We start from the raw sequence: 144,179 nt of genomic DNA, 5'->3' as shown, positions 1-144,179 counted from the left end.
CCTGGTTTAAATAACGGTTGAATAAATATATGTTATAAATCATTTTAAATCATAGATCACTCTAGAACTCTGGATAACATGTTAGTCCCCCCACACAATGCCAGATCTGGCTAATGAAATTTGGTAGAGAGAGAGAGATCAGAATGTTTAGCTTAAAATGTTGATAAACTATTATTTCTTGACATTTTAAGCGCAGCAATGTGCAAATGGCGGTAGGCCTATGAGCAAATGTACAGTTGACAGCCTCATTTATCTGTTTCAATAGTTGCCCTACTATTAGCCTACCTGCACAGTACGGCTTGGGTTGGCCTGACTGTGAACGACCAATATGGGATTTATCATTTTAGGTCATTCAGAGTGTGTATGTCACGGTTTGTCATAGAGTGTTTCACACCTTTCCTTCGCCGGATGGAACGTGTAGGAATTCTTTGGCAAAATTTGAGTATATCCACTTCTCCAGGCACCAGTACACCACTGACGACAGTTGACTTCATACACTGTACATTGTTGTAAAGACATGCCAGATCATGAAGAGAGAGGGACAGACAGACAGAGATAGAGTGTCTGTACTTGAGATCCATTCAAGACCTACCTGATCCCATGATGACACATTAATAAAGACATGTATCATTGAACCGGACATAACATGACTATTTGGGGCAAGGGGAATCATGTTGTTTAACGTTCTGACTCCCCACTTTGAGATCTTAGGGTTTATCTTCCTGTTTGTTTTGGAGGCAGTTGGGGTCACATTTCTGTTTTGTTACTTTTATATTAAAAGGTCATGTTCATATTTTGTTTTATTTTGTACCAATAACATGCCCCGCTTGACCTGTTAATCTTTGACTTAATTTCCCTTTCTGGCCCTTCAGATCAAACCTTTCTATTTTATTAATGGGGAGAGAGATAATGGTTTGGTTTATAGAAGCTACATGTTCTATCCCCTCTCCACCCTCTCTGTCTAGCCTCCCCAACCCCACACCCCACCGGGAGCTTGGCCCACTCTAGCTAGGGCTGAGGTGACACTTACAAGTTTATATTAAAGAATGTGAGTTGGAATGTAAATGTACAGACATAACAATATAAGTTTAATTGTGGAACAGAGACCAAAAAGGGAGAGGGGGGAGGAAAACAGATGAAAACTAAATAGGTTTCCTGCAAAACTGGTAGGAAATATTGCTTTGCCTATGGCTTTATAGAGGCAAGATGGCTGATGATACTAATGATACTGGACTGATATTCCAATAAATCTTACATTATGATTAGAACATTCAGCAAAGCAGCAAAAGTGTGACAATAAGGTACAAAACAGATCTAGTATTTTAGTTGAATGAGAGGCCTGGGGCTCCCTGACTGACTGGCTGTTATGGAAGGTGACCTGGCTGTTTGTTATATAATCTGGCTGTTTTGAGATCAGTGGACTCTTTCATCAGCTTCTGTATGACAGGTGAACAGAGCTAGAAAATGAATCAGGATCAGTCAGGTGATGTAGACCCCCTGACTCCCACCTGCCTCTCTCCTGCCTTCCTGGTAGTCTCTCTGGTCTCTGGCCTGGCTGTAAATCTGCCAAAACAGGCCCTCTGCCTCGTGAGGGAAGAAGCCAAACAAAGGACCACGTGTTTTCTGCTGTTTCGGGTGTTTTCTCTTCCTCCCGCCTGTCTGTATGTCTGTCTGTCTGTCTGTGTGTTTTTGTATTTGTATGTGTGTGTGTGTGTTCGTGTGTGTGTGTGTGTAAGGCTATTTTTCGTAATGCGGTGGGACAGTCAGATGTAATGAGGGCCATGGCCCCTGACGAAACACAGGCCTTCTTGCAGACAAAGATAAGACAGAGAAATTGAGGGATTTGGGATTCCTTTGATAGAGCGAGAAGCTGTGAGACACAGAAAGTCTGAAAGCTGAGAGGGCTCATCCCAGCACACGCTCCTTTCCCCGTCCCGGACCAATCTACTCTTGGCAGCGTCTGCCTCTGTTATCCAAAGGGATCTGCACAAACACTCCAGCCAGATTGGAAAAATAAACAGCTGCATTTCTTTTCTCTCTCAAGATCATTGAGTGGCAGATTTTCAACAGAAGGAAAATAAAGTGGAACGATATTTGCCATCATCAGGGGAATGTTTATTTTGTGTTTTCAGTGTTTTTCTTTTATCCCCTTGACAGGGCAGACCAAGATGTTGTATTGCAAGTGGTGGAAAAAGTACCCAATTGTCATACTTGAGTAAAAGTAAAGATTAATAGAAAATGACTCAAGTAAAAGTCACCCAGTAAAACACTACTTGAGTAAAAGTCAAAAAGTATTTGGGTTTAAATATACTTAAGTATTAAAAGTAAATGTAATTGCTAAAATATACTTGTATCAATTCCTTATATTAAACAAAACAGATGGCAAGAATATATATATATATTTTCTTTAATTTACGGATTTACAGATTCAGACATAGTTTACAAACAAAGCATTTGTAACGGTAGTCCTCCTCCTCTTCATCCGAAAAGGAGGAGTAGTGATGGAACCAAGGCGCAGCGGGTTGTGAACACATAATTTATTTAAAGACAAGACGAAAAAACACGAACTTCACTATAACTAACAAAACAACAAACGGAATAGACAGACCTGGAATAGACACACCTGGACGACCGAACTTACATAAACACGAAGAACACACGAACAGGGAAAATAGACTACACAAAATGACGATGTACAAAATAAACCGAACAGTCCCGTATGGTGCGACAAACACTGACACAGGAGACAACCACCCACAACGAACACTGTGAAACAACCTACCTAAATATGACTCTCAATTAGAGGAACGCCAAACACCTGCCTCTAATTAAGAGCCATACCAGGCAACCCTTAAACCAACATAGAAACAGAAAACATAGAATGCCCACCCAAACTCACGTCCTGACCAACTAACACATACAACAAACTAACAGAAATAGGTCAGGAACGTGACAGCATTTGTGTTTTGTGAGTCCACAAGATCAGAGCAAGTAAGGATGACCAGGGATGTTCTCTTGGTGAGTGCGTAAATGGGACCATTTTCTTGTCCTGCTAAGCATTCAAAATGTAACACATACTTTTGGATGTCAGGGAAAATGTATGGACTAAAAAGTACATTATTTTCTTTAGGAATGTATTGAAGTAAAAGTTGGCAAAAATATAAATAGTAAAGTACAGATACCCCCAAAAACGACTTAAGTAGTACTTTAAAGTATTTCTACTTAGGTACTTTACACCACTGTGTATTTATCTTTTATAATAGCCATAATAATCATGACAAAAGGCATTTGGCAAGTTGATTTTCAGTAACTCAGATTCAGTGTTTTGACTTGGTCTGAACACCACAACATGTTTTACATTACACATGCCCTTTCACAATCTTATATTTTAATCCTAGTTCTTGCTCTCATTTCCACTTCCATTTCAGTCTTAGCTCATTTCAGGTTGTATTATTGGCATTGGAGAAATTCATTTGTGTCACCAAAGCATGTGCCAAAACAACAGAAAATAAAATAAGTTTGTAACAAAATAAATATCAACAAAGTCTGGGAGTCATTACATGAGCGTGATAGTGAATTGCCTCAGTCCAATGACAACCCCCTGGACCGCAGTAAAACCCAGTCATCTTAATCCAGCTATACTTTTCTAGTCTCCCTCTCAGTGTTTCCACCTGTCTGTACCCCTGGGACCTCATAAATCTCATTTGACTCTTCTCCCCTTCACGGTCCTCAGCTCTCCCTTTTGATAAATGTGTGTCTGTGCGTGGTTGTGTGTGTGTGCGTGTGTTAGGATAGTCATGGCAGTAGTGCCCTCTGCTCAATCAGCTCATTTTCAGATGTTTGGTAATCTGACACTACACAGTCATTACACAGGGTCAGATGTTAGTCTATATTTTTATTTACATTTTTTTAATTTAAGATTTATTTAACTAGGCAAGTCAGTTAAGAACAAATTATTATTTACAATGACGGCCTACCCCGGCTAAACCCGGATGATGCTGGGCCAATTGTGCTCCGCCCTATGGGACTCCCAATAACGGCCGCGTGTTATACAGCCTGGATTTGAACCAGGGACTGTAGGATTAGGAACGTCTGAGATAATACACAATAAAGACTATCTGATGAGAATGTATCTCTGTATGATTATTTCCTTGGAGTAGGACATCAACAACCACCTCCATTTCTAATTAAATGTACAGTAATGATAAAATTGTTTCACTCAGTATCAGATATACTGTACTGTATATACATGCCAGCAAAGCCACTACACAGCACAACACTAAACAATACATTAATTGCACTATAACAGTGACAAACTGTGCCCACAAACTGTTAGGGTCTACATAAAGCTGTCCCAACAGCAGAGCTTTCTTTCAGCACCATGGAGTGAATCCTTACCATCACTACACCTGGCTATCAGAGGAGCCTTGTCAGTGAAACAGTTAATTCAGCCTCATTTTTAAAAAACATAGCTGATATGGCTGACTTGCTTAAACAAATTTTGCTTCTACTGACAATTGAGATGAACAAACTATGGCATAAGGGGACGATGAGCAGATGAGATGCAATACGTAATTTCGATTAAGATATTAATGAGCGAGCTAGTCAATATAACTACTTTTTCAGCACTTTTGAAATGTACAGCGACAGAATTCAGAACATGGGCCGTTCTTACGGTATTCTCCCTGTACACCAAGTCAGAACCGTAGGATAAATAAAAGGGGCATATAAGCAGACAATAAACGCTCTTACAATATTCAATGATGACATTTCTTAAAACAGGTTATAGGCTACATGTCCACCACCAAGTCAGAACAGTAGGCTAAGTTATGAGGGGGAAAAGTACCAAATTATTAGGGTGAGGCACATGAGCTCCTAATAGCTTACTACACAACATACACTTAGTATTACTTTATTAGCTACAGTATACATATCTCCCTGGCATATTACATCATTTATGCAGCAGCATACAATACATTTTTGGACTCACCTTGTGCAGTGCTCACGTGAACCGGAAGGTGGCGCGGTTTGGAATACACACCCTCTCCACTGAATAGCAGGCTACTGATTGCTTTGCAACGCTTGCAGTTAGCCACTGATTCCTTCCAAACGATTAATTGTTGAATTTGTCATTTCCAACTTCTTGTTTAATGATAATGTCCAATGGCCAATGATCACCGATACGTTTTATCTATAATTTCTCTTCATATGACAAGGATTGAAAAGGATTTGCCAGTAGATTGTCGACTTGACTCGTGAAGATGACTGCTAGCGTGCTAAGATTTTGAAAGTATGATGTTGACATGGGCATCAGTCCAATCAAAGCTACTGTAGATATGTGATTTGATGTAATTTTATCTGTGGCTGATGACCACAGATAAAATTATGGGCCTTCTTGGATGGGCACTTCTAATGTAAATCTATGGCAGCACCCAAGGGGCTTGAATTGTTTAGCTCTACCTATAGATTTTGCGGTGACGTAGTGTCCTCATGAATGACAGAATACCGAGCCAATCACGGCGCAACTAGAGAACATTAACAACCCCTACACTCTGTATTTTCTGCTGGCTCCCCCAGAGAAAGCACTGAGCTAGGCTGAAACCTGCAATTTGGAGCTGCCTTACTCAAGAAAGCAAAAAATAGATTTTGTTATGCGTCTTTATTAACTCAATTATTTCTTTTTTACACTGTTTGCAAACTGATATGTGACACGTATTAATGTCAAAATAACATGCAAAAAAGGCCCACCTGTCCTGAATGACGAGTTGCCACACTGTATACACTGCTGTACAGTAAGCCTGTAATCGGTGAAGTATGTGTCTAGTTTTTCGCAAGAGGATTCTCTCTCTGGCTGGGCTGCAGAGTATAGTAACAAAATCCCCTAGTCTGACAAGTCTGGGCATCCTCTCAATGGTCTTCTAAATAGGAAACACAAACTAGGAAAGCAAAGTAACAATGGCTATCCACTGTGGACCTTGGAGTAGATTTTGATGTCTTTGGCAGATTGGAAATATTATGTCTATGGCAGTGTTCATTAAATCTTGTGTTACCAGACACATTTTCATATCGTAGTAATAGGTCTACTATTGACAGCCTGAGTTTTGATAATAAATTCTATAATGGTGGACAAGCAGCATATCTAGTATGAACAGGTATGAACGTGTACAAAAACTGACTGAACAGTTGGGAAAGAGATCTAAGTCACTTTAATGGAGGAGATGCTTGTGGTGGGTCCCAAGGCAAAAGGTTTGAGAATAAGTGTTCTGGAGAACATTGGATGAGTTCTGAACAGTGGTGGTAAGGGCTGTGAAATGGAACAGGGCACCTCTGAGGGCTTCATGTTCATAGGACAGAGAACAGGTCAGCAACTAATCTCAGTTTAAACAGAGGCCCCTGCCACTACAAAAGCCCACCTTCTCTCCCGGCTGACCCCAACTCCCCCTCTCTTCTCCTGGGTTAACCAAGCCTCCCACTCCCCACCACCACCACCCTGGCAGCCCGGGTCCTTGGAGAATGCACACAGTGCCTAAGCACATTTCTGTGAAGTCAAGAACGAGGGAATCTGCTAAAAGAAGATGGAGTGAGAGTGAAGAGGAGTAAATCAACGTAGAATAAATATGTGTTTTACTCCTTCAATCACTATCAATTGTTGTTCTTGTAGATCCTCTCCCCCTCCCCATTCATATACAGTACCTCCTACCCTCTTTGTTGAATGTAAACATGTTTCAGAGGGGTTGGTGTTTGGCTGTGAATCTGGTTCTTAACAGGACTTGAATATCTCAGTATTTCCTTATTTAACTGTAATGACAACTCCCAGAAGGGGTTTCTCTATAAGTGGTGGGAGTACTGGGGCTGTGGACTAGCCTTCTTCCCCACTTCTGCTCTCCATAACTCTCTCTCTCTTAAACAGTATGTCAGAGAGTACTTAATCATCATGCCATGTTACAAAGGCCACCGGCTGTGCTGCTCTCAACAGTGAAACCCAAACTGTCACCAACAGTATGACAAGCAGAAGCTCCTTCCCACACATTATCAGCAGCACCACACTTACAGATGTCTTAGAAACGTGATCCACCGCTAAAGACTCAGACTCAGGTCTGTACTGAGAACATACCTCAGCTGGTGAACTGTGGATCAATGGATCAAAAGAGAAAGGAGGAGGGGACAACAGGTGATACTAAGTCCAACACTTCTCTACAGCCTCCACCAGGATTCTCATCCTACCCCTACAATGCAGTTTAAGCCCTTTTATCAAAGTGCTCTGGAATTGCAAAGTAGGCACCATATAATGAGTTTACTGTGGTAATAGTTTACAGTAGGTAGACAGTGCCATATCTCAAGTCCTTACCCTTCAACACCAGCAGAGGGAGTTCAGTGCTTTTCACAATCATGTCCATGGATGAAATACGCCACAAAATATGCTTCTGTACACACACACAAACACACATTCCATATCATCATCCAGAGCTATGAGATCAGAGCCATCTAATTGGCTCAGAGCCTAAATAATTAATGTAATCAAATTCTCTGTATTTCAGGCTTGTTCTCCCTCTTCCTCTCATGCCCTCTCTAGATTTCCCTGGAGAACATAGACACATAGACAGAAATGTTGGGGAAAAACTAAAAAGGCCAAAAAGTCACCCAGTCTGGCTTAGTATCTCTGTCTCTCGTACCTCTCCCAGTCTTTCCCTTTGATCGCAAAAGACTGCTTTAGATCTCAAAAGGCCCATAACACATAGAGAATGCTGATTCACCCTACCTCACCCTGTCTGTACATCAGTCCATCCATCTGCATGCACAAGGGAAAAGATGCACTGAACTCAGCTCAATAATAATATCTATAGCCATTGTACAATACTGTAAAACATATGGGCCAACTAGACTGAACAAACATAAATGCAACATGCAACAATTTCAAATATTTTACTGAGTTACAGTTCATATAAGGAAATTATACAATTGAAATGCATTCATTAGGCCTTAATCTATGGATTTGACATAACTGGGAATACAGATATGTATCTGTTGATCACTGACACTGTACCTTAAAGAAAAATGTAGGGATTTGGATCAGGAAACCAGTCAGTATCTGGTGTGACCACCATTTGCCTCATGGGGTGCAACAGATCTCCTTTGCATAGAGTTGATCAGGCTTTTGATTGTGGCCTGTGGAATGCTGTCCCACTCCTCTTCAATGGCTGTGCGACGCTGCTGGATATTGGCGGGAACAGGAACACGCAGTCTAGGGTTGAATGGCGGGAACCCGGTTACCAAGATTTACCACCCAAAACCACTCCCTTTTCTGGGGTGAATAAGGTACTTAGGGGTATCTAGTCCACTGAAGTAACTGCTCCCCCCCGTAATTCCCATTAAGACCACAAGATGTCACCAAAATATTTCCCCCAACACTTCCCCTGGCTGCCACTGCTCTTGCCCAACAAAAAATGTCCTCTGTGTCATCACAACTTTTGGAGATATTTCAACAAAACGATTTTGTGGTAAATGTATCAAATGTTTTGAAATTTTGAAAAAGTTGTAGATATATTTCAATAGAGTTAGGTCTAAATATATATAGGGAGATTTTAAATATACAAGTAGGAAAGCCTTAAGATAAATAATCCACTTGTCTAGAGAGAAACATTTAGATCATTTTTGAGTAAAGTAGTAATATGTTGGATGAGTGTGTTGGGGGCAACTCTCCCCCCCCCCCCCTACTAGGGGGTAACTGGCCCCTGTGGGATAGTTACCCCTTTGCGGTTAGGAATATGTTTCTACCTGTCATTTAGACAATGACTAGCCCATTTAGCACTAGTTTATTCTAACTTGCATGCTAACAACTTCACTAGCAGTAAATGCTTGCCAGCTAGCTAGTTAGCATAAGCTGCTAGTAGTGCAAGCTAGCAACCTTCCTACGAGATCGTCTGAGGGAAAATACATTAAAAAAAGATAAAGTAACTTAATTGCAGTTGTAAATGTTTCCACTAGTGACTGATAGCTTTATAGTTAATGTTACTTTTTTACTTTTAGTCAAAAGTTTGGACACACCGACTCATCCAAGGGTTTTTCTTTATTTTTACTATTTCCTACATTGTATAATAATAGTGAAGACATCACAACTATGAAATAACACACATGCAATCATGTAGTATCCAAAAAACAAAACAGTTCCAAATATATTTTATATTTGAGATTCTTCAAAGTAGCCACCCTTTGCCTTGATGACAGCTTTGCACACTCTTGACATTCTCTCAACCAGCTTCACCTGGAATGCTTTTCCAACAGTCTTGAAGGAGTTCCCACATATGCTGAGAACTTGTTGGCTGCTTTTCCTTCAGTCTGCGGGCCAACGCATTCCAAACTATTTAAATTGGGTTACGGTTGGGTGATTGTGGAGGCCAGGTAATCTGATGCAGCACCATCACTCTCCTTCTTGTTCAAAAAGTCCTTACACAGCCTGGAGGTGTGTTGGAGAATGCCAAGAGTGTGCAAAGCTGTCATCAAGGCAAAGGGTGGCTACTTTGAAGAATCGCATATATAAAATATATTTTAATTTGTTTAATACTTTTATGGTTACTACATGATTCCTTGTGTTATTTCATAGTTTTGATGTCTTCACTATTATTCTACAATATAGAAAATAGTAAAAATAAGAAAAACCCTGGAATGAGTAGGTGTGCCCAAACTTTTGACTGGTAATGTAGCTTTATTTGTGACCTATTTACAAATTAGAATCGTACAATAGCAGAGCACAAGAGAGTTTCCACCTCAGTGTTACACTGAATTAATTTGTTAAATTATGAGTTATTGTTATTAAATGATATATTCCAGTGTTATTTAATGTTATTAGTTATATTCCATTCAAATATTAAAATCAAATGAATATTTTTTTTATCTAACTATTGAAAACCTTTTGCTCCCCAGTGTCATTTTATTTAATTTTCCCATTTTTTAAATGTAACCTTTATTTAACTAGTCAAGTCAGTTAAGAACAAATTCTTATTTACAATGACGGCCTACACCGGCCTAACCCAGACGACGCTGGGCCAATTGTGAGCCACCCTATGGGACTCCCAATCACGGGCCGGTTGTGATACAGTCGGGAATCGAACCAGTGTGTCTGTAGTGACACCTCAAGCACTGACATCATTATAGACGGCTAAGATTTAAAATCTTGCATTATTCAAATAATATTTAGTGCAATTGTGCGTAATGGATTGTATGGAAAAGGAACCACAAAGAAAGAACAAAGAAATTGTGCAAGTGAGGTAAATAGAGGGACTTTAAATTAAATCCCCTCATAGTGCGGATATTAATGGTGACATGTGCAGCACCACCCCCCCTCCACATATTTTATTTAAAGAATTAAAACAAGACAACTAGACTTAGCTTTTAAGTATTACTTACTAAATAATATCGAAATAAAACCGATTAAGTGGATATGAACACTTGTGTGAAACCCTATGGAATAATTTTCTACCGGGGTAACTGGGGGGGGGGGCAATTACCCCAGTACTTTAAAAAACCTGCCCTTTTCTAAAAACAACATTTCATGAAATACTTAAACTGTAACCATTTATTTCCCTTTATAGTTTATTTGCCTCAGCATGACCATTGTTCTTTGGGGGAGCTAGTCAACCCCTATTACCCCAACTATGAGAAACTGGTGAATTATAAATTATTTATATGAACAGCATGGCGTGAAATGGAACTGTTAAATGATATGCAATGTCTAAATCTGGCTTCTCTATGGCCTCTGCATGATAATTCATCAACGCTCAGGCTGGGGACAGTATGGAGCACAGTTTACTCATCATGGTAACTTTCTTTCTTGTTTGGTGCACCATAGCATATGCTAAAGTAATATAAAGACCGAATGTCTAATTACCATTCTCAATGTGGCTTTGGGGGTCACCTTATTTTTTAATTGTAAAGATTTTATATATTTGTAATTACATCTAGAGTTGTAAAACAGCATATCACTTGAATATCGTTGCTTTAAATCAGTGTACGCGCGAGCACTCCCTCGCAATCTTTCTCTCTCTCCATCAATTGCATTCAAATTGCATCCAAAATAGATACTCCTGTTCTAGATTGATATACAGTGGTGGAAAAAGTACCCAATTATCATACTTGAGTAAAAGTAAAGATACCACAATAGAAAATGACTCAGGTTAAAGTGAAAGTCACCCAGTAAAATACTACTTGAGTAAAAGTCAAAGTATTTGGTTTTCAATATACTTAAGTATCAAAAGTAAACGGTAAAAGTATAAATCTTTTCAAATTCCTTATATTAAGCCAACCAGACGGCACCATTGTCTTAGATTTTATATTTACCGATAGCCAGGGGCATGCTCCAACACCAGGCATCATTTACAAACAAACATGTATTTAGTGAGCCCGCCAGATCAGAGGCAGTAGGGATGACCAGGGATGTTCTCTTGATAAGTGTGTTTAGTGAGCCCGCCAGATCAGAGGCAGTAGGGATGACCAGGGATGTGTGAATTAGAAAACATTTCTGTCCTGCTAACCATTTAAAATGTAACGAGTACCTTTGAGTGTCAGGGAAAATGTATGGAGTAAAAAGTACATTTTCTTTAGGAAAGTAGAAGTAAAAGTAGTCAAAAATATAAATAGTAAAGTAAAGTACAGTTACCCCAAAAAACTTCTTAAGTAGTACTTTCAAGTATTTTTATTTCAGTACTTTACACCACTGTTGATATTTAGCCCTATATATAGATGTCCTAGCCTACCTCTTTCATGTAATACATTCAATGCAATATTAACCTTATATTTAGCTAATTAATGATGGGTTATGCATAATAAGCTTCTAACTTCTAACCTGTCTCTTGTGCAATACGCACGCACCTGTGCTCCACTGGCCTCTCTCCTGAAAAAAGGCTCCTTAGCTCTTGGAGTCCCATGCAGGAAAAGCTAGACTAGAATATCTTGCTGAAAAAAAAATTGTTGCATTTTTTTTATACCAATAGACTATTCGAAGAGGGACGCAAGCTCTTGTTTGCTGAATGTTAAATACAGCAGCCAATAGAACTCACGGGTAGTTTGAAAGATAACATTTTTGTCCTATATTATTCAAGGATGTCATTAGAATGATGAAGATGAGGACAACAAAACATATTTCATTTAACTGCCGAAAGCGAGGAAGGAATGAAGCAACAAATGTATTTTTCCAGTTGGAGCTCTTTTTTTGTTGTTGTTGAGTTCCCAGTTTTGAATGCGGCATAAGTCATGCTGGATTGACAGCATCGCCAATGTTGAATGTTTATCATTTTAGGCTTGGAAAAGAGACCCTGAAACCCAGATTTGGACCACACATCCACTCCACTGAATAGCAGGCTAGTGATTGCTTTGCAATGCTTGCAGTTAGCCACTGATTCATTCCAAACCACTCACTGTTGAATTTGTGATTTCCAATTTGTTGTGTAATGTTTATGTCCAATGGCCGATGAGCACCGATACATCTTATCTATAAGTTCTCTTCATAAATTCTCTTCATATGACAAGGATTGAAAAGGATTTGCCAGTAGATTGTCGACTTGATTCAACATCATGTCTGCTAGCTTGCTAGCTAAGATTTTGAAGGTATGATGTTGACATGATCAGTCCAATCAAAGCTACTGTAGATATAAAGTGACTTGATGTCATTTTGTCTGTGGCTAATGACCTTGACCCTTCTTGAATAGGCACTTATAATGTAACTCTATTGCAGCACCCAAGGGGCTTGAATTTTCGATCTCTCCCCGTAAATGTTGCAGTGACGTAGTGTCCCCATGAGTGACTGAACACTGAGCCAATCACGGCGCAACTAGAGAACATTACCAACCCCGACGCTCCGTATTGTTCGCTGGCTGTCTCACCACCACAGAAAGCACTGAGCTAGGCTGAAAGCTAGGCTGAAACACCAGCATTTTGGAGCTGCCTTACTCAAGAAAGCATGTATGTATGTGGCCTTTATTAACTCAAATGATTAGATTATATATATATATATATATATATTTTTTTTTTTACATTGTTTGCAAACTGATATGTGACGCGTATTAAATGCCAAAATAACATGCAAAAATATCAATATATTTTTTTAATGATAATGTATTTCTTTTTGCTAAACAGGTGGGGCTCTGCCCACTGGTATTGATAATGACCTATTGTTATTTTTGCCTCTCTCCCCAGGGGCTTTAGTCATTGCATTCCCAATCGGTCGCGTCCTCTCTCTCCACGCGGCTTACCGTGACACCCCATGTGGTCCGCTCACACACACAATGGGAACACAGACGTCCCAGCATTCAACAGGAAAGGGACAGAGTAGTGTGGGGGTGATGCTTGGCAGGATGTTGACAGAACCTTCAGGGGGAAGAACAGGAAACTACCTCAGACGAGACAGTGTAGAGGGGTTAGAGGGGGGGGGGGGAGAGAGAGAGAGAGGAAGAGGGAGTGAGAGAAAAGAAAGAGAGATGGATAGACAGACAGACAGACTAGACAATACATTACTATATTTAGGGTGATGAGACAGCATGTCACAATATGGAAACGTTCTCCAAGCTGTCCCATTGTATCATAATTATTTACTGTATGTTAAAATGGAAAAATCCACCAATACCCAAAGTGTATATTTACACCTCTAGTTAGAAAGTGACTTTATATACACTGCTCAAAAAAATAAAGGGAACACTTAAACAACACAATGTAACTCCAAGTCAATCACACTTCTGTGAAATCAAACTGTCCACTTAGGAAGCAACACTGATTGACAATAAATTTCACATGCTGTTGTGCAAATGGAATAGACAAAAGATGGAAATTATAGGCAATTAGCAAGACACCCCCAAAAAAGGAGTGATTCTGCAGGTGGTGACCACAGACCACTTCTCAGTTCCTATGCTTCCTGGCTGATGTTTTGGTCACTTTTGAATGCTGGCGGTGCTCTCACTCTAGTGGTAGCATGAGACGGAGTCTACAACCCACACAAGTGGCTCAGGTAGTGCAGTTCATCCAGGATGGCACATCAATGCGAGCTGTGGCAAAAAGGTTTGCTGTGTCTGTCAGCGTAGTGTCCAGAGCATGGAGGCGCTACCAGGAGACAGGCCAGTACATCAGGAGACGTGGAGGAGGCCGTAGGAGGGCAACAACCCAGCAGCAGGACCGCTACCTCCGCCTTTGTGCAAGGAGGTGCACTGCCAGAGCCCTGCAAAATGACCTCCAGCAGTGTGATTGACTTGGAGTTACATTGTGTTGTTTAAGTGTTCCCTTTATTTTTTTGAGCAGTGTATATATATCCAACATCCTCTTCCTTTCTCCTCTCCCTCCCCAGTCTTCCTCTCTCAGGGGGTGAGAGCTACCCATGAAGAGAATTAAGATCACGAACAGGGGGTCAAGAGAAAATGGGGGTACCATTCTATTTTTGGGGGGCTACTATACTTCATTTTTCAAATGGTAGGTCATGGCCGGTCCCTCTTGCGTCCTGGGTTGTGGTTAAAAACATGGTTTTATCTATTTGGCATTACAACTTTGAAATGCTTTAGGTTGGTCACAAAGAAAACAAGTTTTGAAACCACTACAATATTATTCTATAGCACTATACAGTTGTGGTTTGGGAGCCGCTACGAAAGCCTATATTTTAGCGCTCCAAAGAAAATGGATTCTGGCGATATCATTAAAAGCACTCTATTTTCCAGGAGAGCACCCCAGGGAGCAGAGAGAGTACAGTGTATAGTGAGAGGGATCTATATGGCTGGTCTGACTGCTATAAAGCTCCGTTAGGGAGCTATAATGTTCAGGTTGGGTGGCAGCCAATCTTTTTTTTTAACATATCCCAGGTCTGGTTACAAGTTACAACCACTGGAAAGAGAGAGAAGAGAGAGAGAGAGAGAGAGAGAGAGAGAGACAAGGAGAGTGAGAGAGAAGAGAGATTGATAGAGTGAATGGGAAGGAGGCCAACACCAGACCAGTTTCAGGGTCCATTGGCTGGTATAGTTACTTTTATGAAAATAAATGTGTAATAACACCCAGAGATGTTTCTGTTTTACTGTATTACAGTAATGGCCATAAAACCATGTTCATGTGTTTCTGGAAGACAATAAATCAATTTTCAATCATAGAGGCCCGAAGTCAGCATTTATAAGCCAATATCAGTTAATCATTCTTGTCGTTAGTCAATCGGGCAGGATCTGAATAACGACTGTTATAAATTATCCTGCTAAAATGTGAGAAATTCATACTTAAACTTCTGGCTGTAGTGTAAAGCAAAGCAAAAGGCAATGGGAAGGCTGTAAAACGCATGGGATAAATCACTGGTTTTATGGCGGCATGGACATAATGGCGGTTTAAATATGGTTGATTTCCCTCTCTGACTGTGGTCATACATTTTGACCTGAAAACATCCCAGGGAACTAACGAGGAAGCACCATGTTGACTGTTGTCCATCTGAAGGTGACAGCTGAGGCAAATAAAGGATGTTTTCTGTAGTTAAACACAGAGAGCACACACACAAACACATGTGCCGGCACACACACACACTCACCTGTTTGAACACTCACAAGGACATTTCCTTTTCAAAGAGTATGTGCAATTCACAGATAAAACAAACGTAACTAATGTGTGTACCAGCCAGGTACCTTAAATGTCCTATTCCTGCCAATGGCGTATTCTGGGACACAGAACGAAGTATACTGTGAAAACAGAGAAAGAAGATTGTACAGTACAGAAGCTTAAAGGATAATTTAACTGAAACAGCTAGTGTGAGACTATCTTTGTAGTGCTGAGCGATTAACCAATATTTATGTTATTTGAACCAATGTCGGTTTAATTATTTGAATTCGGATTAGGTTTGTTTCTGTAGAGATAAATCAGATCAAGCCCAAACTGTGCGATGTAGTAGGGAGCTGTAGTTTCCAACAGGTCAATATTGTACATAGTTTAGCGCAGAAAATGTAGTAATATACTACAATGATCATAATCCATTGCCCGCCTACTTGTCCGGTTTCTTTTACACTTGCTACATAATAGAGACAGAAGAATGTATGATCGAGAGGCATTGAGCAATTGTTTCGCAAGGTATCTCAACCTGACAATACATTATCTAAGTGATTGATAGTTGGTTTTCAGCAGTCATAAAAGTATGCCTTATTTACTTCGAAGAACAAAATAGTGATTTTGTCAGACAGCATAGGCAGCAGCTTTATAGAGTAGATTATGACTTGGAATGAAATAATAACACCATCAAATAAAACAAATGTAGTATACACAACTGAAATATTTTCTTAAAGTAAATTAATGTGAATAAATTATAGTTAATAAATCATAAAGAGTAATGGACAGTCACTAACATCATGGGACTTTTATTAATTGTTTTATTCTGTGTTGTTACAGCATTCAACCCAAAAAATCCATTTAATGTAAAAAAGAGAATAATTAAAACAGATTTTTTATTTTATTAATCAAACCCAAATGACCTCAAAAAACACTAATTTCTCAGCTACTACTATGTTGAAAAAGCATGACCGAATAAGATCCCCTGTGTTACCATGTAAGATGTGAGATCACATGTGAGATCCCCTCTGAGTAGAGGGGGGTCTGTTATGGAGTCCGTACCATCTGGGAACCCCCACTGTGACAGGGGTCTTGGGAACAACCTGCCTGGGTTGAGAGGAGGAAGGATGAGGAGAGGACACCCAAAATAAATGACTGAGCAGAAACAACAAGAGGAGAAGAGAAACAAACACAGGGCTAGACTTACAGCCACCTGCTCCACAGACCACTGACCCTACACCCTAAACCGTACTCAGCCCCAGTAAACCTATAGTTGTAACTGCCAACTAACCCTAATCACCAAACCAGATCTTAAACCATTACAATCCACCAGTGCATAAAATCTCCTTAGACATTAATTTAGAATCTACAAGGACATTTTATTGATCTGCCAGTATTTTCATTTAGAGATTCTGGTAAACTCTTTGATGTTTCCTACCAATTATTATTGGATTATTTACCATGGCAACCACTTGTTAGTATAAAAACAAAACGTATTTCTCAGTTCGGTTGGCTTTCGTGGAGATCAGACCGTTTTCATTTTCAGGGATATTTGTGAGTTTTTGACCAAGTACTGGGCTTCTGTGTCTGTCATCGCTCTTTGACCAGAGTGCAGTCTGGCATCCATTTACTCCAAGTAGCCTATCCACACATTAGAGAGCACCAGACTCCGTTTTATGGTCCTTTGAGCCGGATGATGGACATCGAGACTGAGGACAACCTGATCTCCCAAGGGTCCCATCCCAGAGGAGAAGACCGTCCACTATGGCAGATACAGCAGCCTAAAATAATGTAGGACTACATAGTCAACCACCCACGCACTCTAACAACTGCTCCAAGTGGGCATGCCCACCGAGGTGAGGGCATTCTAACCGGTGAGCCCTCCCCCACAGGTCAGCTTCAGCCAAGCCACGCCCCAGAAGAAGAAGACCTTGAGGAGGATTTTGATGAAGAAGATCATCATCAACCTCAACAAAGCGAACTGTTGAGCCCAGGCCAGCCAGAACAAAACGCGTTAAAAGCCCAGTCTCTCCAAGGAAGGGGGACGCCAGCCCGCAGTCAACAAAGCAGTAATGGCGACAACCGTGATGACTCATATATTCAAGTTCATCTTAAGAAGATAGAACTTAAAGAACTGGAATACCAGTTAGCTGAAGAGAGAGAGGCAGCACGGTTCAATTCTGAAATAAAGAGACTCCAACTCAACATGGAGAGAAGATACCAGAAGATGCAGCTGGAGAGTAGAGAAAGATAATGGCAACAGCAGCAACGCCTTCGCCAGGCCCAGAAGTGCTGAAGAAGGCGGAGCTGCGCCACTCCCTCCTAGAAATGGGTGAAGATTACGCCCCTCTATGCACCCCCAGCCGCATCTTGCACAGTCACCCGACAAAGCGTGGCACCAAGCAGGAGCCAAAAACTCAAGACGCGATCGACCACCAGGAAGGATCACATGAAGGGAACTCCGGCTGGCACCAGACCAGCCACCCACTCATACTAGAGCAACCTCCATTAACGTGCCATGTATCCTGACATGACACCAACCAAGGACTTTCCTCAAGTCCAGGTGTCCACAACCATGGTCAAGTAAACCAGAGTGATGCCTCCTCCTTGCTGCTAGAGTCCCACACCATTGGACTGATCCACATCCATTGCTTAATCAGTCAAACCAGTTCTTAGCATCAACTGCTGGGCCACCTTTGAGCATGCCAGTACCACGCCTGCTCTTATCCTAAAAAGGTCACTGGGCGGCACCACCACATAGGCCCAATCCACGTCGGCAGCCAACATCTGGGGTGCCTCTAGCACCTGTGACTTCAGGCCCAAACCTAATGGACCTAGTTGTAGCCTCCTCCTTTGGGATCCTAAAGCCAAAACTCCCACACTTCAGCAGCGGTCGTGAGAGTGACTTTGTCCTACTGAGGAAGGCACTGGACAGCCTGCTTGGCCCGCATCCTCATCTGACAGCATTACAAGTACCAAGTTCTGCTAGAGCACCACAAACTGACCCAGTCATGTATGCATGATCCAAATCCCTACCCCACTGCCCTGAGCGCACTCCAAGACAAGTATGGACAGCCAAGGCAGTTGGTGCAGAGCGAGCTTGGAGCCATCCTGAATGCGGAACCTATCAAGATGGGAGATGCTGCAGCATTCAACGAGTTTGCTCTCGCAGTCCATTCTCTCGTGGGTGCGTTCCAGACACTAGAGCCTGCCAACGCATTCGAGCTGATGTGCGGCTCACACATGGATTGCCTACAGAGAATGTTTTGAGGAGTATTGCCTTACCAAAGGCATTCTACAAACAGGGGTTGATAGAACCTACACATTACCTGACCTGACTGACTGGTTGGTTACAAGTCAAATCTCGGGCCAAGCGGATTTCCAGTCGGGCCGTCGAGTTCCACCAAAAGGAAGGAAAGGGAGCTAAAAAACAGTGCCTGCCTTCCCACAACAAGTCCATTTCGAATCCCACCGTACCTTCTCCCCTATGCAATCTGGTTTCTGAGCTGGTCATGGGTGCACCTGAGCCACGCTCAAGGTCCTAAACGATATCATAACCGCCATCGATAAAAGGCAATACTGTGCAGCCGTATTCATCGACCTGGCCAAGGCTTTCGACTCTGTCAATCACCGCATTCTTATCGGCTGACTCAACAGCCTTGGTTTCTCAAATGACTGCCTCGCCTGGTTCACCAACTACTTCTCAGACAGAGTTCAGTGTGTCAAATCGGAGGGCCTGTTGTCCGGACCTCTGGCAGTCTCTATGGGGGTGCCACAGGGTTCAATTCTCGGACCAACTCTTTTCTCTGTATACATCAATGATGTCGCTCTTGCTGCTGGTGATTCTCTGATCCACCACCTTCGCAGACGACACCATTCTGTATACTTCTGGCCCTTCTTTGGACACTGTGTTAACTAACCTCCAGACGAGCTTCAATGCCATACATCTCTCCTTCTGCGGCCTTCAACTGCACTTAAATGCAAGTAAAACTACATGCATGCTCTTCAACCGACCGCTGCCCGCACCTGCCTGACCATCCAACATCACTACTCTGGACGGTTCTGATTTAGAATATGTGGACATCTACAAATACCTAGGAGTCTGGTTAGACTGTAAACTCTCCTTCCAGACTCACATTAATCATCTCCAATCCAAAATTAAATCTAGAATTGGCTTCCTATTTCGCAACAAAGGATCCTTCACTCATGCTGCCAAACATACCCTCGTAAAACTGATTATCCTACCAATCCTTAACTTCGGCGATGTCATTTACAAAATAGCCTCCAACACTCTACTCAATAAATTGGATGCAGTCTATCACAGTGCCATCTGTTTTGTCACCAAAGCCCCATATACTACCCACCACTGCGACCTGTTTGCTCTCGTTGGCTGGCCCGCGCTTCATATTTGTCACCAAACCCACTGGCTACAGGTCAACTATAAGTCTTTGGTAGGTAAAGCCCCGCCTTATCTCAGCTCACTGGTCACCATAGCAGCACCCACCCATAGCACGCGCTCCAGCAGGTATATTTCACTGATCACCCCCAAAGCCAATTCCTCCTTTGGCCACCTTTCCTTCCAGTTCTCTGCTGCCAATGACTGGAACGATTTGCAAAAATCACTGAAGCTGGAGACACATATCTCCCTCACTAACTTTAAGCATCAGCTGTCAGAGCAGCTTACAGATCATTGCACCTGTACATAGCCCATCTGTAAATAGCCCACCGAACTACCTCATCCCCATATTGTAATTTTTTTTTTTTTTTTGCTCCTTTGCACCCCAGTATCTCTACTTGCACAATCATCTTCTGCACATCTATCACTCCAGTGTTTAATTGCTATACTGTAATTATTTCGCCACTATGGCCTATTTATTGCCTTACCTACCTAATCTTACCTCATTTGCACACACTGTATATAGACTTTTCTATTGTGTTATTGACTGTATGTTTGTTTATTCCATGTGTTGTTGTTTGTGTCGCACTGCTTTGCTTTATCTTGGCCAGCTCGCAGTTGTAAATGAGAACTTGTTCTCAACTGGCCTACCAGGTTAAATAAAGGTGAAATAAAAATGTAATTTTTCAAAACAATACATATTTCATAAGGCCTTATTTTGAGGCCCTAGTTTTACCCTAATACGACAATGAGACAGCCTATTGAGGATGTCAGAGACCTGGCAGTGTGTTACCAGGACAACAACCTCTCTCCTGAAACGTGGGCAAGACAAAGGAGCTTATTGTGGACTACAGGAAACGGAGGCCCGAACACGCCCCCATTGACATTGATGGGTCCGTAGTGGAGCGGGTCGAGTGCTTCAAGTTCCTCGGTGTCCACATCACTAAAGACCTATCATGGTCCAAACACACCAACACAGTCGTGAAGAAGTCTCTTCCCTCAAGATTTGGCATGGGCCCTCAGATCCTTAAAAAGTTCTACAGCTGCACCATTGAGAGCATCTTGACTTGCTCTATCACCGTTAGGTATGGTAATTTCTCGTTATCCGACCGCAAGTAGCTACAGAGGGTAGTGCGTACGGCCCAGTAAACATCACAGGGGCCGAACTCCCAGCCATCTAGGACCTCTATACCAGGCAATGTCAGACGAAGGCCAAAAACTCCAGCCACCCAAGTCACAGACTGTTCTCTCTGCTACCACACGACAAGCGGTACCGGAGTGCCATGTCTGGGACCATAAGGCACCTGAACAACGTATACCCCCAAGCAACAAGACTGACAATTTACGTTAACCCCCTTTATTATTTATTTATCTTAATTGTATGTTATGTTATTTATATTTGAGTACCATAAAATGAATTAATCAATCAATCAATGCACATGCAAAAACATAGATATTGAAACAAACAACTTAAAAAATCAACCTGCAATAGATCATGCCGGGAAATGATAATGATGGGCGTGGCTTTGGTTCAACTCTGGTTATTAACACCAACACCATGGTTCTTTTACACCACTGAGTGTTAATTTAACTATTTAATCAACACTATAAATGTTACACTGAAAAATCAACACTAGTAAACACTGGCCAATTTGCTGTGTGCTATGAAAGGGACACATCTGCAGGCTTCCATACATTTCAATAACCTTTTCAAATTCTGAATAATGGTAGATGCCCCGTCAATAACCCCCCACTTAACTCAAAGGTTCTTTATTGGGCAAGAGTTCTCCAAGGGAACTTAAGAGCTGAGAAAGAACAATTTAAGAACCTTCGAGTTAAGTGCATTTAAACTCCATGGCAACATTGATTGTTATTCTTCTTGAAGCAGAGAAGACTGAAAAGAGTTATCACCTTCACGGCGTTGAGCTTTCACATCACACTCACTGAGACAGAAACTGAGATAAGATTTAACTACTAAAACTTGAATGAAGATGGACTGACACCATAAGTTATCAGGGCGCCACCCTGCTACAAAGAGCACATTAGGAGTCTCGTCTGAGTTTGCATTGGGACACACACACACACACTCATTCACCCATGTCATTGATTAGGCTGTTATCAGAACACTAGACTACAATGTGAGCAGGGATAACACAGACACACACACACTGCATTGATTTAGCTGTAAAAGAGACCCAGTGCAGCACTATCTTCTTTGACAGTGTCAGCCCAGACACACTAATGTTAAACCTCCCCTTCCTTCAACCCCTCCCCTCTCTGAATAGTTACCATATGTTTACTACACCTGGACATCGTCAAGTTCCCACACGGTGGACTACACTAAACAGGGGCAGAGAGGGAAAGACCTGACACAGACAGACAGCTGGAGAATGGCTCCTCGCTGGGCACATACGTATGTCAATTCAATGTCTATTCCACATTGGTTCAATGTAATTTAATTGAAATGACGTAGAAAAAAACATTGATTCAACCAGGGTGGACCCCGCTGCACTACTTACTGCGATGTGCCATGACAGCAGTATGGGGGAGGGGGGGGCTGAGGTCGCTGACCTCCCACATCAGCAGTCTTTAAATCTTTACCCCCTCCATCAGTGAAGGAGTGAAACATACCTTTACATAGATTCTGCTGACTGGGGAGTCTGAGTCGGGCTCTAGGGAAACACACTGCTCCAGCGCACATGCTGTATGTGGAAAAAAAGAGGAAACAGAAAGAAAGAAATAGGGGGTCAGTACTTCAGGACTCTCGTTCACTATGTGAGATGTGTTTTGGCCGTATACATTACAGCCTCCCAAACACTACAGATGGCCCCAATGACAGACGAGGAGAGGAGGCGTGAGGGACATGAGTGAGAGAGAGAGGCAGTGAGGGAGAGGAGTGAGAGAGAGGAGGAGTGAGGAAGAGTGAGGGAGAGGAGGAGTAGTGAGGGGGAGGAGGAGTTAGGCAAAAGAGGAGTGAAGGAGTGAGGGAGAGGAGGAGAGGTGACGAGAGTGGAGGAGCAGGTGGAGGCATGGTGGAGAGAGACAGAAACATTGCTGACAAACAACATGTAGCCTGCAGTGTGTGGCCTCATCTGTGGAGTTAAGAAAGGAAACCCAAATCAGCAGGCTTGTTTTGCACCCCAATCCAGGCCCAGGGTGGTCGAGAATGAGGAATGGCTTTTGATTTACTTAAGTCCTTCTAGAAAATAAATGGCCTTTGTACGGCTCCTGCAGTCTGTATAGTTTGTCCCCACTCTCTCTCTTTCTGTCTTGTTTCTCTCTCTCTTATCTCTCTATTCTTTTCCTCAGTGCTCTACAGTATGCTTGTAGAGCGTTTGCCCCCCTACAGAAACCTCAGCACAAACTGGACACTATAAGTATATTATTTTCCAACATAACATTGTCATACCAGCAAAAATAGTTGGCCATCCTGTTGTTCTCTCTCTCCTTGCCACCTTTCTTTCTATTCCACATCCCCATTCTCAATCTACCCTTCATTCTCTCTCTCTCCATCTGTCCCTCTCTCTGCCTATCAGTGTTAGTGTGACTCATATATTATTGCAGTGTTAACGTAGGAAAGCACCCAAGCCATGGGCCGGAAGGTCTGCTTCTAGAGATTGAGTCACTGCAGGCTAAATAGCCTTTCCTGTCTCCCACCCTATATATCTCCTGCTCTAATATAGCCCTGTAATTCATTACATCAACACCAGAGGCTTATAGTGCAGTTCACAATATACAATATAACTCCCGCAAAAACGAGCCTCTGCATGTTGTTTGTGTCAACATTTTGGTTGGAGACCTTTATCAAGACAGATATAGTTTATAGTCCCTTAAATTACTAACTCATAAAGTGTAGATTAAAGCTCATTGGCAACATTTATATTAGCTATACCGATATACAGCTTTCCTGCCATTGAGCATCCACGCCTAATGAGGAATTGTAGCTTCCATGATGCTGAATGACAGCTCCTTCTGTCCAAGAATTTTCATTCTCAGGTGGAAGAAATTACACTAACTGTTCCACAAGAGAATGTCACTGATGTGCATATTTTATTGGGTTGTTTGCAGATGATTTTGAATATTCTTCACATTTAAGTGAGTGTGACAAATTCAACAGTCAAGTGGAACAGCGGGTCTTTTTTTTTTAACCTTTATTTAACTAGGCAAATCAGTTAAGAATCTGTTCTTATTCTCAATGACGGCCTAAGGAACAGTGGGTTAAGTGCCTTGTTCTGGGGCAGAACGACAGATTTTTACCTTGATTTGATCTTGCAACCTTTCGGTTACTAGTCCAACACTCTAACCACTAGGCTACCTGCCTTATTTAAGGGTTAGGTGAGTGTCTGGCCCTTGACTGGCAGGGGGTTGGGAGGGGGATGTAGGGGCATTTTAATGGGGTACAGAGTCTGGCGTTTGAGAGTGTGTGTGTGTGCCTGTGGGTGTGTGTTCGCTTTGGTTGCTGGGTGGGTGTGGTGGCCGGCTGCATGGAGTCCAGTCTGCAGGTTCAAGATAAATGCAGAGAGGGGAGGGTGAGGAGGTGAGACAGGAAGTCCTCTAACATCACTTCCTGTCTTTGTTTCAACCACTCTATTTTCAAGGCTTGGAATGTAAATCCTGTTTAGAGGTGAAGGAATTCAAAATAAGTTTATTAACCCCTACGTCGGGGGTGGAACAGGCTTCTGACTGTCTCTGTGTGTGCATGTGCGTGTGCGTGCGAATGGTTTGGTACCACACCCTGTCTACATCCTGTACCAGCCATTCTGTCCTTGTATCTCAGGCCAGGGCACTGAGGAATGCCAAGCCCCACAGTCCCACAGCACGCTAGTAGAAACACTCACTGACCCTAAAAGGAAGTGTGTGTGAACATCAAACATAAACAGTGATTTACAAAGTGACCAACGCCAGCCCAGGGCTAACGGACAGACACACACTGCCATACTCTTTATTACGTTATGGAAGCCTACAAAGACGGTGTTTTCCTAAGACAACAACCATATCTCACTTTTAAACTACAGGGTGCTTTAACCCGTCTTGCATTTTCATGGTGTTGGGCTGGTACTGCTGAGGAGAGAGGACCTCACACACACGAAGTCACACACACTCACTTCTATCCTACGTGGTTAGGGGGTTTTAAGTTGAAGGGTTTGTCTCCTATGGGACGTCAGGGAGATACATGTCTCAGGCTGAGGCTCAACGTCGACAGAGGACAGATTTAGGGTAATCCTCTGTTCCTTTCCAGAAAGACCTCAATCACCCTAATTAGTCTCGGAAACTGCTGTCTGTCAGCAGTACAGGGATTTGGGATTTGAGGCGGACAAACCTTTTCCAACTTCTGTTCACACTGTGGGAAAATGTGTTTTTGTGTGAATACAATGTGAATTTGTGCAAGTTGCAGTGAGGTTGTTCTATTTTAAGTGCATTGTACTATTTGAGCGTATTTGACAGCGCTTGGATGAATTATTTTCTATGTGCGTGTGTGTTTGAATGTGTGTGTTTGTGTTTGACTGATATACTAGGTGTTATGACCCATGATTTCTATAGGATTAATAGTCCCTTGGGTGAACAACCCCACATGGAAAACAGTGTGGATTTAACAATTGCTTGGCTGATGGGTTGTTGTTCTTACCTGTGGGGGTCAATCAGCCTTCCCTTGTTTTAACACCCTCCCACCCTCCTCCCCTTCGTTAACTACCCTCTCTCCTTCCCTTGCTTACCAACAGTGGTGGAAAAAGTACACAATTGTCATACATTACCAGTGCCTGGTTGTTGAAGTGTGTTTGTTGACAGCATGTCACTCACACATTATGGGCGCATTAGGGCCAGGCTGCATGTCCTTGACATGTTTAAGAGAACACCTCACCCCATAAACGAACTGAGGAGCACCAGGCTGGTCAGGGACACGGCCATTTGTCAGGCTTGTTTTTCAAATCTTTTTGCTACTGTGTACATCTACTTTAACAATCCTCCTCACTGACTGACTCAAGGTCTTTAGACTCTATGTGATACATATGTAGGATCTTAATTTGCAGCAAAATAATCCTGCATAAACAGGATTTTAACATTTAGTCCATAATGTTGCTTGATCTGTGGTTAGGCAATCAGCTGGCCAAAATTAGACTACATGAAAAGTGCAATACTGTTAATATAACCATGTGTAAGTGTGGGTTTTCAGTGAATATATGTAAATCACAAAGCTCACCTGCATTTCCTGCAGAGAAGGAAAATTCTCAGCAACAAAAAAGTGATCCTACATCTAAGATCCTACATCTGTACTGTGTCAGATGGGCCTTTTCTTCTCATCCAGGGAAAGAAGTCATAGGGTACGCCTGAAATGGCACCCAATTTACTATATAGTGCACTATGTTTGACCAGGACCCGCACAGGGCTCTGGTTAAATGCAGTGCACTATGGACCTTGGTCAAAAGTAGTATACTATATAGGGAACATGGTGTCATGTAAGATGCAGACGTGATCTGCATCAGCATTAACCCTCTGTCTTTAGGATGATATTCATTGGGGAGAGGTGTTTCAATTTCTTATACAGTAAAACACATTTATGTAAATGGCTCCATATTTCAGAGATATCTGAGGTGTCCGAGAGGCTCCTCGCATGTCGTCTGTCGAGGGTCAAAAACCAGGAGGACGAGAAAAAGAGAGGCTGGGAAAAGACAAGCGCTGACAGGACAACCGCTGGTAAGCTTGACAAACAAGACAAACTGGCACAGACAGACAGAAAACACAGGTATAAATACGCAGAGGATAAGTGTGGAAGATGGGCAAAACTTTATTTTCAAGAAAACAATATCTTCTTAACTTTTTGCTTCAGGAGAAACATAAGAAATAGCGCAAGAAAATGTCCAAGAACCTTTTTGAGGAATATCAACTTGCTTAACTTTCTTCTTAAGTCTATAGCTAAGGAAAAAAATGGAAGTTAAGTAGACATTTCTTCTTAAGAATGTTTTGTGAATCTGGGCCCTGGAGGCTCCATTATATACACTTTAGTTTAGGCTCTGGCTTCAACGCTAAACAAAGGTGCTATCTAGAACCTAAAAGGATTTGTCAGCTGTCCCCACAGGATAACCCTTTGAAAAACCCTGTTTGGTTCCAGGTAGAACCCTTTTGGGTTCCATGTAGAACCCTTTCCACAGAGGGTTCTAAAGGAATCCAAAAGGGTTCTATCTGGAAACAAAAAGGATTCTCCTATGGGGACAGCCAAATAACCCTTTTGGCACCCTTTTTTTCTAAGTGTGTAGCTGCTAACATTACACTCTGAGTGAAGTGTAGAGTTCTTACTCTCTAGTGGTGGTAACTACTGGACACCTCTATCTCCTTACATTAGTCCTGGTTTACCTACTGCCCTACCTCTCCACTTAGCTGCCACCAAACCTCTATCTATAAAACACAAACTGATCTTATCAACTACCTACTGTATGTGGATTTGATCTCTAGCCTATACAGATACAGAACCTTTCTTGGCACAACTTGCCATTGATTCACAGCAGCTTTCTCTATTCTTACTGCCCCAAATATTTGCGCAAAAACTGTACATTAAATCACAGTTGATCTGAACTACAAGAGATCCTTTAGGACTATTGTGGTGTGAATGTCCACAGTTCACACTCACCAGCCTCCTGAAACAACTCTAGGGAATGTTTTGGCTCAAATACAAGATGTTCCAAATGCTAGCCTCATGGAGAGAGAATTTGATTACTAGGGTAAATAAGCCAATTACTGTCACGTGTTTCTGAGGGAAAAGAGTTTGGGTGGAATGTGTATAAAATCCCCATCCCTCCCTGGCCGCCGTTGACAGTTTCTGACGAGGATTGTTGGCAACAGCAACAAGGGGAAGAAATCTGAGCGGGACGGGAGGGTGGCCATAAAAAGGCATGTTTAAAAAATGTGCTCACATTGATATGCAGGACAAAATTAGTCAAGGCTATTCTCATGTATTTTTGTGATGTCTATGCATTTTTACTGTTGGGGCCCAAGGCATGGATGGTAAAACCAATTGCGCAACATTGATACACTAGTGACAAACTTACCCATCCTATTACTCAACTAGATTACTAGTTTCCCTTACCCTCTCCTGAAGACCAGAGAGAGGAAGTGAGATCAATAAAGGTTGGTACCACTAAAAAGTTTATTCACACATCCAAAACTGGGAAGTATATCAAAGCATGACTTTGCTTAAAAAAAAAAGTCAAATCCCCTAGGATTTGTTCACATTTTGTTGCATTACAAAGTGGAATTTATATAGATTTAATAGCGATTTTTTTTTACACAAAATACTCCATAATGTCAAAGTAAAACATTTGACACATTTTTACAAAATAAAACAAATTAAATAACATATATAACATAGTCATTGCATAATTATTCACCCACTTTGTTAAGGCTAGCCTAAATTAGTTTATGAGTCAAATTTGGCTTAACAAATCAAATAACAATTTACATGGACTCTATGTGAAATAATAGGGGATAACATGATTTTTGAATGACTACCCCTTCCTCTGTACCCCATATGAGTGGCAGGTAGCCTCAAGGTTAGAGCGTTGGGCAAGTAATCGAAAGGTCAAAAATGGAGGTCAAAATGGAGGTCAGGTTTTTGCTGGAGGTCATTTTGCAGGGCGCTGGCAGTGCACCTCCTTCCACAAAGGCGGAGGTAGCGGTCCTGCTGCTGGGTTGTTGCCCTCCTACGGCCTCCTCCACGTCTCCTGATGTACTGGCCTGTCTCCTGGTAGCGCCTGCATGCTCTGGACACTACGCTGACAGACACAGCAAACCTTTTGCCACAGCTCGCATTGATGTGCCATCCTGGATGAACTGCACTACCTGAGCCACTTGTGTGGGTTGTAGACTCCGTCTCATGCTACCACTAGAGTGAGAGCACCGCCAGCATTCAAAAGTGACCAAAACATCAGCCAGGAAGCATAGGAACTGAGAAGTGGTCTGTGGTCACCACCTGCAGAATCACTCCTGTTTTGGGGGGTGTCTTGCTAATTGCCTATAATTTCCATCTTTTGTCTATTCCATTTGCACAACAGCATGTGAAATTTATTGTCAATCAGTGTTGCTTCCTAAGTGGACAGTTTGATTTCACAGAAGTGTGATTGACTTGGAGTTACATTGTGTTGTTTAAGTGTTCCCTTTATTTTTTTGAGCAGTGTATATATCAGATAGGGGGGAGTGAGGTCTAAGAGGGTTTTATAAATAAGCATCAACCAGTGGGTCTTGCGACGGGTATACAGAGATGACCAGTTTACAGAGGAGTATAGAGTGCAGTGATGTGTCACATAAGGAGCATTGGTGGCAAATCTGATGGCCAAATGGTAAAGAACATCTAGCCGCTCGAGAGCACCCGTACCTGCCGATCTATAAATTACATCGCCGTAATCTAGCATGGGTAGGATGGTCATCTGAATCAGGATTAGTTTGTCAGCTGGGGTGAAAGAGGAACGATTACGATAGAGGAAACCAAGTCTAGATTTAACCTTAGCCTGCAGCTTTGATATGTGCTGAGAGAAGGACAGTGTATCATCTAGCCATATTCCCAAGTACTTGTATGAGGTGACTACCTCAAGCTCTAAACCCTCAGAGGTAGTAATCACACAGCTGGGGAGAGGGGCATTCTTCTTACCAAACCACGTTACCTTTGTTTTGGAGGTGTTCAGAACAAGGCTAAGGGCAGAGAAAGCTTGTTGGACACTAAGAAAGCTTTGTTGTAGAGCATTTAACACAAATTCCAGGGAGGGGCAAGCTGAGTATAAGACTGTATCATCTGCATATAAATGGATGAGAGAGCTTCCTACTGCCTGATCTATGTTGTTGATGTAAATTGAGCAGAGCGTGGGGCCTCGGACCGAGCCTTGGTGTACTCCCTTGGTGACAGGCAGTGGCTGAGACAGCAGATGTTCTGACTTTATACACTGCACTCTTTGAGAGAGGCAGTTAGCAAACCAGGCCAAAGACCCCTCAAACACCAATACACCTTAGCCTACCCACAAGAATGGAATGGTCTACCGTACCAAAAGCTTGGCCAAGTCAATAAAAATAGCAGCACAACATTGGTTAGAATCAAGGGCAATGGTGACATCATTGAGGACCTTTATCCATAACCTGAGCGGAAATCAGATTGCATACCAGAAAGAATACTATAGACAGTAAGAAAGCCAGTCAGTTGATTATTGACAAGTTTTTCCAACACTTTTGATAAATAGGGCAAAATAGAAATGGGCATATAACAGTTAAGATGGGCTTGATCTCCCCCTTTAAATAAAGGACACACAGTGGCTGCCTCTCTCCAGAGAGTTTAGACAGGTTAAAAAGGTCAGAAATAGGCTTGGCGATGATAGGGGCAGCAACCTTAAAGAAGAAAAGGTCTACAACCCAGACGGTTTTTGGGGGTCAAGGAGCTCCTTTAGCACCTCGGACGACCGCCTGCAGGTAGAAACTTTGTAGCGGGACAGGGGAAAAAGATGGAGGAGCATCGGGACTAGTCGCATTAGAAGGGGTGGGAAATGAGGAAATGTTGGATGGGCAAGGAGGCATGGCTGAGTCAAATAGGAATCCTGACTTAATGAAGTGGTGATTAAAGAGCTCAGCCATGTGCTCCATATCAGTAACAACCACATCATCAACATTAAGGAAATTGGGCAGCTGTGAGGAGGGTTTATTCTCCAGGTCTTTAACCGTTTTCCAGAACTTCTTGGGGTTAGACCCACAGAGAGAGAACTGCTCCTTAAAGTAACTAACTTTGGCCTTCCGGATAGATCACGGTTGAACCAGGGGCTGAGCCTGTTTCTAATTCTCAGATCGGTGTGGAAGAACTTGACTGGCCTGCACAGAGCCCTGACCTCAACCCCATCGAGCCCCTTTGGGATGAATTGGAATGCTGACTGCGAGCCAGGCCTAATCACTGCCCGACCTCACTAACGCTCGTGGCTGAATGGAAGCAAGTCCCCATAGCAATGTTCCAACATCTAGTGGAAAGCCTTCCCAGAAGAGTGGAGGCTTTTATAGCAGTAAAGGGGCGACAAACTCCATATTAATGGCCATGATTTTGGAATGAGATGTTTGACAAGCAGGTGTCCACATACTTTTGGTCATGTAGTAGCTGAGGGTAGAGATTAAAACTGTTGTGTTGTGGTGAACAGTCGTGCTGATTGGATAGAAATGAGAAAAGATGGCACGAGACCAAGCAACCAGACGTAGTAGTGCCTGACTAATGTGATTTGCTTGGTGTATGACATGCTGACGCTAGGCCTATGATTTGAGCCCCACTAAGAAGTAACCAATTACCTGTCATGTAAATCTGATAAACTGCCGACTTTGAGAGTGAAAATCCCCCCAAAAGTACATGGATAGGAAGCATCCGTAGTAGTACCCGTACTAAGAGCCAACTGTCTAACCCATAATGAGATCAGAGATCAGGCGCTATTGCGACGTGACCATAGGACCAACCATGAAAAGGCACTTGAGTAAAAGTGTTATTAAAACTGAGCACTACACAAACCCTTGCAGGTGCCAGATTAACCTTGTACACTGGCAGTAAAGGAACCAGCGTGGATATGATGTAGCCTTCGAATCAGTGTTAAAGATGGCTGGATAGCCACCAGTGCTGGGTCGTTGGTCATAGGAGCCGAGAAAGGGGCCCAGGTGGAAGTGGTGGAGGAGCCGCGGTGGCTTCATGGGAGCAAAGGAAGCAGGAACAGCCTGGTCAGAGGAGTCCATAGCCTTGTATCTTGGAATTTCCCTTTCGCTGGTGAAGCCGAATCTAGAGCCTTTTCTTCCCTCTGGGGGAAAACCTCTTCTCCCGCAAAGGGGATACCGTCGTCTAGGAGTTGCAGAGATAAGCCGAGTACATCCGTAGCCAGAAGAGAGGAGCTCGTGGCTACTAGATTAATTAAAAGTGACATGCCATTCAGACCAGCCTTCCTGATTGAACTTTTGTAAACTACATTTCTAACATGTATTGACTCAGGGGGTTGAATACCTAACTAATCAAGGGATATTAGTGCTTTCTTTTTTATTCATCTCAAAAAAATTATTATAATTGTTCTTCCACTTTAACAATACAGAGCATTTTGTGTAGATCATTGACAAAAAATTATAACACAATAAAATGTGAAGAAATCCAATGGGGGTGAACACTTATGATACCCACTGCATGGTTCATAAAGCTTTCATCATTATTGCTTGTATGAAGTGAGATGGGTTGATGACTGTAAAATGAAGAAAAAAGGGGTGTTGGTGAAAAGAGGGGTTTTAGGCCTTGGGTGCAGGACGTCCTGTTTGGCTTGAATGAATGGAAATCGTGTCATCACTGTGGTGGTAGTGGTGGGGAGAGGTCTAGAGCACAAGGAGGGGGGGGGGGGTGAAGAGTATGTGTGTGTATTGGGGGGGGGGGCTATATGAGGGTCCCAGAGACTTTTCTTCTCTTCTTACTCATCCTCTCCTTTGTCTTATCTAAGCAACATGCAGTGTCATGACAAGGATTAGTATGCAGGATGTGTGGTTTTATAGCAGTGTGTATGCATCATTGTGTAGGTACAATAGGTGTGCATTTGCACATATCTGTACACACATACATATCTCAGTGTCTCCCTCACACATGCTTAGAAGCCTTATAGTACAAATCTCCACAGCATCCAGTCTCTTCATTCTAGTCTCCAGCATGTAGACAGACAGACAGAGACCAAGCAGCACATCATCATGTTGAAGTACTGTATCAAGTATCTGGAAGCGTCAGTAATGTTAAACTGTGCCCATTCTGCTGACTATGTTTGTGTCCTCAAATTCCTACATTACTGGTGAGGACAGCCCAACCGTCTTAGAGTTGGCCAGAGACTTTAAACACAGCACTGATCCACAACTAAGATAGAGAAGGGGAGGGAGGAGAGAGCAAGAGGGGGTATTAATGCTCTGTTTATCCATTCATGTTTTAAAGAGCAGATAGATATCAGTTGTGGATCTAAGTGCCTGCAGCCACAGAAGAGACAGGAACAGACCAGGGCCAAACTCTGTAAACATACTGGTGATGTCATCAATACTCAGAGACAGGGAGGGAGGTGTTCACTAAAGTTCAGTAGCCAGGGAGAAATACCTGATGTCTCCCGTTGGAGAAAACACACACACCGCCCGCCAGCACACACACACTGGCACAACCGGCGCTTTCTACATAAACACACCCCAATCCTATTGTGAAGCCAGATAATAAACCAGAACCGGCAAATGGTGGGAACACTCCAGACCTAATTGTTTGTCAGCAACTATAATATTTACTGTATTGTATGCCCTTCTTTACCCCACCACTCTCTCTCTCTCTCTCTCTCTCTCTCTCAGCCCTCATCAGGAAAGTTTGTTCATGTTTCTAACCCTCTTCAGACCATAGCATGGGCACAGTGACCCTTCTCTCTACTCTCTCTAGGGTCAGTGCTTTTAGCCAAATCTGTCAGGTCCCCTTTGACGCACGTCCGCTTCCTGTACAAGTGAGATTTTTATTGTTCCAAGGGACCCGACTCCAGAATCTCACTACCACAGCCATTTCCTGCTTCCTCTTCAGCAGGAAGTGCTGCTTCGCTTCAGTTTTTTGGGGGGGTCTCAGTAATCAGCATACAAAACTTTGCTTGCGTCAGGCCAAGCCTTGATTTCAAAGAAAAAAAATCATTCCTTGAAAAGAAACATAACCTCGCTCACACACTCGCACATTTTGTGTCTCACGGTCCTTGAACCTTTCCTGCCACTCACCCTTGGCAGAATGTCCTGAGTGTGTGTTGGTTTGTGTGGTCAACTGCGACCCCCAGCCATGGTGCTACAGCACATAGACTTCTTCGTTGTTGCAGTAAAAACAGTATGTGTGCAGGTACAGTAGTCACATCGCTAGGCTACAACCCAAATCACTGGGCCCTTAACTGACCTCAGGAATAAAACTAACCTCAGGAATAAAAACATACCTCACTTTAGCAAGTTTGGTATTTTCGTTTAAAATGCATATGTTATTATAATTCTCTGGTAGTTTTGTAACGTATCTGTAGACCAATATCAAATTTTTACCAGCGAAAAGTTTAACCAAATGTTAACCTCTGAACAAATTTCATAACATAGTTTAAAGAAGCTTTGAAGTAAATTTAAATAAATTCAGCATACAGTGCTTTCAGAAAGTATTCATACCCCTTAGCTTATTCTACTTGTGCTACAGCCTGAATTCAAAATGGAATAATTATATTTTTTTCTCTCACCCATCTACACTAGGGTTAAACACTTTCAGGGTAATTTTCAAATGTTGCATCCCAAGAATAAATCACTTTTCTCTTGGGTAACCCGGTATTTCTCGCCAAAACCGGAAGTGTTATTCAAAAGCATTATAAAGCATATAAATAGGCCTATGTCTGGATTTGATTAGAGCTTTGATTGAAGATTCAAGTCTGATGCTACCTGAGCCTGATGAACCATATATTAAATACATTTATGAGCCCTACATTAAAAGGCATTTAATGAGTCCAAGCACAAAAAAGCCCAAATGATTGTGCTGTTATGCAATACATATTTGATATAGGCTACTGCACATGACAGAAAAACAAAAGCCCATAGATGTTGCGACTGTAGCTATATGCTCTCTTGGGTAAATAAATTAAACTAGCTCCAGTAGGCTAATCCGATTGAGTATGGACTGTATTAATGTACTGTATTGTATTAAACTGGATTATATGACTGGAATTACACACATTCAAACCATGATAAATCAGGGAGAGAACATGCCATTCCGGTGCAGCACATGCAGCCTACAAAGTTCCAAGTATAGGCTAGCAAATGGATTTTAGTTTTGAAATATAATTGGGCCTATTTGTATAATTGGTAGGCTGATGCATATACAGTGCATTCGGGAAGTATTCTGGCATTTTGTTACATTACAGCCTTATTCTAAAATTGATTAAATTGTCATTTTTTTCTCATCAATCTACACACAATACCCCATAATGACGAAGCAAAAACAGATTTTTCTTTTTGCAAATTTACTACAAATAAAAAAACTGAAATATAACCTTTACAAAAGTATTCAGACCCTTTACTCAGTACTTTGTTAAAGCACCTTTGGCAGCGATTACAGCCTCGAGTCTTCTTGGGTATGACGCTACAAGCGTGCATTGTATTGGCTGTGTGCTTAGGGTCATTGTCCTGTTGGAAGGTGAACCTTCGCTCAAGTCTGAGGTCCTGAGCGCTCTGGAGCAGGTTTTCATCAAGAATCTCTTAGTACTTTTCTCTGTTCATCTTTCCCTCGAGCCTGACTAGTCTCCCAGTCCCTGTGGCTGAATAACATCCCCACAGCATGATGCTGCCACCACCATGCTTCACTGTAGTGATGGTGCCAGGTTTCCTCCAGACATGACACTTGGCATTTAGGCCAAAGAGTTCAATCTTGGTTTTATCAGACCAGAGAATCCTGTTTCTCATAGTCTGAGAGTCCTTTAGGTGCCTTTTGGCAAACTCCAAATGGGCTGTCATGTGCTTTACTGAGGAGTGGCTTCCGTCTGACTGTTCCACCATAAAGGCCTGATTGGTAAAGTGCTGCAGAGATGGTTGTTCTTCTGGAAGGTTCTCCCATCTCCACAGAAGAACTCTGGAACTCTGCCAGAGTGACCATCGGGTTCTTGGTCACCTCCCTGACCAAGGCCCTTCTCACCCAATTGCTCAGTTTGGCCGGGCGGCCAGCTCTAGGAAGAGTCTTTGTGGTTTTTAAGAATTATGGAGGCCACTGTGTTCTTGGGGACCTTCAATGCTGCAGAAATGTTTGGGTATTAATAATGATATATTTAATATAAGTAGACATGCACTCATAATTGAATGTAGCACATATGAAGCACCCACAAGCCACCGGTGGCTGAAAACACAATCATCGCGGGATGAACTAGTGACGAATTTATGGCCAAGGGTGGTCCATTTAAAAATCATTCCTTCCTCTCTCGCCCCTTGCCCTGCAAGTGTATACTCGTCAGTCTTCATGATACGTCATCAGAAGTGTCCACTTAATTTGAGGGCTGAGGGGATAGGGTGCGTCTTTTAAGTGTTTGGACTGCAGCCTCTGTCTTTACATAACTGTAGCATAAGCTATGCTGCAGCAAATGTATGCCTATTTGTCACAATAAAACAAAAAGTTATCATGATGAGATGATAGGTCTACATGAATTCACACCATGCTGTTCATATAAATAATGTATAAGTTACCAGTTATTTATCCTGGGAAAAGGGAGTGGTTTTGGTTGGTAATTCCCGGTAAACCTTGGGAACCGCGTTCCCATTTTTCAACCCTAATGTACACACAATATCCCATAATGACAAAGTGAAAACATGTTTTTAGAAATGTTTGTAAATGTCTAGAAAATTGTATACAATTTACTAATTTACATAAGTATTCACACCCTTGAGTCAATACTTTGTAGAGCACCTTTGGCAGCGATTACAGCTGTGAGTCTTTCTGGTTAAGTCTCTAAAAGCTTTCTACACCTGGATATTGCAACACTTGCAAAACATTTCAACATTCTTCAAGCTCTGTCAAATTGGTTGATCATTGTTAGATAACCATTTAAAGGTCTTGCCATAGATTTTTAAGTAGATTTAAGTCAAAACTGTAACTTGTCCACTCAGGAACATTCAGTGTCTTTTTGGTAAGCAACTCCAGTGTAGATTTGGCCTTGTGTTTTAGGTTATTTTCCTGCTGAAAGGTGAATTCATCCCCAGTGTCTGGTGGAAACTCCCCAGTCCTTAACGATTTTTTTTTTTTTTTTTACCTTTATTTTAACTAGGCAAGTCAGTTAAGAACAAATTCTTATTTTCAATGACGGCCTAGGAACAGTGGGTTAACTGCCTGTTCAGGGGCAGAACGACAGATTTGTACCTTGTCAGCTCGGGGATTTGAACTTGCAACCTTCCGGTTACTAGTCCAACGCTCTAACCACTAGGCTACCCTGCCGCCCCGATTACAAGCATACACTTAACATGACGCAGCCATCACAATGCTTGAAATTATGGAGAGTGGTACTCAGTAAGGTACTCAGTTGCTCAGGTACTGAGGTACTCAGGTACTCAGTTACTCAGTAAGTATTGGATTTGCCCTAGCACTTGTATTCAGAACAAAAAGTGAATTGCTTTGCCACGTTTTTTGCAGTATTACTTTAGTGCCATGTTGCAAACAGGATGCATGTTTTGGAATATTTGTATTCTGTACAGACTTCCTTCTTTTCACTTTGTCATTTAGGTTAGTATTGTGGAGTAATTACAATGTTGTTGATCCATCCTCACTTTTCTCATATCACAGCCATTAAACTCTGTAACTGTTTGAAAGTAACTATTGGCCTCATGGTGAAATCCCTGAGCGGTTTCCTTTCTCTCCGACAACTGAGTTAGGAAGGATGCCTGTATCTTTGTAGTGACTGCGTGTATTGATACATCATCCAAAGTGTAATTAATAACTCAAATTGATATTCAATATCTGCTTTTTAGGTGCCATTTTTAGGTGCCCAATAGGTGCCCTTCTTTGCGAGGCATTGGATAGCCTCCATGGTTATTGTGGTTGAATCTATGTTTGAAATTCACTGCTCGATTGAGGGACCTTACAGATAATTGTAGGTATGGGGTACAGAGATGAGGCAGTGATTCAAAAAACATGTTAAACGCTATTATTGCACACAGAGAGTCCAGCAAATGTTTACTTTTTAATTTATTTAGGCTTGCCATAACAAAGGGGTTGAATATTTAATTACTCAAGACATGTCAGCTTTTCATTTTAAATAAATTTGTCAACTTCTAAAAACATATTTCCACTTTGACAAAATGGGGTATTCTATGTTGGCCAGTGACACAAAACCTCAATTTAATCCACTTTAAATTCAGGCTGTAAGACAATTATATATTTTTTAAGTCAAGGAGTGTGAATACTTTCTGAAGGAACTGTAGATAGAGTCATTTTAATGCATGGGTTTTACAGTCCCGTCCATAGAGAGCAGTGGCAACCGGTGCCGTTTAAGATTACGAGCACAGCCTTACTTTTATTACAGCATATTGGATGACTGTCATTCAAATTCCATTCACCCAGCTCAATTTAGCATCGATAGGTTTAGGCTACTACATGACACTAAAATCTTCCCAGAACCCATCATATAGTTGCTACAACCTAGCCACAAATTAAAGTTTATAACGTAGGTGCACAGGTCGAGAGACAAATTTAAGTAATCAAGGTGACAGACGGTGACACATTAAATACCGCCTTGCACACTTTTGCGTGCATCTAGCTGATTTAGGGTGAAATCATTCATCCAAACAGTTGCAAACGAGAGTTTCTATTCTATTGGACAAATTCTGGTAGGTTTATCCCCATTTTGTTCCATTTAAGAAACTATTCCAAGAAAATCGGCGGAATGAATACACACCTGATTACCTGTACACACAGTTCACTTTCATAGCAGCCACATACAAACAGCATTAAAACGTTGCTCGTTGTATAATTCTTTCACATTTACGCACTCTCCTCCTCTCACCTTTTCCTTTGCTTGCGGACCTTTCCAAGCCAAACCTTCGTACAATATCCGCTACACACTGCTTACATCGTTGTCACCATATTAGCTAACGTCATAGTCAACATAGCTACTACATAGCTACTAGAACTAACGTGTTAGTAAACCTGCCACAATCAAGCAGTACAGTGTACAGCAAGTAGCTTAGCAGTTATACCGGCGGGCCCCAGTTGCAATAAATGAATACAACCGAAAGCTTACCTTGACTTGGAGGAGTTCCAGTGTTGGATAGCCTTAGTTAGCCAGCTAACATAAATAGCAATCCACTCTGTTTGAGCCGGGTGTTTGAGGATGCCTAATTAGCTAGCTAAGTGAAAAGTGGAAAAAATGACAGCCAAATATATCTAGGTCTTTCTGCTGGTGCTGCTGCTGCTTCTCCTTCATTTTTGAAGAAATTAATTTGTACAAAATTGTTCAACTATTGTCTTTCTCTCTCCTGGAGTCAACTACTCACCACATTTTATGCACTACAGTGCTAGCTAGCTGTAATTTATGCTTTCAGTACTAGATTACTTATCTGATACTTTGATTGGGTGGAGAACATGTCAGTTCATGCTGCAAGAGCTCTGATAAGTTGGAGGACGTCCTCCAGGAAGTTGTCATAATTACTGTGTGAGGGGGTGAGAACCATGAGCCTCCTAGGTTTTGAACTGAAGTCAATGTACCCAGAGGAGGACAGAAGCTAGCTACCCCTGAGAGTGCTGTTGAGGCTATAGTAGACCTTCATTGCAAAACAGTGTGAATACACTGCATTTATATAGTGCTTGCTCTCAAAGTGCAGGAAGTTAACAATCTGTGGCTAAGATTGAATTCAAAGTTGACACAAATGATAAACTAAGCAATGCATTGCAACAAACTACTACAAATATGAAAGACTGCAACACACAGGCAAGTACAATAGCCTACACATGGAGAGGAACCTAAAGGCACATACAGTACCAACCAATACTACTCGCAGTGCTGCCTTAGCTGCAGTCTTCTGGTCCACAGCTGCTCCCTTCTTCTTAGCAGCCCCCGCCTTGGCATCAGTCAACAAGTTCAACTTGAGTGGAGCATGCTATATAAACTCAGCAAAAAAAGAAACATCATCTCACTGTCAACTGCGGGTTTTTTCAGCAAACTTAACATGAGTAAATATTTGTATGATCATAACAAGACTCAACAACTGAGACATAAACTGAACAAGTTCCACAGACATGTGACTAACAGAAATTGAATAATGTGTCCCTGAACAACAGGGGGGTCAAAATCAAAAGTAACAGTCTGTATCTGGTGTGGCCACCAGCTGCATTAAGTACTGCAGTGCATCTCCTCCTCATGGACTGCACCAAATTTGCCAATTCTTGCTGTGAGATGTTACCCCACTCTTCCATCAAGGCACCTGCAAGTTCCTGGACATTTCTGGGGGGAATGGCCCTAGCCCTTATCCTTTGATCCAACAGGTTCCAGCCGTGCTCAATGGGATTGAGATCCGAGCTCTTCGCTGGCCATGGCACTGACATTCCTGCCTTGCAGGAAATCACACACAGAACCAGCAGTATGGCTGGTGGCATTGTCATGCTGGAGGGTCATGTCAGGATGAGCCTGCAGGAAGGGTACCACATGAGGGAGGAGGATGTCTTCCCTGTAACGCACAGCATTGAGATTGCCTGCAATGACAACAAGCTCAGTCCGATGATTCTGTGACACACCGCCCCAGACCATGACGGACCCTCCACCTCCAAATCGATCCCGCTCCAGAGTACAGGCCTCGGTGTAACGCTCATTCACTTGACAATAAACGCGAATCCGACATCACCCCTGGTGAGACAAAACCGCAACTCGTCAGTGAAGAGCACTTTTTGCCGGTCCTGTCTGGTCCAGCGATGGTGGGTTTGTGCCCATAGGCGACGTTGTTACCGGTGATGTCTGGTGAGGACCTGCCTTACAACAGGCCTACAAGCCCTCAGTCCAGCCTCTCTCAGCCTATTGCGGACAGTCTGAGCACTGATGGAGGAATTGTGTGTTCCTGGTGTAACTCGGGCAGTTGTTCTTGCCATCCTGTACCTGTCCCACAGGTGTGATGTTCGGATGTACCGATCCTGTGCAGGTGTTGTTACAATCAGCTGTCCGTCCTGTAGCGCTGTCTTAGACGTCTCACAGTACGGACATTGCAATTTATTGCCCTGGCCACATCTACAGTCCTCGTGCCTTTGGCATACTGCAAGGAGGCATGATGAGATGCAGATGAGCAGGGACCCTGGGCATCTTTCTTTTCGTGTTTTTCAGAGTCAGTAGAAAGGCCTCTTTAGTGTCCTAAGTTTTCATAACTGTTACCTTAATTTCCTACCGTCTGTAAGCTGTTAGTGTCGTTAACGACGTTCCACAGGTGCATGTTCATTAATTGTTTATGGTTTATTGAACAAGCATGGGAAACAGTGTTTAAACCCTTTACAATGAAGATCTGTGAAGTTATTTGGATTTTACGAATTACCTTTGAAAGACAGGGTCCTGAAAAAGAGACGTTTCTTTTTTTGCTGAATTTATATTAATACCATCTATATGAATCCCGTACACAATAGTGATGGTAGACAGCTCTAGATCTGAATGGTAGGGGTATGTATAAGCTTTGTTCCAGCCCAGCTCATACCTGATTACATATCATAGCCTATCGCTGTGATTCGTTATTTTTTATTTAAGTCAGGTGTTAGAGCTGGACTGGGACAAAACCCTTCACACACTGCTGCTCCTCAGGACTTCCTGCAATGATTGAAACAGACCAAAGCAGGAGAATAGTGTTCCAGGTTGAAACAGCTTACCTAGTTGAGGTGAAAAGACTCAGGCACACCCATTGGTTCTGGAATAGACAAGGTGCAAATAAGATTTACAATTTGGCAACAATAACATGACAGTAAATCTACCTAAAAAACTAAATGTGTGAATACCAATTCATTTAAAACTAACCATACCAGGTAGGACTAAATAAGGTTACATAACCTTGCTTACTAGCTATACTAATGATCTGCTGTTCAGAGGGTAACAACAAACAGATCAAAGTCTTCAAGCAGTTGTTGACTCAAGAGAGGATGCTAATCAGTCAATCTCTGAAACCTCACAAAAAGCCAGACCAAAATAATACAGCTAACTAGGGAGCTACAAGTCAAGTAGTTACGTGAAGTAGGCTAACCCACACCTCAGCCACAAACATTATCAAGAACAATACCTTCACCTTCTTTAAGTTAGCTAGCTAGCAAACTAGACTGTTGGTTTATAAAATCCAAAGAAAGCTAAACTTGTTTTTATGAATTTCTTATTAATTTAAATGGCTGGACAAATAGACAGCTAGCTAACCAGACTAATGTTGCTAACCATAAGCTAACTAGCTAGATAACAGGTATTGTGTCAATTTAAAACTAGTCCAAGACAGTTCACAGAATTGTCCCCATTTTTTTTGGGGGGGGGGGGTCAATTTATGAATTACTGAATGTAGCTAACATTAAATAGTTAATCCAGAGATTTTTACCTTTGCATCGATTCGGCAGTCTCGTCCAAATCATCTGGTCCTGGTGAGTGGCGTGAATCTTGAGACAGGCATATGTAGTTCAGTATGATAGTCACATTAGCAGCTAATTAGCATTTCATTTTTGGGGGGTTAAATACAGGCGAATATATTGATGAAAGTCACCTTGACCGAGAGAGATTTACAGTTCTCAAAACGTCACGCCAGGGTAAGCCTACACGAAACAGCCCTAATTTGAAATGTTTCTAAAATCCCATATGGGAAAAATGTATGGTGGAATAACTAATGGGCAACATTTCTGTGTTTAGCCGCTACGTTTTATGGGTATTATGACTCATACTGTTGTACTCTATTTAGTTGTTGGTTGCATTGGGCCTAGGCTATTCATTTGTTTTCACTCCATGTTCTAATCAACCCTGAACAGGAAGAGTCTCTATTTACAGGTGCAATGTAATGTAATGCAATCTTTTATGGGTTAAAATCTGAAGGCCTACAGTACAGTCCAGGGTTGGGATCAATTCAAATTGAAGGCAGTCAATTCAGGAAGTACTGAAATGCCAATGACTTCTCAATAAATTGAAAAGTATAAGCTATTTATTTGATTCGGTTTTTTAATGTCAATCACTTCCTAAGTGACTGCCTTTAATTCGAATTAACCCCATCTCTGACAATAGTCAGAGCAAGACGCTTTTTCTTGTCCCCTTCAAACTCTGACCGTAGACTATAGGCCTAATGGGGGCAGAGAATGCTTTAAAAAGTAATTGACAAAGCGGTTTAAGCAGGATGGAGTGTTTGTGCAGTATAACGGTTTTATCAGTGTGAAACACTCACAGGAATTCCGGTTTGGGATTGTCCATCCAATTCCTGCGTTCCACAGGAAGCTCTGGATAAAAAGCAACTGAAAAACGCCCAAAGGCATTTCATTTCTCTCCAGTCGGTTCACGGGGAGCATCTAAACATTAACCGTTGAGGTTTTATTCTAAGAAAAAACTGTGGGTACGAGCTAAAAATAAATTGCAACGATGGAAGAGTCCACTAAACTGGCTGTCAAATGGTTGGAGTTGGTTCCCATGGCAGCATCTGCTCCGCGTGCGCGAGACGCACCACCACATGACTTCATACTGAGGGGGTAAGAAGAGTTTTTTTCGTTTATTTTAACTCATAATTTCATTAACTTTTGAAAAAAAAAAACGTATTTACTATACTTATGTAAGATGTTTTAATTGTGTTGACGAAACAACGGTGGCTATTGAGCCATCCTCTAGGCCCACTGCCAGTATTAAAAAGGACACTCAGTTTAATATTAGACATGTATAGCCTAATCTTACTTACAACTCAAATATGACAAATCATTGCCACGTCATTGGGACCCGTTTCGATCAAGCCACAGCCGACCACGACCAAGGGCACGAAACGGAATAGCTTTATGATATGCTATGAGCATTTATAGGCCTGTCTAAATGAAAATTACCTTTTCGTCGTGGATGTGGCACAACGGGGAGGTTGGAGGGGATGTAGCCTATACTTGAGAAAATGTCTTGAGACATTGGGATATGATAGGCCTTCATGGTATTAATTGAATGCGCTCCCAAGCATTGTGCTAGTCAGCTCATTGCAAAAATATATATTTATTAATGTCTGAGAATGTGGTATGCTACAACATCAATTAGCCTACATTTAACAATCTATTTAGAAAGGTGGCATATTTCAACTAAATGTATCACATTTTATGAGAAAATTCCCACTAGGCACTGGTTGAATCAACGTGATTCCACCTAATGAAATTATGTTGAACCAACCTGAATTAGACGTTGAATTGAGGTCTCTGCCCAGTTAGTTGTCATTTTCCCTGGTAGGCCTAGGCTATCAATAGCTCTGCTAGAAATTGACAACAAAATATGAATGTGGATGATGCTATGTTTAGGACCTGTTACAGGCTACAGTAGTCCAGTATTTTCAAAAGACGCCCAAACCATATTATCTTTATCCAATGCAACTCCAGCTTCTTTCACTCTTGGCCACGGTAGTGCTTGTAATAAATAGCCTACAAATAAATTCAAGTGAATTCTCTGTGTAGTAACGCGGGGAGTCCCCCCTCGACCCGTCGCTGTTGCGAGATACCCAGCTGGCTCGAGCCGGAGGGGGTGCTGCCGCGGGTACCCCCCATGCGCACTTTGACAGTTAGTAGGTTTGTAGGCTACTCACGGAGAGCGAACCTGCATCTGGACTGACAGAGAGATATTACTACAAGGCTATAACACAAGACGACTCACAGGGAAACGCTCACTAGGCTACTAACTAGCACAGCGAGTGGATTTGACCGAGGTTTTCCGTTTTGCTAGACATTTTACATTTTGGACAAGGGAACAGTGCGTTGCTACTTAGCTGCACATGGAATAGTTGTACGTTTAAAAGTGAAAACGAATATCACTTAATTTCACTAAATTACAAGGAGCACATTGGAATTACTATATCAGACTTGTAAGTTGCACGTTTTCAATTCATTTGAGCCCATTACGCACATTAATTATATAGCCAATACGTACGATCCGCTCACTTTTACTTTATCAATGATATAATTTCTATAGGCTAAGCTTGTTATACTTTGACTATTATTAATATTGGTAACTTTTGCATTATGTTGTAGGCTACTGAGAATAAGTTGGTATACGTGTATGTGCGTGCGTGTGTGTATGCGAGTGAGATAGAAAGAAGAGCAAGAGCATCTCTCGCTCAGAGGCAAGTTTGCGGTGTGTGATCTAATGATGAAAGTATTGTAAAACACTGCCGTCTGTTGGCCACTGTAAGAAATGTGTCGCATGTGCCAACTACTTAATTATATAATGATGCATTGACTAGACCAGTGTTGCCCTAGCACTTAACAGCTGATTCAAGTAACCAACTTTGCTAGGGCAAAAAACAAAACGTGCACCCAGGGTAGGCCCCAGGACCGACTTTGGGAAACCCTGGACTAGACCAAGGCAATGAGGGCATGTTCCATCCATTGAGTGTTGGGATAGCTGTTGTTTACTTTGAATACCAAGCTCATTAGCAGCAATAACAATATTTTAATATCTCAACTAGATCAATATTTACCTGAGTTCACAGCCTCGTCTCATAGACTAGATGTAACATAGTAAACGTAAATACTGGACACTCAAATTAGTAAAATATGTTAGATGTGGTAACCCTTTAGCTAACCCTCCCCCTAACCTTCTTAGCTAACCCTTCCCCTAACCTTAACCCTTTAACCTAACTCCTAAATTTAACCCTAACACCTAGCCTAGATTACATTAGCCAACTAGCTAATGTTAGCCACCTAGCTAGATTCGTAACATATCAAATGTTTTGCAAATTCGTAACATATAATACAAAATTGTAATTTGGAACATTTCATATGAAATGGCCGATGGACAGCCACAAATGAATACAGATCACATGAAACGTAATATATCACATTAAATGGAGTGTCTTGAATTTACGTACAGAATAATACGAAATACTCTGAGTCCAGGTTGGAGTTCAGAGGATTTGAGCAATTAACCCATTTATCGGTCCAGGTGAAGCTGTTTGGTTTGGCCAGGTCTGATTTGAGTACTGTGTTCTCGGCTGGGGAGAGTTCTGGTTAGATCGTGCTACGTGTGAACTGAAGATGAACTCAGTGTGAACTGTGTGTGTTTTAGGGCTCCATGCAGTCAGGGAAGATACACAGCATGTCTCAGTCAGAGTCAATGGCATTGGTTTATGATTCTGCCAGTGTCAAATCCCCACCTCATGCACTCTCACAGAACCCCTGGGGTATGACATAATTCTCTTAGGTAATCCATTCAGGAAGATAGAGGTGTGTGCTCTTCATCTTACAACCCACACACTTTATCTGAACATGGAAATGGCAGTGACTTTTGACCTACCTTTATCCTGCCCACCCTTCCCATTTTTATATTTGAGTAATTTAGCAGACACTCATATCCAGAGAGTGCATACATTTTTCATTTATTTTCCCGTGTACTGGTACTGAGAATTTAACCCACAATCCTGGTGTTTTTTGCATATCCCAACTCCGAGTGGGGTCATGGCCAGGGTCTGCTAATATCAACAGCAACCCTGGAGCAATTAGGGTTTAGAGCCTTGCTCAAGGGCACATGGACAGAATTTTCACCATGTCGGCTCGGGGATTCAAACTAGCAACCTTTCGGTTACTGGCCCGATGCTCTAAACCAGGGGTGGGCAACTCCAGTCCGAGGGACTGATTGGTGTCACACTTTTTCTCAATCCCTAGCAAACACAGCTGATTAATCAAACCGCATTCTAAACTGAGGATCATGTTTAGGTGGTTATTGGAGTCAGGTGTGTTAGCTGGAGCTGGGGGAAAACTGTGACACCAATCAGGCCCTCAAGGACTGGAACTGCCCACCCCTGCTCTAAACGCTAGGCTACCTGCCTTACCCTACCATCCCCTCTCTATCTTTCCACAGGGGAGGAACCCTCAGACACAGATGTGGTAGTCTCTTCCCCCACCCAACCCACCGCCCATAACCCCTCCTTGTGCCCGACCTTGGTAACCCCCCGAACAAGCACGTTGTGTTGTAAGCTGATCCCACTGTCTGAAGCCATTAGGGAGATATCCTCCACACAGGGATTCACAGAGCCTCACTCCTCAGACTTACACTTAGACAGATAGACAGCCCCCAGCCACTATCATCGTCTGTCTGTCTTTCTGTCTGTCAGCATGGACCTCTGCCTAGGTGGGGTCACCTGGGGCACAGCAAAGAGAAGGGGGATGGAAGGGTGGCACTGAGATATTGGAGTATGGGGTAAAGGGACATTGTTTTTATGGGTCTTTATTGCCTAAAAGTCTTTCCTATATGGTGCTTTATCACCTGTGGAGGTGAGTGTCATGTTGTGTCTGTTGTGCAGGGAGAGTGAACGCAGGCATTGGCTGCTTGGCTTAATATGTTTCTAATAGAGAGGATAATGTCTGTAGAAATAAATTGTATGAAACAAACAAGGTTGTAGGTTCAATTACGTGTTGATATCATCCACCTATATCTCAACCAGAGGTTGTTACATGTACTATATATTCCCTGTGGGAGTATGACTCCGACTATTGGCAGCAGTAGCCAGTTTCACAACCTTACATTTAACTACAATCTAATCATCGGCAACACAGCTGCTGGCTATGATGTTCTCAAACCACACCAGGCACTTTGTCAGGCAGCAAGGCTGTGATAGCTGCACACCTTAAGGTCTTATTTGATACTTAAAATGTGCACTTTATCTACTCTAAAGATAAGAGCAGACTGGAGCTATGCTGTACTGTACTATTGCTGTGGCGATTTGTCAATGAACCCAAGCTGAGTACGGTTTGCGTGTTTGCTCTCTGGGCATGGAGCCAATAGAGTATCAGAGAGACATTCACGCTGTCAGCCAGGGCTTAGCGGCACCTCCAGCCTAACTCTGTCTATGTCCCAAATGGCACCCTGTTACCTATATAGTGCACTACTTTTGACTAGGGCTCATAGGGCTCTGGTCAAAATTAAAGTATGGGTGACATTTGCAACGCAGACTAACTCTTTGTTCCCTGTCAGGTTAGCCGCTAGCACAAGGCTAAGAGCAACCCCCAAGGGTAACATTAGTGTTATTTTATTGGCTAGAACAAGAACCAAGGCCCTGGCCTATATAGGATCAACTCCAGGTCAGCATTGCATCCCAAATTTTGATTTAGCCTCCAAGATGGCACTACAGTTAACCTGGGTAACATCCCAAATGGCACCCTATTCCCTATATAGTGCACTACATTTGACCTGAGTCCTATGAGCCCTGGTCAAAAGTAGTGCACTATATAGGGAATAGGGTGCCATTTGGGATGTTGCCCAGGTTAACTGTAATGCCATCTTGGAGGCTAAATCAAAATTCAGAGTTAGAGTACCCCCAGCTCTTCTGAAGGTTAACCAAACTCCTGCTATAGTTCTCCACCAATCTAACAGAGTGGAAAGGGAGCTAGGAAGAGATTATGGGACAGAGCTGGAGGTAGACCTATCTTCACTTTATGTTCTCAGAGACGGTTCAGTCCACCCTGGCCTCACGTGATCTGTCTCTTTGCTTGTGTACATACATGCGCGTTATGTGTATGCATGTGTGTGTGTCGTCTTGGTATGGGTATCTGTGTGTGTGTGGTTCAATAGACAATATAACAGAGCTATAATAATGTCCAGGGTTTTAGGGTGGATAAGGGGTTCAGATAAAACCACTAAACCAGCTGTGGGCCTCATCATCCAGACCACCCTGTTGGCTCCATGGCTGTCCCAAATGGCACCCTATTCTCTACATAGGGTTCTGGTCAATAGTAGTGTACTATTTTCCCTGGTCAAAAGTAATGCATTATATAGGAAATAGGGTGGCATTTGGGGGACACCACATGATGCCACCTGTCTCCCTGGGGCCTGGCTGTGGTGGGGAGTGACGGGTAAACAACCCTCTAATGACAGGTCATCATCCAGGGACCGTAGGGGTGCAGTGTCGGAGGAGTCCACAGGATGTTGGTTACCAGGGAACAATAACCCAGCAGAGAGAGCATGGTCAATGTTTACACCCACTCACACACACACACGCACACAACCTACCGCTCCGAGCACCCGACAAACAATCTAGCTCAGACACGCATGAAGCACAAACATTGCTCAAAACATCTTTACAGTCGGTAGCAAACAGTTTTCTGAGCGGAGGAGGTATAGTAACCGCCAACGTGCTAAATCTGGTTACTGCACCCCCTTACTGCTTGCTACCTGTTGTCTGAACTCATTCACTTTTACGACAGCCATGTTTAAAAATCACCCACCAGGGAAGCACAATCAAATCTATTTTAAACAAAACTCATAAAATCGGGGGATCGTTATATAAATAAATGGGTTGATTACGTTAAGCTTTTCAAGATGAAGGGCTCTGCCATTCATACAAAGAGCTGTGGTAGGGAAACTGGAGTCACGTAACAAACGAAAGAGAAAGTACATAGCTATATATTATGAATACAGTGAAAATATGAGGGTTAAAGGGTTAAATATTTTCCCGGTATTTTACAAATGTTTCGTCCCGAGAATAAATCACTTTTCTCCTGGGTAACCCGGTATTTCTCGCCAAAACCAGAAGTGTTATTCAAAAGCATTATAAAGCATATAAATAAACTATGTCTGGATTAGATTAGAGCTTTGATCGAAGATTCAGGCCTGATGCTACCTGAGCCTGATGAACCATATATTAAATACATTTTATGAGCATTTTATGACCCAAAAAAGCCCAAATGATGGCGCTGTTATCCAATGCATATATGATATATGTTACTGCATATTACACATGACAGAAAAACATAAAAGCCTATAGATGTAGTTAGCTATATGCTCTCTTGGGTAAATTAATTAAACTAGCTCCATAGGCTTATTTAATTGAGTATGAACTATATTACTGTGTGGTGCAAATAAATAATAAGTACTGTATTGTATTTTACTGGATTATATGACTGGAATTACACACAATGTTCAATCCATGATAAAGCAGGGAGAGAACATGCGATTCTGGTGTAGCACATGCGGCCTAAAAACTTACAAGTATAAGCTAGCAAATGGATTTTAGTTTTGAAACATAAGGCCTATTTGTATAATTAGTAGGCTGACACATACATACCTTTCAGAACATTTCCCCAAATGTTATTAGCCTACTTCCTCTTTCTCTCTCTGTTGTCGCTTTATTCCTTCCTCGCTTTCAACAGTTAAATTAAATAAGTTTTGTTGTCCTTTATCTCCATCATTCTAATGACATCTTTGAATAATATTAGACTAGAATTAGATGCAGAAGGCTTTCTCTTCACGAACATTGAATGGTTATGGGTCTGAATAAATAACTGCTATAGCCTACCACCATCGCGTGTTCACTCTTCTTTCAAACTACACATGAGTTGTTCTGTTGGTTGCTGTATTTAACATTCAACAAACAAGAGCTTCCGTCCCTCTTCGAATAGTCTATTGGTATAAGAAATTATGTTCAGCAAGCTATTCTAGTCTAGCTTTTCCTGCATGGAACTCCAAGAGCTAAGGAACCTTATTTAAGGAGAGAGATGATGAGATGATAGGTCTACATGCATTGTGAACTATGCTCCATACTGAGATGGGCTGTCTATCCCCACCCTGAGCGTTGATGATTCATCATGCAGAGGCCATAGAATAAGGCTGTAACCTAACAAAATGTGGAAAAAGTTAAGGAGTCTGAATACTTTCCGAAGGCACTGTATAATTTAATAGTTCACTTTTCACGCCATGCTGTTCATATAAATAATTTATTATAATTTGCTGGTTTGTCATCGTTATTTATCCCGGGAAAAGGAAGTGGTTTTGGGCAGTAAATCTCGGTAACCGGGTTCCCGCCATTCAACCCTAGTGTAAATGTTGAACGAGTCATTTGCTGTCAAGTTAAATGAATGTCAGTGCTGGTATGTTAATCACTGGCACATTTCTTATTATACAGAGCGAGTCGTACTGTTTGTCTGAGTCTCTGACTTTAACTCTCTCTCTTTCTGTGCGTGTCCACCTCTACCCCATTCCATTACAACATTATAGGCCAGAATTCAATCCGATCGTCCCTTTTTGGCTATGCACCATTTAAAGGTGATGTTACCGCAGTCGCAGAGATGGCATTCAAATTAAACGCTGCAGATGTTGGCTCAATCAGAAATGTCAACCGCGCAACAACGTGGATCTTCCGGATTGAATCCTGGCCTTATTTTAGTAACAGAGCTACACTCTCCACTGCAGATTCAACCTCGTCATAGTATTAAAACAGTATGTACATCATCTGTTTTAACTTAATGTATTACATAACCCATTGATCTTTATGTTACACTATCACTCCAGAACTTGATTTGAGGTTCAAAGTCAAGCAGTAAGTATGTAATTTGTCAGCGTGCTCAAGCCTACCTGCCCTTTAAAGTGAATTGTTTATGACCAAGGTGTGGTAGATGGGGGTTGGAGACTGGGCTCTGACACTATTTAATGTACTCTATTAGGACCATTCACAACAGCTCTTCATCTAATGGTCTAATGCTGTCAGGCTAGCTCTGGGTGAAGCTCTAGTGGAGAGTAGGCGTGTTAACCCCAGTGTCCTGGCAAAATTACCAATCATACCATCATGGCCACCTAATCATCCTCAGCTACCAATTGGCTCATTCATCCCCCCTCCTCTCACCTGTAACTAGTCCCTAGGTCGTTCTTGTAACTAAGATTGTGTTCTCAGTCAACTTACATGGTGAAATGAGGTATAAAAATAAGAGGGGAGGGAGAGGGGGACGAGGAGGGTGATTTGAGTGTTCTCACTGACATGACACAGCTGACAGTATGACAGACTCATTCTGACGAATGAATGCTATCTTAAGTGGCCCATATTCTGCTACAGAGATGTTTTCTGGAATGTTGTGGGAACTGATATGTGGAGTGTTGTTAGGAGATGGATTCTGTTTGAGTGTTTATAAATGGGGGTAACACTTAAGCCTTCCACATCAGCAATGAGAGTGGAGAAGTAAGCTAGTACTGTCTCTGATGTGAGAACTCAGTGAACTTCTTTCTATCATGGTTTCTCTAAAAGGTTAGATGTTGATATGACTGACTGGGATTCAAACCCGGATCTTCTGTGCATCACAAGTGGACTGAAAACGTCAAGTGGAAATGCATGAAAAGAGTAAACAGAAGTTACTCTTCACTTTCTGAACCCTAACCTCTATGTTTGTCCCTCTCTGTGTGTACCTACAGGTAGTTGGCATCCTCCTCCTAGAAGTCTAAAACAAGGGGCTCTAACATCAGAGAGAGAGAGAGACACAGCCACAGCCCTTCTCCCCTTCCCCTCATCCTCCTTTCTTCTCCCATTGGACAGAGAGAGAGAGCGAGTGAAAGTGAGAAAGAAGAGGGAGACATGTACCAAACACTCCTCCTCTCCTCCTCGCTCTTCATCCTCCATGTGACGGCCACTCCACAGTTCCACGGTCACCACGGGTAACAGCTCCCTCATTCCATTTCCTGTGTTTGTTATTGGCCATCACCCATTATTGGTCCCTGGGATAGCTCGGTTACATGGGCCTCTAGCTTCAGTTACACACCAATCATTTACAGAGTTAACTTGGGGGCTATATATTTAGAATGGTTATTTGCTCCACTTGGCATTCTCACCCTGAGTAAATGTATACTGATTGTCCAAATAACAGTTAAACATTTACGACGGTGACATGTTGTATTAGACCTATGTCAACTCTAAGGAGATGCAGGTTCTTTGAGATCTCAGTTGATTTGGCCAAATTAGAAAACCAACTACAACCCTTACAAAAGATCAAAGGGTGATGAAAGGTTCGAGGTGACTCGACTCAAGACAGGTTCAGTGGCGATAACATTGGCCAGTCAGCATCAATTACATGTCAGTTAACTGCCACTGACACAGAGACCTCGAGGTCACGTTATCAACTGAGGGTTAAAATGCTTGACGGACTGATTAGTTCTCAGACTGGTTAAGAGAGACCACCACAGCAGGTTTTAAACCCAGTCTCAAATTGTCCCCTGACACAGTACATTCTATATGTGAATGCTTCAGAGGTAATCGAGCGTAAGTGGTGTAATTTCACATTTTAAACCATTACGATTCCTGTCAGTAATTTCACTTCCAACATTAAGTAAATTGTTAATTTGATGTTAAAGAATTATGATTATGTTGAATTTCATGACTTTGAGTGTAGCTAGCTGTTAAACCTAACACAGTGAAAGACTGATGACAGCAGAGACAGTCCTAATTTAATATAATATATGCCATTTAGCAGATGCTTTTAACAGTCAAGCATGCATTACTTTTTTACATATGGGGGGTCCCAGGAATCAGACCCACAGTTCTCATATGTTCCAAAGAATACCTCACTAGTCTCTACCTGTGTGAGTGATCTCACCTGTGTGTTCCTACGTGTGTGTTGCAGGAGGAGGGTGTGTGGCAGAGATATTCATCACAGCAGTGTCATCATGACGACAGAGTCATTCGTCCAGCCCATTCACAAACCCTACATCACCCTGTGTCAGGGGCACCGCCTCTGTAGCACCTACAAGTAAGTGACACAGCCATGACTCTCATGACCACTACTGTTGCAATCACTGTCAATATCGCTATCGCTGTCAATATTGCTGTCAATATCTCTATCGCTGTCACTTTCAATACCGCTGTCAATATCGGCATCGCTGTCAATATCGCTGTCGATATCTCTATCGTTATCAATATCTCGATCGCTGTCAATATCGCTATCGTTGTCAATCTCTTTCGCTATCACTGTCAATATCGCTAACAATATCACTATCACTGTTAATATTGCTATCACTGTCAATATCACATCAATATCTCTATCGCTGTCAATATTGCTATCACTGTCAATATCGCTATCAATATCAATATCGCTATCGTTGTCAATATCTCTCACTATCAATATCACTGTCAATATCGCTATCACTGTCAATATCGCTAACAATATCACTATCACTGTTAATATTGCTATCACTGTCAATATCTCTATCTCTATCACTGTCATTATCTCTATCGCTGTCATTATCTCTGTCGCTGTCATTATCTCTGTCGCTGTCAATATCTCTATCGCTGTCAATATCTCGATCGATGTCAATATCGCTATCGTTGTCTATCTCTTTCACTATCACTGTCAATATCGATATCGCTGTCAATATCGCTAACAATATCACTATCGCTGTCAATATCGCTAACAATATCACTATCACTGTTAATATTGCTATCCCTGTCAATATCGCTGTCATTATCTCTATCGCTGTCATTATCTCTATCACTGTCAATATCGCTATCAATATCTCTATCGCTATCAATATCTCTATCGCTATCAATATCTCTATCGCTGTCAATATCGTTATCAATATCGCTGTCAATATCGCTATCGCTGTCAATATCGATATCACTGTCAATATCTCTATCAATGTCACTATTGCTATCACTGTCGATATCGCTATTGCTGTCAATATCGCGAACAATATCACTATCACTGTTAATATTGCTATCACTGTCAATATCTCTATCGCTGTCATTATCTCATTCACTATCACTGTCATTATCTCTATCACTGTCAATATCTCTATCGCTGTCAATATCGCTATTGCTGTTAATATCGCTAACTATCACTATCAATATCACATCAATCTCTATCACTATCGCTGTCATTATCTCTATCGCTGTCAATATCACTGTCATTATCTCTATCGCTGTCAATATCTATCGCTATCAATATCTCAATCGCTGTCAATATCGTTGTCAATATCACTGTCAATATCTCGATCGCTGTCAATATCGCTATCATTGTCAATATCTCTTTCACTATCACTGTCAATATCGCTATCACTGTCACTATCACTGTCGATATTGCTATTGCTGTCAATATCGCTGTCAATATCACTATCACTGTTAATATTGCTATCCCTGTCATATCTCTATCGCTGTCATTATCTCTATCGCTGTCAATATCACTGTCATTATCTCTATCACTGTCAATATCTCTATCGCTATCAATATCTCGATCGCTGTCAATATCGTTGTCAATATCTTTCACTATCACTGTCAATATCGCTGTCAATATCACTATCGCTATTGCTGTCAATATCGCTAACAATATCACTATCACTGTCAATATCCCTGTCATTATCTATATCCCTGTCATTATCTCTATCACTGTCAATATCACTGTCATATCTATTGCTGTCAATATTTCTATCGTTATCAATATCGCTGTCAATATCGCTATCACTATCAATATCTCGTTTGCTGTCAATATCGCTATCGTTGTCAATATCGCTATCGCTGTCAATATCACTGTCAATATCTCTATCGATGTCACTATCGCTATCACTGTCGATATTGCTATTGCTGTCAATATCACTATCACTGTTAATATTGCTATCACTATCGCTGTCATTATCTCTATCAATATCTCTATCGCTATCTCTAGCTGTCAATATTTCTATCGCTGTCAATATCTCTATCGTTATCAATATCACTATCACTGTCAATATTACTATCATTGTCAATTTCTCTGTCGCTATCACTGTCAATATCTCTATCACTGTCAATATTTCTCACTGTCAATATCGCTACCAATACCTCTATCACGATCATTGTCAATATCGCTATCAATGTTAATATCTCTATCGCTATCACTGTCGATATCGCTGTCAATATCGCTATCAACGTCAATATCACTACCAATATCTCTATCGCTGTCAGTATCTCTATTGCTATCACTGTCAATATTGCCATCGCTGTCGATAATGCTATCTCTATCACTATCGCTGTCAATATCTCTACCGCTATCAACATTGCTATCACTGTCCATATCTCTATCACTGTCAATATTGCTGTCAATATCTCTGTCGCTTTCAATATCTCAATCAATTTCACTATCACTGTCAATATCTATCGCTATCATTGTTAATATCTCTCACTATCACTGTCAATATCGCTATCACTGCAAACTCACTGGGCGCACACTGGTTGAATCAACGTTGTTTCTACATGACGCTGAACCAACGTGGAATAGACATTAAATTGATGTCTGTGCCCAGTGGGAACATCCCACCTAATCTTATCATAATACCATGTACAGTAGAGGTGTGCCGAGTAGTCGGACAAAACGAGTATCGTCAAAGAATATGGGCAATTTTCTGGATACGATTATGATCTGAGTATTTCTTTAAATGATCCGTGATCGGGGAAAAATTTAATGTTTGGGTGCCAGAAGGCATCTTTCTCATGTCAGTCAATCAGATGAGGTGCTACATAGTCTAAATAATTCAACTGGCTAGTTTGCCTGTCTGTAAAGAGAAGGGCAGGCTATACGTTGATTCTGCTGCTCTAATTGGATCAATTTCACTTCTCTGTTTCGGTCTAATCAGTCATATTCCTGCTGCCCAATGTTCCCTCTAAGCTGCACACGTGCACGGCTGTGCACCTCCTCCAGGACTGCCGCCCAGAAGAAATTAGAGGTCGACCGATTATGATTTTTCAACACCGATACCGATTATTGGAGGACCAAAAAGCCGATTTTTATTTTATTTATATATATATATATATATATATATATATATATATATATATTTGTAATAATGTCAATTACAACAATACTAAATGAACAATAAACACTTTTATTTTAACTTGAAATAATACATCAAAATCAATTTAGTCTCAAATAAATAATGAACCATGTTCAATTTGGTTTAAATAATGTAAAAACAAAATGTTGGAGAAGAAAGTAAAAGTGCAATATTTGCCATGTAAAAAGGCTAACGTTTAAGTTTCTTGCTCAGAACATGAGAACATATGAAAGCTGGTGGTTCCTTTTAACATGAGTCTTCAATATTCCCAGGTAAGAAGTTTTAGGTTGTGGTTATTATAGGACTATTTCTCTCTATGCCGTTTGTATTTCATATACCTTGGACTATTGGATGTTCTAATGTGTACTTTAGTATTGCTAGCCTAATCTCGGGAGTTGATAGGCTTGAAGTCATACAGTGGGGCAAAAAAGTATTTAGTCAGCCACCAATTGTGCAAGTTCTCCCACTTAAAAAAGATGAGAGGCCTGTAATTTTCATCATAGGTACACTTCAACTATGACAGACAAAATGAGGGGGAAAAAATCCAGAAAATCACATTATAGGATTTTTAATTAATTAATTTGCAAATTATAGTGGAAAATAAGTATTTGGTCACCTACAAACAAGCAAGATTTCTGTCTCTCACAGACCTGTAACTTCTTCTTTAAGAGGCTCCTCTGTCCTCCACTCGTTACCTGTATTAATGGCACCTGTTTGAACTTGTTATCAGTATAAAAGACACCTGTCCACAACCTCAAACAGTCACACTCCAAACTCCACTATGGCCAAGACCAAAGAGCTGTCAAAGGACACCAGAAACAAAATTGTAGACCTGCACCAGGCTGGGAAGACTGAATCTGCAATAGGTAAGCAGCTTGGTTTGAAGAAATCAATTGTGGGAGCAATTATTAGGAAATGGAAGACATACAAGACCACTGATAATCTCCCTCGATCTGGGGCTCCACGCAAGATCCACGCATCTGGGGCTCTCACCCCATGGGGTCAAAATGATCACAAGAACGGTGAGCAAAAATCCCAGAACCACACGGGGGGACCTAGTGAATGACCTGCAGAGAGCTGGGACCAAAGTAACAAAGCTTACCATCAGTAACACTATGCCGCCAGGGACTCAAATCCTGCAGTGCCAGACGTGTCCCCCTGCTTAAGCCAGTAGATGTCCAGGTCCGTCTGAAGTTTGCTGGAGAGCATTTGGATGATCCAGAAGAAGATTGGGAGAATGTCAGATGAAACCAAAATAGAACTTTTCGGTAAAAACTCAACTCGTCGTGTTTGGAGGACAAAGAATGCTGAGTTGCATCCAAAGAACACCATACCTACTGTGAAGTATGGGGGTGGAAACATCATGCTTTGGGGCTGTTTTTCTGCAAAGGGACCAGGACGACTGATCCGTGTAAAGGAAAGAATGAATGGGGCCATGTATCATGAGATTTTGAGTGAAAACCTCCTTCCATCAGCAAGGGCATTGAAGATGAAACGAGGCTGAGTCTTTCAGCATGACAATGATCCCAAACACACCGCCCGGGCAACGAAGGAGTGGCTTAGTAACAATCATTTCAAGGTCCTGGAGTGGCCTAGCCAGTCTCCAGATCTCAACCCCATAGAAAATCTTTGGAGGGAGTTGAAAGTCTGTGTTGCCCAGCAACAGCCCCAAAACATCACTGCTCTAGAGGAGATCTGCATGGAGAAATGGGCCAAAATACCAGCAACAGTGTGTGAAGACTTACAGAAAACGTTTGACCTCTGTCATTGCCAACAAAGGGTATATAACAAAGTATTGAGTAACTTTTGTTATTGACCAAATACTTATTTTCCACCATAATTTGCAAATAAATTAATTAAAAATCCTACAATGTGATTTTCTGGATTTTTGTTTCTCATTTTGTCTGTCATAGTTGAAGTGTACCTATGATGAAAATTACAGGCCTCTCATCTTTTTAAGTGGGAGAACTTGCACAATTGGTGGCTGACTAAATACTTTTTTTGCCCCACTGTAAACAGTGCAATGCTTGAAGCATTGCGAAGAGCTGCTGGCAAACACAGGAAAGTGCTGTTTGAATGAACGCTTACGAGCCTGTTGCTGCCTACCACCGCTCAGTCAGACTGCTCTATCAAATCATAGACTTAATTATAATATAATAACACACAGAAATACGAGCCTTAGGTCATTAATATGGTCAAATCCGGAAACTATCATTTCGAAAACAAAACGTTTATTCTTTCAATGAAATTCGGAACCGTTAAGTATTTCATCTAACGGGTGGCATCCATAAGTCTAAATATTGCTGTTACATTGCACAACCTTCAATGTTTTGTCATAATTCTGTAAAATTCTGGCAAATTAGTTTGCAACGAGCAAACTTTAAAAAGTCAGTCAGGTAAAAAGCTTATGTCTTAATTAGTGTTGTATTTTGAGATTGCCTATTAGTATATTCAAGTCTGAGGGGTAGTCTACATTGTCTAATTCTCTGTATGGTAATTATAAAACATTGTATATTGTAAAGTGGTTTCTTGCATTATAGACAATACAATGCAATTTACAGTCACCTATTTGGCCCATAGTGTTACAGACCAAGTAAAAAATTATTAACTAATGTCAAGCCCTGCATAATGTAAAAACGTTTTTATAAGTCTCATGCAATGTAAGCCTGCATTGAACACTACGTACAGGCTACTGTAGACTATATCATAGAAATCAAAAGCTATTTCCACGTGAAAATAGCTTATTGGCTACTGTCTAAAACTGTAAGGGTACAGCCTCACTGTTCACCTTAAACTCGCATTCAAGTTTCCGGTCACAAGAACAAAAATTTGCTCAGTGCCCCAAAAAATGAGAGGGAACATTGCTGCTGCCTCTTGTTAGCCTGCAACTATGATGAATCAAATGGCAAGGATGTTTGCTATCAAGCTATCAATGTGCATAATATCTAAAAAGAAGGGAAAGTTTGGGAACAAAGATTCTGATTGATAGCAAACTGCCCGCTACAAGTTGAGGACACAGAGCCCTCCACGGCTCCTCATCTGCAGCTTGTTTGGTGTGGAAACGTGCAGGGAGGGAGCTATTTTGCCAACATCTACTTAGGCATATTAAAACATTACATTTTTTTCCCGATCACGAGTATCATCCGATCCAACTATCAACTGTCTATTTACAGATACGATTATGGCCATGTCAGCACACCCATAATACCATGCTAATGACACCACAAGGTCCATATATTACTGCCTAAACAGGACATAATTTATTAACGACACAAGCAGGGACCTTCATCCTGTCTGTTTCCAGCTGTACCATATTTAATATATGCCATTTAGCAGACTTAAGTCATGCGACTTAGTCATGCGTACATTTTTTTGTTTTTGGGAATCGAACCCACCATCCTGGCATTGCGAGAGCCATGCTCTACCAACTGAGCTACAGAGGACCACATATTTAGCATTGTCTATACAGTCTGACCTCAGCCAACCTCATGTAATACATTCATCTCTGACACAGAAGATGTTAAGGTGAGTTTATACAATGTTCTACAATGTTTATTTGTTAGCTGGGCTACACTCTAAAGAAGGTAGACAGCTCCTGATATGTTTTGACAGACCTCCAGCAGAAGACCTGCCGCTGTCCTCGCCACCGATGTCCTATCTACCACTGTCCTCGCCACCGCTGTCCCCTCTGTTGTCTCGCTTTCTCTGTTCATCTCTCTCTACCCCCCCCCCCCCCCCCCCCCACCTCCATGTCTCTCTGGCTCACTCCCTCTTTCTCCCCCCCTCTCTCTAGGTCTCTCTTTCATATCATACACAGAAGTGGGTCATGGCGGTACATATTTTGGTGGAATATAAATATCAAGCAATTTGTAACTACGGGAAATGAACAGCCAGCCCACAGAGACCACTGCTGTGTTTATCTTGGACAACCTCTCCCTCTGTGCTTACGCACTCTTTCATTCTTTCCCTCCATCTCTCACTCTCGCTCTCTCTCTCCGCGGCAGACTGCTCCCAGCCGACAACTATAATTATAAACTTTTCTTCCCACCATGAGACTGATGTTATTGATTAATTTGTGAGACATCTTTCGTGAGGCTATTTTTCTCTTTCCTGCTCTCTTTCCCTTTTTCTCTCTCACTGAGGACAATGCCAGGAAACATTTCAGCAGATTTCAGTGAAACAGCAGAACCCAGAACTGGCTTGGTGTCAACCTCACCCCCTGCCATCCTTTCCACATCCTCCCCCTCTTGTCACACACACTTGGTAACCATTGGTCCATGGTCCAGCCTAATATACCTGTGTGGAGAAAACTCTAGGAGCTCTGCACGCACACAGTGTTTCTCAGAATCATTACTCAAACCTATTTAAGTGGCTCTGTGTGGGCAGGAAAGACCTTGTCTGACCTAGCTGTAACTTTCTGTTGTGTGTTTCTCCAGGACAGTGTACAGGGTGGCGTACCGTCAGGTGACCAGAGCAGTGCCAGTCTCACACTCTTACCCAGAATGCTGCCCGGGTTGGCGACGACTCCACTCACACAACTGTAACCAAGGTAATAGGGGTTTACACTCTCCTAGCATCCCGTATGTGTGCATGTTCATTTTTGATTATTTCTCTCTGTTCTCTCCAGCGGTGTGTGGCCAGTCCTGTGTGAACGGAGGAACATGTTTAAGACCCAACCACTGCGCCTGTCCTCTGGGATGGATGGGTCGCCACTGCCAAACAGGTACACACACACAGTATTGTACAGCTAACCTAGTGGATAGCTGTACAATTCAGTCCCATTCAAAATCCTATTTTCCCTAACCTGTACTCTTACCTTTATGTTAACCCAAAAACCTAACCTTAAACCTAACCCTAGCTCCTAACCCTTAACGTAATTCTAACCCTAACAATATCAGTGACACCCAGTTTCTCCTCCCTCTCTCTGTCAGATGTGGATGAGTGCAGTGAGCAGCAGCCCTGTTCTCATCAGTGTGTGAACATGGCAGGCAGCTACCACTGTGTGTGTAGAGAGGGCTACAGGCTGGCAGGAGACACACACTCCTGTGAGAACCTTCCTCCTCCTCCTGCCTCTTCCACCCACCCCAGTCAAGAAGCAGCAAACGATCACAGACCCCCCTCCAGTGATACAAGTACACCTCCACCATTATCCTTATCCGCAGACATGATAATCAATCGTGTGTGTGCGTGTGCATGGGTGCTATGTATGTGTGTGGGTGCAAGCGTGTGTGTGCACGTACATGTGTGCTATGTATGTGTGTGTGTGTGTGTGTGTGTGTGTGTGTGTGTGTGTGTGTGTGTGTGTGTGTGTGTGTGTGTGTGTGTGTACGTGTGTTTCAGCAAAGCCTCCAATGGGAGTGAAGAAGAGGACAGACAAGACCACAGCCAGGCTCTTGGTCCATTATTACTTTTGGTACGCGCTATGCCAAACTCTACTCGTACCGTGAGTAATAATGCACTGAGACTGGTACAGACTGCAAAGTGGACCGCATGCAGTCAATAACCAACAAGGTGTGGTGGTGTATGTTATGACCAGATGGACCACACTGATAACCAGTATAAACAACGATTGATAGACCAACTGCGGTCAGCAACCAACAGTTTGTGGTCATGTACAGTATGGTATGACCTGATGAACCATGCTGATAACCACTGTTTAAACATCAGCTGGCTGTTTGATGTAGACCAGGGATGGGCAGCTTTGATGGGGGTGGGGGCCACAATAAATCGTAACTCATGATGAGGGGCCGCAGTGGCTCGTGGGTCACATTCCATACCCACACATGCAGTCAGAGCCAGCCCCTGGCTTTTGGGGCCAGCTGCTCTAAGCTAAATGTTGTTCTACTATTCTAACTATTTTTATTTCACCTTTATTTAACCAGGTAGGCAAGTTGAGAACAAATTCTCATTTACAATTGCGACCTGGCCAAGATAAAGCAAAGCAGTTCGACACATACAGCAACACAGAGTTACACATGGAGTAAAACAAACATACAGTCAATAATACAGTAGGAAAAAAAGTATATACAATGTGAGCAAATGAGGTGAGGTAAAGGCAAAAAAAAGGCCATGGTGGCAAAGTAAATACAATATAGCAAGTAAAACACTGGAATGGTAGATTTGCAGTGGAAGAATGTGCAAAGTAGAGATAGAAATAATGAGGTGCAAAGGAGCAAAATAAATAAATAAATACAGTAGGGGGAGAGGTAGTAGTTTGGGCTAAATTATAGATGGGCTATGTACAGGTGCAGTAATCTGTGAGCTGCTCTGATAGCTGGTGCTTAAAGCTAGTGAGGGAGATAAGTGTTTCCAGTTTCAGAGATTTTTGTAGTTCGTTCCAGTCATTGGCAGCAGAGAACTGGAAGGAGAGGCGGCCAAAGGAAGAATTGGTTTTGGGGGTGACCAGAGAGATATACCTGCTGGAGCGCGTGCTACAGGTGGGTGCTGCTATGGTGACCAGCGAGCTGAGATAAGGGGGGACTTTACCTAGCAGAGACTTGTAGATGACCTGGAGCCAGTGGGTTTGGCAACGAGTATGAAGCGCGGGCCAGCAAACGAGTGTGTACAGGTCGCAGTGGTGGGTAGTATATGGGGCTTTGGTGACAAAACGGATGGCACTGTGATAGACTGCATCCAATTTATTGAGAAGGGTATTGGAGGCTATTTTGTAAATGACATCGCCGAAGTCGAGGATCGGTAGGATGGTCAGTTTTACGAGGGTATGTTTGGCAGCATGAGTGAAGGATGCTTTGTTGTGAAATAGGAAGCCAATTCTAGATTTAACTTTGGATTGGAGATGTTTGATGTGAGTCTGGAAGGAGAGTTTACAGTCTAACCAGACACCTAGGTATTTGTAGTTGTCCACATATTCTAAGTCAGAACCGTCCAGAGTAGTGATGCTGGATGGGCCGGCAGGTGCAGGCAGCATTCGGTTGAAGAGCATGCATTTAGTTTTACTTAAGAGCAATTGGAGGCCACGGAAGGAGAGTTGTATGGCATTGAAGCTCGTCTGGAGGGTTGTTAACAGTGTCCAAAGAAGGGCCAGAAGTATACAAAATGGTGTCGTCTGCGTAGAGGTGGATCAGAGACTCACCAGCAGCAAGAGCGACATCATTGATGTATAGAGAAGAGAGTCGGTCCAAGAATTTAACCCTGTGGCACCCCCATAGAGACTGCCAGAGGCCCGGACAACAGGCCCTCCGATTTGACACGCTGAACTCTATCAGAGAAGTAGTTGGTGAACCAGGCGAGGCAATCATTTGAGAAACCAAGGCTATCGAGTCTGCCGATGAGGATGTGGTGATTGACAGAGTCGAAAGCCTTGGCCAGGTCAATGAATACGGCTGCACAGTATTGTTTCTTATCGATGGCGGTTAGGATATCGTTTAGGACCTTGAGCGTGGCTGAGGTGCACCCATGACCAGCTCTGAAACCAGATTGCATAGCGGAGAAGGTATGGTGGGATTCGAAATAGTCTGTAATCTGTTTGTTGACTTAGCTTTCGAAGACCTTAGAAAGGGAGGGTAGGATAGATATAGGTCTGTAGCAGTTTGGGTCAAGAGTGTCCCCCCCTTTGAAGAGGGGTCTGACCGCAGCTGCTCTCCAATCTTTGGGAATCTCAGACGACACAAAAGAGAGGTTGAATAGGCTAGTAATACCGGTTGCAACAATTTCGGCAGATAATTTTAGAAAGAAAGGGTCCAGATTGTCTAGCCCGGCTGATTTGTAGGGGTCCAGATTTTGCAGCTCTTTCAGAACATCAGCTGACTGGATTTGGGAGAAGGAGAAATGGGGAAGGCTTGGGCGAGTTGCTGTGGGCGGTGCAGTGCTGTTGACCGGGGTAGCCAGGTGGAAAGCATGGCCAGTCGTAGAAAAATGCTTATTGAAATTCTCAATTATAGTGGATTTGTCGGTGGTGACAGTGTTTCCTAGCCTCAGTGCAGTGGGCAGCTGGGAGGAGGTGCTCTTATTCTCCATGGACTTTACAGTGTCCCAGAACTTTTTTGAGTTTGTGTTGCAGGAAGCAAATTTCTGCTTGAAAAAGCTAGCCTTGGCTTTTCTAACTGCCTGTGTATATTGGTTTCTAGCTTCCCTGAAAAGTTGCATATCACAGGTGGGGGGCAGTTGCCCATCCCTGATGTAGACCTTTCTTCCCCATCTTTAATATAGGAAAACTTCCTACCATTCCAAAACGTTTCTTTAGTATCCAGTGAAACATCCTCCTCTCCCACACTTTCACACACTCAAGCTGTTCTCTAAACTGCTGCATATCACTGAAGAAAAGGAAAAAAACAGCTCCCATAGATGTGCTGTGTTGGGTGTAACTTAGCAACAGGCTAAAATAACCTCCCCTGTCTAGAAGTGGCTGGATGGAGCCCAAAGAAATTCCCATTTCTCTCAGACTGTGTTAGCCAGTAAACTGTAGTACGATGAGCACACAGTACAGTACTGTACACACAAAAAAACAAATAATTTCCTCTAACATAATAATTTCCTCTACCTTATGTCTGTCTGTCTAGATAGAGATATACAGGATAGATTGTCTTACACACTAAAATACACAAAGAGAGAAAAACAGCAGTAAAAAAACATGACAGATTGTACTTGGTGAAGGTGACACAGGAGGAATATGTGCAGGCTCAGTATAGTTCTGTTCTCCTGGCCAACAAAGTGCAAGGCCAGCAGGCTGCTGCAGTATTAACATCAGCAGCAGTATTGTCTTGGTTAATGGCCCTGTTATATCCAGGCTGAGGTATGATGTTGATGAAGATCACCAAGAGAATAAATGCCCTGCTCAGACCTTAACAGCTCTCGTCTGAATCCCTCCATCTTTTTTCTTCCTTCTCGGTCTCTCTTCTTGGCCGGAACTTGCGTTCTCATTCCAGTTTCATCAACTTCATCTGCTGGGGGTCGCCCCTCCCACCCCCTCCTCCCTTTCGACTCTTGTCCCAATAGTCCACATCTGGGAGAGATTGAGCTGTTCTCAGCCTTAGCTCCGTGGCTGACCGGGGGAGACGTGGGGTTTGTACCCAGCTCTGAGCCCATAGATCTGGGGACCTGTCATGGTGAGCAGGGGGACACTTGGTGGCTGGTTGGGACTCAGGCCAACTTAGTTCACCCCTCCTTGTCTTGTAACTGATACAGGACAACATGTTTAGCTATGATGGACTGTGTGTCTTATTCATAGTGCCCTCTCTTCCAGTTACATGGTGTGTGTCATTTCCCCATATCCTCGGCCCCTTTTGCAGTCTTAAGTTATGGATTTTTTACCGGCTTCACCCCTAGCACTGAATTCCCCAGCCAGCTTGTGGTTCTGTGGTTTTCTTCCCATTTGTTTCATAGCTCTGAGACTGAGGCCCCCTGTCTGCATATGAATCACTCTGGAGCAGGATCGGAGTAAGATGCTGAAGTCATTATCTTACTCCAAGACATGTCACAAGTCTAAGCTTTAGATAGAATTGGAAGGATTAACCGCACTCTCTCCCACCCGTTCCACTCTAAAAATTGTCAAAGACTCCAGCCACCCTAGTCGTGGACTGTTCTCTCTGCTACCGCACGGCAAGTCTAGATCCAAAAGGCTTCTTAACAGCTTCTACCCCCAAGCCATAAGACTCCTGAACAGCTAATCAAATGGCTACCCTGACCCCTCTTTTATGCTGTTGCTACTCTCCGTTTATAATCTATGCATAGTCACTTTAAGTCTACCTACATGTACATATTACCTCGACAAACCAGTGCCCCCGCACATTGACTCTGTACCGGTACCCCCTGTATATAGCCTCGCTATTGTTATTTTACTGCTGCTGTTTAATTATTTTTTACTTTATTTTCAATTTTTTACTTATCTATTTTTTTACCTAACACTTTTTTTTCTTAACTTCTTAAATCATTGTTGGTTAAGGGCTTGTAAGTAAGCATTTCACTGTAAGGTCTACTACACCTGTTGTATTCGATGCATAACATTTGATTTGATCTGTCCCCAAATCTTTGTAAACTAACCCTACTGTCATATTCAGTAGGGTTCACTGTAGCAAAATGTTTTGCAACAGAAAATAAAAATCTGTGTTCTTATTGAAGCTGGTCAGGTAGTACCTCATAGTTTTCAAAAAGTTTTCTCCCTATACACAACCCCATTGTGCAGATCGAGGGTGTCTTAAATACTGGTGATCCACAGTGTGATTGTGTGTGTTGTCTACAGGTGGAGGGTATGGGCTGACTGAGAACGTCACAGAGGAGGTCCAGAGCCTGAAGAACAGAGTAGAGATGCTGGAGCAGGTACAACTGCACCCCCTGTTCCCTACCATCACATGCATACACAGCTTTGTTTTGGGGAATTTTCAGGACTTTCTGGGGAGTAAAAATGTATTCCCATTCAAAATTCTATTTTCCCTAACCCCAAACATAACCTTAACCTCAAACACTAAACCTAACCTTTAAGCCAAAAATAGCATTTTAACAAATTCAGGACATTTAAAAAATATATACACTGCTCAAAAAAATTAAGGGAACACTTAAACAACACAATGTAACTCCAAGTCAATCACACTTCTGTGAAATCAAACTGTCCACTTAGGAAGCAACACTGATTGACAATACATTTCACATGCTGTTGTGCAAATGGAATAGACAAAAGGTGGAAATTATAGGCAATTAGCAAGACACCCCCAAAAAAGGAGTGATTCTGCAGGTGGTGACCACAGACCACTTCTCAGTTCCTATGCTTCCTGGCTGATGTTTTGGTCACTTTTGAATGCTGGCGGTGCTCTCACTCTAGTGGTAGCATGAGACGGAGTCTACAACCCACACAAGTGGCTCAAGTAGTGCAGTTCACCAGGATGGTACATCAATGCGAGCTGTGGCAAAAAGGTTTGCTGTGTCTGTCAGCGTAGTGTCCAGAGCATGGAGGCGCTACCAGGAGACAGGCCAGTACATCAGGAGACGTGGAGGAGGCCGTAGGAGGGCAACAACCCAGCAGCAGAACCACTACCTCCGCCTTTGTGCAAGGAGGTGCACTGCCAGCGCCCTGCAAAATGACCTCCAGCAGGCCACAAATGTGCATGTGTCTGCTCAAACGGTCAGAAACAGACTCCATGAGGGTGGTATGAGGGCCCGACGTCCACAGGTGGTGCAGGACGTTTGGCATTTGCCAGAGAACACCAAAATTGGCAAATTCGCCACTGGCGCCCTGTGCTCTTCACAGATGAAAGCAGGTTCACACTGAGCACATGAGCAAATGTGACAGACGTGACAGAGTCTGGAGACGCCGTGGAGAATGTTCTGCTGCCTGCAACATCCTCCAGCATGACCGGTTTGGGGATGGGTCAGTCATGTTGTGGGGTGGCATTTCTTTGTGGGGCCGCACAGCCCTCCATGTGCTCGCCAAAGGTAGCCTGACTGCCATTAGGTACCGAGATGAGATCCTCAGACCCCTTGTGAGACCATATGCTGACATATGCACATTTGTGGCCTGCTGGAAGGCATTTTGCAGGGCTCTGGCAGTGCACCTCCTTGCACAAAGGCGGAGGTAGCGGTCCTGCTGCTGGGTTGTTGCCCTCCTACGGCCTCCTCCACGTCTCCTGATGTACTGGCCTGTCTCCTGGTAGCGCCTCCATGCTCTGGACACTACGCTGACAGACACAGCAAACCTTTTTGCCACAGCTCGCATTGATGTGCCATCCTGGATGAACTGCACTACCTGAGCCACTTGTGTGGGTTGTAGACTCCGTCTCATGCTACCACTAGAGTGAGAGCACCGCCAGCATTCAAAAGTGACCAAAACATCAGCCAGGCAGCATAGGAACTGAGAAGTGGTCTGTGGTCACCACCTGCAGAATCACTCCTTTTTTGGGGGTGTCTTGCTAATTGCCTATAATTTCCACCTTTTGCCTATTCCATTTGCACAACAGCATGTGAAATTTATTGTCAATCAGTGTTGCTTCCTAAGTGGACAGTTTGATTTCACCGAAGTGTGATTGACTTGGAGTTACATTGTGTTGTTTAAGTGTTCCCTTAATTTTTTTGAGCAGTGTATATATATTTTCCTACCTTGTCAGAACATTCTAGTGACTTGTCAGGAGATTGTGGTCCTGATAAAGTAGGAAAACGTGTACACACACATTCACACGCTCTCTCAAACAGGCGTACATTCCCTCTCCCTCCCTATCCTTGTAAAGTCCCCCTTAAACCCTTACCAGTACCCCTCTAGCATCTCCCACCCACTCTGAGCCAGCGCCAGGCAGACACACATTAGACTGTTACGCTGGTGTATTATCAAATACCACTCAAGATGTAATCATGAACTTTGTTAACCAACAGAACACACGCACTCACAAAACCCAGCATCCTTTGAAATGCCAGACTGTCATAGTGACCTTTTAAACGTCTTTTTAGTTTTTTTTTGTCATGTCGTTAATGCTCGGTGGATTACAGTAAAAGGGAATGAAGAGATGCAGGCAGCTGAAGTGGGAGGATCCGTATAATATAGCAGTACTTTCACATTACAGCAACCGCTGTGATGGCGAGACGGATTGTGTTGGGATTTGTTGCCAATAGGAAAATAAATGAGTTGATTTCTCTGTATTGCTGTCATCCTCTCTGTTGTTGTGTTACTCACATACACTAAACCACTTCATCTTATCTCCTTGCCACTGCCCTTCTCTCCCTCTTCCCTTCTTTCTCCTCTCTCCTGCCTCCCTCTTCTCTCCCCATCTCCTCTCTCCTTCCCTTTTCACCTCTCCAGAAGCTCCAGTTGGTCCTGGCCCCTTTCACCAGTCTGTTCCCCATGTCGCTGGACGAGGGCGTGTCTGAGAGAACCAGCTTCCTGTCCCACTCCTTCCAGCAGCTGGATCGCATCGACTCGCTCAGCGAACAGGTCGGCTTCCTCGAGGAACGCCTCGGAACCTGTGAGTGGATAAAGACAAAGTTTAAAATGTTTTTTTTCATTGTACTCCTCTTGTTGGACAGTACAAAGTGGCCATATAATGGCTTGAAGTGGATGTGAAGTGATTTGGTTGACTATGGATAGTAACATTGATTTGTCCTTTGTTGCTAAAGGTTCCTGCCAAGAGAATTAGAAACAACAGGACTGGGTCACCCTCACCAACCAGATATCTCCACACAAGTCTGAGTCCACAACAATAACAGTAGGAATGAATGCCCCAGCCCAGCGATATGGGAGGATGAGGAAGAACATAGGCCTATTCAGTGTTTGTGTATTCCTGTTTCTATACCAGCCCAAAGGCTAACTCGAACACTAGCTCTATGATGGGCAACCCTGTCATGTGCTATATGTCAGTGACACATACAACCCATTTACGCGTCTCTTTCCTTCACTCCCAACAGCATAATTTCATGTTATTGCTGTATTACGGAGACATAGAAGAGCATATAGCATCACCACCTGTGACGGTTACAGGGGCCTCATTCTCCCATTAGCACATTACCTGAGAGTCAAAGTTCAAACTGCCAATTTCACTCTGAAGTATCTGGTTTCCATGTTTTAGGTTCGCATCAGTCCACTGTCAGAGCCCCAATGGTGGGGTTCGCATGGACATCTGTATTTATGTATTTAAGTTAGAATTCCTTGTGCTTATTTCATAGAGCTACAATAGACAGATTTTTTTTACCTTGTTTTGTAACCTTTTGTAATAAAATTGATTAAATCAAAAATGTCTGGTAGAGGATTTGTGTTTGCTCCACGTGGAAGAACAAGAGATCTCATTTGAACACATTACTAGTTGCCGATTTCAATTCTATGGAGAGTTAAGAAACAGTCATGCGTGGTCCAAATCCCATCTGCAAAGCCTGGGTCTCCACGGCTAGGAAACACACAGCAATAAAGCACAACAGCTCCTTAAGAAATAAAAATGACATTTATTATTTTCCAAAGAATTCATCAAACATGTTTAATCAAGAAACACTACAATGGGCTTCTGTTGTCGTGTGTGTACGTCTAGGCCACACAGACAGCTCAGCAGGATGTCATAAGACAAGACGCCTTGGCCAGCTCAATGCGTCATAGTCATCTAAAGCCAACAGATTACACTAATTGCTTTGGTGAAATTTATTTGATAAGATTTTTTCTTTTTCAATATAACCACAAACTCAACATGAAAAGTGCTTTATTCATATTTAGAATACTTTAAAATCTTAAATAATTTTGTAAACAGCCAGATCAACCAACCAGGCTCTCCAAAGTAGTGCTGCAGAGCCTGTTGAGTTAACATATGATCGTCATTGAGTCAATGACGCTTTTAGCTGACACACTAGAAAGTTAAGCTACAAAACATCATGAAAATAATCATAAAAAGATTAATAGGCTAACTATTGACCATTGTCTAAAAATCAATGACAGTATACATTTGGTTGAAACCAATTTGGTAGCATCTTTGATGAACATTCAAACCTCTGTAAGACTTTTAAAAAGACACCACTGCATTAAGATAACAACCATGAAAGGCTTACTATTGTTAATATATACTTCTATTAACAAAAATGAATGTCAGATGTATTTGATATCTTCAGACTGACTGGCGTATGTATATTCCTTACATGGTGGTACTGGCCTTCAAGGACATGAGGAAAGCCCGAGCCTTGAGTTGATTTACTCCTCAGAACCAAGTAAGCCAAAAGCCCAGCAGGTGCCGGTAAAGCTACTGTAGCCAATCGACTATGAAGAGGCTTCGTATACAGGGTTATTACCAGACAAAGCATAGATGTTTTCACTTCTACAGCATAAGCGGCTCAACAGGGTTGGAGTTAATCAATTCAGGAAGTAAACTGAAATTCTAATTAAACATGTTTCAGAGAAGCACTGAGGATAATTGAAGTAGATGTTTTTTGGATTGACAATTTAAATTGATTGAACCTCAACCATGTTCCTCAGAAAGTTTGGCAGCACAACAAAGAAAAATGCTGGAGATAAAATTAACTGTTCAATTACTTTACCTTAATTTTAAATAAAAACAATGAATCATTGACATTTCTTTGTCAGAAACCAACTGTATGCAAAACAACATTCCATTGAAATAAGTTATACTTAAAATTAAAAAAAGATTGAAAAATAAAAAGAGTTAAATGCAATAAGTAGTACACAAATAATCCTGAAATACATTCTCAGACCGGTGTTTTTGACAGGCAAAAAGCTTCAAGCGACGTCATTTTAGCCAACTGTAATGTAAAGGCAGTGAATATTAAAAATGTCAAGATCTGGATACAAATTATAAGAAGCTGCGTTGCCATACATTAAAAGTATTTCAGTCACTCCAGTCATCTGTCTACTAATTACAGAATATAAAACCTCTCACAAGTTCACGAACTTCAATCCCAACTTTGATTATTACTACCTTGAATACAAGGCCAAAAATGTTCAGCCAATTCCTCGCTTCCTTTAAAAATAGACCATGCCTTTTCCCCACAGTCAGAGTTCTACATATCATACACCATCCATCGCTAAAAACAAAATGTAATATTCTCAGTTCTGTTTTGGGTATCATAATTGGTCAGAAAACCACAGTATGTATTGATAGACATCTATGCGTGTATCCCTCTTCCCCATTCCCCTATAATAGGAAAAGCACCGGTTTATCAAGTATAAAGCCAAGGTAACCACTCTGACAGCAGCCCTTCTATACTGAACAAAAATATAAATGTAACATGCAAAGTGTTGGTCCCATGTGTCATGAACTGAAATAAAATATCCCAGAAATGTTCCACTGGCACAAAAAGCTTGTCTCTCAAATTTTGAGCACAAATTTGTTTACATCCCTATTAGTGAGCATTTCTAAATTGTCAAGGTAATTTGTCCACTTGACAGGTGTGGCATATCAAGAAGCTAATTAAACAGCATGATCATTACACAGGTACACCTTGTGCTGGGGATAATAAAAGGCCACTAAAATGTGCAGTTGTCACAACACGATACCACAGATGTGTCAAGATGAGGAAACATGCAATTAGCATGCTGACTGCAGGAACGTCCAACAGAGCTCTTGCCAGGGAATTGAATGTTCATTTCTCCACCATAAACCCCCTCTAATGTCGATTTAGAGAATTTGGCAGTATCTACAACTGGCTGTGCCCCTGCCCACCCATGGCTGTGCCCCTGCCCAGTCATGCGAAAGCCATAAATTAGTGCCTAATGATTTTATTTCCTGATTTCCTATGAACTGTAATTCAGTAAAATCTTTAAAATTGTTGCATGTTGCATTTATATTTTTGTTCAGTCTAGTTATTACCATGTAACAATAAGGAACATTTGGCCAGGCAAAGAATGCACAAGACTTAGCTAATAAATGTTACTGTGCTGTTAAGATGCAGCGATTGATTTAGCAATTGATAATTTACTGGGGGGGGGGGGGGGGGGGTTGTACAACATATTAGGGTTTATGTAACATAACTAATGGGGACTGCTATCATGATGGTTACCAAAAATATAGGTTGGTGTTCAGTTTGAGGAGAATTTGATTCACCTCTTCTGAGATGTGTTTTTGGGGTGTAGGCTGGGACAAGCAGGATTTATAAGTAGTTAGTAAAAACTCAAGATTAACATTAAAACAAAACTTAACCACATCAAACAAGATCAGATGATCAGACTCCTGATATCACGATACCATCGTCTCCGCAGTGCAGCAAGGACTCCAGACTTTCCATTGGAAACCGTAAAACCGATCAATCACTAACAGATCACCGTGTTACATTTAAAACACTGCCCTCAATAGAACACTTTGTACTGTGCCCGTGTTACATCTAGATCACTTCCCAATGTGTTACTGTTAAAGCACTAGCACACTTTTTCCAACAAAAAACAGAGTTCCTATTAGACAAATTCAAGTAGGTCCCTCCGTTTCATTCAGTTGGCTCCATTTGCTTTGCTTGGCTCTTAAAACGGTATCCGTTGCAAGATGTAATGAATACATCCTAGAACTCTTACACTTTGGAGCAGTTTAGATTGAACAGTTGGACATTGCACTTCATAAAAATCACCTTTTATATATCTTAAATAGGTTCTCCATGCACGAAGAACAGAACTTTAAGACATAAAAGTCACATTTAAAAAATTAACACAAGACCATACGATGTAGATATAAATAAAGAGAAATATAGAACACAGCTGAAAAAACAACACTTCGCTCAATGTTACATGCAGGTTATTTCTTAGGCAGATAGAAAATAAGAATGAAGAAAATCTGTGTAGTAGACCAAAAATGCACAACGTTTGGAAACTGATAAGTCCAGTAAAGTCCATGAATTCACTGAGGATGGTTCTTGTCTTCGTTGTATCCCTTGTTTGGCGTGGTACAGTATATCAGGCATGGTACATTATATCATGGTACAGTATATCATGGTACATTATATCATGGTACCGTATATAAGGCATGGTACCGTATATCATGGTACAGTATATCAGGCATGGTACAGTATATCATGGTACATTATATAAGGCATGGTACCGTATATCATGGTACAGTATATCAGGCATGGTACAGTATATCATGGTACAGTATATCATGGTACCGTATATAAGGCATGGTACATTATATCATGGTACAGTATATCAGGCATGGTACAGTATATCATGGTACAGTATATCAGGCATGGTACATTATATCATGGTACAGTATATCAGGCATGGTACATTATATCATGGTACAGTATATCAGGCATGGTACAGTATATCAGGCATGGTATATCAGGGTACAGTATATCAGGCATGGTACAGTACAGTATATCAGGCATGGTACAGTATATCATGGTACAGTATATCAGGCATGGTACAGTATATCAGGCATGGTATATCAGGGTACAGTATATCAGGCATGGTACAGTACAGTATATCAGGCATGGTACAGTATATCATGGTACAGTATATCATTGAGCTATTGTGATAAGGTGGTTGAGAAGCCAGTGTGGTTGGTATGTATGTAAGTAAGTAAGTAACAATATAGAGTGGATTCCACTGAGACACAGATAAGGAACAAGTCCCTAAGTCTACTACTGTTGATCTCATCTCGTTCCTCTGTTGCCCTCCACCTCCAGACCCCCTGGTCCCCCAGACCCCATGGTCCCCCAGGTCCTCCTCTTCTTCACAGAGACAATAGGCTGGAATGCAGAACAGGGGAGGATACACTGGGGTTGGGTGGGATGTGGTGTTGAACAGGGGGAACTTGTGTGTGCATGTTAAAGCAGGGTGGTTGTGTGTTGTGCGTGTCTGAGAGCGCATTAAGAAAAAAGGTTAGGCAGCACCAGAAGGTATAAATATCCACTGGCGACATTTACGAAAATCTAAAGTCAAGCCGGAGGAAAGGAGCGGGAAACAAGCGAAAGCACAACTACTGCCATAAAATCAGACAAACATAAAGCCACTTAAAAACAGATAAACAAAACAAATGGTGAACAACAGAGCTATCCAAAAGGAATGCATGATGAACCCACATCACATCCATACCATTCTAACCTGCAGATCAAACAGAGCTGCTGCAGTGATAGGTCAGGGCTGGAATGTACTAGGCTGGGTCAGACCAGGAACCAACCTGGACCAGGCCAACACATCAGAAAACAGAGAAGAGTTCATGACGTAGACCCGATGTGTGCGTTCTGTCCTGGTAGAGATACACTCAAATATATTGGCACCCTTACACGATTCACTATGTCTTTTAAGATAAGTTGACATTTTAAAAACATTTGGTGTACACACATGTATTTGTTTGATTTACAACTGCACAGGACCAATACATTTTTCTTCTTCTAAAATTGAGATTTTTCACTTCAAAAGTAAAAAAAGATTGCCTGAACTAAATTATTAAAAATTAATTTGGTTGGTTGGAAGCAATTGTCTTGTTTCGGTGTCATTTCATTTCTCTCACCCGTGGTAAGTTGCAGGTGCCTTAAGGGTAAGACAGCCATTCAACCAGTTTTGAAAACAGAACATTCTGCGCCATTGTAAAGTGCGAGGGTGCCAATATATTTGACTTAATTTGTAAGTAGGAAGGTAGGGAGCTGGGACTATGTGGAGGGGAGAGAAGAGGGGGGGGGGGGGGGGGGGGAGTTTGGTGTCTTGGACAGGAAAATGAGGAGGGAGGTTGTTCATGTTTAGTGGTGGAAGGAGGGCCCGTTGCTCTGGGTTACGGGGGCAGAGCCAGAGATGTCTAGGAAGACGGAGCGCATGAGGTCGTAGGACTTGTCGGAGAGGTCGGCCACGTCGTCTGACGTCATGCCCTTCGTCTCAATCTTCGGAAGGATCTTCAGTGTGATGGTCCCTTGTTAGAGCATAGCATAGCATAAACACCAATATCATCACAACAACCCTCATCATCGTGTCTGCATGGAAGCAAAGGACAACTTCTTTCGATAAATAATATCATGAACCATTAACGTCAAGAGTAGCTGGATAACCCCTTTTCAATATGAACTACAAACATCTGTACCTGAGTTGAACTGCTTTTCTTTCCGTAGATAGAAGTTACTGTAGGAGGAGAACACGATGGGAATGATAGGAGCCTGGAACAGAGACAGAAGCAAGAAAGAGAGAAAAGCAAGAAATAGAATTACCATGACAGTTCGTTCCACATTCGATTTAAGCCCAGGGTACCAAAATACCATTATTTTTTCCAAGATCACAAACCAACAAGTATAATCTACTTTTTAAGGATGCTTCCCTCCCTCAGGCAAGACAAAGACAAACATGAACACACAGACAAAGACATGCATGGCTGACTGGCCTACACAGACTGTCTGTACACATATCTATGGGCACGCACGCACATGCACCATCTCCTCCAGCCCTACCTAGAGATATCGTTAGCTCTGCATTGGAGCACAAGTCATGTGTTAATGATATGGGAAACACAAATATACACCATTCTGCAGAGATCTACTATACGGATTAGGGTTTTGAGTTGACCCTCAGACATTTCTGTGTTAGTTAATATGGACCAGCAGGTCTTGGTTACTGTGTTCCGTCTGTTTCTCAGATTTATCCACTGATACACATCTACACACAACCTTTGCGCATGCAGGCGCACAAGGTCTACATTGAATACAGGCTACACAGACAAACTGTACAATAAACACACACACACTTCGACACCTCATAACCTGGAGTGAACCTGCGGTGTCGGTCTGGCTCTGTTTCATGTAACGTTGTTCTTTACATTTATGTCACCCGTCTCCCTCCCTCAGTCTTTCATTCTCCCCAACACCCATCCTATATCACCCTCCATCTTTAACCTTAGAAACCCTTTCCATTAGGCTCTCTGGGTCTCTCTCTCCCACTGTATTGCTCCCTCGGGCTTTGCTTCTCTCAGTCTCTCTTACTCTGGCTCTCTTTGTCTTCCATCTATGCCAAAGGTAGTAAAAATGTCCTCTGCAATTCATATGATGTTCAGTCAGTATCCATGCTCGGTTGTTAGGTCCCCCTTGTGAACACTGGAATAGAGGCATGCACGCACACACACGGCCCTGTGGCTCACTTGCGCTTGCACTGCCAGGTGGAAGGCTCCCTTCTTGAAGGGCAGCAGGTCGCCCCTCTGGTTCCGCGTACCCTCCGGGAACACCCACAGACGGATCTACAGGGGGCAAAGGTTAGGGGGCAAAGGTGAGGCCTATGTGGAAGCATGGAAACAGTATTTAAATATCAGTGGTGGAGAAAGGTCTAGACACTAAACCAGAAATAAACATAGAAAAAAAACAAATCAAATCAAGTATTCAAACTTGGGTTAAGTTTCAGGATATACTGGCTTGGGAATGAAATTCATTTGTTGTTCAAAGTCTTATGATCTAACAGTATGTCACTCCCTATCATACATTATTGGGCTTTCAGAATGGAGTTAGTCTTTAGATTGGAAGGCTCCAGAGCACAGCACGGGTTTCCGAATTAATCCGGTCCAATAGGTTTGTCCTGTTGAATTACCTGGTCATCCAGCATGGTCTTGGCAGCATCGGCCATGACACTCTTGGCGTCTCTTGTCTTCTTGCGGTTGATGAAGACGATGCCGCCCAGCCAGCACACGATGCCCACAGTGCCAGCGTACACCAGCTCCTTCTTGGCAACCATGGTGCAGCGATCTGGGAGGACCTCCATTAGACCTGGGGGTTGGAAAGGATCTGTTAGTGGATCTGTTACAGGACCTCCATTAGACCTGAGGGAGAACATGATCTTTGAGAGGATCTGTTAAATGATAGGATCAAGCCTATTAGATCTGTCAGGCATTTACACAGGCAGCCCAATATTTTCTTCACTAATTAGTATTTGGACCACTCAGATCAGCACTGAAAAAGAGCTGATGTGAAAAGATGTGTTTTGATTGATCAAAAGACCAATTAGTGAAAAAATATAAAAATTGGGCTGCCTGTGTAAATGAAGCATTCAAGGATCTTTAAGATCTGATTGCTGGGATATTTCATCTGTATGAAATCTTCATCATGTTTGGTTGAATCTAAAACTTAAGAACCAACCATGCATGTAAATGAATTAACAGTTTTCCACAATGATTTCATTGACACCACTGAATGATTTGGAATGAGACCAATACCCTGACTACACCGCTCACGTCGCTTGTGCGAGCGATGCAAAATACATTTAGAAATCTATGTTATTCAATTATTGCACCCAAACTGATCGCGAGCGTCTGCGTTGCCAAGGGCTAAAATAGAAGTCCTTTCTATTTCTGACGCAGATCGCGCTGCAAGTCCTGCCTCTCCCATCTCCTCATTGGTTTATAGAAGCAGGTACCCACGTGCCATCTCCTCATTGGTTATACCCATGTGGGTGATTGAAAGACAAACTGTGTTGCCGGTCGTCGTGGTAATACTATGAAATTTTAGATGCCAATCACCATATAAGTTCAAAGATGAAAAAGCCTGGAAGGAGCAGAGATGATTAGAAACAATTTGGTTGACCGTTTGTGTGGATTAATTGTCAGAGTAGAGGACCTTGTGCATTTCAGGTAAAATAACAACTTAATGTTTATATCCCAGGACAAATTAGCTAGCAAGTGCAAGCTAACTAGCTAAATTGCCATAAATGTTTAATGCTTTTCGTCCTGTCCCCAAATTAAATGTAATTGGTTCAGAGTTTGTTTTGATATTTTAACCTGCGTGGCCTGATCGCGTTTGGTGTAGAGGGACAAAATAAATGTATGCACGATTGCGCACGCACCCAGCCGGTTTGGGTTCCGTGTTAGGCCTTTAACTTCTTATGGCTGCAAGGGGCAGTATTGAGTAGCCAGTTAAATCGTGCCCATTTCAAAACGGCCTCGTACTCAATTCTTGCTCGTACAATATGCATATTATTATTACTATTGGATAGAAAACACTCTAGTTTCTAAAACCGTTTGAATTATTTCTCTGAGTGAAACAGAACTCATTCTGCAGCACATTTCCTGACCAGGAAGTGGAATGTCAGAAATCGATGCTCTGTTCAACTTCCTGCCTATACATGGGCATGATACGTATTAGTATACGTGCACTTCATACACCTTCCCCTGGTTGTCAAGAGGCGGTGAGAGAAGAAATTTCGTGTTTATCTTGGTCTGAGGTGGAATTAAAGCTCTTTGTATGACATGACCGTCCATTTCCTGTTTCTGGAGCGCGCGAAAGGGGACATGGATTTGCCTTCTGTTTAGCTGTCGTTATGGACGACTAACATCTCCGGTTTAGATTTTATTTGATACATGTGACCATATCATCGTAAAGTATGTTGTTTTTTCAATATAGTTTAATCAGATTATTGAACTTTTTTCGGGAGTTTTGCCATGTTCCGTTCTCTGACTTTGTTGACGTTGGAGAGATCGGTGCCACTTGGCAAGTGCCCATGCTAAATCAAGAGGGAAATTTGCCGTTCCAGATCCAAACAACGACTGTTCTGGACAAAGGACACCTTGTCCAACATTCTGACGGAAGATCACCAAAAGTAAGAAACATTTTATGATGCTATTTCTAATATCTGTCATGCATGTGAACTGGTCGTCGGCGCCCAAGTGTTTCTGGCTATTGTGGCTACGCTAATATAACGCTATATTGTGTTTTCGCTGTAAAACACTTGATAAATCGGAAATATTGTCTGGAATCCCAAGATGCCTGTCTTTCAATTGCTGTACACTATGTATTTTTCAGAAATGTTTTATGATGAGTATTTAGTTATTTGGCGTTGGTGTCTGTAATTTTTCTGTCTGCTTTCGGTGCAATTTCTGACTGTAGCTGCAATGTAAACTATGATTTATACCTGAAATATGCACATTTTTCGAACAAAACATATGCTATACAATAAATATGTTATCAGACTGTCATCTGATGAAGTTGTTTCTTGGTTAGTGGCTATTTATATCTTTATTTGGTCGAATTTGTGATAGCTACTGATGGAGTAAAAAACTGATGGAGTAAGAAAAGTGGTGTCTTTTGCTAACGTGGTTAGCTAATAGATTTACATTGTGTCTTCCGAGTAAAACATTTTAAAAATCGGACATGTTGGCTTGATTCACAAGATGTGTACCTTTCATATGCTGTATTGGACTTGTTAATGTGTGAAAGTTAAATATTTAAAAAATATATATTTTGAATTTCGCGCCCTGCACTTGAGCTGGATGTTGTCATAAGTGTACCGACGTCGGGCTGCAGCCAAAACAGGTTAATGCACAGTGGTCTGATTAGACTTGGGCCTTTAAAACAAATTAATCAAAATGTTATTGGTCGTGTACACATATTATCAAAATGTGCAGCGAAATGCTTATGTGTCTTTCTTCAACAGTGCAGTAACATCTAAGAATACAAACAAATCCCCCAAATAAAAAAGAAATTAAGAAACATCAGAAGGAGCGATGTCAAAGTCTGGAATATGTAAGGGATTATCAACGAGGGGATGTGTGTTTTATGGAAAATAATGAATAACGTAGGTTTGTTCGACAACGCACTATAGGCTACACCAGCGGTGTAAATCAACTATATGTAGGCTACGGCACTTGTCTGATGCTTTAAGTTGGGATGCAAACTGGTGAGGGCCCAAAAAGGTGACACTTTTTTTGCACTGAAACATGCAAACAAATCCCAGGTTTTAACTAATTAAACAAAGAATACGGTGTACATGATCAGTCTGTGTGTAACATAAAAGTGGTTAATGTGAACCTAACTCACAGCTAAAAAAAATTAAGGAAAGCAATCCAATGTCATTTGTTGCCTAGACTTCACTGCAAATGACACAAGTCTTGACAAACAAACACAGTAATATTGCAGTTAGACATGACAGCCTTTAATAGAATGTTTGTGACCACACACACACACACACATCTAAATACTGCACTTGGGGAAAAAACATCTTAAAAGTAGAAATTGAATGAAACAAACAGGTATTCCATTTTTGCTCTATTATAGTGGCCACTATAGACATCGATCAAGTGCACAAGGCTACATGTATGCAAAAATAACATTCACTGACTAAAAAATGTAATAATCCCCCTCAAATCCCAAAGGTGTTACTTTCAAGTTCAAAAAAACAAAAGCAATATCTTTGGGCTACACTGCACGTTATTACATTGTACAACAGATGTCCACAGGTAGAAAGTGTACAATGTGCCAGTAGAGCATGATACCCTTTGTTGGCATAATTGATCTTTCAGGGAGAGAGTACACCGGGCATACCCCTTTTTATCCACTATATTGAAAGAGGGAAAGTGTGTGGTGTTTCTTTCACCTCTATTGGCATCCAGCATAAGCCAGGCCCAGCTCCAGCTACACGTTATCCCTGAATCCACTTGTTTAACAAGCAACGACCTCATTTTCACCTAATGCTCTCATTCTGAAAATTAACCAAATACTGTAGAGGCAAAACATTAGTTCACAGATAGTAGCTAGTTCGTTAACTAGTTAACATTTTACACAGATTGCCAGGGTCCAGGCAGGAAGCAACTAATGCGTTAACTTGAGGAACGGCAAGGAGTTGTATACCAGTTAACGTTAATAGTATAGCAAATTGGTTAGGTTACTAACGTTAGCTCATCTGACGTTGTAACGTTAGCTAGCTAGCTGTCGGACTATATTAGCCAGCTAATTTTCTCTGGCTAGCTAACAGAGAATTTGATCCAGCTACTATAGCAAGATACTTAACAATGCTAACAATATTGTTCCACCACACTTTCTCCATAACCTCAAACTTTCCAAATGCCAGTTGTTTTTCGGTTACAGCTCATGAAGTACTCTTCATCATCTTCTCACCCCCGTCTCCATGGTCAGGCTTCTCACCTACCTCTGTTATCGTTCGGCAAACTGCCTTTACAACCGACTGTTGTCTTTCCAGAGCGCTCGCTGATTCTGTAATTAGCAAATTGTTTGTATCTTCTCTCTTCAGTCGCGTGCTGCATTCTGTTATGTGAAGGATTGGCCGAGCCTTGGATACAGACAGTATCGCTTACATACGCGCATCACTCGTTCGCTTACATACGCGCATCACTCGTTCGCTTACATACGCGCATCACTCGTTCGCTTACATACGCGCATCACTCGTTCGCTTACATACGCGCATCACTCGTTCGCTTACAGCCAGTAGTGATCCAAAGCCCCCCCCCCCCCGAACTTTTCTCATCGGATCTACACGATTCACGTAGGTCACCAAATTTGGATTCAAAATGGCAAATTTCACCGAAAAGATTACTAGTTTGCATCCCTGCTTACCATTTCTATCGATCTGTGTGCCAGTTATGATTTTCATGTGAACATATTCGTGGAACAGTTTAATTTCTTTACATTAAAGTCTTTGTATCTCAAAATCATTGTCATGTGATTAATACAAATTCTATCTAAAAGTAACTTATTGCCTATGAAACTATGAAAGATTGCCTATATAAAGCCAACAAATAAAAACAATGCAGCCTACAGATAGAAAATATCCTGATAAAAATAAATCACCTCATGGCCTGTCTGCAAGGAACAAGAAGCATTGTATTAACTATCAAATTGGTCCAGCCACAAGCTTGCACTAACAAACTTGCAGCATTGTATAGAATATTCTGGAACCTCAGATTTTCCAGTGCCAGTGAGATCCAGACACACAGCTGTAGGCTATTAGTGCAAGGGATAAGAAGAAAACAGGTAGGTCTCATGACTTTCCACCAGATCAGAGCAGGACTTTCTTTTCCCCTTTCACCCTGAGTGGTTATCGAAAGGGAGAGGGCTGGAAAGGTTCAAATAGGCTACATTGAGGAACTATTGTCATTCTCAATGGATGTAAAAACATACTTTGTTTACTTGCCGTTTGATGTGAAGAAGAAATTACTTTGAGTTGAGAAGCGCCACAGCTCATTAGTGTTGGTGAGTCAAGACACTCAGAAATATTATCAGATCCCCAAATGGGCACATCTATAAACATACATTTGCGCGCAGGCTAGGTAGCCTAGGCCTACTTCTGCGCATAATCAGGTGCGCTTCCTTACTCAACATTGAGAGGAGCGCTCCAAAACTAAACAATTCATAAATTGACAACTATTAAATGGAATGAAATAAAACGCGTGTAGCCTAGGTTGTGTAAAACGCGTGTAGCCTAGGTTGTGTAATACGCGTGTAGCCTAGGTTGTGTAAAACGCGTGTAGCCTAGGTTGTGTAAAACGCGTGTAGCCTAGGTTGTGTAAAACGCGTGTAGCCTAGGTTGTGTAAAACGCGTGTAGCCTAGGTTGTGTAAAACGCGTGTAGCCTAGGTTGTGTAAAACGCGTGTAGCCTAGGTTGTGTAAAACGCGTGTAGCCTAGGTTGTGTAAAACGCGTGTAGCCTAGGTTGTGTAAAACGCGTGTAGCCTAGGTTGTGTAAAACGCGTGTAGCCTAGCCTGTCTAGGATCAGCGTGGCGCTAGCGGCAACCAAACAAACATTGTAATTAGAAATGGGAATTAACGGTACCTGTACTACTGGTGAGCCATCCCCGTGGCCTACACAATGGATTAGTCCACAGACAGGTGTCAATCAAAAAATTATAATTTTAACAACTACCCGACTAAAAAAAGTCTGGGCCCAACAGCCTATCCACCAAACAGTCGACTAAATAGGGTGAGCCCTAGAGAGTTGTCTGTAGCCAATGTAATCAGTAGTGTATTGATCATTTGAGCGAGTCTGGTCTGTATCGCTGGCATGTGTCTGGATGGTTGTTTGTTTTGGTGTCCTGTCAACCCAGTTGGCCCAACAAAGTGCTCTTTGAGGCCAGGAGCAGAGAGAAGATAGAGGCAAAAGGCCGGGGTTGTTCATGAGGAGGGAAGCTAGGGACAGAAGGTCAGGGTTGTTCATGAGGAGGGAAGCTAGGGACAGAAGGTCAGGGTTGTTCATGGGGTGCGAAGCTAGGGACAGAAGGTCGGGGTTGTTCATGGGGTGCGAAGCTAGGGACAGAAGGTCGGGGTTGTTCATGGGGTGCGAAGCTAGGGACAGAAGGTCGGGGTTGTTCATGGGGTGCGAAGCTAGGGACAGTAAGCCAGGTTGTTCATGGGGTGCGAAGCTAGGGACAGAAGGTCAGGGTTGTTCATGGGGTGCAAAGCTAGGGACAGTAAGCCAGGTTGTTCATGGGGTGCGAAGCTAGGGACTGAAGGTCGGGGTTGTTCATGGGGTGCGAAGCTAGGGACAAAAGGTCGGGGTTGTTCATGGGGTGCGAAGCTAGGGACAGAAGGTCGGGGTTGTTCATGGGGTGCGAAGCTAGGGACAGTAAGCCGGGGTTGTTCATGGGGTGCGAAGCTAGGGACAGTAAGACAGGTTGTTCATGTGGTGCGAAGATAGGGACAGAAGGTCGGGGTTGTTCATGGGGTGCGAAGCTAGGGACAGTAAGCCGGGGTTGTTCATGGGGTGCGAAGCTAGGGACAGAAGGTCGGGGTTGTTCATGAGGATTGGGATCAGCGGGTGGAGCAGTAGTTCAGTAGATGATCTATTATGGGAGGTTGGTATGGTAACTCCGACCCTAGATCAGCCATCAGCCTCCTGCGGTGTGTTCTCAGTTCTAATGAAGCACCTCTCTCCTTCTCCCTCAATGTCACACTCCTTCTCTCCCTCCAGCTGTCAGACACAATCACCTTCTCTCCCACACGCTCGCTCCCTCCCTCCCTCGCTCGCTCCCCCTCCCTTACATTCCTGCTGTCAGTCTCCTGGCTTGCAGCCAGCTCATATCACTCAGTCACCACCAAGACACATACACACTGACTCCTCCAGCTAGTTGTTAGTTAACCCCCCCCCACACACACACACTTAAATCAATGTGACACACTAAGAACACAACCTAGGCCCTATGAGTATCCAGTAGGAGACATACTAAGAATTCCTATCCTCTGCTCACTGACCAGCATGGTGGGAGAGACTGACTGACCAACTCTCTGAATAGACATTTCATTCAAAGACCTTTACAATGTAAACAAAATCTCCCATGAGGGGATACCAAAGATGATCAATATCGATGTGAAAATGCATAACACATTCTGCATTCAATAACTAAATACAGCCAGTCAGCCTCATGGCACAAATTAAGGCTCGTGCTGCACAATCCTCTGGTGCCAAGCATAATGCAGTTTAGAGAAAGGCATGGATCAATATAATGTCAAACATCTGTAACCACATTATTTGCAAAATACACCATCTTAAAATAGTGCTATTGATTGATTACATGCACCAGTCTAGCCCTAGAGTTAGGATACACAGTCGGTGTTGGGTTTAGACTTAAACAGCCATGTCAGTGATCGGAGCTTGTGTGATGCTATTCCAACTGACAGTTGTCAGTCTTCGCCCACTGAAACCATGCCTATCAATACCCACTATATTCTGAGAGAGGAGGAGAGTGCTCTGACTGGCAGCACTCAAACCATTACTAGAAGATTCCCTTAGGAAGTGAGCTATAGAAGGTAAGGTGGAGTTAGTGAGAAGAGAGAAACCCAGTGTTTGCATTCAATACAAGAGGGAAGAGACTCAGAGGCCAGGGAAACACCTCGATCCTATTCAAAAGTGGTGTGTGTGTGTGTGTGTGTGTGTGTGTGTGTGTATCTGTGAGTGTGTCGGTCCGTTCATCCATCCGTGTGTGTCTCCTACCCAGTACGTCCAGGGAGCTCTGGTGGTTGGAGATGATGACGTAGGGTCCCTCTGTCTGCAGGTGTTCCAAGCCGCTCACGTCAAACCTCAGACCCAGGAAGTACTTCACGTGACGAACCAGAGCGCGGATCACCCTGGGAACCAAGGAAGTAACAACAACAATTAATTCAATCTTTATTTGAAAACCATTTCAGTGTCAAACGGTGTGACTAGAAACAAAACAAAGACATTAAAGGCAGTGTTTCAGAGCATCAGTTCTGCTCAGTCCGTGATCATCAGGTGAGCAGACTGACTACCTCCTAATCACAATGAGTAGGCTAGTTACACTACATATACACATTTTGTGTATGTGAACACCCCTTGAAATTTGTGGATTTGGCTATTTCAGCCCACACCATTGCTGACAGGTGTATAAAATCGAGCACAGCCGAGCAGTCTCCATAGACAAACATTGGCAGTAGAATGGCCCGTTCTGAAGAGTTCAGTGATTTAACGTGGCACCGTCATAGGATGCCATCCTTTCCAACAGTTCGTAAAATGTCTGCATTGCTAGAGCTGCCCTGGTCAACTGTAAGTGGAAACATCTAGGAGCAACAACGGCTCAGCCGCGAAGTGATAGGCCACACAAGTTCACAGAACAGGACCGACGAGTGCACTCACTACAGACTGCCTGCCTCTGAAAGCAACGTCAGCACAAGAATTGTTCGTCGGGAGCTTCATTAATATGCATTCCCATGGCCGAACAGCCGCACACAAGCCTAAGATCACCATGCGCAAAGCGTCAGCTGCAGTGGTGTAAAGCTCGCCACCATTAGACTCTGGAGCAGTGGAAATGCGTTCTCTGGAGTAATGAATCACGCGTCACCATCTGCCAGTCCGATGGACAAATCTGGGTTTGGCGGATGATAGGAGAACGCCATCTGCCTAAATGCCAACTGTAGTTTGGGGAGGAGGAATAATGGTCTGGGGCTGTTTTTCATGGTTCGTGCCCCTTAGTTCTAGTGAAGGGAAATCTTAACACAACACCATACAATGGCATTCTAGCTGATTCTGTGGTTCCAACTTTGTGGCAACAGTTTGGGGAAGGCCCTTTCCTGTTTCAGCATGGCAATGTCACCGTGCACAAAGCGAGGTCATTACAGAAACGGTTTGTTGAGATCGGTGTGGAAGAACTTGACTGGCCTGCACAGAGCCTTGACTTTAACCCCATCGGAAACCTTTGGCATGAAGTGGAACGCCGACTGCGAGCCAGGTCTAATCTCCCAGCATCAGTGCCCGACCTCACTAACTCTTGTGGCTGAATGGAAGCAAGTCCCTGCAGCAATGTTCCATCTAGTGGAAAGCATTCCCAGAAGAGTAGAGACTTATAGCAGCAAGGGGGGGACCAACTCCATATTAATGCCAATGATTTCAGAATGAGATGTTCGACGAGTAAGTGTCCACATACTTTTGCCATGTAGTGTATATTAAAAGTGTAGTTCCTCACATTATGCTATTTGAAAAAAACTTTCCAACAATCTCCCCATCGATAATCGCCAATCCTCAGTGTGAAAAAGCAGTGGAAGTTATAGGTCTACTGCTGCATTGACCTATGGACAATGAGTTCCATGCGCTCATTTCTTTAGCCGCCAATGGATCACGGTGTATCAGTGTCCATATGGCAGAAGCTGGTGATCAAACATTAGTTGACTTATGTGGTTAATCATAAAAGTCTGAATTAAATTGATGAAAATGATTTTGAGAACGTTATTATTGAAATGAAACTTTTCGAAGTAAATGCACATATGAAAATCATAACTGGCACACAGAACGGTAGAAAATGGTAGGATAAATTGTAAGCTTCCCCAAACTTGAAACTCACTCACTGCCTATGAGGTCTTTATGAAATCATTGCCTCCATGGTCAGATTCTGCCTATAGGCTACTTTGAAGCAAGGCAAGCCTCATAATATAAAATAAAACATTCAGGTTTCAAACAATTAAGTATGTTTTCAAAAAGCATACTTCCGCCAGCTCACATTGTAAAGTGGTTTGTGACGTGCTGATAAGCACATTTTACTTCAGTAGCACCCAGCTGAGAAGTTGCAGGAGAAATCTCCCTCAAAATAGGCTCTGATTTGTATGCTGTGCGCATGTTATAGTTGAGATGGAGAAATAAGATACATGATGAGTAACAAATACACACAGGCCAATTTAATTCCACTAAATGAACCTTTAGACCAATAAGCATGACGATCAAATGTATTTATATTGACTGGTATTTCCATCAATTAATAAAAAGCCTTAATTTGCAACAGGATTTTGGCCAGCAACAGTTTTATTTCAAATCGACTTCTCATTTTATTAAAATTTTCAGCCAAAAGCCGGCGATTGTCAGCTAATGGAAACCCTGATCATCACATACAATAGCATGGTTAGACTCCCCATCACATACAATAGCATGGTTAGACTCCCCATCACATACAATAGCATGGTTAGACTCCCCATCACATACAATAACATGGTTAAACTCCCCATCACATACAATAGCATGGTTAAACTTCCCATCACATACAATAACATGGTTAGACTCCCCATCACATACAATAACATGGTTAGACTCCCCATCACATACAATAGCATGGTTAGACTCCCCATCACATACAATAGCATGGTTAGACTCCCCATCACATACAATAGCATGGTTAGACTCCCCATCACATACAATAGCATGGTTAGACTCCCCATCACATACAATAGCATGGTTAGACTCCCCATCACATACAATAGCATGGTTAGACTCCCCATCACATACAATAGCATGGTTAGACTCCCCATCACATACAATAGCATGGTTAGACTCCCCATCACATACAATAACATGGTTAGACTCCCCATCACATACAATAGCATGGTTAAACTCCCCATCACATACAATAACATGGTTAGACTCCCCATCACATACAATAGCATGGTTAGACTCCCCATCACATACAATAACATGGTTAGACTCCCCATCACATACAATAACATGGTTAGACTCCCCGTCACATACAATAGCATGGTTAAACTCCCCGTCACATACAATAGCATGGTTAGACTGTTCTTGTTCTTACAACCATAAGTGGAAAGAAATCGTTCTCTTAGAGTTTGGGTCAGTTATAAAATAGCCTATCCTACGTAACATATGAATAATGATAGCCTGTACTACACCATAGGCAATGGTATTTAATCATAAACACAATGTTATGTCTACTTGTACCCTAATACTATTTAGTTCTACACAAAGTAGACCGGCCTGAGATGTCAGTAATGAGAAAAACAGACTATGTATCTTAGTTTAAGGTAGGCTGAGGCTCTCTATCAGGAAAGCAATAACAATCATGCTGAAGAGAGGAGGGCAAGGCAGCCATAGCATAAACGCCCAGATCTGTCCGGGACACAAAGCTAGCAGCGCATGCTCTCTAACAGATGGCCTTCATTACTGGAAGACTAGAGCCTCTGTCCCTAAACGATGAAGAAGTGTGTGGTTCTGTTTACTCCAGTCTAGTGTTCAGCATACTGTCCACTTTATTCTCCACTGGCCCCTCCCTGTGTGGGTTTAGAATACGACAAACACCACTCAAGTCACAAGAATGAGTGTAGAGTGCAATGAGTGCATACTAGAGACTGGATCTGCATGTCAAAATATGATCTTTAAACCCGAATAAAAACACTATCTCCTCACTATCACAACGATAAAACCGTCCAATCTTGTACAAAAGCATGCGTGATTGTGCAAGGCCTCTATCGACAGGCAAGCTGCTATTCTTATTAGACTACATACAGCACAGTCGTAAAGAGGAAGAAAATTGCCTTAAATTCAGTTGCAATCGCAATGTCAACAACTGACATATCACAAAGGTTATCCTCTAATGATCGCGTTTAGGTTGTCAGTTTCCTCCTGAATGTCATTGCATGACTGCTCTCTAAAAGACACATTTTAACCCTTGTTTTGAACAATTTCAAAACGAGCAAAGCCAACATTATCTTCGACAAAAGTCTTTACTGTTTAAGTGTTTCACAAAGCGTTTTAAATATTAATTGAGCAAGGTCAGGGTGACCTCAAATCTATCCCAAAGTATTGTTCCAGTTTCAAAAGAAAAACGTGCAAAGTTCCAGTCTAAGCAGTCCGAGAGACAGTTGACATAACCCAGAGAAAAGAGTTGACAGCACACTGCAATACACTACATAGCACATCATGGTTCACTAGCACTGACAGGTCTGTAGTACCATTGACATCTATAAGACATTCCCCTTGAGCAGTGTCTAAATCTCATTTGTTTCCATCCCAAAACTCTGTGACGATTCAGGTTGGAATCTTGCAGCAACATTCCTACAGGGATGTAGACAGTGCCATCGCTGTCCTGGCTGAGAATAAAATGACTACAAAAACAGTCTCATTCTAGAATAATTGCTAGAAATGCCTTTTGCCATGTGATAATGCTCAACACACCGGCACTAGTTTGTCAGGAAAACATGGCCAACCTATAGGCTTTCAAAGACAATAAGCATTGAGTGGGTGTTTGACCTGGGGCTGTAAACCAGGGTCATTCACACAGAGTGGTTTTGGAAGAGTCCCAGTTCTCACTAGCAATTTGAGGGTAGATGACCGTGACAAGCTGTGCTATCCTTCCGTGTTGAATCAGTCAACTCTTTCTAATATGGCCTGCCCCCTCTCAGTCTGTGTCACTGTGTGTCTGGATCTCCATCTTACACTTCTTCCCACACGCTCCCTCACACACTCAATCTCTCTGTCTCTCACACACATGCAAACACACACACACACTTGTTGGCGACTGTGAAAAGGGGCCAGCTGCAGAAAACCTTTGGGTTAAGAGAGAATACTGCCAGGTGCAACATGACACCACAGCCAATACTTCTGGTCTGAACACATGGCTGTGAAACAGTTGTTATTCCAAAAGCACTGAACCTGAGCCAAGTCAGTCTGCCAGTTGTGTTATCACTAACATAAAGGACAACAGGCAGCACAAGGCTGGAGAAGACGTACATTGATTTCTAGGGGACCTTTCGGAAGAGATAAGTTACAACCAGTCGGTAACACGACTCTGAAAGCGAGGGACAATCTGACCCCCACTCCTCTCTTATTGTGTCCAACCGGCCATGTCTCACTAGCCACAGTAAAATATGTCCCAATCCCCCTGGCCTGCAGACCAGTTGACTGACAGTTCCTATGCCCAAGAATGCAAAGGTAACCTGTCTAAATGGCTATGGACCCTTAACACTCACATCTGTAGCCATGAAATGTTTTGAAAGGCTGCTCATGGCTCACATCAACAGCATCATTCGAGACCCACTCCAATTCACATACTGCCCCAACGGATCCACAGATGACGCAATCAATATTGCACGCCACACTGCCCTTTCCAACTTTGATAAAAATAACACCTACGTGAGATTGCTGTTCATTGACTATGGCTCAGCGTTCAACACCATAGTGCCCTCTAAGCTCATCACTAAGCTAAGGACCCTGGGACTAAACACCTCCCTCTACAACTGGATCCTGGTCTTCCTGACAGGACACCCCCAGGTGGTAAGGGTAGGCAACAACACATCCGCCATGCTGACCCTCAACACGGGGGCCCCTCAGGGGTGCGTGCTTAATCCCCTTTTGTACTCCATGTTCACCCACGACAGTGGTAGGCCTGATCACTGACGACGATGAGAGTCTATAGGGAGAAGGTCAGAGACCTGGCAGTTGTCCTGGCACCACAACCTCTCCCTCAACGTCAGCAAGACAAAGGAGCCGATCGTGGACTACAGGAAATGGAGGGGCCGAGTACGCCCTCATTCACGTCAACAGGGCTGTAGTGGAGCGGTTCGAAAGCTTCAAGTTCCTCGTTGTCCACATCAATAAGGATCTATCATGGTCCAAACACACTAACACATTCATGAAGAGGGCATGACAACGCCTCTTCACCCTTAGGAGGCTGAAAAGATTGTGCATGGTCCCTCAGATCGTCAGAAAGTTCTACAGCTGCTTCAATGACAGCATGATGACTGGCTGCATCTCCGCTTGGTATCACAACTGCATGGCATCCGACCGCAAGGCTCTACAGAGGGTAGTGCGGACGAGCCAGTACATCCCTGGGCCAAGCTCCCTGCCATCCTGGACCTCTATACCAGGCAGTGTCAGAGAAAGGCCCTAAAAATAAGAGACAACAGTGTATGACTAGGGTGAGACTAAGACTCCAGCCACCCTAGTCATACACTGTTGTCTCTGCTACTGCACGGCAAGCGGTACCGATGCTCCAAGTCTGGAACCAACAGGATCCTAAACAGCTTCTACCTCCAAGCTATTAGACTGCTAAATAGTTAGTTAAGTAGTTAACCAAAATAGCTACCCGGACTATCTGCATAGACCCTTGTTCCACTTACACTGCTACTACTGGTTAATGTCACTATTCCTAGTCATATGTATATACAGTATCTACCTCAAATACCTCGTACCCCTGCACATCGATATAATACCTGGTACCCCTTGTATATAGCCAAGTTAACGTTACTCATTAAGTACTTTTACATGCACAGTAACAATTCGATATTAATAACCCCCTGGAGTATACGTGCGCGCTACGCGAAAATCTAATCTGCATAATAATAATAAAAATCCATCAGTTTAAGATAGGGCTGGACGATATGGCCAAAATATATCACTGTATTAAAAAAAATGGCAGTAAGGCAGTGTTTAACTGTATTTTAAGTTTTAGAATATAAATTATCTTTAGGAGTAGTGCGTGACCCTTTGGTGGCAACACATACATTCTAAGTGATTTCAATGGGCATTTCTCCATTCTGATTGCTATTCAATTCAACTTCATACATTGTAATTTGCATTTCCACAATGCCATGTAGGGCTGGATGATATTGAACCAAATGTTGCAATTGCGATTTTAATTGCGATTTACACCTTACAAATATGTAAAACTCAACCATTTAAAAGATTTTACTGAGTTATTTCATATAAGGATATAAGTCAATTGAAGACATTTGAGGAACTGATTTGACGAACTGAATAAAATGTGTACAACTGTCTAAATGTCTGTTTTTGCTATGTCATTATGGGGTATTGTTTGTAGATTGATGAGGGGGGGGGGGGAAACTATTTAATCTATTTTTGAATAAGGCTGTAAGCAACAACATTTTGAAAAATGTCAAAGGGTCTGAATACATTCCTGAATGTACCGTGTCCAATGACATTAAACCAACTGATAAAATAAAACAATCTTGTCTTGGTCCTGTTTAGACTTGAGACACAAAATCGATGACAACAATGCATGGATTAAAGTGGCATTTTTTGCAGTTGTTGGTTTACATCTGTGCAAAGAAAAAAAACACGCCTGTTGGATCTATGTTTCGACCTGGTATCCAGCCACGAAAATGTCGGGCCCTGAGGCCATGTCTGAATGCCATATGTAACGACAACGTTAGCAAGCTACCTAGCATTAGCCGCATGATAAGTACAGAAAGTCCCAAACATCTGGCAATGCATTGAAGCTAGCCTTCTTACCAACCGCTGGATAGCCATCTCGCAGTCCGTTACAAAATACAACAACGAATAGGTGAAAATATCTGCAAATAGCTTTTCTGAACGTAGAAACAAATGGTGATGTTATGGTTGCATTATTTCAGTGTTTGGCAAGCTATCTAGCTACTGTAGCCATCTTCCATTCCCATGAGCAAACGTTAGCTAGCAATGCACGGCTCGCGTTGTTGTACAACCTGAAACTTACCTCATGTTTTCGATGTCCCTGCCGCCGCTTTTCAGAATACTAAGCGGAATCGCAATCGCAGCCAAAATCATCATATAGGCCACGTAGAAACACTTTTTAAAATAAAAAACAAAAGTGCTGCTGGTCCATAGCAGGAGTGGTACCAGCAGCAGTAGGAACACCAAGAGCGCATCCATACTGATTCCTCCACTGATACTGCCAGCAAAAGTCTCTGATGGTGCTAGCTAATGTTGTGCAAGCATTAGCAGCACTGTGTGGCACCGACTGACATTACAACTGCCAAGAGGCAACACACAACTTGTGCAACTTCGGTGGTGCACGACTCGTTCTCTAGATGAATATAACTCGTGGACAACACTGTTCAGTCAAAAATGGTGAAAGGCAGCCTCATGTAGAGGTTCCGAAGGTAAATTGACATGGAATTCGATGTTTTTTTCTGTTTCCGGTTGCACCTTATATGGTTCCTCGGTCACCGCTCTCAGATCACATTCAGTGATGACAGCCCAGCCCAAAGCAAATACTGTAGTAACGGTTTCCAGAAGTAGGGAATGTAGAAGAGCAAGCTTTGTACTCTGACTAATCTTTTCTGGTAAATAAGTTGTAAAATATATTTTTTAAATAACATTACGGTTTCAACAGAGGTAGCCTGCAGGCTGCAGTTATATATCCAGCTAATGACTACGGCTGCTGATCTAATTGAAAAAAAGCATTATGTTGCTGTTGATGCCTGGGGCCAAACTCAGATCAAAACTCATGTTATTTGTCGTCTCTCTCTCTCTCTCTCTCTCTCTCTCTCTCTCTCTCTCTCTCTCTCTCTCTCTCTCTCTCCATCGCTCCACAAACGCCGCGGCCCTTGCAGAGCAAGGGGAACCACTACTTCAAGGTCTCAAAGCGAGTGACGTCACCGTTTGAAAGGCTATTAGCGCGCACCACCGCTAATTAGCTAGCCATTTCACATCGGTTACATTCACCCCCCTTTCGACCTCCTCCTTTTCCGCAGCAACAGCATCAATGTAACAGTTTAACTTTACAGCCGTCCCCTCACCCCGACCCGGGCGCGAACCAGGGACCCTCTGCACACATCAACAACAGTCACCCACGAAGCATTGTTACCCATCGCTCCACAAAAGCTGCGGCCCTTGCAGAGCAAAGGGAACCACTACTTCATGGGCTCAAAGCGAGTGACGTCACCGTTTGAAAGGCTATTAGCACGCACCACCGCTAACTAGCTAGCCATTTCACATCGGTTACATAAGCAAAGAGAAACGACAGTCCATAATATCTTTAAGACATGAAGGTCAGTCAATCTGGAAAGTTTCAAGAACTTTGAAAGTTTCTTCAAGTGCAGTCGCAAAAAATATCAAGTGCTATGATGAAACTGGCTCTCATGAGGACCGCCACATGAAAGGAAGACCCAGAGTTGCCTCTGCTGCAGAGGATAAGATCATTAGAGTTATCAGCCTCAGAAAATGCAGCCCAAATAAATGCTTCACAGAGTTCAAGTAACAGACACATCTCAACATCAAATGTTCAAAGGAGACTGTGTGAATCAGGCCTTCATGGTCAAATTGCTGCAAAGAATACACTATTATAGGACACCAATAAGAAGAATGAACTGGCCTCCACAATCACCAGACCTAAACCCAATTGAGATGGTTTGGGATGAGTTGGACCGCAGAGTGAAAGAAAAAAAGTAGCCAACAAGTGCTCACCATATGTGGAAACGCCTTCAAGACTGATGGAAAAGCATTCCAGTTGAAGCTGGTTGAGAGAATGTCAAGATTGTGCAAAGCTGTCATCAAGGCAAAGGGTAGCTACTTTGAAAATCTCAATATAAAATATATTTTGATTTGTCTAGCACTTTTTTGGTTATTACATGATTCCATATGTGTTACTTCATAGCATTGATGTCTTCACTATTATTCTACATTGTAGAAAATAGTAAAAAATTAAGAAAAACCCTTGAATGAGTAGGTGTTTCCAAACTTTTGACTGGTACTGTATATACAATATCTTTTTTGTTCTGTCCTTTTAGACATGTCTGAAGTAGGATAAATAATGTATTAAACATATGACACAGACTTTGATTGGCATCTGAACCAGGATGACTCATGTTTGACTCACACACACCGTGGGACTGAGGACGCTCTGAAATACATGTTGGTGGACTCCCTGCCAGGAGTACTCAATACACTCAACGAGATGGATCTGATGGTTTGAGGTCTTCAAAAGAAAAAGCAGGAAGATGAACGGAATAGCCAAACATGTGTGTATGCAACAAAACCCTTTTCAGCTATGGTCCAAGCGTAACCAGATTTAAGCATTTCTGACAGTGAAGAGACATTTACACGTTTATCCCTCTTATAGATCAAGATGTTAAGGTGTCAATATGCCAGATTAAGACTACAGATAAAACAGGATTAGTTGTGATAATCCAGGAGCGTAATCTAGCCCTGCCTGGTGCCTCAGGCTTTAGAACGTGTATCTGCTGTTTGTTAACTAGAGACGCTTTGGACCATGGCCAGATAATTAATCACTGAGTGACTGCAGTGATTCTTACTATACCACTACTACTGTTCTAGTCAGTCAGAAACTGTAACCCTGCAGTGTCAGGAGTAGACAAAACATAATTGGAAAAACACCATTGATTCATTATCATTGTCATTCACTGTCATTATTTACAAAGTCAACATTGTTTTATGTTTTTTATCAAATCAGTAGTTGCTGTAATCTGATTGTAAATAGTTGCAGTAATCTGATTGGAAGAAGCCTCAGAAAGTTATTGAATGATTTATATTTAGGGCTACTCCATCTTAGAAAATAGTTTATGGTTTTGGACAAGAGCCCAAAGATTTCCGTAGAAAATTACAGTGTTGTTTATTGCTTATGTATCAATACATGTTTTATTTTGCATGTTGAACTGAGTTGTTTTTTCCCCAGTTTCTTCTCCTCATGTTAGATCAACCCGGTACCTAGCTGAGAATTCTTATTGTGGAGTTGAGAATCATCAGCCTGGACCCTATTTTTGTCAATCATTTAAGGTGCTCTGTCTCTACTTACTGGAGATTAGATGAACTACAACCCATTTAAGTCTTCAGCTCAGTTACAAGAACGAAGTGGGACTCTAATAGCGTAAATACTTTTTTGTCCCACTGTGGATGTCTGTTTATTACAGTAATGTCTGTTTCCCTGAATAATCTACAGTTATCATTGGATCTTATTTTGTTTTTGTTTTACCTTTATTTAACTAGGTAAATCAGTTAAGAACACATTTTTATTTACAATGATGGCCAACCCCGGCCAAACTCCCCTAACCAGGACAACGCTGGGCCAATTGTGCGCTGCACTTATCACTCTCTCACTTCACAATAATCAAACCAGAGAGCAACTGTAGCCTACATGTATAGGAGTGTCACCTAATGCCTGACATTTACATGACAGAGACTGAAGTCAAAGAGAAGGAAAGGGGATACTTAGCCAGTTGTAGAACTGAATGCATTCAACTAAAATGTGTCTTCCGCATTTAACCCAAACCCTTTGAATCAGAGAGATGTGGGGGGCTGCCTTAATCAACTTTCACGTGCAGGTGTCTGCCTTAATCAACATCTTTGTCAGCTCAGGGATTCGATCAAGCAACCTTTTGGTCACTGGACCAATGCACCTACCCACCAGGCTACCTGAGAAATGGGCAGTGTCTAGTAGCCTCAGGTATTACCATGTGTCACCCTAGAGATCCTTAGTCATACAACTATAGTAGCTAAGGGAACAATGTAACTACACTGCATTGTCACTTAAAATGTACTGTATCTGTGATCTAAATTGATAGTTGGGTCATTTTTTATTTAGCCTTTATTTAACTAGGCAAGTCAGTTAAGAACAAATTCTTATTTACAATGACGGCCTATCCCGGCCAAACCCGGACCAATTGTGCGCCACCCTATGGGACTCCAGATGCAGTGGGGCAAAAAAGTATTTAGTCAGCCACCAATTGTGCAAGTTCTCCCACTTAAAAAGATGAGAGAGGCCTGTAATTTTCATCATAGGTACACTTCAACTATGACAGACAAAATGAGAAACAAAAATCCAGAAAATCACATTGTAGGATTTATTATTTATTTATTTGCAAATTATGTTGGAAAATAAGTATTTGGTCAATAACAAAAGTTTATCTCAATACTTTGTTATATACCCTTTGTTGGCAATGACAGAGGTCAAACGTTTTCTCTAAGTCTTCACAAGGTTTTTACACACTGTTGCTGGTATTTTGGCCCATTCCTCCATGCAGATCTCCTCTAGAGCAGTGATGTTTTGGGGCTGTTGCTGGGCAACACGGACTTTCAACTCCCTCCAAAGATTTTCTATGGGGTTGAGATCTGGAGACTGGCTAGGCCACTCCAGGACCTTGAAATGCTTGTTACGAAGCCACTCCTTCGTTGCCCGGGCGGTGTGTTTGGGATCATTGTCATGCTGAAAGACCCAGCCACGTTTCATCTTCAATGCCCTTGCTGATGGAAGGAGGTTTTCACTCAAAATCTCACGATACATGGCCCCATTCATTTTGTCCTTTACACGGATCAGTCGTCCTGGTCCCTTTGCAGAAAAACAGCCCCAAAGCATGATGTTTCCACCCCCATGCTTCACAGTAGGTATGGTATTCTTTGGATGCAACTCAGCATTCTTTGTCCTCCAAACACGACGAGTTGAGTTTTTACCAAAAAGTTATATTTTGGTTTCATCTGACCATATGACATTCTCCCAATCTTCTTCTGGATCATCCAAATGCTCTCTAGCAAACTTCAGACGGGCCTGGACATGTACTGGCTTAAGCAGTGGGGCACGTCTGGCACTGCAGGGTCTGAGTCCCTGGCGGCGTAGTGTGTTACTGATGGTAGGCTTTGTTACTTTGGTCCCAGCTCTCTGCAGGTCATTCACTAGGTCCCCCAGTGTGGTTCTGGGATTTTTGCTCACCGTTCTGTGATCATTTTGACCCCACGGGGTGAGATCTTGTGTGTAGCCCCAGATCGAGGGAGAATCAATGGTCTTGTATGTCTTCCATTTCCTAATAATTGCTCCCACAGTTGATTTCTTCAAACCAAGCTGCTTACCTATTGCAGATTCAGTCTTCCCAGCCTGGTGCAGGTCTACAATTTTGTTTCTGGTGTCCTTTGACAGCTCTTTGGTCTTGGCCATAGTGGAGTTTGGAGTGTGACTGTTTGAGGTTGTGGACAGGTGTCTTTTATACTGATAACAAGTTCAAACAGGTGCCATTAATACAGGTAACGAGTGGAGGACAGATGAGCCTCTTAAAGAAGAAGTTACAGGTCTGTGAGAGCCAGAAATCTTGCTTGTTTGTAGGTGACCAAATACTTATTTTCCACCATAATTTGCAAATAAATTCATTAAAAATCCTACAATGTGATTTTCTGGATTGTCTTTTCTCGTTTTGTCTGTCATAGTTGAAGTGTACCTATGATGAAAATTACAGGCCTCTCTCATCTTTTTAAGTGGGAGAACTTGCACAATTGGTGGCTGACTAAATACTTTTTGCCCCACTGTATAACAGACTGACCCTAGCCCCCCGACACAAACTATTGCAGCATAAATATTGGAGGCTGAGACAGGAGGGGTCGGGAGACACTGTGGCCCCGTTCGACGATACCCCCGAACAGGGCCAAACAGGCAGGATATAACCCCACCCACTTTGCCAAAGCACAGCCCCCACACCGCTACAGGGATATCTATCTCCAACCACCAGCTTACCATCCTGAGACAAGGCCGAGTATAGCCCACAAAGATCTCCCCCACGGCACAACCCAGGTAGGGGGTCATAGAAGGGATGGCATAGAAGAGCACCAGTAAGCCAGTGACTCAGCCCCTGTAATAGGGTTTGAGGCAGAGAATCCCAGTGGAGAGAGGGGAACCGGCCAGGCAGAGACAGAAAGGGCAATTCGTTGGTCCAGTGCCTTTCCGTTCAACTTCGCACTCCTGGGCCAGACCACACTCAATCATAGGACCTACTGAAGAGATGAGTCTTCAATAAAGACTTAAAGGTTGAGACCGAGTCTACACAGACAAGGTCTTGCCTGGTTTAGATATTGTCTGTCGGAAAGATATCAACTTGTCTCTGTGGATGGTTATACCTCTGACAAATCAATTGTAAGTTTCGGCATTCCTCAAGGTTCTGTTTTAGGACCACTGTTGTTTTCCCAATATATTTTACCTCTTGGTGATGTAATTCGGAAACATATTATTAACTTTCACTGCTATGCGGACAACACACAGCTGTACATTTCGATGAAACATGGTGAAGCCCCAAAATTGCCCTCCCTGGAAGCCTGTGTTTCAGACATAAGGAAGTGGATGGCAGCAAATGTTCTACTTTTAAACTCGAACCAAACAGAGATGCTATTTCTGACAAATAATCTTGATGGTTGTACAGTCATCTCAAATAAAACTGTGAAGGACCTCGGCGTTACTCTGGACCCTGATCTCTCTTTGAACGAACATATCAAGACTGTTTCATGGACAGCTTTTTTTCCCATTTTCATAACATTGCAAAACTCAGAACATTTCTATCCAAAAATGATTCAGAAAAATGAATCCATGCTTTTGTCAATTCTAGGTTAGACTGCTGCAAAGAAATAAATAAACTTCAGTTAGTGCTAAACACGGCTGCTAGAACCTTGACTAGAACCAAAACATTTGATCATATTTCTCCAGTGCTAGCCTCTCTACATTGGCTTTCTGTTAAGGCTAGGGCTGATTTCAAGGTTTTACTGCTAACCTACAAAGCATTGAATGGGCTTGCTCCTACCTATCTCTTCAATTTGGTCCTGCCATACATACCTACTCGTACGCTATGGTCATAAGACACAGGCCTCCTTATTGTCCCTAGACTTTCTAAGCAAACAGCTGGAGGCAGAGCTTTCTCCTATAGAATTGAATTTTAATGGAACGATCTGCCTATCCTTGTGAGATAAATAAGAATCAGTCTCTGCCTTTAAGTCTTTACTGAAGACTCATCTCTTCTGTAGGTCCTACGATTGAGTGTAGTCTGGCCCAGGGGTGCGAAGGTGAACTGTTAGGTACTGGAGCGACGAACCGCCAATGCTGTCTCTGCCTGACCGGCTCCCCTCTCTCCACTGGGATTCTCTGCCTGACCCTATTACGGGGGCTGAGTCACTGGCTTACTAGTGCTCCTCCATGCCGTCCCTAGGAGGGGTGCGTTACTTGAGTGGGTTGAGTCACAGATGTGATTTTCCTGTTTAGTGGTCTAAGGCATTGCATCGCATTGCTAGCTGTGCCACTAGAGATCCTGGTTTGAGTCCAGGCTCTATCGCAGCCGGCCGCGACCGGGAGACCCATGGGGTGGCACACAATTGGTCCAGCAAGGTCCGGGTTAGGGGAGGGTTTGGCCGGGAGGGATGTCCTTGTCCCATCGCTCTCTAGCAAGACTCCTGTGGCGGGCTGGGCGCATGCACACTGACACGGTCGCCAGGTGTATGGTGTTTCCTCTGACACATTGGTGTGGCTGGCTTCCGGGTTAAGCGGGCATTGTGTCAAGAAGCAGTGCGGCTTGGTTGGGTCGTGTTTCGGAGGACACATGGCTCTCTACCTTTGCCTCTTCCGAGTCTGTACGGGAGTTGCAGCGACAAGACTGTAACTACCAGTTGGATACCACAAAATTGGGGAGAAAAGGGGGTAAAAGTAAAAATAAAAATAATAAAAAAGGGCTTTATAAATACATTTGATTGATTGACAGGAAAATTCACAGACTAATTAAGAGAACATCCCTGGTCATCCCTACTGCCTCTGATCTGGCAGACTCAGGGACTCATGAAACACAAATGCTTCTTTTGTAAATTAAGTCTGAGTGTTTAAGTGTACCCCTGGCTATCTGTAAATGAAATGTTCTTAAAATAAAGAATTTGAAATGTGACGACTCTTCCACTCTGTCTGCCAAATTCTTTCTCTTTGCTCTCGTTTTCCTTAATAGGATGTCGGTGGGCGGAGCCGGGAGGGTCGTCAGCGAAATGGGACACACCTGGGCTCGGGTGTGTCCCAGGATAAATGCACCTCTTCCTCATTCATTGAGGAGACTCTCTCCATGCAGACACTGATATGTTTTGGTTGTGGCATTTTTGTGGCCGTTTGTTTGTTTGTTTGTTTGTTTGTTTGTTTGTTTGTTTGTTTGTTTGTTTGTTTGTTTGTTTGCTTTGGCACCTTTCAACACCCAGCATTATCACATTTATGCATGCAAACACTAACTTACACTACTGATTACACACACCATTGTTAATTGTATTTAGTTTACTTTATTTAATAAATATATTTTGTTATTCCTTGTCCCCACGTTGTCTCCCTTTTGTTACGGACTTTGAGCCGGTTCGTGACCAACTATTTATACTTTTATTTTTGATACTCAAGTATATTTTAGTAATTACCTTTACTTTTGATACTTAAATGTACTGAACAAAAAAATATTAAAGCAATGTAACAATTTCAAAGATTTTACTGAGTTACAGTTTATAAGAAAATCAGTCAATTGAAATAAATGCATTAAGCACTAATCTATGGATTTCACATGACTGGGAATATAGATATGCATCTGGTCACAGATACCTTAAGAAAAATTTAGGGGTGTGGCTCAGAAAACCAATCAGTACCTGGTGTGACCACCATTTTCCTCATACAGCGTGACACATCTCCTTCGCATAGAGTTGATCAGGCTGTTGATTGTGGCCTGTGGAATGTTGTACTATTCCTATTCAATGGCCGTGTGAAGTTGCTGGATATTGGCAGGAACTGGAACATGCTGTTGTACACGTAGATCCAGAGCATCCCAAACATGCTCAATGGGTGGCATGTCAGGTGAGTATGCAGGCCATGGAAGACTTGGGACATTTTTAATTTCCAGGAATTGTGTACAGACCCTTGCGACATAGGGCTGTGCATTATCATGCTGAAACATTTGGTGACGGCGACGGATGCATGGCACGAAAATGGTCCTCAGGATCTCATCAAAGTATCTATAAAATGCAATTACTGAACTCAGCCTACCCTCGACTTGCCCTGCCCCCTTGTATAATAAATATTATTCGAACTGTACTATCCGCCCCGTGTCTGCATCTGGGTCATATCCTGAGTCGTGAAATTTACACAAATACTGGTATGTTGATAGCTATAGTCCAGCACAGTGGACGTGTCTTAATACCCATAAAACCTAGCGGTCAAACATTGATATGGTTACAATCATTTTTTAAACTATTTTTAACATTGTAAAATTCACTAACACTTCAAACTAAGTATGTGTTTGGTTTAGGCTTACCTTGTGACGTTTTGATAACCATGTAATTCTCTCTCGGACAAGGTGAGTTTTATCAATGTATTTGCCTGAATTTACACTCAAACATTTTAAATGCTGATTAGCAACAGAGAAGACCTCTGAAATACTACAAATTGCACCTCATCTCTAGCCGACACTATCAGCTACCGTTCACCAGCGTGGTCAGAGACCTGTGCCCAATCCATGATGAATCCATGTGCTCTATTGAAATGAATTTAATATCACGCTTCACCACCTCCCAATCTGACAGACTAATCTGGGTTTGGCGGATGCCAGTAGAACGCTACCTGCCTGAATGCATTATGCCAAGTGTAATGTTTTGTGGAACGCCGACTGCAAGCCAGGCCTAATCGCCCAACATCAGTGCCCGACCTCACTAATGCTCTTGCGGCTGAATGGAAGCAAGTCCCCGCAGCAATGTTTCAACATCTAGTGGAAAGCCTTCCCAGAAGAGTGGAGGCTGTAATAGCAGCAAAGGGGAGACCAACTCCATATTAATGCCCATGATTTTGGAAGGAGATGTTCGACAAGCAGGTATCCACATAAACTCAGCAAAAAATAAATGTCCACTCACTGTCAACTGCGTTTATTTGCAGCAAATGTAACGTGTAAATATTTGTATGAACATAAGATTCAACAACTGAGACATAAACTGAACAAGTTTCACAGACATGTGACTAACAGAAATTGAATAATGTGTCCCTGAACAACAGGGGGGTCAAAATCAAAAGTAATAGTCTGTATCTGGTGTGGCCACCAGCTGCATTAAGTACTGCAGTGCATCTCCTCCTCATGGACTGCACCAGATTTGCCAGTTCTTGCTGTGAGATGTTACCCCACTCTTCCATCAAGGCACCTGCAAGTTCCCGGACATTTCTGGGGGGAATGGCCCTAGCCCTCACCCTCTGATCCAACAAGTCCCAGATGTGCTCAATGGGATTGAGATCCGAGCTCTTCGCTGGCCATGGCAGAACACTGACATTCCTGCCTTGCAGGAAATCACACACAGAACCAGCAGTATGGCTGGTGGCATTGTCATGCTGGAGGGTCATGTCAGGATGAGCCTGCAGGAAGGGTACCACAAGAGGGAGGAGGATGTCTTCCCTGTAACGCACAGCATTGAGATTGCCTGCAATGACAACAAGCTCAGTCCGATGATTCTGTGACACACCGCCCCAGACCATGACGGACCCTCCACCTCCAAATCGATCCCGCTCCAGAGTACAGGCCTCGGTGTAACGCTCATTCATTTGACAATAAACGCGAATCCGACCATCACCCCTGGTGAGACAAAACTGCAACTCGTCAGTGAAGAGCACTTTTTGCCGGTCCTGTCTGGTCCAGCGATGGTGGGTTTGTGCCCATAGGCGACGTTGTTACCGGTGATGTCTGGTGAGAACCTGCCTTACAACAGGCCTACAAGCCCTCAGTCCAGCCTCTCTCAGCCTATTGCGGACAGTCTGAGCACTGATGGAGGGATTGTGAGAGACGCAGACTCGGTCTCAACCTACCTGTTGAGGACAGAGGGTGCTATTTTCACTTTGGGGGAAAATCGTGCCCAATTTAAATGGCCTCGTACTCTATTCTTGCTCGTACAATATGCATATTATTGTTACTATTGGATAGAAAACACTCTCTAGTTTCTAAAACCGTTTGAATTTTGTCTGTGAGTAAAACAGAACTCATTTGGCAGCACACTTTCTGACCAGGAAGTGGAAAGTCTGAAAATGATGCTCTGTTCAAGGGCCTGCCTATAAATGGGCATGATACGTATGAGTATACATGCACGTCATACACCTTCCCCTAGATGTCAAGAGGAAGTGAGAGAAGAAATGAAGTGTTTATCTTGGTCTGAGGTGGAATAAATCTTCTTGGCACGACGAGTCATCCATTTCCTGTTTTCTGGAAAGCGCGAAGATGGACCTGGAATTGCCTTCTGAAAAGCTGTCGTTATAGGCGACTACTATCTCCGGCTTTGATTTTATTTGATACATGTCACAATATCATCGTAAAGTATGTTTTTTCAATATAGTTTTATTAGACTATTGAAATTTTTCCGGGACGTTAGGCGTGTTGCGTTGTCTGTGTTTGTTGACGATGGAGAGCTTCGCGCCACTTGGCCAGTGTGCTTGCTAATTCAAGAGGGAAAAACGATGTTCTAAATCCAAACAACGACTGTTCTGGACAAAGGACCCCTTGTACAACATTCTGATGGAAGATCACCAAAAGTAGGACCCATTTTGTGATGCTATTTCATATATCTGTCGAACTGTGTACTAGTAGTTTTGCGCCCAGGTTTTGGCCACTCTCTCGCTATAACATAAGCCTTATGTCGTAATGAAGATATTTTTAGAATTCTAACATTGCGATTGCATTAAGAACTAGTGTATCTATCATTTCCTATACAACATGTATTTTTTTGTAATGTTTATGAATAGCTATTAGGTCAGAATAGGTGAGAGTCTAATAGAAATATCCGCACATTCTGGGAAAAAGAAGCTACGTTAGCATAATGGATAACCACTGATTTCAGCTCTAAATATGCACATTTTCGAACAAAACATAAGTGTATGTATAACCTGATGTTATAGGACTGTCATCTGAGGAAGGTTTATGAAGGTTAGTGAAAATTAATATATTTTGCTGGTTTATTCGCTAACGCTAACGTGCCTATTGCTATCGCTAACGTGCCTTGATGAATGAATGCGGTAGTGTGGTAGGCTATTGTAGTAAGCTAATATAATGCTATATTGTGTTTTCGCTGTAAAACACTTAAAAAATCTGAAATATTGGCTGGATTCACAAGATGCTTGTCTTTCATTTGCTGTACACGATGCATTTTTCAGAAATGTTTTATGATGAGTATTTAGGTATTCCACGTTGGTCTCTATAATTACTCTGGCTGCTTCGGTGCTATTTTTGACGGTAGCTGTGATGGTAGCTGCAATGTAAAACTGATTTATACCTCAAATATGCACATTTTTCGAACAAAACATAGATCTATTGTGTAACATGTTATAAGACTGTCATCTGATGAAGTTGTTTCTTGGTTAGTTTGGTTGGTTCTTGGTTAGTTAGGTTGGCTTTGTGCATGCTACCTGTGCTGTGAAAAATGTCTGTCCTTCTTTGTATTTGGTGGTGAGCTAACATAAATATACGTGCTGTTTTCGCTGTAAAACATTTTAAAAATCGGACATGTTGGCTGGATTCACAAGATGTGTACCTTTCATTTGCTGTATTGGACTTGTTAATGTGTGAAAGTTAAATATTTCAAAAATATATATTTTGAATTTCGCGCTCTGCCTTTTCAGTGGAATGTGGGAGGAGTTCCGCTGGCGGAACGCCAGAGTCAGTTAAGCTTTTACTGAAGACTCATCTCTTCAGTGGGTCATGTGATTGAGTGTAGTCTGGCCCAGGAGTGTGAAGGTGAACGGAAAGGCTCTGGAGCAACGAACCGCCCTTGCTGTCTCTGCCTGGCCGGTTCCCCTCTCCACTGGGATTCTTTGCCTCTAACCCTATTACAGGGGCTGAGTCACTGGCTTACTGGTGCTCTTTCATGCCGTCCCTTGGAGGGGTGCGTCACTTGAGTGGGTTGAGTCACTGACGTGATCTTCCTGTCTGGGTTGGTGCCCCCCCCTTGGGTTGTGCAGTGCCGGAGATCTTTGTGGGCTATACTCGGCCTTGTCTCAGGGTGGTACGTTGGTGGTTGAAGATATCCCTCTTGTGGTGTGGGGGCTGTGCTTTGGAAAAGTGGGTGGGGTTATATCCTTCCTGTTTGGCCCTGTCCGGGGGTATCATCGGATGGGGCCACAGTGTCTCCTGACCCCTCCTGTCTCAGCCTCCAGTATTTATGCTGCAGTAGTTTATGTGTCGGGGGGCTAGGGTCAGTTTGTTATATCTGGAGTACTTCTCCTGTCTTATTCGGTGTCCTGTGTGAATTTAAGTATGCTCTCTCTAATTCTCTCTTTTTTTCTCTCTCTCGGAGGACCTGAGCCCTAGGACCATGCCTCAGGACTACCTGGCATGATGACTCCTTGCTGTCCCCAGTCCACCTGGCCGTGCTGCTGCTCCAGTTTCAACTGTTCTGCCTGTGGCTATGGAACCCTGACCTGTTCACCGGACGTGCTACCTGTCCCAGACCTGCTGTTTTCAACTCTCTAGAGACTGCAGGAGCGGTAGAGATACTCTTAATGATCGGCTATGAAAAGCCAACTGACATTTACTCCTGAGGTTCTGACTTGCTGCACCCTCGACAACTACTGTGATTATTATTATTTGACCATGCTGGTAATTTATGACCATTTGAACATCTTGGCCATGTTCTGTTATAATCTCCATCCGGCACAGCCAGAAGAGGACTGGCCACCCCTCATAGCCTGGTTCCTCTCTAGGTTTCTGTTACGTTCTCCAGTTTCTGTGTTCTGTTTTGTATTTTAGTGTGTGTGTTTCAGGAGATGGCTTCCTGAAGTACTCCCCAACCAGCTGATTGGTCGACCCCAGGCTAATTGGTGATTGGAGCTGACCCCGCCCCCTCGTCAAGAAGCAGCTGACTCTAATCACCATTGCCACCTGAAGATAAAAGCCAGTGTTCTGCCCAGGAGAAAAGAGGGTAGAGATTTAGAGAGAGAGGAGAGATGAGATCAGATCAGATCAGATCAGATCAGATCAGATCAGATCAGGAGTAGAGATTTGGAGATCAAAGATAGAATTGAATATTTTGGAGAGATCAAGAGAAATTAGAGATTAGAGGGAGATTGAGAGAGAGAGAGAAATTAGATTGTGATATAGTGTTGGTTGTGTATCAGAAAGTGTGGTATGTACTGTTGTTGTTGGTAGCAGTTTTGCTATGTCCTGTGTTTGTGAGTGTTTGTGAAATTGTTAATAATTATTCTGTTTCATTTGTTCCCAGGGGGGAAGGAGAAGGCACTTTGGGAGTGCTTAGGCAAGAGGCCCGCGGGCATACATATACCCGTAGTATATTTACTGTCTAGGCACACTAGGTAAGACCTGGGCGGACCACCCCCTGTATTTTGGTTAGGGCACCAGGCGGTGTTAAGTTAGGTAAGTTAAGTGGGTAGGCAGGTTAGATAGGAGAGGGGGAACTTTGATATTTACTTTCTTTGCTTTGGTTCCGTCCAGCCCCTTTTCCCCATATTACCGTGTAAGAAAATAAATCCTAGTAAACGGTAAATTCTGCTTTTGTGTCATCCTTACTCGCACCTACAGTCCATACCTCTTGCACTTCAGAGAGTTGAGTTGTAGGAGGGAGTTGCGTTCCCTCTTCTCAGAGGCGTGCGTAACAGTTTCTTCCTAGGTTTTGGCCTTTCTAGGGAGTTTTTCCTAGCCACCGTGCTTCTACACCTGCATTGCTTGCTGTTTGGCGTTTTAGGCTGGGTTTCTGTACAGCATTTTGAGATCAGCTGATGTAAGAAGGGCTATATAAATACATTTGATTTGATCGTGTGTTTCTGGTGTAGCTCGTGCAGTTGTTGTTGCCATCCTGTACCTGTCCCGCAGGTGTGATGTTCGGATGTACCGATCCTGTGCAGGTGTTGTTACACGTGGTCTGCCACTGCGAGGCCGATCAGCTGTTCGTGTTGTCTCCCTGTAGCGCTGTCTTAGGTGTGTCACAGTACGGACATTGCAATTTATTGCCCTGGCCACATCTGCAGTCCTCATGCCTCCTTGCAGCATGGCTAAGGCACGTTCACGCAGATGAGCAGGGACCCTGGGCATCTTTCTTTTGGTGTTTTTCAGAGTCAGTAGAAAGGCCTCTTTAGTGTCGTAAGTTTTCATAACTGTGACCTTAATTTCCTACCGTCTGTAAGCTGTTAGTGTCTTAACGACCGTTAAACAGGTGCATGTTCATTAATTGTTTATGGCTCATTGAACAAGCATGGGAAACAGTGTTTAAACCCTTTACAATGAAGATCTGTGAAGCGATTTGGATTTTTGAGAATTATCTTTGAAAGACAGGGTCCTGAAAAAGGGACGTTTCTTTTTTAGCATTAGTAATGTAGTGTAAGTTCTAGAATGTTGTCATTGATGAGAAGGAATCTAAAAATCTATTGATGTTCAGAATTATTGACTTTGTTTGCAGACATCCAGTCTGTATTGCAGTTGCATGACCTGAAAAAAAAAAAAATCTGTCTTTATTTACAATATCGGCGGCATGGATGTGGAAGGTGAGTGGAGGAAGCCTGCCATGCCCATCCAGGTGCAGTCAGTGGAGGACCTGTATCCGGCCAAAGACTACAGCCTTCTGTCCCGAGAGCCCACAGAGGAGGATCTTCAGTGGCTAAAGGCCAGCAATTATGGAGCAGGGGTTAGGGCCAAGCGTTTTAATATGTCACTGCTAAAAAGGGTCCTCAGATCACAGTGGTTGGTGTCTGTAAATTGGGGCACAGAGAGCAAAGTGGAGGACATCAAGGCATTCAAAATGGCTACAAGGATGGATGTGCAGGAGTCAGGGCTTTGAGTCACGGGGTCTGGGATCCTTGGTGCCTCACCAGATGGTTTTGTGGGCACCACAGCAGTGGTGGAGGTCAAGTGTCCTTATGGTGCAACGGACCTTACCATTGAAGAGGCAATGAAGTGAATGAATGAAGAGGCAAAGGATTTCTATATCAAGGAGGGAGGGTCTTACCGCCTCCGTGAAGACCATCCTTACTAGCACCAGGTCCAAGGCCAGCTCCACATCATTGGAAGAAACACCTGCTTCTTTGTTGTGTGGACCACCAAAGCCTCCATCACCATCCCCAGCCAGCGTGACGACCTCTGAGACTCATATTGCTCCTCCAATCAGTACATGATTTCAGGGAAGCCAATTGTCCAAAGATATTTCACATAGTTCATTCACACACACTAGGCTCCCAGAATAGGTTATATTACATACAAGTTTTGCTCATAGCAGACAACTAAAGTAATGTAGTTAAATTTATCATGGGCACAGTGGCAATTTATATCTGTGATGTTCAAATTATTTCTTATCCCCTGTCTTTTACTTGCTGAAGGTCCCAGTCATACCGGCCTGTACCTGACATTGTTAAAAAACAAGTGAGCAATAAATAAAGATCATACACAAACAATAGGCTCGTAGAATAGGTTATGACATTCACGTTTTGGTCAAAGCAGCCAACTAAAGTAATGTAATTAACGTAAGTTCAATCACAAAGGCTGGTCTGAGTGCATATATTCACAGTTTCATTCAGTAGTACAACACAAATCAAAGCTAATTGTATTTGTCACATGCGACATATACAACAGGTGTAGAGCTTACAGTGAAATGCTTGCTTACAAGCCCTTAACCAACAATGCTTTAAGAAGATTATTTTATTTTATTTTTTTAAGTGTTCAGTGCATAAAAAAATATAAAAGTAACAAATAATTAAACAGCAGCAGTAAATAACAAGCCAGGCTATATACAGAGGGTACCAGTCCAGAGTCAGTATGCGGGGGCATCAGTTAGTCGAGGTAATATGTCCATGTAGGTAGAATTGAAGTGACTATGCATATGTAACAGTATAACTTACGGCGTCCCCTCGCCCCGAGCGCGAACCAGGGACCCTCTGCACACATCAACAACTGACACCCACGAAGCTTCGTTACCCATCGCTCCACAAAGGCCGCGGCCCTTGCAGAGCAAGGGGCAACACTACATCTAGGTTTCAGAGCAAGTGACGTAACTGATTGAAACGCTACTAGCGCGTACCCGCTAACTAGCTAGCCATTTCACATCCGTTACACATAGACTATAAACAGAGCAGCAGCGTAAAAGAGGGGTCTGGGTAGCCCGTTGATTAGCTCTTCAGGAGTCTTATGGCTTGGGGGTAGAAGCTGTTAAGAAGCCTTTTGGACCTCTAATTGTCGTTCCGGTACCTCTTGCCGTGCAGTAGCAGAGAGAACAGTCTATGACTACGGTGTCTGGAGTCTGACACTTTTTAGGGTCTTCCTCTGACACCGCTTGATATAGAGGTCCTGGATGGCAGGAAGCTTGGCCCAAGTGATGTATCAGTGATGTTACCAATGTATAGTCTATTACAGTGTATTGCATTGGGGGCTATGGAGGGGGTGGAGAATGAAGGGGTGGAGTTTTGGAGGGGGTGGAGAATGAAGTGCTGCTGGATAAGCTGGATATGTACTACATAGTCCACCTCCAAAACTACAAATATTAGGTTAGTAGAGACCCTACTGAGTATTTTCCACACCACTGAGACAGGTAGAACAAGTTTCTAAAAACATATTACATTTTTTTTCTCTTAAATGATTTATTGCCTTTTCTTGTTGCACAATACAAGTGGCCATTGATACAAATGCAATATATTTTGAATGAGTTATCCACTTTGCATTGTTTTGAAATAGGGGCTTTTATTTTAAAGGTTTCCTTATTACCATACGAACGTGACGTCATCATTTGTCCTGCTGGCAGAATACTGGTGGCTTGAGACCTGCAACTTGCCCTTTTAAAATAGCACTCTCATGAGTCACTGCAAAGCTGGCTGTTAAAGGCGCTACATGGTCAATCTACGGCGATATGGCCTCTGTAGAGGTCAGGTTGTGAAGGAAGTTGTCAAGGAAGTGAGTTTGTGTTCATACAGGACTTCCCGACCTCACCTACCGTCAACCAATCATGTCATTGCGGAGCTATACCGAGCCCTCCCCATTGTTACAACGTTTGAGAGGCGTACGGCGATGTTGTACAGAGCTCAATTTGACCTGCCTCCTCCGGATGCTCCGCGATTGCGTCACACCATCCATTTAGTGGCACCGACCACATTTTCAGGTCAGGCATACATTGGCTCTTGCTGTTACGAGAGTTCGTTCGTTGAGTCAGAAGGGGTAGACTAGTAGCGTATTCAATAATGTATTTTTTGAAACGGAGGAGTCGGACAGGATTTTTCAGTCAACATTAATATATCCTAACCGATTGTGCCTAGGCAGCTGAAAACATGTGCTCAGAATGTCAGTCTGTATGTTGTGAAGGGAATATAGCTCCACTTTGTATTTTTCCCCAATGACGGCTGAAAGCTAAGGATAGGCTATGATTTTCTGCAAAACGAATGGCGTTGTTTGTGTGTGAAATTGGATTATGAAACGATGCCCACTTTCTCGCTGACCTGACTCACTGTCGCTCTGGACTGTTTAGATTTGGTCTTTTATTTTCATAAAGGATCTTTGCTCCACTTGCAAATCTCGAACGATAAATGCGCACAAAATTGAATGCCAAAATTGAACAGGTGACGTCAGTTTAGTGTGCTCAGACTGGAGATGCTGGTCCCATGGATGTGTCTCGACGGGAATAAGGTTCAGTGATTTGCCGTTCCAGCCCGAGCGCTTTCTACTAACGGAATCGCTTATGATGCCCAGAGGTTTACGGAGGCTTGTGCACCTGGTGCTGTTTTGCCCTATGTCGAAGGGGCTGCAGGTGGGACCACTAGCTGAGATTTGGCTGCGTTTTTGTGCCCTATATGCCATCAGATCAGTATTCTCTCTATTTGTTAGTTAATTGCTAAACCATAGACTTCTAATTAGGTAATAACACAATAAACCATTGTATTGATTTTATTTTGTCTGCACAAAGTTGACACCAGGCTATTTGCCTTGTGGACACTGGGGTGTTATTCAATATCAATGTTGGAAAGATTTGAGTGATATACATCCGTGGTATTCATTTCTTGAATACACAAGCCTTTCAGTTTTGGCTGCAGTGAAGGCCCTGAAACTGTGAATGATGGCTTGGGAAGTTGCATGAAAATCGAGACAATTTACTACCCCCAGAGTATGGGTTCTGCACGTACTTATGTATTAAAAGTGATTATTCATATTCATTTGCAATCTGGTCCCAGAGCTTTGCATATCATTATGTACTGAACAAAAATATAAACGCAACATGTAAAGTGTTGGTCCATTAAAGATCCCAGAAATGTTCCATATGCACAAAAACCTTATTTTTTCTCAACTTTTGTGCACAAATGTGTTTACATCCCAGTTAGTGAGCATGTCTCCTTTGCCAAGAGCATCCATCCACCTGACAGGTGTGGCATATCAAGAAGCTGATTAAACAGCAGGATCGTTACACCTTGTGCTGGGGGAAATGTGCAGTTTTGTCACGCAACACAATGCCACAGATGTCTCAAGTTTTGAGGTAGCGTGCAATTGGCATGCTGACTGCAGGAATGTCCACCAGAGCTGTTGCCAGAGAATTGAATGTTCATTTCTATACCATAGGCCGCCTTCAACTTCATTTTAGAAAATTTGGCAGTACGTTCAACCGGCCTTACAACCATGTGTATGGCGTCGTGTGGGTTAGCAGTTTGCAGACGTCAATGTTGTGTACAGAGTTCCAGATGGTGGCGGTGGTGTTATGGTATAGGTAGGCATAAGCTACAGACATCGAACACAATTGCATTTAATTGATGGCAATTTCAATGCACAGAGATACCATGACAAGATCCTGAGGCCCATTGTCTTGCCATTCATCGGCTGCCATCACCTCATGTTTCAGTATAATAATGCACGGCCCCATGTTGCAAGGATCTGTATGTACACTCTTCCTGGAAGCTGAAAATGTCCCAGTTCTTCCATGGCCTGCATACTCACAAGACATGTCACCCATTGAGCAGGTTTGGCATGCTCTGGATCGACATGTATGACAGCATGTTCTATTTCCCGCCAATATCCAGCAACTTTGCACAGCCATTGAAGAGTGGAACAACATTCCACAGGCCAGAATCAACAGCCTGATCAACTCTATGTGAAGGAGGTGTGTCGCGCTGCATGAGGCAAATGGTGGTCACACCAGATACTGACTGGTCTTCTGATCCATGCCCTTACTGTTTTTTAAGCTATCTGAACAACAGATGCATATCTGGGCCTAATGAATTTATTTAAATTGACTGATTTCCTTATATGAACTGTAACTCAGTAAAATCTTTTAAATTGTTGCATGTTGCGTTTATATTTGTGTTCAGTATAAATTCTGGACTCTCCATTTAGTATGATATATTATGTTTGGTATGGTTACATAAGACAGATGGTTATCTAAGACAAAAACGAAGGAGGGTGCCTGGTCGGTGTGACTGGGTTGGCGTGTAACGTGAATGTTTAGCAATCCAAAGGTTGTGAGTTCAAATATCATCACGGACAACTTTAGCATTTTAGCACATTTTCAACTACTTACTACTTTTGAGCTACTTTGCAACTACTTAGCATGTTTGCTAACCCTTCCCCAAACCTTAACCCTTTTATCTTCCCCTTCCCCTAACCTTAACCCTTTAATCTAACTCCTAAACTTAACCCTAACCCCTAGGTAACGTTAGCCACCTAGCTAGAATTCGTAACATATCTTACATTTTGCAAATTTGTGACATATTGTACATTTTGCAAATTCATAAAATATTGTACGTTTTTCAAATTCGTAACATATAATACAAATTGTAATTCGTAATATATATCATATGAAATGGGGGATGGACATCACAAATTAATACATGCCATACTAAACATAACATAACATACTAAATGAATTTTCTCAGGTTTGTGTACAGCATAATACAAAATGCTCTGAGACCAGGTTGTCATTTTGTGACAACCAAACCTTATACTCGATGAACGTTTGAGGAGTAAAAGAAAGGTGCCAGGAATGGCAAGACTGCATATTTCTTTGCACATTAGAGAGTTCAACAAGAGGGCATCTGTTAAAAATGTAACTTTGTAGATGCCCCTCTGATATGGCACTACAGCCAACAGTAAATTGTCACACCTGTTCCTGCTCCCCCTCCCTGGCGCTCGAGGGCACCAGGCTACCCATCATTACGCACACCTGTCACCATCGTTACACACATCTGCGCTTCTTTGGACTCACCTGGACTCCATTACTTTGTTGATTGCCCCTCCTATATCTGTCTGTTCCTCGGTTTGATCCCTGTGTCAGCATTTATTGTCATTATGTTTCCCCTGTTCAGACGCTGTCCTTGTTTGTTTCATGTCGGATATTTATTAAATGTTCACTCCCTGTACTTGCTTCTCGTCTCTCAGCGTCTGTCTTTACAGAATGCTGACACCCATATTGGAAGCATCAGGGAGTTTCCTTTTAGTTTTTTAGTTTTGATTGGTGACGTCGGGTCCGGGTGCCGTTGCCGACGGAACCGGGGATGCCTTAGCTTGCTCATCAGGCTTGGTGACAGGTGTGCATAATAATGGGTGACAGGTGTGCGTAATAATGGGCAGCCTGGCGTCCTCGAGCGCCAGGCAGGAGGAGCGGGAACAGGTGTGACAGTACCCCACCCCCTCTAGGAGAGCCACCCGGCGTCCCACCTGGGTGAGCCTGACGGGCCGGCCAAGCCATGGGAGCCGGCTGAGGCATGGAAGCCTGACGAGCCGGATGAGGTGTGAAAGCCTGACGATCCCGCTGAGGCGTGGGTGCCTGACAATCCCGCTGAGGCGTGCGTGGGAGCCTGACGAGCCGGCTGAGGCATGCGTGGGAGCCTGACGAGCCGGCTGAGGCGTGCGTGGGAGCCGGGCGAGCCGGCTGAGGCGTGCGCGGGAGCGGGGCGAGCCGGCTGAGGCGTGCGCGGGAGCCGGGCGAGCCGGCTGAGGCGTGCGCGGGAGCCGGGCGAGCCGGCTGAGGCGTGCGCGGGAGCCGGGCGAGCCGGCTGAGGCGTGCGCGGGAGCCGGGCGAGCCGGCTGAGGCGTGCGCGGGAGCCGGGCGAGCCGGCTGAGGCGTGCGCGGGAGCCGGGCGAGCCGGCTGAGGCGTGCGCGGGAGCCGGGCGAGCCGGCTGAGGCGTGCGCGGGAGCCGGGCGAGCCGGCTGAGGCGTGCGCGGGAGCCGGGCGAGCCGGCTGAGGCGTGCGCGGGAGCCGGGCGAGCCGGCTGAGGCGTGCGCGGGAGCCGGGCGAGCCGGCTGAGGCGTGCGCGGGAGCCGGGCGAGCCGGCTGAGGCGTGCGCGGGAGCCGGGCGAGCCGGCTGAGGCGTGCGCGGGAGCCGGGCGAGCCGGCTGAGGCGTGCGCGGGAGCCGGGCGAGCCGGCTGAGGCGTGCGCGGGAGCCGGGCGAGCCGGCTGAGGCGTGCGCGGGAGCCGGGCGAGCCGGCTGAGGCGTGCGCGGGAGCCGGGCGAGCCGGCTGAGGCGTGCGCGGGAGCCGGGCGAGCCGGCTGAGGCGTGCGCGGGAGCCGGCTGAGGCGTGCGCGGGAGCCGGCTGAGGCGTGCGCGGGAGCCGGCTGAGGCGTGCGCGGGAGCCGGCTGAGGCGTGCGCGGGAGCCGGCTGAGGCGTGCGCGGGAGCCGGCTGAGGCGTGCGCGGGAGCCGGCTGAGGCGTGCGCGGGAGCCGGCTGAGGCGTGCGCGGGAGCCGGCTGAGGCGTGCGCGGGAGCCGGCTGAGGCGTGCGCGGGAGCCGTCTGAGGCGTGCGCGGGAGCCGGCTGAGGCGTGCGCGGGAGCCTGACGAGCCGGCTGAGGCGCGGGAGCCTGACGAGCCCGGTGAGGCGCGGGAGCCTGACGAGCCCGGTGAGGCGCGGGAGCCTGACGAGTCGGCTGAGGTAGGAGCCTGCCGAGCCAACCGAGGCAAGAAAACCTCTCGAGCCATCTCAAGGCCTGGAAGCGCATCTGCTCCTTCTTTGGACTCACCTGGACTCCATTACTTTGTTGATTTTTCCCTCCATATCTGTCTGTTCCTCGGTTTGATCTCTTTGTCAGCATTATTGTTGTTGTTTCCCCTGTTCAGACGCTGTCCTTGTTTGTTTCATGTCAGATATTTATGAAATGTTGACTCCCTGTACTTGCTTCTCATCTCCCAGCGTCTGTCCTTACATAAATACAGGTTCCAATGGATCATAGAAGTAGAACATGCTGCTGGCCAAATCAGTGTTGTGTGTTTTCTTCCCCGCAATGGCCATGCTGATAGTTCTGTATTTCGCCTTGGATAAAAATGTCTTCCACAAGACCATATTATAATTATTGCTTAGATTTCTCAGTGTCTTTCTGGCCAAAAACCCCTCTCTTCCTCAGTATGTGTGTATTGTTTGGGATAAAGCAGAAGACACATTTCTGTAGGACTGTGGACTTTGGTCAATGTGTAATCTTCTCCTCTCCTGTGTAGAGTCGTCTCCCGGCGTTAAAGGTGAAGTACCTGCTGCTGGCCTGGCTGGGGATCCTGGTAGCCAGCTGGGTCCTCTACATGCAGTACGCCTCCTACTCAGAGCTCTGCCGAGGACACGTCTGCCACATGGTCATCGTAAGTATGAAACAGCGTGAACACCCTGACACCTCTTACGAAGGAAGGAGAAAGCGAGAGCGTGGGAGTAAGGGATTGGAAGACAATATAAAGGGACTGTGAGGGAGGGGGCAGGTGTGCTTTAGCCCACAACCTTGTGGGCACGCTGTGGGTGGAAGATGGAACACTAAGGTCTGGAAATGGACAGATGGAAAGAGTGAATGGGTAATCTGTATTTTGTGTCAGTGACTGCTGAGTGCAGGATGGTTCCTCTTATAATACAGTAGCAAATTTGGGCCAGGAAAAAGTAATTAACAGAATACCTGATAAGAGTAACACTGGATGAGAAATCAGTGATGTAACAGAGAGGCTGCATCCAAAATGGCATCTTATTTACTCAGGCTCTGTCCAAAAGTTGTGCACTAAATAGGGAATAGGGTGCCATTTAATGATAGCCAGACCACAGGAGAAGTGACTCTACTCTAATTTTCTTTAGCATTGTTCCCTGTGATAAACAGTGATGAGAAGTAACCAATCATTCCCAGATCAATAACGTCAGCACAGTCATTTCCCTCGTCACATATTTTACATTTCAGGTTGAATATAAGCAGCAAGGGCGAGATCCCTGTGAAATATTACATTTATACTCTGAAGTGGGAGTGTTTGTTGCTCAGCAGTCAGCACACACATTCAGAAGTAAAGGATCTCTTGATCCTTGATCTCTCTTGATCCTCTCTTGATCCTTTACTTCTGAATATATTCAACCTGAAATGTAAAATATGTGACGTATGTGACGAGGGAAATGACTGTGCTGACGTTGTTGATCTGGGATCTGGGGAGGGTAAAGATGAATGGCCAGCCTGAGGTGGTCCTGTTTTGGTGTCTTTATCTATGTATAGTGTTATTGTGATGAATAAGGCAGTACTATCGTGCCCTACTCTTCCTTGTGCTGTGAGAGGGAGAGGCAGGCTGTCAGTCTCAGGACATACAAACAGGGAAAACAGTGTCTGGAAAGGGGGAACATGGAGAGAGGAGATAGCGGGATGGAGAGTGTAAAAGAGACAAGGAAGGAGTGAGAGAAGAGTGGTGTCATTGTTGTGTGTGTCCCGCTAGGCTAATTTGCACATTTTTGCGACATTAAGGACGACTGGGCCTTAAATTGGTTGGCTCGCAACCAAAGTGGCCAAAATGAAGTCATAGTACCATAGCAACTGCTATACTGTGGAGAAGGAGGTCACAGCCTATAGTCTTTATTTGTCAATTTTGTTTTGCAAGAGTGAAACTGTTTGGGTGGATCTCATCTCACTGTGGCACTAGCTACTGGAGCAGTGGCTTTAGCTACAGGCTGGCATGCTGCCTGGATGTTTTGCCTGGATGTTTCCTAAGCAAGATAATCTCACACATGCTAATTTATGCAATGACTTTACTTCTCCTTTCTGCTTCTGCAAACAGTCTTTTCCAGATTTTTTGGGGGGGTTGGGGTATATCGCTACATAGTGCCCTGGGTGGACCAAATATAACCGATACATGTGTATGAACACATAAGCCATCTCACAGGGGGTGAAAATAAGTTGACATCTGTGTGGAAACTGGAAAATCCTCACCATTGTTATCTACAGTATAAAAAAAACTATGGTTTGCGTGCAGGTGGGTATCTCCACCTGGGATTTAGGGCATAGTACATATGAGGAAGAGATGGTAATGGCTAGAAGAGATACAATTATTCACCTTTGACAAAGCTGTACTTTTTTTTTAGCTAACCCGTTTCCTAACCTTTACCTAATTCACCTAACCTGCTAAGTAAGTTCTCTTAACCTGCTATATTGTAGGATCCTTGGATCCTCTTCCTGTTCATAATGTGATGACGTATTTTCTGTTTCCTGTCTGTCTCAGTGTGACCACTACAGGAGAGGCATTATCTCAGGGTCGTCCTGCAAGGCCCTGTGTGAGGAGAGGAGCCTGACTCTGCAGCGATGCATGTCCACCTCTTCCACACACCAAGTAGGTGACACATACACACACATCAGGTAATACCCACGCACACACACTCTATCTCTATGTAATGTGTATTTATCTGTGGTTCTAGGTGTACAGTGGTCTGTGGAAGGACAGGCCTGTGGTGATAAAGTGTGGTCTAGAAGAGCCTCTGAAGGGGGACGGAGCTCCTGACTCTGTACTGAGACAGGAAATTACCCTGTTTGACAAGCCCACCCGCGGGACCTCCATGGATGAGTTCAGAGAGATGTTGCACAGCTTTCTCAAGGTCTGGTTGCCCATTTCACTTCCTGTCAGTCCTCACAGTTAGATTAGATAGAAGAGCTTTCCATAATAGACATGTTGGTTGTTTAGCAACCAAACCGAGGCGTGCGTAACTATGGGGAAAACAGACAGGGTTGGCTAAGATAGAAGCTATATTTAGTCTCCATTGTTTATAAAAAAACTTAAATACATTTGTACAATGAGCACTTGTCTTTCAATTAAATCGTTAGTTGTTGGTTAGCTAGCTAGTGAATTTGAACCATATTAGCATTAACATGAAATCAGTCAAAACATAGTATCAATAACAAGCTGAAACAAGCCACTTATGATTCCCCACATGGCAGTTTCTTGTCATTCTTGCTAGCAATCTGACCATCCAGAAACACAACAACAGGATGACATCTGCCCCATGGAAGCGCACATCGTTTTCGTGACGTTGGCAGCTAACCCATCTATAGGGAACTGGTGCTTTTTGATGATGTACAGGCAGTGTTACAGGCATGCACATTTGAAATGCAATTTAACTCAACCCTTCAATCAGAGAGGAGGGAGATAGAGATAGAGGATAGAGTGGGTGATGGAACGAGGCGGTAGGGGGAGAGAGGGAGGGAGAGGCAGAGAGAGGTTAGGGGCTGGAGCCCCGTGCCAAATATAACCCTACACGTCATTGTCAGTACAATGGCTCCACTCTCAGCCATATAGAGATGGGCTGAGAGTGGAGAAGGGAATACGTTATATGGAAGAAATCTAGCACATTTCAATCATTTCACACAGTCTCGTTTTTATTATGGTGTGTACGACTAACTGAACTGAAAAGTGAACTGTTTTTGGTTGTCCATTTTTTTCTTTCTTTAAATAGCATTATATACACTCAGTGGCCAGTTTATTAGGTACACCACCCCATTCATGAAAATGGTTTGCTCCTACAGACAGTAGCTATGTTTCCATTAACTTGTCCAGTGATTTTTTTTTTGGCGACATGTAGAACATTTGAATAGAAAATAGATATAACAATCGTCTGTTAGGTTGCGTTTCCATTGAACTATCGAGTCGATTTAAAAACTGCTGGATGTAATGAATTCACACCTAAACACTTTTTCAGAAAACCCAGTGTCTAATAAAAATGTGATTTTCTGGATTTTTTTTTCTAATTTTGTCTGTCATAGTTGAAGTGTACCTATGATGAAAATTACAGGCCTCTCATCTTTTTAAGTGGGAGAACTTGCACAATTGGTGGCTGACTAAATACTTTTTTTGCCCCACTGTGTGTGTGTGTGTGTGTGTGTGTGTGTGTGTGTGTGTGTATATATATATATATATATATATATATATATATATATATATATATATATATATATATATATATATATATATATATATATATATATGTGTGCGACTCTCTTTGTTTTTATAGCTTACAGAAAACAAATTCACAACAGACTTTCAGTGTGCTTATAGGGACGCTACCCGAAGAGTAGCTGATACTTTTGCCATGGCTAATTGGGATCCAATTACCAAATCCCAACCGATCTGTGACCAACAGATGCATATCTGTATCTCCAGTCAAGTGAAATCGATAGATTAGGCCTAATATTTTTTTCTCAATTGACTGGTTTCCATATGAACTGTAACGCAGTAACTCAGTAAATCTTTGAAATTGTTGCATGTTGCGTTTTTTTATATTTCAGTGTAGATGGGTGTACCTAATAAACTGTCCATGAAGTGTATATTTAAACTGTTCTTCAAGTCTTAGCTGGCTGATATTTACGCCGTTGCTTAGTGGACAAAAACTGTAACATTCGCTTGCAAGGTTTGAACATCGAGGTCACCTGTACATATCAGTTCCTCACTTTGTCTTCTCTCTGTCCTCCCTGCAGTCTAACCTGGGAGAGCAACCTTCTCTCACCACCTTGGTGGGTCGTGTCATCACCCTGGCCGATGTCAACAAGGACCGCAAGGTGTCCCTGGCGGAAGCCAAGTCTGTGTGGGCTCTCCTCCAGATCAACGAGTTCCTTCTGATGGTAGCCCTGCAGGAGAAGGAGCATACCCCCAAACTGCTGGGCTTCTGCGGGGACCTGTACGTGACTGAGCGCGTGGGCCACAGGTGAGGACCACTTTGGAAATAAGGGTTTTAATTAAAGAATGACTACTGGCTGATTTTAATTGGTTGTGTCCTTGTAATTTTCAAGAAATGCCACTGCAAACATTTGTGTCTTGGATGTGTGGTTTGATTTGGTGTATATTGGTTTCAAATTATATTCTATGGGATTAAATGTATGTATTATTTTTTTACCCAGAAATAATTTTACATTCAATCTACAGCTCCCTCTATAGGTTGGAGGTCCCCAGCTACCTGCAGGCATTAGTCCCAGAGGCCCTGAGCTCCAGCCTGAACCAGTGGCTGGCCCCGGCGTGGCCCCGGAGGGCCCGCATCACCATCGGCCTGCTGGAGTTCATAGAGGAGGTAAAGATAAGATTATGGGAGGAGCCATAGAGATAGAGGACTCATCTTTGTATCTGTGCCATTATAGCGTCTGTGACAGCATGGGCAGCAGCATACCACCCTGCATACCACTGCTGGCTTGCTTCTGAAGCTAAGCTGGGTTGGTCCTGGTCAGTCCCTGGATGGGAGACCAGATGCTGCTGGAAGTGGTGTTGGAGGGCCAGTAGGAGGCACTCTTTCCTCTGGTCTAAAAAATATCCCAATGCCCCAGGGCAGTGATTGGGGACACTGTCCTGTATAGGGTGCCGTCTTTCGGATGGGACGTTAAACGGGTGTCCTGACTCTCTGAGGTCATTAAAGATCCCATGGCACTTATCGTAAGAGTAGGGGTGTTAACCCCGGTGTCCTGGCTAAATTCCCAATCTGGCCCTCAAACCATCATGGTCACCTAATAATCCCCAGTTTACAATTGGCTCATTCATCCCCCTCCTCTCCCCTGTAACTATTCCCCAGGTCGTTGCTGCAAATGAGAACGTGTTCTCAGTCAACTTACCTGGTAAAATAACGGTAAAAAAAAAAAAAAAAAAAAAAAAATTGAGGCCATCTCCATTTTAAAGTAGTCAATTTTCTTCACGATTGGCTGATCCCTCCTGATGACCTGGTTGAACATGACTCCAAAAGGGTCACCAGGAGGGATCAGCCAATGAAATTGGAAGTTTCCCCCTAGTTGGCTAAATTAAAATGATGGAAGCCCAATGGTACTGCCCATGCTAATATGACCTTTTGGCCACTGGTTGCGGCTCTGTGAATACATAAAACACATCAAGCTTAGACAGAGGACAGACAATTTATAATCATTGGGAATAGAAAGTAGTTGTCTGATTTTATAATGATCTATACACTAAACATCTGTACCCCATCAATTACAACAGGTGTTCCACGGGGCCTATGGCAGCTTCCTGATGTGTGACGCCAGCCCGCGCCACGTGGGGTACAACTTCAGGTATGACTGCAAGATGACAGACCTGCGCAGCGTGGCGTCCGAGATGGCGGTCCGCAGGTTCCTGCGGGGACGTCGCTGTGAGACCAACGCTGACTGCACCTTTGGGCGTGACTGCACTGCAACATGTGATCGACTGGTGAAGCAATGTAACACAGAGGTGGTCCAGCCCAACCTGGCCAAGGTGTGTGTGATGCTACAGGACTATCTGGTGTCCGGGGCGCCCCAGGACCTCCGCATAGACCTGGAGAAGCAGCTCCGTACCTGTGTGACGCTCAGTGGCCTGGCTAGCCAGATGGAGGTGCACCACTCGCTGGTTCTCAACAACCTGAAAACCCTGCTGTGGAAGACCATCTCCAACACACAGTACTCCTGAGGACCACAGAAGAGCTGCTGGGAGACATATGTAGGCCTGGGTCGTATTCATTTGACACCAAATAAAGGAAAATGGATTGAAACAAATGGACAATCCGAAGTTGTCCAGTAAGATTTTATTTACCCTAGAGGTACTTCCCCTAGAGGTACTTCCCCTCCTACCCTACTTTTTCGGGGCAGTTACAAGACATGCCAAAAGCTTGAGTAAAACAGACTAGTAAATCACTGACTGAAAGTGAAAATGAATGAAAATCAAATGGGTTATGATTTAAAAGTAAAGGCAGTTTATTTTTATGGAAGGATTCTTTATTTTGTGAAGGAGAAAACTGTCTGGTGTATTCTCAGGGCCTTGCCTATGTACTGATAATTAACTGTACAGTATTCTACTTTAAAGAGTAGTTATTAAGTGTATAACTTCTATCAGGGAACGTCAATGTAGAGGTGTAATGCCATGAAAATATGGGAGTGATGTAACAGTATGTGGGAAAACTACTATTTCATCTGTGTGAATGATCCATCAGACAAGGTCAAATGAGATGGAAATATGGAGGGATCACTTGAACTTTTGTGATAGATCATAACCAAACTATATTACTCAGATGAAAAAATATATATACAGCACTCCAAACTATGTCAATTTTTCTAGACAAAAAAAATTGAAGTCTCGGTATTTTAGGAATTATACAACAGGTTGGTCTAATCCTGAATGCTGATTGGTTAAAACCGCATTCCAGCCAGTGTCTATTCCACAAGGTACCACCAGCTAAATTATTACATTAAAATGACTATTTACTGTTCCATCTGATTACGCAATCCACTGTCTCATCAGCCCAGCCAGGATGTTTATAAATTTGATCCACTACAAAAAGGTATCTAGACATTTAGTTAACAGCGGAGACTTGTATAAACCTTGCTGTCTGTCTGACATACCAGGCGATATTGCACCTCATTAGCTCATTGCTATGATGCATCCAAATAAACAATAAACATGCATCCAAACAAACGTCACAAAACAGCTTAAAAAACGCAGCTATTTAGGCTGCACTGTTTGACGTGACAAAGTTAGCCGTAGTTGGCTAGCTAGCAAGCAAGGGATAAGAACGTTGCCAGCCAGCATGGCAATGGAACATTAAGAATGAACGACAGATACAGAACAAAAAATGTAACGACTGGGGCGCGTCTCTGGCAACCGAAACACCAGCCGGCTTGGGTAACAACCCTAGATTTGTATCGGGACTATCTTGTGGAACGATGAAATAGTATGAACAAATACATCAAAACAAAATGTTAATCATTATTTGAATATGTTGGTAACCCGTTGTATAAAAGTGAATATGCACTCAAAGCCGATGTGGATGATATTGGCACGGTTTGCCGGACCGAACACCCGTGCCAATATATACTCCAAACACCGGCTTCTCTGGCATTATCACTTAAGGGGGAAAAAGCGGTCTTTTACCATTGTATAGTTCGCCCCGCCAGTATTTCGCAATTCACATTCCAACCAACCATGTTCTCGCCTCAAGTTCCATCAATTTTTCCATGGCACCAATATATTCATTTTACAGGTGTACTTGTTAAAATAGTCTCCAGTGTCAGTAGATACATTGTAATAGTGACATGTTTCGGCATCTGAAGGGAAACGCTCATAAGAAAATACATTTCAACCAGTGAGATCAGTTTGAGATTTGAATTAGCTTGAAAATTGCATCATGATAAAAGTGATACTCAAAACCAAAATCTGGTCCATTATGCAATTTTATTCTTCAAATTCAACAGAGTAAATTGGTTCCAAATAATGCCTAATTAAATAAAGGGTACACCGTCCAGAGGTTAACATGATCAGGTAACACTTATCATCCATCTACCCAAATACAGTGCCTATCAGATTCTACCAACTTTGCACAACTCTTACAGCAACATGCACAGTGTACAAAACATTAGGAAAACCTTCCTAATATCGAGTTGCACCCGGTTTTTCCCTCAGAACAGCCTCAATTTGTCGAGCCATGGACTCTACAAGGTCTAGAAAGCTTTCCACAGGGATGCTGGCCCATGTTGACTCCAATGCGTCCCACAGTTGTATCAAATTGGCTGGTAGTGGACCTCAATACCGAATAGCTTATTCCATCTCATCCCACAAATGCTCAATTGGATTGCGATCTGGTGACTGGGCAGGCCACTGCAGTAAGCTGAATGAATCATTTGTGGAACCATTCCTGGACAATCCAAGCCTTGTGGCATTATCCTGCTGAAAAAAAATCCATTCACAGATTGATACACTGCTGCCATGAAGGGATGCACCCGATTGGCAATCCTGTTTATATATCCCTTGGCATTCAAACATTGTGCCACTTATCAAGGGGCCCAATGTGTGCCATGAAAACACCCCACACCACCAGCCTGCAATGTTGATGGATGATGGATGCATGCACTCATGTGGTTCTCACCATACCCAAGTCCTCCCATCAGCGTGAAACAGCAGGAACTGGAATTCATCAGACCATGCAATGTTTTTCAAATTTTCCATGGTTTGTTCCTTAGCCCACTGCAACCCATTTATTTTTTTGTGCTGAAAGTGGAACTCCAAGGTCGTCGGCTGACATGCCCCATTCGTGTCAAGGTACGACGAGTTGTGCATTCTTTTATGGGTCTTTGGGCACCAATGTTGTACTGGACAGTCAGTTGACTAACTGTAGCCAGTCTGTTGCTCTGCACAATTCAGGTCAGCCTCCTTTATCGTTTTTTGTCAAAGACCCATTTTCGGCCACAGGTCTGCCGTTGGCTGGATGTCCTTTAGGCGGTGGACCATTCTTGAGACACGGGAATCTTGAGCGTGAAAAACCCAGCAGCATTGCAGTTCTTGACAAACTGATACGCCTGGCAGCTACTACCATACTCCGTTCAAAGGCACTTCAATCTTGCCCATTCACCCTCTGAATGGCACACATACACAATCCATGTGTCTCAAGTATTAAATCTTTTAACCCATCTCCTCACCTTTATTTACACAGATTGAAGTGGATTTAGCATGACATCAAGGATCATAGCTTTCACCTGGTCAGGCCATGTCATGGAAAGAGCAGGTGTTCCTAATGTTTTGTACACAGTGCTTGTTGCCGTAAGAGTTGTGCAAAGTTGGTCGAATCTTTTTCCAAATGATTCAGAACTAATGGATGCCAAAGGTGCTTCCTAGTACTAAGTCGAGGGTGGAGACTTATCCAAATGATGATATTTCAGTGTTTAATTTGTTAAATTTTCTATAACGTTGAAGATGTGGAGTAGGTTGTGTAGATCTGTAGGAATATAATAACATGTAATCCATTAGATTACATATTAATGCAACAAAACAGGGCCCTAAACTATAGAAGATGTCACCATAAACAGGCAAGAGTGTGGCCTGCACAATCCTTTCTCTACCATCACCTTGAATCTTCAACTTTGAAACTGGCCACATCTTGGCTTCTTCGTCACATCTGCAATCTGTCAAATAACCCGGAAATGGGTGAGAAAACGATAGCCAAAAAACCTATCAATCCTCCAAAATGATCAAGAAAGTAGACCTCAGATCAAAGTGAATCAAAACTCAAAGTCTTGGACTAATGGCAATTACCAGTCAGTAAACAAATTAGCTTTGGCACAACACAAGAAACACAACTCCTGAGGGTGAGGGATCTTAAAGGAAAAGTCCACCACAATTTTTGGTGTTCCATTGTTGACATAAGTAAAACATTTTTGGACTATGTCACCAATGGACTAAAGCAATAAATACCAAAATAGTTTTTCTTTAATTAGCTCACTCTTGTTCAAACACTTCCTGTACAATAAGAACCTATTTCAGAGGGTCTAAATGGTTCCTTGGTGGCCAAATGTCAGAGCTATGATCATTTCAAGTACCCACCGTTCTGTGTCCTCAGCATATACATATATCTTTCACTCTCCGCCCCTCATCACACAGGCTCAACACGTACAGTCAGACTGCAATGCCTCGAGGGGCGGATTGGTCAGAGACCAATACACTTAGCCAGTATGTTACCCAGTGAGGAGTGTAATTACCATGGCTTATGGCTTGGTCATCCCCCGCTACGACCACAGTCACTACTGCTGCAACTCCAGACTGCTCTTCATCTGAAATTAACATCCAAAAGACTATAGGTTAGTTTTGAAGAGCCATAAGGAAACTGATTAAGGCAACAAAGTCAAAAGTACATAAAGTAGTTAGTCCAAGTACATTGCTGCTAGTTCTACAGCATCCATTTTACACCAAGATTAACCATTCTTGATTAGACTGGTTGGCTGACAATGTCACAAATGACGTACGCGTCGATGTGGCCGGAAGGCTTGAGTTATCATGATTCTGAAATGTCAGATAGCTATCAACAATGACAAGAAGCTGCCATGTGGGGAATCGTAGGTGGCACATCTCAGCTAATTCTCCTGTTGAGACCATGTCTTGTTCAGAGGCATTTTCACAGATTTCATGTAAATATGGCTCAAATGTTAATATGGCTCAAATTTTCTAGCCAGCCAACAACTATCAATGTATTTGAGACAAGTGCTCATTTTGTATTTGTATTTATTATGGATCAGCTACTCTTCCTGGGGTCCAGCAAAATGAAGACAGTTTACACAATCTTAAAAACATTACAATACATTCACAGATTTCACAAGACACTGTGTGCCCTCAGGCCCCTACTCCACCACTACCACATATCTACAGTACTAAGTATAGTGCGTATGTTATCATGTTATCGTGTGTGTGTGTGTGTGTGTGTGTGTGTGTGTGTGTGTGTGTGTGTGTGTGTGTGTGTGTGTGTGTGTGTGTGTGTGTGTGTGTGTGTGTGTGTGTGTGTGTGTGCCAATGTTTGTGTTGCTTCACAGTCCCTGCTGTTCCATAAGGTGCTTTTTAATCTGTTTTTTAAATCTCATTTTACTGCTTGTGTCAGTTACTTGATGTGGAATAGAGTTCCATGTAGTCATGGCTCTATTTAGAACTATGTGCCTCCCATAGTCTGTTCTGGACTTGGGGACTGTGAAGAGACCTCTTGTGGAATTGTGCAGATGTATTTATGTTTTCAATAAACAATGAGACGAAAGTTCAAATGTTGTCAATCATCTAAGCCAAACCCATGTGTTTTGCCCTATAGTTGACACACATCGGTTGTTGCTAAACAACCAGTCTATAGGTTAGACATACCCTGCCCTTCTGGTGAGGGTCAGGGTCTATCTGGCCCAGTTCCGTACCCGCTGGACAGGGCAGTAGAGCCATCATGTGTCAGTTTGTCTGCCCGGTCATTGCACAACCGTGGCATTGGCACCACAGTTACATCTGAAGAGAGGAAAAAACCCAGAGACTATTAGGCTGTGCAGGTCTCAGATAATGTGGTAGAGGTTGTTCATCACAAGTTCAGCATGGTGCATGCTTTTTCATCACAGACCTATATATTTCATGCAGACTGAATTAAGGCCACCCGTTGCTTACCATTAGGTGTGCACACCATTCTTTCGGGGAGGAACGATAGGCTGTTATTTTCATGTTTCATCAGCTTGGCCAGTGGGACCCAAATGATCATGGTGGTATCCAATGTTCCTCATTGGACGCTTCCCAGCCGAGGGGCTAAAGAAAATAGATAATTTGAGATATGACTAACATGAATACCAGTAATTATTTACCCTCAACATTTTATATACACTGACCAAAAATATAAACGCAACAATTAAGATTTTACTGAGATAGTTCATATAAGGAACTCAGTAAATTGAAATTAATTAATTAGGGCCTAACCTATATATTTCACATGACTGAGAATACAAATGTATCAGATTGATCACAGATAGCGTCAATAAAAGGTGGGGCGTGGATCAGAAAACCAGTCAGTATCTGTTGTGAACATTTGCCTGATGCAGCGTGACATCTTCGCATGGAGTTCATCAGCCTGTTGATTGTGGCCTGTGCAATGTTCTCCCACTCTTCAATTGTTTTGGGAAGTTACTGGGTATTGGCAGGAACTGGAACGCACTGTCGTACACATTGATCCATTGCATCCCAAACATGCTCAATGGGTGACATGTATGGTGAGTATGCAGGCCATGGAAGACCTGGGACATTTTCAGCTTCCAGGAATTGTTTAGATCCTTGCGACATGGGGCTGTGCATTATCATGCTGAAACATGAGGTGATGGCGGGGGATGTATGGCACGACAATGGGCCTCAGGATCTCAAGATATCTGTGTATTCAAATTGCCATCGATAAAATTAATTTGGATGTTGTCCATAGCTTATGCCGGCCCAAACCACACCGTGCCCACACAACACCATACACCTTGTCTGCCATCTACCCGGTACAGTTGAAACCGGGATTCATCCGTGAAGAGCACACTTCTCCAGCGTGCCAGTGGCCATCGAAGGTGAACATTTGTCCACGGCGCCAAATTGCAGTCAGGTCAAGACCCTGGTGAGGTTGATGAGCACGCAGATGAGCTTCCCCGAGACGGTTTCTGACAGTTTGTGCAGAAATTCTTTGGTTGTGCAAACCCAGTTTCATCAGCTGTCCATGTGGCTGGTCTCAGACGATCCTGCAGGTGATGTGGAGGTCCTGGGCTGGCTTAGTTACATTTAGTCTGCGTTTGTGAGGCCGGTTGGAGGCACTGCCAAATTCTCCAAAACGACATTTGAGGCGGCTTATGGCAGAGAAATTAACATTCAGTTTTCTGGCAACAGCTCTCATGCATATTCCTGCTGTCAGCATGCCAATTGTACGCTCACTCAACTTCAGACATCTGTGACACTGTGTTGTGACAAAACTGGACATTTTAGAGTGGTCTTGTCCCCAGCACAAGGTGCACCTGTAATGATTGTGCGGTTTAATCAGCTTCTTGATGCCACACTTGTTAGGTGGATGGATTATTTTGGCAAAGGAGAAATGCTCACTAACAGGGATGTAAACAAATTTGGCAAATGAGAGGAATAAGCTTTGTGCCTGTAGAACATTTCTGGGATCTTTTATTTCAGCTCATGAAACCAACACTTTGCATTTATATTTGTTGGCAATTTGAATGCACAGAGAAACCGAGACAATATTATCGCAAGGCCCATTGTCACAAGGTTCTGTACACAATTCCTGGAAGCTGAAATGTCTAATTTCTTCCATGACTTGCATACTCAGACATGTCACCCATTGTGCATGTTTGGGATGCTCTGGATTAACATGACAGAGTTCCAATTCCAGGCATTTCACACAGCCATTGAAAAGTGGGACAACATTCCACAGGCGGATCAACTCCATGCTAAGGAAAGGTGTCAGGCTGCATGAGGCCAATTGTGGTCACACCAGATACTGACTTGTTTTCTTAGGCTGCATCACATCCGGCCGTGATTGGGAGTCCCATAGGGTGGCGCACAATTGGCCCAGCATCATCCGGGATTGGCCGTTATTGTAAATAAGAATTTGTTCTTAACTGACTTGCCTAGTTAAATAAAGGTTCAATAAAAAATTTAAAATACATTCTTATCCACGCCCCTACTTTTTAAAAAGGTATCCGTGACCAAATACAACAGGTGTAGACCTTACAGTGAATTGTTTACTGACAAGCCCTTAACCAACAATGTGGTTTTAAGAAACTACCCCCCCCCCCAAAATAAGAGATAAGAATAACAAATGATTAAAAACAAGCAGTAAATAAAAATAGCTGGGATGTATACAGGGGGTACCGGTACAGAGTCAATGTGCGGGGCACTGGTGTTGAGGTAATTGAGGTAATATGTGCATGTAGATAGAGTTATTAAAGTGACTATGCATAGATAATAACAGAGAGTAGCAGCAGCGTTCCAGCTGTTCAGGAGTCTTATGGCTTGGGGGTAGAAGCTATTTAGGAGCCTCTTGGGCCTAGACTTGGCACTGTCTATGACTAAGGTGGCTAGAGTATTTGACCATTTTTAGGGCCTTCCTCTGACACCTCCTGGTATAGAGGTCCTGGATGGCAGGAAGCTTGGCCCTGGTGATGTACTGGGCCGTACACACTACCCTCTGTAGTGCCTTGCGGTCGGGGGCCGAGCAGTTGCCATACCAGGCAGTGATGCAACCCGTCAGGATGCTCTCGATGGTGCAGCTGTAAAACCTTTTGAAGATCTGAGGACCCATGGCAAATCTTTTCAGTCTCCTGAGTGGGAATAGGTTTTGTTCACGACTTTCTTGGTGTGCTTGGACCATGTTAGTTTGCTGGTGATGTGGACGCCAAGGAACTTGAAGCTCTCAACCCGCTCCACTACAGCCCCGTCGATGAGAATGGGGGTGTGCTCGGTCCTCCTTTTCCTGTAGTCCACAATCATCTCCTTTGTCTTAATCACGTTGAGGGAGATTGTGCTTGCACCACACGGCCAGGTCTCTGACCTCCTCCCTATAGGCTGTCTCATCGTTGTCGGTGATCAGGCCTACCACTGTTGTGTCATCAGCAAACTTAATGATGGTGTTGGAGTCGTGCAGTCATGAGTGAACAGGGAGTACAGGAGGGGTGTAAGCACGCACCCCTGAGGGGCCCCCGTGTTGAGGATCAGTGTGGCGGATATGTTGTTACCTACCCTTACCACCTGGGGGCAGCCCATCAGGAAGTCCAGGATCCAATTGCAGAGGGATGTGTTAAGTCCCAGGGTCCTTAGCTTACTGATGAGCTTTGAGGGCACTATGGTGTTGAACGCTGAGCTGTAGTCAATGAATAGCATTCTGACTTAGGCGTTCTTTTTTTCCAGGTGTGAAAGATCAGTGTTGGAGTGCAATAGAGATTGCATTATCTGTGGATCTGTTGGTGCAGTATGCAAATTGGAGTGGGTCTAGGGTTTCTGGGATAATGGTGTTTATGTGAGCCATGACCAGCCTTTCAAAGCATTTCATGGCTACAGACGTGGGTGCTACGTGTAGGTAGTCATTTAGGCAGGTTACCTGTTCTTGGGCACAAGGACTATGATGGTCTGCTTAAAACATGTTGGTATTACAGACTCAGACAGGGAGAGGTTGAAAATGTCAGTGAAGACACTTGCCAGTTGGTCAGCGCATGCTCGGAGTACACGTCCCGGTAATCTGTCTGGCCCTGCGGCCTTGTGAATGTTGACCTGTTTAAAGGTCTTTCTCACATAGGCTGCGGGGAGCGTGATCACGCAGTTGTCCGGAACAGCTGATGCTCTCATGCATGTTTCAGTGTTATTTGCCTCGAAGCGAGCATATAAGTTTTTTTTAGCTTGTCTGGTAGGCTCTTGTCACTGGGCAGCTCTTGGCTGTGCTTCCCTTTGTAGTCTGTAATAGTTTGCAGACCCTGCCAAATCAGACGAGTGTCTTAGCCGATGTAGTACGATTCGATCTTAATCCTGTATAATCGCTATGTTATGCGCGGCCACGCAGTCGTGGGTGAAGAGGGAGTACAGGAGGGGACTAAGCACCCCTCCTTGAGGGGCCCCCGTGTTGAGGGTCAGCATGGCAGATATTTTATGCCTACCCTCACCACCTGGGGTGGCCCGTTTGGAAGTCCAGGATCCAGTTGCAGAGGGAGGTGTTCAGTCCCAGGGAGCTTAGCTTAGTGATGATCTTTGAGAGGCCTATGGTGTTGAACGCTGAGCTATAGTCAATGAACAGCATTCTCACATAGTTGTTCCTTTTGTCCAAGTGAGAAGGGGCAGTGAGTGCAATAGTGATTGCGTCATCTGTGGATATGTGTGGACGGTGTGCGAATTGGAGAGGGTCCAGGGTCTCTGGGATGATGGTGTTAATGTGAGCCATGGATTCGGGGCAATAGTCATTTAGACAGGTTACCTTGGCGTTCTTGGGCACAGGGACTATGGTGGTCTGCTTGAAATATGTAGGTATTACAGACTGGGCCAGGGAGAGATTGAAAATGTAATTGAAGACACTTCCCGGCTGGTCAGCGCATGCTCTGAATACGCTTCCTGGTAATACATCTGGCCCTGGGGCCTTGTGAATGTTAACCTGTTTAAAGGTTTTACATTGGCTACGGACAGCGTGATCACACAGTTCTTTGGTTTGTGTCATAGGGCAGCTCGTGGCTGGGTTTCCCTTTGTAATCCATGATAGTTTGCAAGCCCTGCCACATTCAACGAGCGTCAGAGCCAGTGTAGTAGGATTTGATCTTAGTCCTGTATTGATGCTTTGCCTGTTTGATGGTTCGTCGGAGTGCGTAGCGGGATTTCTTATAAGTGTCCGGATTCGTGTCCCGCTCCTTGAAAGCAGCAACTCTATAGCCTTAGCTCAGTGCGGATGTTGCCTGTATTCCATGGCTTCTTGTTGGAATATATACGTATGGTCACTGTAGGGACGACTTGGCCGATGTGCTTATTAATGAAGCCGGTGACTGATGTGGTAAACTCCTCAATATCATCAGATAAATCCCAGAACATATTCCAGTCTGTGCAAGCAAAACAGTTTAGCATCCACTTCATCGCACCACTTCCGAATTGAGTGTGTCACTGGTACTTCCTGTTTGAGTTCTTGCTTGTAAACTTTCTTCAGGATCGGTGGGTCCCCTGTGGGACGGTTAAGCTAATGTAGGTTAATGCAATTAGCATGCGGTTCTAAGTAACAAGAATATTTCCCAGGACATAGACATATCTGGTATTGACAGAAAGCTTAAATTATTGTTAATCTAACTGCACTGTCCAATTTACAGTAGCTATTACAGTGAAAGAATACCATGCTATTGTTTGAGGAGAGTGCACAGTTTTGAACATGAAAAGTTATTAATAAACAAATGAGGCATATTTGGGAAGTCTTGATTTTGCACAGAAATGAAATTGTTCATTGGATCAGTCTAAAACTTTGCACATACACTGCTGCCATCTAGTGGCCAAAATGTGAATTGCACCTTTGCTGGAATAATACATTATGGCCTTTCTCTTGCATTTCAAAGACGATGGTACCAAAAAAAGACATAAAACGGGTATATTTTTTCTTTGTATTATCTTTTACCAGATCTAATGTGTTATATTCTCCTACATTCCTTTCACATTTCCACAAACGTCAGTGTTTCCTTTCAAATGGTACCAAGAATATGCATATCCTTGCTTCAGGGCCAGAGCTACAGGCAGTTAGATTTGGGTATGTCATTTTAGGTGAAAATTGAAAAAAAGGGGCGGATCCTTACTTGAGCAGGAATCAGGAGTATAGAGTTATTGTCAGATTTGCCAAATGGACTGCGAGGGAGAGCTTTGTATGCGTGTGTGGAGTAAAGATGATCTAGTTTTTTCCCGCTAGTTGTACAGGTGACATGCTGGTAGAAATGAGGTAAAACAGATTTCAATTTTCCTGCATTAAAATCACTGCCACCTAGGAGCGCTGCCATTGGATGAGCATTTTCTTGTTGGCTTATGGCCCTATACAGATCGTTGAGTGCGGTCTTAGTGCCAGCATCGGTTTGTGGTGGTCAGTATACAGCTACGAAAAATATTGATGAAAACTCTCTTGGTAAATAGTATGGTCTACAGCTTATCATGAGGTATTCTAACTCAGGCGAGCAGAACCTCGAGATTGTGCACCAGCTGTTGTTAACAGAGACACACACCTCCGCTCTTGAGTTTACGAGACACTGACGTTCTGTCCTGTCGATGCATAGAAATAACAGCTAGATTCATATTAACCATTTCCTTGTTCAGCCATGACTCCACGAAGCATAGGTTATTACAATAGGACATTCTCAAACGGCGCCTGTCTCATTTGTTCTCCAGTGATTGTACATTTGCCAATAGAACATGGGTTAGAGGTAGTTTCATCAGGCTGCACCCACGTCGGCCTCTATATCTCTGTCTTTTCTTCTTCCGAGTGTCGGGGATTAGGACCTGGTCCCGGTGAGCAGTATGTCTTGAGCGGCTGAGTCATTGAAGTATAATTCTTCATCCAAATCGAGGTGTGATCACTGTTTTGATGTCCAGAAGCTCTTTTCGGTTATATGAAACGATGGCAGAAACATAATGTACAAAATAAAAAAAGTTAAGATTAGAGGAAAATAGTAATAATTGGTCAGGAACCCATAAAACAGCCACTATACATGCCAGCGCCATTTTGTAGTTTATTGCTACAATGATAAGGATGTTAGATCATTTCGGACATTGATTTTATATGACTGGGTACACAAAGATAGTAGCCCAGTATTACAATTCAAGGAAATAGTTGGAATGTAGAAAAAGCACACGAGACCATATTATTTAGTGAAAAGAAAGTTTACTTGATAAATAGCATGAGTGCATTCATGTAATTTGATACAGAAATAGCTTCTTTTTTATTTGACCAGACAATGTCAAGCTGAATGTTAGAAATAATCTGGAAACATGATCAGTTTGATGGAGCAAACATTGCAATTACATACTTTGTAAACCTCAGTTTCTCCACAGATAAATCTAGACAAATAGCACCAAACCTGTTGCTGAAAAACAGTGCTTCATATAGCATTTTAGCAGTACAGTCCTTGGCCATGTTTGACTATATATATATATTGTTTCCTTTATTTAACTAGGCAAGTCAGTTAAGAACAAATTCTTATTTACAATGACAGGCCTAGGAAAAGTGGGTTAACTGCCTTGTTCAGGGGCAGAACGACAGATTTTTACCTTGTCAGCTCGGAGATTTGATCTAGCAACCTTTCAGTTACTGGCCCAACACTAACCACTAGGCTACCTGCCGCACCTAAATGCTTGCTTTACCCACCCTTCCTTGGCATAAATCCCTAATCTGACATGAACATAATATTTATATATTTCTTAATTCCATTATTTTACTTTGAGATGTGTTTTTTTGCTGTGAACTGTTAGATACTACCGCACTGTTGGAGCTAGGAACACAAGCATTTCGATACACCCGACCAATAACAATTTATTTGTTATGTTGTTGTAAACAATGAAGTGGAACACTTGCTTTCAAATACTACACTTGATCTTAGCCAAAAGGCAGAGATTTCACCTATCCTATCATTTCAGATCAGGGTTAACTTCAAGGGAGTAAAATTGAAGAATGCATTTTCAAATAACTCAAAAAGGGGCCCTTCATTAATTCCACCAGCGCCTCTCACGAGGAGCCCGGTGTGAGGCCCGCTGGTGATAGACCCTGGAGCAGCTCCATCTGCCTCCGCTTGTCCTTGGCCCTGTTGATGGTCATCTTGAAGAGGCGGCAGTACAGCTCCATTGCGGCTGGTGTGTCATCGTTCCCAGGCACCGGGTATGTCACCAGGCTGGGGTTGCAGTTAGAGTCCACTATCCCCACCGTGGGTATATTCATCTTGGCCGCATCACGGACTCCCACATGCTGCTGGAAGACGTTGTTGAGCGTTGAGAGGAAGACGATGAGGTCAGGCAGCCTGACCCCCGGGCCGTACTGGATTGGGGCATTGGTGAGCAGACCACCCTGCCAGTAGCGTGTGTGGGCATATTCTCCGCAGTCCCCTGCTGTGCTCTCCACGAGGTGGCCGAACTGTCGGCGGCGGGAGACGAAGAGGATGATTCCGCCGCGGTAGGCGATGTGGGCGGTGAAGTTCAGGGCGCTCTGGAGGTGCTCCATTGTCTGGTCCAGGTCGATGATGTCCTGGTCCAGACGACTGCCGAACAGATAGGGCTCCATCAGCCTAGTAGAGAGAGGGATGAAGGGAGAATCAAGATCAATGTTTGTGTGACAATGTACTCCTGTTCATACCTACAGTATGCTGTCTGTCTCTGTATATGAAATCTGCAAGGCATGTATTTGGATGGCAGGTAGCCTAGCGGTTAGAGCGTTGGGCCAGGAACCGAAAGGTTGCTGGATCGAATCCCTGAGCTGACAAGTTATCCTTCTGCCCCAGAACAGGTAGTTCTGGTAGTTAACCCACTGTTCCCTGGTAGGCCGTCATTGTAAAATAAGAATTTGTTCTTAACAGACTTGCCTAGTTAAAGAAAAGATTAATAAAAAAATATATGTATATGTTTTCATGTTGCCCTGGTTTTACAGCTGTAAATATGGTAGATAAGGTCAATACGAACCACAAAGAGAACATAACTGTCAGATGAACTATGAAAATCAGCCATCCAACCTGTGTCTGCAGCCTTTCTTGTGTCCAAGGTGCACTCTGGCATCGAATAGATCTTTCAAGGAGAAGAGTTCTGACAAGCGAAAGAAATCTGGCATTTCAAGAGGCAAGTTCTGGATCTTGTCAGTGACAGCTATTAAAAAAACATATATCGAGAAGTGGTTAGTTCTTTGTGATTGTAGAGAAGCTTTATGAATTCGTGTTAAATATCCATAGCATGAACTACTGTAAGATAGCTAACTGTACTTGTCACTGACAACTCTGCCTACCCGTGCTGTCAGTTTGCAAAGGGAGTGTTTTGACTGCGGTAGCAGTCGCATAGAGAGGTCCACTACAGGAGTATCCAGCTGCAACAATCCGGGGCTGGCGGAACCCGCACAAACCTACAAGAAACCCACCAGCATAGTCAGTTAGCTAGCAGTCAGACGATAAAGACAGCAGCTAGCTACAACATATAAAACATTACATTGTAACGTTGGCCATCCAACTTGATTTGGATGTGTGATGCTACTGCTAGCTAACGTTAGCCAGTTAGCAATGGTTGTGTAATTGAATTGTCGGACAATTAAAAACGAGGATAGGTTGTAGTCTTGCAAGGTAGCAAAAGAGATGCTAAATATATTTCATGTCATAATCATAACCAAAATATTTGATTTGATTGTATAATGTAAATAAAAATATACCTTTGGTAAAAACTCCTGCTGCCATGCTTGCTCCTGCTGTCCCCTCCCACTGAAGGTCAAAGAAATATGCGACTGGTAGTTGAAGTCCATTGGATGTGTCGTACGCACTAGATCACGTGTCAATAATTTCCATTGGACCACAACTCCCATGAGCACGCATGTAGTTGAATGCTCATTCAAAAACGTTATTGAATTGTAATACCAGTTACTGAACCATACTGTACTCTCTTGTAGCCTACACATTTTATTGTCAAATTCTAGCCAAATACTGTAACATCTACATTTTTTGGGATATGTTGATTTTCAGAACTGTTTTTTTTCTTTCAATAAATTATATTTTAACATCAATATGAATGTGATGTAGAAGTCAATCTATAAAATCTATTGAAATTGAAAACATTCTTCAACAACTGTCAATTTGAATATTGAGAACCCATAGCCTAATAAAAAAAATGATGTATCCAAATATTAAACAAATATAAATAATTAAAACATTGTTGAACAATAACAAGTGTAATTTCAACATTACCAACATAATTCAGAATCAAACAATTCACATACAACAGACAAACCCTCTTCACCAACAATAACAGTTTTCATCCACATGACTAAGTCGCTTTGGAAATAAGCAGTTGCTAAATGGCATATACTCATTTAAATGTTTGATAAGAAATCTTGAAAGATCTTCCTGTAAAAAAAACATCTGTGCTTCTGTTGCTTTACTTCCCAGTTGATTTATTTTTCCTGCAAAGAAAAATAATTCATTACACTAAATGAACCCTCATCTTCTCATGTCTGTGTCTAATCCTTTATGTATCTATGTGTTGTACTACTGTGTTATCAAGTAGGTTAAATATGACAAGATTTGCCTACAAAATGTACCTGGATAGAGGTAGAAATTGGAGCTTTCTCTTCACAGGTTTCTCAAACTTGGTCTTCTGAAAAAGAGCCCAGAAAGAATCGATTGTTAACAAACCAAGCCAACAAACCCCAATTCATCACAAACCTATTCCAGACAGATTGGAACACACTGTAAAGCCCATTGCACACTGCCCATTACAATGCCTAATAAACTCCAACAAAAACATAGGAGTACACCCAGTACTTAATTTGTAAATCGGGAGGTGCCGGAAAAAAATGTGAGCGGGAGAGAGGGGTGCCCTGGGGAGCTCTGAGGTACTGGAACACATAAGAAAAAATAATTACCTTAATAATAAAGCATTGCATGCATATCATCGCATTTGCGTAGTGGCATAGAGCAGGAGAGTAGAGGCATTTACACATTGGGAATATTTTAGTTCTGTGAGAGATACAGGTGTGCTACTTACACAGCCATGGCCACGCATTGGTCTCAAACATAGGTTACAATGTTACGCAAACCATAAGTCAGGGCTGGCCCAACCCGAATCAACTCTTAGAATATCAGGCCCAGGATGAAAATCTACAATTTCTCATTACGTTTTTTTGGGTGGGTTGGGGCAGGACAATAAACAGAGGCAACTCATATAACTCATCTTTGATCTCTTTCATTTGAATTTTTACATTGTAAAAAGTGACTATTTTTCATGCCATGAGAGGTACCGGATCCGGCCAAACAGCTCCCAGAACAAAACAGTCTAAAACAGGGAGGTGCCGGCTCAAATTAAGCACTAGGCACACCTATCCATCTCTGTTTTTAGTTGGTGTTTGATTGGCATTGTATGGGCAGTGTGCAACGTGCTTAACTGTCCCCGTACGTCACTGTACCTTTGGCTGATTTACAGCAACAGCTTTACACATCCATCTGAACCTCTTGCTCCTTTCCTCTGTGTTCAATGCTATGTAAGTGCTAAGGGTGATACCAGGGTCAATGGCGCTGGACAGAGACCTGGAGAAAGGCAGAGTAGGGGAGGAAACATCAGTGCATGTTTATGTAGACAGACTGATCTACACATCACCTTGCATTATAAATGACTACTCATTATGGTCGCATTCCCGTGCTCAGACGTTGCATGCATCAACCAATGGTTGCGTGCCACGTCATCGACTGTGCCGTCATACACCAGATAGCTATAACATGTGGTTCACGTGCTGTAAAATACCTATCCAGGCATTGTAAGATCTGGCATGCGTCAGCTAAGCCTGAACAGAGGAACACGCCCTATAATTTGGGGTCGGCAATCAGCGACTGAGCAAAATTGATGTCGAACACAGACTCCTATCCTCACTCTGCTTATGCACTAGACATTATGAACATCATGATAACCATGAAGCCAGTACGATCATATCACTCTCAACAGTAGAGAAATGTAAATGGTGTGGTCGGCTGGCCGCAGACCAGACTTTTACATGCTGTTACCAGAGGAAAATGTTGAGAGATCAAGGAGAGAGAAGCCTTTGAGTTACTCATTCATGTATCCAAGTCAGTCTGTCTGTCTAATATAATGTATTGTGGACCAAGGTACTGCTGAACCCCTCACTGCTGAGTAATTCTGATTTGGTAATATGATGAGAAGAGAGGTCGGAGGACACTAAGGCTTTTAACATTAGCTAAATTAGTCATATACAGGGATAATATAGCATGAGTTAGACAGTTGGTTTAACAGAAATGCACATTTCTCCAGTGGCAAGTGTCCTTCTGAAGAGTAGCAGCTGATAAGAACACCTTGAAGAGCTGTAATGTATGTAAGGCCCATCTTTGTTGAGGAACATCAAGGTGTTTATAATATTGTTGAGGATACATTTTAATTGAATTAGATAAGAGATGCACCACTATTGATGAAATTCACTCTTTATTACACAGTTGCACTTTAAAAGATAGTCAAAGTTCTTCCTTTGACAGGGAAAGGGGAGAAAAGTAAAATTTTTGCTAAATACTTATGAAAACTGGCGATGCACAGCATGTTCAGTACAATATTTTTTTCCCTCCTTTTTTCCATAAACAAAAATAAATAATATTTTCACATAACAAAATTCAAGAAAACTACTAGAACATCAAACAAAAATCAACCAAATGGCAAGTCAAGAAATACAAAGAGCGTTGATGATTTGTGTGCTGTTGACAGTTTGTCAGAGGGAAATCAACCATTGATATGGGCAATGTGCCTATGATTGTAGAGGAAAATCTCTTCATGATTAAAAAGTATTTGTATATTTTCAGCGACAGAACAGAGCAAATATACAAAAACCACATGTAAAAACAGCATTTGTGACTGGGGTTAGTTGCTTTTGCTATTTTAACCACTGCTGACAGAACCCTTAAAAGAGAACAAACAAATATATGCCTACTTTATGACAAGGTTTAAACTGGCTTGTCATGAGAATACAATATGATACTTTTTTTGTTTAAAATGTGTTAATGCCACACAAAAAAAAGAGGAAGACTATATTAGAATGCAAAGGGAAGATTTTGGCCGATGGACAAATTACAAGGAGGGCATGGGAACAAACACACACACACAAATATTAGTTGAATATAGTCTGACGTATTTGCATGATAAAAATAAGTCCCTTCAGTCACTCATCCATGGAGCAACAAAACCCTAACTCACTGCTCCCTGTAAAATGATGTCTTCAATTGTTCATTTTGACCCAATATCTTATTGTACCAATTATTCATATAGTATGTTTGGGTGGTTAGGCCTATATCTTTGGCCTGATAACTTTAAGAGGGCTTCGATAGGATTTTCATATGTTGTATCTTTACAAAAACAGTCAGTGAAACATTGGTGAGACAAAAATAACCATCTTATTTCCTGTAAGAAACAACCAGACACACAGCTGTGCATTGGGTGGTACTAACATTCATGCACTCTGCTTGTTGTTTCAGGGCAGTGGCTGATATTGCTTAAGGGTTTCAATTATAAGAATTTAAAATAATAATAATCTAAGAGCACAAATTAAAAAAGGAACATTTTAGTCTTAAATTCTCAATGACATTGCGTTATAGTATTTAAATAGATGTATAAAATGTACAAACATATAAAAAAAGGCTTTGTGTGTGTATTGACAACAAACAATCCATTGGAACCTACGAACTAACAAATGTACTTGAATTGACATCCACCAGGAAGGAGGGCACACTCAATAGGCTAACTAATATTTAAAAAAAGGTTATGTGATGCTGCTATGTGACCTAACAAACAAGGAAAAAGCCTGCACTTACAAAGTGTGAAAGCCCTGCTGCTCTGGGCTCGTCCTCTCATCTGACTCGCTGACGTCGGTCTCATCTACACACTCCTCTCCTCGTCTTCCTATCTGCTCTGTCTTCCTGCACTCCCTTTCTCTCTCACTCTCTCCTGCTGGCAAGTCTCTCCTCCTTTCCTCCTTTCCCTCACTCACTTTCACCTCCCTGCTTCTGACCTGAACGTGGTTGGTCTCGTTCGTGAACAGTTCAACAAACATCGTCTTGTCCTTGGCCACGTGTACCACGCTGCTCTCCGACAGCCCCGGGGTCAGGGTTGGGGATTGACCCCAGCGGCTGCCTGACCCATGACTCTGAAGGAAGTACCTCCCTGATGGTCCTGTCTCCGTAGGTCTCCTGGTCAGGCTGGGGAACGGGGAGCTGAAGACGGCAGCCGACGTAGATGTAGTCTCTGAGGATAAGGGGCGGTGGAATGGAACCAGTGGTGATCTGATGCTGCTCCCAGTCCGTACAGCAGCAGGACGGGTGGAGACATGTGTATCCGGTGCAGGCTCAATATTCCTCCTACTCGGATAGATACTGGCTGGTACTACACACTGATACGCTAGAGTGGTGGCTGTCTTCTCACCGAAACTAGGTGAGCTGTACTGGAATGGGTTCCTGTTATGGATCTTCTCTTTTGTCTCAGTGGTGGGGATCACTTGGCTCTTACGCCACTGCTCCGAGTCAGTCCTGGGCAAGGGGTAGCTGGTGCTGGGAAATGACCTGTAGCTGTAACCCCTTGCCATCTCAGAGTTGGCATTCTGGTGGGTATCACCGCTTTCTGAATCTGAACTAGAGCTCCTCCTCTTCTCTGATCTGGCAGACCCAGAAACAGCGCCATTGGCAGGCTCCAGCGCTGGAGGATAGGAGCTGGGGGTGAGGGCTGAGAGGAGGCACGACCCCCTGGCTGTTTCTGGGGTGTGGTTTCCTGGCACTGGCTGGATAGGGGTTGTGTTTGGAAAGATTCCTCTGTCCGGAACTCCTCTCTGCTCACAACTGCTCTGACGAGGCAGGTCAGGGAATTGAGTAACGTCTATCCTTGGAATTTCAGCCAGCAGATTTTCCAATTTGATGCATTTCTCCGTGAGAGGGACTGTAGTTTTGCCCTTGCCATTCCCGATCTCCTCTCTATCATCTGTTTTCACTGTGGTAGTAGAAACCTTGGCCTTTTCTGCCAGGAACTTTCTGATCTCCTGTTCGATGCTGTCGTCGCTGTCCACTGAACTGCTCTCTTCCTTGATCTGAACAACAACTGGGTTAGTCTCTCTTGACAGGCCTTCTACATCCCTGTTCCCTTGAGATCGGTCCATCTCATCTGTCTGGTTGAGGGGCTTTTTCTTTTCATTGCTCTGTGGATACTGTGACACATTCTTACTAAATATGCTTTTTTCTCTGTTGTTGTTACTACTCTGGGCAGTAGTAGTAGTGACTTTAAGGCTAGTTTTCAAAAGGCTGGTAGTCTTGGGCACATGGTCCATACCCAGCTTCTTTAACTCTGATGTTTTTCTAGACAGCGGCTCCTCATCCTCAAGGCCCTTCCTTGACTTCAACTTCATATCTCTAGTCTTCTTTTTCAACTTCTTCTTAGTCTTGAGCAAGTCTTTTATTGCAGTGTCCAGGTCTTCGTCACTGTCCAGTGAGCTACTCTTGTCTCCACTCTTAGGTTCCCCCCTCCTCTCTGAGGCCCTCACTGATTTCAGTGGGGCTTTTTTCAGGGTGGAAACAGATGACCTTGACCTTTGGTCATGCTTGGTCAAATGCTTTGGGAGTGCCTCTTTCATTTTGAGATCACTCTCTCCTTCCTTGGAACTCCTCCTGCTGCCACCTTCCTCTTTGCGCTTTCTTTTCTGCGTCACAGACAGCCTCAGTGTTTTCTTCTGGGCCGGACTCAGTTTGGTGTTTTTCTCTGGTTCTGTTATTGTGTTGTTTCCACCTGGACTTGTAGTACCAACATCTGAGCCGGGCCCAGATGACAGTTTGTGCATTTGGGCTTTCTTCTCAAGAAACTTCCGGATTTCCTGTTCGATCCCATCCTCACTATCAACGGAGCTCTCATTATCACTTGTATTACTATCATCAGCACCATGGCAGTTTGTGGAGATGATAAGAGAAGTGGTGGCGGTGGACTCCGTGGAGCTACTGTTAATATTGATATGGCCTGCTAATGCTACACTAGGGTTAAAGGCCCCTGGCATTTTAATGACAGCTTTAGAAATGTCCAGGATGGCCTCAGCACACATCAGTTCAGCTGTGGTGGTGGTGTTCACCTTCAGAGTGGCTGGGCATGGGGTGGTGTGCTGCTCTTGCTCCCTCTCTCGCAGCGGCTCCACTTTAGTCGACAAGAGGAGGCCATTCCCTTTGGGGCTGCTAACTGCTAATCTTTTCTTGATAAGAGAGAGTGAGGAACAAGGAGTTTGAGGATGTAGAGATGATTTTAAATCCCTAGTCTCAGGTTTCTTCTTTTTAGACCGTTTGTGTTTTTTCATGGCCGCTGCCTGAGTGCTTGTGCTCTCTGGACAGTGCAGGGGAGCCCCTGCTTTACCCACTTGCTTTTGTTTGGGTAGAAATAGAGAGAGCTTCGGTACACCCTTCTCTTTCTGCTTCTCCAGCTGGTAGTGGCGGATGGCCTCCTCTATTCCGTCATCACTGCTGCTGGAGTCTGACTCCTCTTTGAGGACGAGAA

The 144,179-nt window shown here is 43.1% G+C and overlaps 5 protein-coding genes and 1 non-coding gene across 10 annotated transcripts in view; 2 read left to right on the top strand and 4 right to left on the bottom strand.

Annotated features, from left to right (window-relative positions):
* Positions 1-42,918: 42,918 nt before the first annotated feature.
* Positions 42,919-69,840, top strand: LOC129818136 (epidermal growth factor-like protein 7). 3 transcript variants are annotated; one of them, XM_055873766.1, is made up of 9 exons: positions 42,920-43,133; positions 51,796-52,035; positions 52,998-53,123; positions 60,609-60,721; positions 60,800-60,895; positions 61,104-61,304; positions 66,371-66,447; positions 68,912-69,074; positions 69,226-69,840. In XM_055873766.1, the coding sequence occupies exons 2-9, from the start codon at positions 51,956-51,958 to the stop codon at positions 69,243-69,245; spliced, it is 876 nt and encodes a 291-aa protein (XP_055729741.1). In that variant the 5' UTR covers positions 42,920-43,133; positions 51,796-51,955; the 3' UTR covers positions 69,246-69,840. The 3 variants fall into 3 exon arrangements, with proteins under 3 accessions (XP_055729739.1, XP_055729741.1, XP_055729740.1); XM_055873764.1 differs by having other exon boundaries at positions 42,919-43,133; positions 60,609-60,895; XM_055873765.1 differs by lacking the exon at positions 42,920-43,133 and adding an exon at positions 44,197-44,485 and having other exon boundaries at positions 60,609-60,895.
* Positions 69,841-75,201: 5,361 nt separating this feature from the next.
* On the bottom strand, positions 75,202-93,461 carry LOC129818138 (1-acyl-sn-glycerol-3-phosphate acyltransferase alpha-like). Its single transcript, XM_055873767.1, has 6 exons — positions 92,973-93,461; positions 85,202-85,335; positions 77,081-77,256; positions 76,641-76,736; positions 75,597-75,669; positions 75,202-75,428 (listed from the first exon to the last, which is right to left on the bottom strand). The coding sequence occupies exons 1-6, from the start codon at positions 93,146-93,148 to the stop codon at positions 75,262-75,264; spliced, it is 822 nt and encodes a 273-aa protein (XP_055729742.1). The 5' UTR covers positions 93,149-93,461; the 3' UTR covers positions 75,202-75,261.
* A 17,520-nt stretch (positions 93,462-110,981) lies between these two features.
* Positions 110,982-127,702, top strand: LOC129818135 (divergent protein kinase domain 1B-like). Of its 2 annotated transcripts, none has more exons than XM_055873762.1 (7): positions 110,982-111,742; positions 116,409-116,543; positions 118,416-118,523; positions 118,609-118,785; positions 120,659-120,885; positions 121,104-121,245; positions 122,157-127,702. In XM_055873762.1, exons 1-7 carry the CDS (start codon positions 111,674-111,676, stop codon positions 122,598-122,600), a joined length of 1,302 nt encoding a protein of 433 aa, XP_055729737.1. In that variant the 5' UTR covers positions 110,982-111,673; the 3' UTR covers positions 122,601-127,702. The 2 variants fall into 2 exon arrangements, with proteins under 2 accessions (XP_055729737.1, XP_055729738.1); XM_055873763.1 differs by having other exon boundaries at positions 110,983-111,100.
* Positions 126,468-126,599, bottom strand: LOC129819200 (small nucleolar RNA SNORA17). Its single transcript, XR_008754046.1, has one exon. It is a non-coding gene; the product is annotated as a small nucleolar RNA SNORA17 (small nucleolar RNA).
* Positions 127,703-134,797: 7,095 nt separating the features above from the next.
* On the bottom strand, positions 134,798-137,435 carry LOC129818134 (28S ribosomal protein S2, mitochondrial-like). Its single transcript, XM_055873761.1, has 4 exons — positions 137,332-137,435; positions 136,918-137,031; positions 136,652-136,781; positions 134,798-136,210 (listed from the first exon to the last, which is right to left on the bottom strand). Exons 1-4 carry the CDS (start codon positions 137,354-137,356, stop codon positions 135,658-135,660), a joined length of 822 nt encoding a protein of 273 aa, XP_055729736.1. The 5' UTR covers positions 137,357-137,435; the 3' UTR covers positions 134,798-135,657.
* Positions 137,436-137,522: 87 nt separating this feature from the next.
* Positions 137,523-144,179, bottom strand: part of LOC129818133 (protein phosphatase 1 regulatory subunit 26-like) — a 9,511-nt gene continuing 2,854 nt past the window's right edge. The window contains exons 2-5 of one of the 2 annotated variants that reach the window (XM_055873759.1): positions 141,476-144,179; positions 139,078-139,198; positions 138,214-138,269; positions 137,523-138,075 (exon numbers count right to left, since the gene is read on the bottom strand). The exon at positions 141,476-144,179 is cut by the window's right edge and continues 1,049 nt beyond it. In XM_055873759.1, the coding sequence (XP_055729734.1) occupies positions 138,051-138,075; positions 138,214-138,269; positions 139,078-139,198; positions 141,476-144,179 (2,906 nt within the window). In that variant the 3' untranslated portion in view covers positions 137,523-138,050. Of the gene's footprint in view, positions 138,076-138,213; positions 138,270-139,077; positions 139,199-140,083 lie in introns of those variants that run through there. The other variant, XM_055873760.1, reaches the window with a different exon arrangement.

Source organism: Salvelinus fontinalis, chromosome 21 (assembly GCF_029448725.1).
Source record: "Salvelinus fontinalis isolate EN_2023a chromosome 21, ASM2944872v1, whole genome shotgun sequence".
NCBI classification, from domain to species: domain Eukaryota; kingdom Metazoa; phylum Chordata; class Actinopteri; order Salmoniformes; family Salmonidae; genus Salvelinus; species Salvelinus fontinalis.
This window is presented reverse-complemented; position numbering and strand designations above follow the sequence as displayed.

Excerpts from the sequence above, each read along its gene's own strand:
- LOC129818138 (XM_055873767.1), bottom strand. The coding sequence starts at position 93,148 with ATGGATGCGCTCTTGGTGTTCCTACTGCTGCTGGTACCACTCCTGCTA. Across the intron at positions 77,257-85,201 it reads GAGCTCCCTGGACGTACTGG|GTCTAATGGAGGTCCTCCCA; the intron begins GTAGGAGACACA and ends TCCAACCCCCAG. Across the intron at positions 75,670-76,640 it reads ACCTGGCAGTGCAAGCGCAA|GCTCCTATCATTCCCATCGT; the intron begins GTGAGCCACAGG and ends TCTCTGTTCCAG.
- LOC129818134 (XM_055873761.1), bottom strand. The coding sequence starts at position 137,356 with ATGGCAGCAGGAGTTTTTACCAAAG. Across the intron at positions 136,782-136,917 it reads TTTGCAAACTGACAGCACGG|CTGTCACTGACAAGATCCAG; the intron begins GTAGGCAGAGTT and ends TTTTTTTAATAG. Across the intron at positions 136,211-136,651 it reads AAGAAAGGCTGCAGACACAG|GCTGATGGAGCCCTATCTGT; the intron begins GTTGGATGGCTG and ends TCTCTCTACTAG.
- LOC129818136 (XM_055873764.1), top strand. The coding sequence starts at position 51,956 with ATGTACCAAACACTCCTCCTCTCCTCCTCGCTCTTCATCCTCCATGTG. Across the intron at positions 60,896-61,103 it reads GGGTCGCCACTGCCAAACAG|ATGTGGATGAGTGCAGTGAG; the intron begins GTACACACACAC and ends TCTCTCTGTCAG. Across the intron at positions 61,305-66,370 it reads ACCCCCCTCCAGTGATACAA|GTGGAGGGTATGGGCTGACT; the intron begins GTACACCTCCAC and ends TGTTGTCTACAG.
- LOC129818135 (XM_055873762.1), top strand. The coding sequence starts at position 111,674 with ATGATGCCCAGAGGTTTACGGAGGCTTGTGCACCTGGTGCTGTTTTGC. Across the intron at positions 111,743-116,408 it reads CTATGTCGAAGGGGCTGCAG|AGTCGTCTCCCGGCGTTAAA; the intron begins GTGGGACCACTA and ends TCTCCTGTGTAG. Across the intron at positions 118,786-120,658 it reads TGTTGCACAGCTTTCTCAAG|TCTAACCTGGGAGAGCAACC; the intron begins GTCTGGTTGCCC and ends TCCTCCCTGCAG.